General features: G+C 43.8%; 1 protein-coding gene and 1 long non-coding RNA gene across 2 annotated transcripts; one reads left to right on the plus strand and one right to left on the minus strand.

Moving 5' to 3' along the window:
* Positions 1 to 4399: 4399 nt before the first annotated feature.
* On the minus strand, positions 4400 to 73102 carry LOC129329268 (uncharacterized). Its single transcript, XR_008596942.1, has 3 exons — positions 72979 to 73102; positions 72402 to 72516; positions 4400 to 4664 (listed from the first exon to the last, which is right to left on the minus strand). It is a non-coding gene; the product is annotated as an uncharacterized LOC129329268 (long non-coding RNA).
* A 71-nt stretch (positions 73103 to 73173) lies between these two features.
* LOC129328439 (C-type lectin domain family 2 member B-like) lies at positions 73174 to 119404 on the plus strand. The gene is made up of 7 exons (XM_054977503.1): positions 73174 to 73297; positions 88188 to 88538; positions 105331 to 105508; positions 112927 to 113016; positions 113678 to 113853; positions 115871 to 115974; positions 117607 to 119404. Exons 3-7 carry the CDS (start codon positions 105364 to 105366, stop codon positions 117704 to 117706), a joined length of 615 nt encoding a protein of 204 aa, XP_054833478.1. The 5' UTR covers positions 73174 to 73297; positions 88188 to 88538; positions 105331 to 105363; the 3' UTR covers positions 117707 to 119404.
* The last annotated feature ends 24775 nt before the right edge of the window (positions 119405 to 144179 follow it).

The following is a 144179-nucleotide window of genomic DNA, read 5'->3' on the forward strand; positions in this document are numbered from 1 at the left end:
TGTGTCGGCGCAGACTGAGGCCGTTGACTTGCCCCTCTTGCCTCTGAGACCCCCATCCAGGAGTGTGTGTCAGAGAGAGTCTGAGCCCAGGGTCCTATGCCCAGGGTCCACGCATTCTACTTTCTTGAAAACGAGAGGTCTTTATTTACTCCACGAGTCTACAAACTAGAGCACCCAATGCATAGGGCAAAATATATCACATCCTATACTGGAGTTAAGAAAAGAATATAACAATGCTAACTAAGCTAATTTTACAGCACCCCTCTCAGTGAGTTGGGTGCAATCACCCAAGAATGTAGGCAAATAGAGGCAGGTGCCCCCCTGTCACCTCCCGGCGCCTTATCCAGCTCCAACACACACTCTCCCCCAGTCTCCTGATGGGAAGAAAGATGCCGGGAATTCGTCCTAGGGCATGGACTGAGCCACGCTGCATGCCGGCCAAACCAGCTTCCAGCTATTTTTTAAAAGTGAATTTTCAGGAGGAAGTGGTTGGATCAGGGTCATCGCATGCGGAGAGAAGGGGCTTAAGACACCCCCCAAATACACACACGTAGTTTTCCCCGGACAGTTGCTCTTTGCCTTCTTCAGCCACACTCACCAGCAACTTTTTGGAGGGAGATTCGTGATCTCTATAAAAAGTGGAGCTCCGCGGAGGACAGAAAATGACTGCAGGGTGGGCAGAGGCAACAGACAGCAGGTAGAGAAAAGTGAAGCTCCGCGGTTGTGGAGCGGAAGACGGCAGACCAAGATTCGACTGTGGGTGTCAGCCACTGCTGCGTTCCGCAGGACAAGAGAAAGCGGGTTTCGTTTTCCGTTTCTGCCTTTCAGACACGTGAAAAGCCCTCAGCGGCTGGGACTGGGGAAAGAGGGAGCTGGTATCCCCCTTATTCTATTTTTTACGTTGTGTGTGTGCGTGGGGGGTACAATTGTATCTCTATGGCATTCTAAAATAAATGGATAACATCTCTTCCATTCTGTTCCTCTCGACGTCTTGATGTTTGCTATTGTATTACAGGAAGAACAGAGAAGGCAGAAGAGCGAACGAATTATTGTACATAAAATGCCTCATACAGTGGCTATGTTATACTCGAGGAAATCGATAACATAAGACTGGGAGAAATTGTGTTTGCAAATAAGGGAAGCATACAACTACTGAATTACATTCGAATCAACCATTTATAATTATATTACAACAATGGCATAATTATTGTAAATAATGTCAAAAACATACATTTCTTTCAGTGTGCTAGTGTTTATGGACGTCTCCTTTGATAGTTCGATGGAGTCTTCAATCCTTTTTCTGTTCTCTGTATCCGGATAGCATGACCGGTTCATGGTCAGCTGAATAACAACAAGAACGCTTATACATCGCTCCTCTGGACAGATTAGTGCCCCACCCAGAGTGTTGAATAAGTTAGTGTTATTATTTTCCCCATGATACAGCTAGGGAACTGGGGCTGAGAGGCCACCTACTGAGCTCATGGCAGTAGTGAGATTCGAACCAGCAGAGTGCTGATTCACAGTCAAACCACTCAACCCCTGTGTCATGTCTTCGCTGGGCTCCTCCTCCGCCTTCAGCTTGGGCATCCCTCTAGCTGACATGTGTAAGTCTACCGTGTTCACATTCATCAAGCATTATGCCATTGACACAGAAGGGTCGTAGCTGTAGGGAAACCCCTCTTGAAGAGTCTGCAGCTATAAGACTAACAAAATTAGGGGTTAGGGTATGAGCTTGAGCCACAGCTCACTTCTTCAGATACCATCAGCAAACAGTTACAGGTAAGTTCAACCCAGTTTTCTCTATCGGTACCGGGACAAGACTTGCTGCTGAATTTCCTGGGAAGACCTATGTTGTTCTTGTCCTAGTTGAAGCAGGTTCTCGGTTTCCATTTCCTGGTTTCTTACTGGTAAATACAAACACAAATATTGAGGGGAAATTGAAAAGCTCTGTGGGCCAAAATAAGGTGTGGAGGAGCCCATATCACTCATCTCCAGTTTCAGGGGACTCCGCACTCCAAGTGGACCTATGAGGGAGGAATCTGTACCGTTCTGATCAGAGTGGAAATGCAAGGAAGGAATTAATTTATAAATTAGGGGGATGGGGAACCTGCAGCGTTCTTTGCTCAGTTCATAAACGAAAGGAAGGAATCGGTTCCCAAGTCCGACAATCAGTAACAATAATTGCTTCACCTGGTGGAAGTGTTCCACATCGGTAGTGACCGAGTGCAACAGTTAGTCGGATTCGTTCAAATGACTGAATTATTATTGTATTTAATCTTTTTGCATCTATCAATGTGTTAATTTTTGCCATGCAGATTGGAAGCGAGAGCGTTCGCAGCTTTGAGCCAAATGACTTAAGGCAGAACAAAAATGCTTAAAAGAAATAAATGGACACCTATGCTTATCCCAGGGCACTTCAGTTTCAATTAGCCTTGCGATTTTTCTCTTGCTTGCATTATACGCCTATGCTGAGTTGATAAATGGCTACCAGAGTTTCTGATAGACTTCATGAGTGAAACTGGTACAAGGTCTAAAGATTATTTGGCAAGCAACCTACCTAACTGCTAAAAATCGGATTTATAAGATGAAAGGAGAGTGTAGGGTTTTTTTAAATATTGAGGGAAAGTCACTCTGTTTTGTTTTTCCTCCAGATCTCAGCCCTTGTTGAAAACAAACTCTTTAGTTCTAGTGAGCTCTTGGGAGAAATGGAAATGTGACAATTCTAGAAGTGTAGCCAAGTTAGTTTGTTACGGCAAACCTAAAAAGTAATCTAGTGCCAGGCCAGCATAAAAAACAGCATAAAAATAATAACAGATGTGTTATAGTTTCTGCTTATATGACTAAAACTTGTTTCTTTCGATTCATACATTGATTTCTGAACTTGTAGAAATTACCACAGATTTGAGAAAAAATGTGTATGAGTAAAACCATGTTTAAATCCCACTAAAATGCAACTTTACTTTTTAATTAATTAATATTATATGTTAACAGAAAACTGGGGATAAGCCCCATTGAAATAAATAAGACTTATTTCTAAGGAGATTAGTTTAGGATTACTTTGAAAACTTCTTGTCAGTTCTGTACTGTTTTATCTACTAAGGACCTGTACCTTCTCTCTGCTTTCCTTCTTTTCTTTTTCCCCTTTAAGGAGGCGGCAGCAGGGTAGGTGGGAGGGGATGAATGCCTCTTGTCTGGTCTGCTCCACCTCTGCTGTTTTGATCAGATTGCCCTGTCTGCCCGACAGTCATTCGTGAACATGGGGTGAACAATTGTCTGTTTCTGGAAGTCGTGTCTTGGAGATCCTTTGTGAACTTATATTTTATTGTTTATATTGTATTTTATAGTATTTTTGTGTGTTTTAAGTATTTATGTATCATTGATGTTTCTGACGTTGTAGCCCGCCATGAGCCTGCTTGTGGGGAGGGTGGGATATAAATCCAATAAATCAAATCAAAGGAGCAAGTGGAGTTGAATTTCAGCATGTGGGGACTAGGACCACTTTCTAAATTAGTCCAGGTGCAGGAAGAGCACCCATTTGGCTCACCTGGTTCCCCTCCCTCAATGACAAAATGGATTTTTCACATCTTCTCAACCCTTCCCCCTCCTCCCTCCAGCATATTTTGGCTGTTGTACGTTTGCTTTTTTAGTTTCAGGTTAGTTTAAATATTTGTGAAGCTTTTATGCAGTTTAGTACTTCTTGAGAGAGAATGGTATCTCACGTAATTCAACAGGGCTTATTCCCAGATAAATTGTGTCTCACATTTAATTAATGGAGCCGATCAGTGTTTTTCCTAGGTCCCTTGGCTCAGGGTTCTTCCTGATTCTGCTTACTTCAGTTTTTTTGTTGATATGTTTGTTTGGCATTGTATCCCATTGCAGTTTGCACTGTGTAAAGCATAAGTAAAATCTATTATTTAATAACACTGTCCTTTTCCCATTGATGTTACTTACCTAATGAGCAATTATTATTATGTTCGCAGTAACAGAAAGCCAAGTGATTTCTTTTATTATGTTTTGGATCAGGGTCTTACCAGTGAGAGAGATGGGGTAGATGGGGTTTTTGTTCAGGGGCCCATGGTGGCTCTCAGCACCATGGAGGGGTGTGTATTATCATTCCTTCGGTCAGGGCAAAAATGTAAGGATGGAATTAATTCCTGAGCCAAGGAAAGGGGGGGGGGCTGCCCCATTGTCTTGTCCAAAATAAATATTTAAGACAGCAATGAATATTAACCCAGCAATGATAGGGAGAAGGCAACTGAAACATCTCCCCTGGGGACACTGAAATAATGCAACGCCTGAATAGCACTGGCTTGACTATGAATCCAACAGCAGGGCCCGCCAGTTAACATGGGAAAGTAAGAACTTATTTTATTTATTTACTAAATGTATAGTCCTGCTAGCCGGCTCAGAGCGGATCACAACAATTTAGATGCATAAAAAATAAAACACTGGTAGCATAAAAATAAAGTACAGTTTGTTAAAACAGCCTTGGTGCAGCGCACATATCGTACAATCCCATCTTCTGCATGTGGAGTGGAAGAAGTGGAGTGTTTCATTCTTACTAGCACTGCTATTCTTGAGGAGGGTTGTCACGCACGAAACAGGTGGAGAGTTACTAAAGAAAGATAGGAAATGCACAGTTCATGCTATGAAACCGGAAACACCTAACAAAAAAAACAGATTAGTCAACAATTAGCTGTATAATAGGCATGTTTATTTAATAGTTATCTGTTTATCATGTTAAAGCATTTTTAGATCATTTATTGTACAGTTCTATTATAACATTTAAATAAAAATATTTTTAAAAGAAAAACAAATTGTCTTGTGTCGTGAGAAATCTCGGTTTTAAATTGGAATTGAACAACAATCGCATCGGCAAAAGGAACAGCGGTGGGGGTGGGGGCACCCTAATTTGGAATCAGCCAGTGTTTGATGTCCTAAATACCTGCTTTTAAAATGAATCCATTGATCCGTTTAAACAAGTCTGCATAAAATCAAGCTCACAATGATACGACTTACTGGCATTTGCAATTTAATTTTTAAACACCGGAATTAACAAATGACAAAGCTACCAAATAAGAACATACATTTTCAATATCCTCGTTTCCCAGTGCGGTGGGTACCACACTAAAACCATAAGAGAAAGAAACTCACAATGCCACCCTCCATTAAAATGGAGCGGAATCTTATTTGTAGGTGAAAATTCTGTTCTAGCTCATCTGGATGGGAGAAAATGATAAGAGAAACCCCTTAACCACCCAACTCGCATCACATTAATTCGCTAAAAATTAAGAATCCTGCTAATGCACAATTTTTAGTCTATTTTAAAACCCTCTTTAGTTTGTTATATTTAATATACGTCTTAACCTGGATAGCTCAAGTGAGCCTGATCTCGTCAGATGTCAGAAGCTAAGAAGAGTCAGCCTTGGGACTTGGATGGGAGACCTCCAACGAAGGCCAGGGCTGCAGAGGCAGGCAATGGCAAACCACCCGTTAGTCTCTTGCCATGAAAACCCCACCAGGGGTTGCTATCAGCTATGATTTTGAGGGCGTTCCCCATCACCCCCACCGAGGAACTGCGTCTTCCTCGCCTGGCCCCACCCGGCATTTTGCCCTGGGTGGGAGATTTCAGAGGCACCTGGGGCAGGTAGGAGAGAGAGGGCAGGGGCCACTTGCCGCCACCGCCCGCCCAGCAGAGAGATGGGGGGAAGCCTGGCAATGGTGCCTGGAAGCGGGAGCTGCTAGAGCGGCGGAGGACGGGCGCGCAAGATGCCCCTTCCCCGGAGTATCTCCGCTCAGCAGCCTGGTAAACCTGAAGGAGGACATGGAGGAAGAATGGGAGCAGATAGAAGCAGCAGATAGGCAGTAGCAACAAGAGTTAGGGACGGCGCATGTTTTCTTGCAAATCAGTGCAGAGGCACTTTTTCTTTCCGTCCTTCTCGAATGTTTACCAAAATGAGCTCAAATGTTAGTGGGATGTTTCCAGCCAGTCTCAGGGGCTGGACGGCGGCGGCAGATCCTGGATCCCCAGCAGCTCGAATCAACCGCCACCCAGCCGGGAGAGCCTCTCTCGGAGACCGAGGGCCAGGCGCAGCGATTGCAGACGGAGGCGGGCTCCGCCAATGCCCCAGAGGAGCTGCAGCGTGGGGGCTGCTGGTGTGCTTTGGTGGCGTCAGTGTGTTGCGTGCGCTTGTGGAAGGAGGCAGTCCCCCCTCCTCCGCTATCCTTTGCTTTTGTGTTTCAGGCTTCTGCTCCACGCTCAGTTCGGGTACAGGTGCTTTTTTGTCGATGCACCCTGAGGCCGTCGACTCCATTACTTCCCGCGTACTCCCACCCAGCCAGGAGCAAGCGTGTGTGAGAGAGAGACTGTGAGCTAATACTCAAGCAGAATCTTGCCCCCTTCTGCTTTCTTGAAAAAGAGAGTGATTTTTATTCACTCCAGCACAAGTCTACAAACGAGAGCGCAGGATACATAGGGGAAAGCATATCACGACCTAAAGCAGAACTAAATGCTGACTAAGCTAACTTGAGAGTTAGAGATGCTACCTACAGCATCCCTCTTGGTGGGATGGGTGCAAATTCCCACGAATGTAGGAAAATAATAGAGGCAGGTGGCCCTCTAGCACCTCCTTGATCCTTATCTAGGTCCAATACACACAAAACAGAGTTCCAGATGTTTTAACCGTTACTCGCCAGATGAAAAGAAAGATGCCAGGAACTCATCCCCGGACATTACTCACGCAATGGACTGATCCACACTGTATGTTGGCCAAATCCAGGCGGAGGGTGGGAAGGGTATCACAAATTAGAATGTCAAGAAGCTAGCTAGATTTGAAAGACTCCTGTCTTTTCCCAATCCATCTGTCTGAGGAAGGGAGCTGTGACTCTGGAAAGCTCACACCTTGGAAATCTAGTTGATCTCTAAGGTGCTACTGACCCCAATCTTGCTATTTAAAAGGCTGTTATTTAAGAGAGGGAAGGGAGCTGTTCCTGGTGGCAACAGAGGACAGGAATTGAAACAATGAATTTAAACTACAAGAGGGAAAGTACTGGCTGGACATTAGGAAAAACTTCTTCGCCTTAAGAGTAGTACAGAGGTGGAATCGACTGCCTAGGGATGTGGTGGGCTCCCCCTCACTGGCTGGATGAGTACTTGTCAGGGATGCTTTAGGCCCAGGGCCTGCAACACCATTGTGCCCACCAACACTTTTCCTAGTGCCCGTCAAGTGTTTCTAGAAATCAAAAATGTGGGAAGATAAAAGAAAGGGCAAATGTCTTTTTTTTCTTTTGAAGAAAGATGTCAGAACCGAATGCGTTGCAACAAATAGAATCTGACAGCCATTCAAAGGCATTTTGGCCTTGGAATTATTTGCTTTTGATGCAAGGCTAAGGAAGTGCAAAGGAATGCCAATGAAACCCCAGGTAGAAGAATCCTCTTCGAATTAGTATGGAGGCAGAACCTGAACCATCAGAGGCAAGGCCCAAGCTTTGACAATTGCTAGAAAGTTTTCAGACACTCCCCCCCCCCCCGCCAGTGTCAGAAGGGCTGAAAGCATTCTAGAAGAATGTCCAGGCTCTCACTTTCTCTCCTCTCCGGCTTTGTAGACCTGTGAAGTGGGTAGCCCAAGCCATGGAAGCAGTTGGCACAAGCAGCTACTGCTTCAGAAGCACCAGTGGAGAAAGAACCACCGCTGCCACAAAGGAGTGGCCCCAGCCCTGCAAAATCCTACTTATCTTCATTCTCCCACCATGTCAGTGGGCCAGGGCCCTTTCCAGCCTAGTTTTTGCCTCCCACTCCTCCCTGATTGCTTAATGCAGCCAATGTGGCCATCAGGGCTGCTGATCTGAAGAGAACCCAGCAGTGGTGGCAGCTGGTGTTCATGGGGGTTGGAGGAGCTTCAGCGCAAGGCCTAGGACATATTTTGCTAAAGTCCAATAAATAGTGATGGGTTCCCACCTCCCTTGAATTCTGCTTCTGCTGCTAATTGCGAATATCCTCTGCAAACAGCACCCCCCAAAATCCACCCACCCCTCAAATGGTCTAAACTGGCCTGGAATATTTATGAGGCAGGGTGGAGTAGTGGTTAGAGTTTTGGACTAAGAACTGGGAGACCCAGGTTTGAATCTCTATTCTGCCACAAAAACTTCCCAGTCACATACTCACAGGCTAACCTACCTTACAGGGTTGTTGCTAGGATAAAACGGAGGGGGGAGAACAATGTAAGGTGCTTTAAGTTTCCATTGAGGATAAAGTTAGAGTATAAATGAATAAAATAAAAATGTTCTCGCAATATCACTTGTGGATTATTTCTAGTATCTGGCAATGGCAAACCACCCCGTAAAAAGCCTGCCAAGAAAACCGTCATGATGTGACGAACCCCATGGGTCAGTAATGACTCAGTGTTTGCACAGGGGACTACCTTTACCTTTCCCCCCCAAAGGAATTCTGAATGAGAGATTTATAAACTAGGCCGAAAAAAGGCCAGCTCATGAGCTTCATGGTTGAGTTGGGGTTGAACCTTAGTCTTCTCATTCTGACTTTCTAGCAATTACACTGCCTTGACTTCTTTTGTGAGGGGAGAACAGTGATGGATGGCTTCTAAGAAGCCTCTAACTAAAGTCAGAGCCTCTGACAGAAAATAGTGGAAGTGAGAAGCTAGGCTGCTCTGTTCAATAAAAATGTTATGCCCCATCTTCTTGCAGTGCAAAGGTTAAAATGAACAATGAATCATAAAACCACAGAGATTCAAAAATAATACATATTATTCATCATACAAAGTTAGAATTGGCATTATAGAAATAATAAATAATAAAACTCTTCCAATATGAAAGATTTTAGAATGACAGTAGTGAGTTTAGTTAAACTTATTAATATTACTTTTACTCTGATAATCTTGTACTAGTTCTGGCAGTCCATTTGAAAGTACAGGAGCCACCACGAAGGAGGCATGTTCTCTAATCTGTTTCCATGCAGATCTGGAGTCTGTGACAGAAGGACTTTGGGGGGAAGACCTTAACTGATATGTGCACAAAGGGGGACCTCCTATACGACCAAGTAAACTTCTTGTATTTTGTCCCTTCATTCCACTACTCCCCATCTTTGTTGAAGATTCATTGGATTACCCCACATACAACTATTCTGTTCCTGAGAATTCCAGAGAATTCCCTCTGATGCCTAACAAGTGGATCTATGTGTACTGGACAGACAACTCCAGCAGCAACTAAACCGCAGTCTTATCAGTCAGCCTCTCAGCAGCACATTCAAAGACAACTGTTTCCTTCCTGAGGGTCACCTCCACCTCAGCTATTTGACAAAAGACCATTTATATGCACTAAGAACTTCATACGGTCTGCTCTATGCCTCTGTGAAGATGAGATTCCCTCCACCCCCCATTACATCACAGAATATGGAGAACTAGCAACAAAGCCCGTGGTGGCAAAAAATACAACGGGCTCTAGAAAGAGCAGGGGGGCTGGGCAGGCCATTGCCCGCTCCCCAACACCAGGATATGAGGCAGGGGGTAGGAGGGCAGGGTGGTCTGGCTGGGCACTGCCCAGCACTCCGATCTGGGTTAGGAGGAAGGCAGGGCAGTGGAGCCAAGCATTGCCCCCTCCCCAGTGCCCCGATCTGGAGCGGGGAAGGAGGGCAGGCTGGCGGGGCTGGGTATTGCCCCCTCCCCAACACCTCGATATGAGAAAGAGGGAGGAGGGCAGGGTGGCCCGGCCGGGCCCCCTCCCAAGTGTCCCAATCTGGGTTGGGGGGAGGAGGGCAAGGGCAGGGGGAGGAGGCTTGGCAGGTGGGCGGCCGGTCTCCCTGCCCTTCACAGCTACGCGTCCGCGAAGGGCTGCAGGCTGCCCGCCCCTCTCCAGGCTCCAGGGCTGGAGGCTTGGGGGGCAGAACACACCAGGCGCCCTGCTCCTGCACCCACAGCTGCTGGTTTAGTTGGCGTCTGCCCAGGTGCTGCTGGGGGGGAGGGCTAGGGGAGGTGGAGCCAAGTGCCCTGATGGGCTTCTGAGAGGAACAGCAGCCGGGATCCAGCCACGGAAGGAGGGGAGTGACATCCACTAGGAGGCACATCCGCTTCTCAGTGGAATCAATGTGAGTAATCGGAAATCGCTAACTCAATTACGTTATAGGAGAAGATTGGATTCCTGCTAATGCTATGTCTTTGTGAACTTGTATCTCTTTACCTTATGGCATTGTTTATGGAAATGTCCTTGATATTGACTGTACACTGAGACTGGGTCTCAGAGCCAAGCTACAAGTGACGCCTTACACAGGTTGGCCACTTGTCAGCTTCCCTCAAGTTTTGATGGGAAATGTGGGCATCCTGGTTTTACAGCTTGGCTCTCCATTACAGCTGCAAGACCAGGATGCCTACATTTCCCATCAAAACTTGAGGGAAGCTGACAAGTATCCAACCTGTGTCAGGCGTCACTTGTAGCTTGGCTCTCAGTGAGAAAGGCAGACTATAAATGACATAAAGAAAAGAATAAATAATCAATGCAATTGCTTGGACAAGGTGTTAGGAAAGAGGATTCCAGCGTCCTTCCCTATACTCACGCGTCATCGGTGGAAAAGAAAGAGGGCAGCAGGACACACAAAGAGACATAAAGCTCCTCCAGCACCTCCTCTGGCACTCCCTCTCTGCCTAGGGAGGTGTTGAGCTCCCCTTCATTGGCAGTTTTCAAGAAGAGGCTGGATGAGTACTTGTCAGAGATGCTTTAGGCTGATCCTACACTGGGCAGGGGGTTGGACTAGATGGTCTGTATGGCCCCTTCCAACTCTATGATTCTATGATTCCTCCCCGACCTCCTTCCTGTCTGTCCAAGCTAATTTTTAACACGAGTTCCCAGCTGGGACTGTCATCCTTGGTGGCAACTGGTGTCAAAATACTGCAGGGGCATGTTCAGGTGGGAACCGTGGCACTAGGGACTCCTGCCCCCCCCTTCCAATATGTAGTGTGTGCACAGCAGAACCAGCTGGCTCTGCAGATGGGCCAGGAGCTCAGGGTCTGTGTTCATTTGCTCGAACAACATGCCGTTTTGTCGTCCTAGTGGAACAGCAAAATACCGAACCACGGAAGATCACCTATGATCTCTTGGGATGTGATATGTTTTATTTCCTTTAACGTTGCAACTTTTTGTCTGTCATTTGCTTTGAATATTGGCTGGAAAACAACTGACGGCCTGCTACACGTTTTGTGCCAAGGAATTCTGAAAAATGAGGTAAGCCAAAGCAACCTCTAAGGGGAGCAGCGAAGGAACTGCGGAGCTGGAGAGTTCAGAATTCGATCACGGAAGTCTTCTCGTTTCGCTTCGGAAATTCATAGGGCGGGGAGTGGGATGTGAATTACTGAGCAAGAGAAAGGGTCTTGTTTCTCCCCCTCCCTCCTCTAATCTATAACAATGAAACGAGGGGTCTTTCCATCCCTTTGTTACTCCTTCTGGGGCAGGTCTAACTCACCGGAAAATATTCTCGAAAATGGCTGTTGTGGGTTTTCCGGGCTGTATCGCCGTGGTCCGGAAATCCCACAACAGCCATCGTTCTCCGGCCGTGAAAGCCTTCGACAATACATCATTCTCGAAAATGACCCTCTGCTTCAGGGTGATGGTGGGATTTCTGGTGCCAAAAATGAAAATGGTCATCCTGACAGAGATTAGCTCCACAACACCTCGCTGCTGTTCGGCCAGGACTGTTGCAAGAATGCTGGGGGGGGGGGGGAGCACCATGATATTATCACATCCTCTTTTGGACCTAGTAGCACTCAGCAACTTTTAAGGCTCAAATCATTTCTTTGTCTTTTGCGCTCTGCGGCTCTTTCCACGGTCCAGCCAAGTGGGCATCCAAGACCCCGTGTCCACCCCCCTCCACAAAAACTGGTAAGGAAGAACAAGGTGGGTAGCCCTGTTAGTCTGTCGCTAACAGTAGAGAAGAGCAAGAGTCTAGTAGCACCTTTAAGACGAACAGCATCCTCTACGAAAGCTCATCCCCTACCACAAATTTTGTTAGCCTTATAGGTGCTACTGGACCCTTGCTCTTTTCTACTGGTAAGGAAGAAATATTAGATGGTAGACCAGGCGCCTTGCGGGCAGTTGCTGGGATAGGAAACGGGGTGCTGGGGACGCCCTGCCGGGGCTCCGGAGGTTCTGAAGTCTCTGCAGACCACAGGTGGGAGCAAGCAGCAGTTGGGGGCGGGATAGAACATTTCCCAGGACCACGGAATCAGGAAGATGCCCCAAGTTTTCTAATTCTACTTAGGGGCTTAGGCATGTTACCCTGAAAACGCCAGACAGTGGTTAATAGCGTGAAAAGGGAAGGGGGGGGGAGTGCTATCTTTCAGGCTGGTAGACTTGTTGGTGTGCAGGATTCAAATAACGACTCTGGAAAGCTTATACCATGGGAATCTTGATTAGAGACTCGACTCCCAAGAATTTCAGGGTGTGAGCTTTTGAGAGTCACAGCTCCCTTCTTCAGACACGGTGTCGTCTGAAGGCTACAGGAGGGCGGAAGAGAAAAGTGGAATCCCACCTCGCCGGTCGGGGAGAAGGAGGATCAGGAATGGGGGGGGGGACAAGGCGGCTGTGGCAGAAGCCCCTCGGCCAAAGTGCAGGCAGGCGGGGAAGGATCCTCTGGGCTCCTAACAGCCCAAACTCCTCTAGAGCTCAGCGCTGCCTCTCCCACCTGCCCTTTACCTAACCGCCGAAAAAAGCCAAAAGCCGTGACCAACTAACTAAGGCAGAATGAAAATCAGTTCCAAAAGAATACTGCAAAAGTTACTTTATAAGAAAGTTAATGGAATATGAAAAACTTTAAGTGGTCAAAAGCTGGCACAATTTGCTAACAAGTGTCCTGTGAGAGTGAGTTACAGCTACAATATGCAAATTCAACACCCCACAGAGTCACCTTGAGTAACCACAGAGTATATGGATGAAAATTTACAGTAGCTATACAAGCTTACATATCAGAATTCATATACAGCATTTTATATGGCAAAAACCAAGTGACTGACCAATAAATATAAGTATTTCAATGTAACCGCAAATTTTCAGTAGCTGTACAAGCTAACATATCAAAATTCATATACAGCATTATACATGGCAAAAAACCAAGTGTCTGACCAATAAATATATTTGAAAGTACAATTAGGTGTAACCTCAACGGGTTAGCTAGCAAGGAATCCCGTTTCAGGCATCCCCTTCTTCCTGGTAGTTACAGCTGTAATAAATAATACACATTTAACTATATAATATAACAATAAGGCACATTAAGCATAAATCACACTAAAGAATACTTACAACCGCAAGGAAAGCCACAGCCACGATTCATACGCACTGGCAGCTTGCTCAATGGCGAAGGCACAGTCAAACAGAAACCAATTACTTAAATGCAGGTCATTCCAAAATTCTTTAAAGAGACAGAGTCCTGGTAACAGTCCTCACAGAAAAGCTGTCAAATCACAGGCAATGTTGAGTCCATCTGGTTCCAAAGTCCGGAGTCTATGAATCCACCACACTTCCTTTCTTCTCAAGTCTCTACGTGCAAAAGCAGCATCCTTAAATTTGCTGACATGCAGCACCGAATAAAGAAAACCATGATCCGTATGTTTTTCTCCATGAAATGTGATACCAACGGGGCATCCTCCACTCCAGTCACTTGGTTTTTGCCATATAAAATGCTGTATATGAATTTTGATATGTAAGCTTGTATAGCTACTATAAATTTTCGTCCATATACTCTGTGGTTACTCAAGGTGACTCTGTGGGGTGTGCAAGCATTGGATTTGCATATTGTAGCTGTAACTCACTCCCACAGGGCACTTGTTAGCAAATTGTGCCAGCTTTTGACCACTTAGAGTTTGTTTCATATTCCATTAACTTTCATATAAAGTAACTTTTGCAGTATTCTTTTGGAACTGATTTTCATTCTGCCTTAGTTAGTTGGTCACGGCTTTTGCTTTTTTCCTGGGTTTTACCGTAACTCTCTCCTTATTCTGTGGGCTTTCCCTAACCGCAACAGGAGGGAAATCGGAAAAATGCAGATGAAGCTCCCTTCTCTGCTACGGAGACACCGGTAAGGATCAGCGGGAGAGTTGCGAAAGGGCGCAGGGCAGACGCAGGAGGGGAGAAGCGCTGGAGCCGCCAGGGGAAAGAGGGAGGGAGGGGGACGGTGATATGCAGCAGTGTGTGTGTGGGGGGGGGGGGCAGTGGCAGGGCAAGGCGCGGCGCTTCTCCTGGCAGCTCAGCGGACCCCAGGGCGGGCCATGAGTCCCCTCGGGTACCACTTCGGTCCCTCATTTCGGGAAAGCGCGGGCTTGCTGAGGCAGCCCCACCGTGCAAGCTGTCAGAGCCAAAGGGATGGCTGAAAGGGGGCAGAGCAAGCGTCGCCTCTCCAGCCATCCTGGGGGCTGTGGGGTGCGCTGCTGGCCCCCGCTGAGGCCCGGAAAGGCTCGGAGAGACCGGAGCTGCAGGGCCTTCTCCGGCAGGTTCCCTTGAACAGCCCAAGACTGTTAAGAAACTGGTAGCCTCCCTGCGGCTGTCTTTGGGCTACAGTCGGAGTCCCAAGAATGGGGGGGAAAGGCTGAGCTTGGATTCCTCTCCCCTCTTCGTCTAGTAGGCAAAGGACAGCCCCAACATTTGGTTGCTGGTCCCCACTTCTCAACTGCGCTCAGTTTGTGGTTACTTGAACCCGCCGGTCAGGACTGCATTGACAGAAGGAAGTTTTTAAAACAAACTTGGGGGAGACACTTCCCTCTTCCCCCAAGTTGCAGGAAAATCTGGAAAAAAAATTAAAATGGAGCGAGGTTAACGCTCCCCCCCCCCAAACCTATAGGATTGTTATCTGCAGAAGCCACTCGCCTCCGTGGCCTGTGTTGGAAATAGCAATGTCTGGTATACTGTAGCAGCATGAAGGAAGAAGAGCCTACCATGCAGGGGGCAGCAAGGATCACTTAGGGCCAAACTACAAGTGACAAATGACACTTGAATGGCAAGTGTATTTCTCCCTGTTCACTTGCCCTCCACTCAATCCACTTGCCGTTCAAGTGTCATTCGTCATGTGTAGCTTGGCCCTTAGTTAGGACAGTGAGAGAAGCACCTCTCTTGTTTCCTGGGGGTCATTTCCTTGTCTTGTCTCCTATTGGGCTAAACAGGGCAATATCCTGCTTCTTCTCTCTCCTGCCACACTTCTTCTCTCTCTCTGCAAGATGTAGTCAGATAGCTAGGATCTCTCTCTCCCTCTTTCCCTCAAGTATGTAACTTCCTCAAATAAAGCTTTTGCCTCTCTAATCAGCTCAGTGTTTCTTCCGCAGCGTTGTTTTACACTTGCTCTAACAGCCTGGCCCCACCCCCCTCCTTTGCCCTGGGGAGACACTTCGCGGGAGGGGCGGGCACTGGGCTTGAGCTGCTTAAGAGGGGAGGGCGGGTGGAAAAGCGGGGCAGAGGATGGGCGAACAAGATTCACCCTCTATATAAAATATTAAATGTTTTCAAAGCAAAACGAAGGAAGCGAGAATGTGAATAAGAAATATAAAAATTTCAACCAAACTTTAGCATCGGGCTGGAGTTAGAGGAGGCTGGAGTTGGTCCTCACTGTCTCTGCTTTGCTGCCAAACTATTCTGGTTGGATTGCGTTTCCCGCTGCTCACCAGCGCTGCTAAGACGCACCTTTGGCCCCCAAAGATTCCATCTATATGACCCTGATTCAACCCAAATATCACAACGAAATACTTGACTTCTTGCTAATATGCAGAGAACACTAATTATTGTTAATTAGGAAAGAGACAGTATTAACAAAAAGAAGTCAAAGATATTATGCAAAAACATGACTAAGCAAAAACAACAATTGCTAATGGAAATAACGGATTCGGAAGTAACAAGTAAGGTGAAATATTTGGGAATTGAACTGACTGCAAAGAATATAGATTTATTTAAAAATAACTACGAAAAATTATGGACTCAGATAGAGCGTGATCTGATTAAATGGAATAGACTGAATTTGTCATGGTTGGGAAGGATTGCAGCAGTTAAGATGAATGTGTTACCAAAAGTAATGTTTTTGCTACAGACAATACCAATCATCAGGGACTCCAAGCAGTTTGAAAAATGGCAGAGGAAAATATCAGATTTTGTTTGGGCAGGCAAGAAGCCTCGAGTGAAAATGAAAGTTTTACAAGATGCAAAAGAAAGAGGCGGAATGCAACTGCCCAATCTAAGACTTTATCATGATGCAATCTGCCTAGTGTGGCTGAAAGACTGGATGACATTGAAAAATAAGAAATTACTAGCCCTAGAGGGATATAAAAATTTTTTTGGATGGCATGCATACCTATGGCATGACAAAGTAAAGGCGAACTCGATGTTCCTGCACCATTATATACGGAGAAGTTTATATGCAATTTGGAAGAAATACAGAGTCTATCTACAAGAAGGAATCCCTTTGTGGGTAGTTCCATATGAGGTGATAGATCCGAGAGCTGTCGATACTGAGCAACAATGTTTAACCTATAAGGAGATAACCCGAATAGAATCATCTAAACTGAAAATAAAGACTCAGGAGGAGCTATCACCTAATTACGACTGGTTTCAGTATAGACAGATCAGAGATCTATACAATTCGGACTCTGTAAAGGGAGGTATACGAACAGAGAATTCGGAACTAGAGCAGACGCTTTTAAAAGATGATAAGAAGGGAATATCTAAGGTATACCAAGTACTGTTGAAATGGTATACTGAGGATGAAATAGTTAAAGTACAAATGGTGAAGTGGGCCATAAATTTCAACAAAGAAATAACAATGGAGGCATGGGAATACTTGTGGAAGACTACAATGAAGATTATGACGTGCACCAGTATCAAAGAAAACATTTACAAAATGATTTACCGTTGGTACATGACACCAAAGAAGATTGCGCTAGGGAATTTGAACATTTCTAACAAGTGCTGGAAATGCAAAAAACATGAGGGATCCCTCTATCATATGTGGTGGACATGTAAGGTAGCCAGGCAGTACTGGGGGGAAATAAGAGTAATAAATGAGATTTTACAATTTCAAATTAATAAGAACCCAGAACTCCTGCTACTAAACTTGGGAATGGAGGGCATTCCAGCTCAACACAGGACATTGTTATTTTATATGACAGCAGCAGCCAGACTTTTGTATGCGCAAAAATGGAAAGTACAAGAAGTGCCAACTATTGAAGACTGGATCTACAAATTGCTGTATATGGCAGAAATGGACAAAATGACAAGAAAACTGAGAAACCTTGACCCAGGACTGGGAGAAGCTGAAACAATATCTGGTGAAGAAATGGGAGGTGGGAGGAGAACTGTGGCAGTTTGAGAACTATTGAAATACAATAAAATGCAGAGGGGGGTGACTTTACCGGGGGGGAGAGGAGGTAAATGTGAATTTCTAAGCAGCTATGTTATTAGATTGATATATATAGAATAACAAATAGAATATTGATAGAAAATAATTAACCATAAGGATTAACTATAAGGATTGATTAACTAACAATATTTTCTTTCTGGTAAAATTTGTATAATGTACCAATCTGAATATGTTTATTGGAAGATATATATGAGTCAAATTGATTGATATCATATGACGATAGCTATATACTGAAGGGGAATAGAAATACCAATGTAATTAAATATAACTAAAACAGAAAGAAGATAGAATGAGTAACATATAGAACATAAGTTAGATTGGTTGAATTATATGAATGTATGGTTTATATGGTTTACGATCTATAGAAATATTTGAAATGGAAATTATGAAAAATGGGATAAATTGTTTATCCAATATGGAAAAAGGGACTCATAGTAAGGGTACAGAGTTTTAAAAATAGTTAAAGAAGTATTGCTTAGAATAATGGGAGAATATATATATGTTAGATAGAGGAATATAAAAGGAGTAAGGGAAAAGGGACAAAGGGTTGGAAAACTGTTGGAAGTCAACAAAAGGGGGGAAAGGGAGGGGGTTAGAAATTGGGAAATGGGAAAATTGATTGTAATGTGAAAATAATTGATACTAACCCAATAAAAATTTTTCAAAAAAAAAAAAGGAAAGAGACAGTAAAGGAAAACGGACAGGATTATTAATTTTGCTTTTGATTTATATCAAAATAGCTAAACAAGAGGTGTCCTCCAAGTGTAGAACAATCTCAAACAAAATACAAACCTTGAAGGTTATCACTATATAAATTTTTGTATATTTAATATATTTTGTAAATTTTTATATTTTTAACTCATACAAAAGTGCAAGTACTCAGGTGTGATAATTATTCTCCAATAAATATCTAAAATCCTACCAATCTATATCCAATAAAATTCATAAATAATAATAAATATTCATAAATATTCATCAAGCATCCAATCCATTCAATCCACTTTGAGTAACAAAATTCCAATTCCAGAGTTGGGTAAACTGTATTTAGGTTGTTGTGGGTTTTCCAGGCTGTATTGCCGTGGTCTTGGCATTGTAGTTCCTGACGTTTCGCCAGCAGCTGTGGCTGGCATCTTCAGAGGTGTAGCACCAAAAGACAGAGATCTCTCAGTGTCACAGTGTGGAAAAGATGTAGGTCATTTGTATCTACTCAGGAGGGGTGGGGTTGAGCTGAGTCATCCTGTAAGAGTTTCCCAGGGTGTGGAATGCTAATGGCGGGAGGCTTCACTGTATCCAGAGGAGGTTCTTTTGCATATGGATTGGTACTTGATGTGCTAATCTTCTCTGCAGGGCTATTGTCGGGGATAGAATGTTTTGTTAGCCTGGTGTTTTTCAGAACTGGAAACCATGCTCTGTTCATTCTTAAGGTTTCTTCTTTCCTGTTGAAGTTTTGCTTATGCTTGTGAATTTCAATGGCTTCCCTGTGCAGTCTGACAAAGTAGTTGGAAGTGTTGTCCAGTATTTTGGTGTTCTGGAATAAGATACTGTGCCCTGTTTGAGTTAGGCTATGTTCAGCCACTGCTGATTTTTCCGGTTGTCCAAGTCTGCAGTGTCTTTCATGTTCTTTTATTCTTGTCTGGATGCTACGCTTTGTGGTCCCGATGTAAACTTGTCCACAGCTGCAGGGTATACGGTATACTCCTGCAGAGGTGAGGGGGTCTCTACTTTCTTTTGCTGATCGTAGCATCTGTTGTATTTTTCGGGTGGGTCTGAATACTGCTTGAAGGTTATGCTTTTTCATAAGCTTTCCCATCTGATCAGTAATTCCTTTGATATATGGCAAAAACACTTTTCCTGTAGGAGACTGTTTTTCCTTGGTTGTTTGATTCATCCTGGGTTTGATTGCTCTTCGGATTGCTCAACCCCACCCCTCCTGAGTAGATACCAATGATCTACATCTTTTCCACACTGTGACACTGAGAGATCTCTGTCTTTTGGTGCTACACCTCTGAAGATGCCAGTCACAGCTGCTGGCGAAACGTCAGGAACTACAATGCCAAGACCACGGCAATACAGCCCGGAAAACCCACAACAACCATCGTTCTCCGGCCATGAAAGCCTTCGACAAGACAAACTGTATTTACTTTGTTCTTGTTCTATTTCAGAACTGTTAATAAAAACTGGAGGATTTCAGCTGTAATCCCTAGGCAATGTTGTCGTCTGAACAGCTCTGAAACTCCATACAGATATTAACAGCTCTGAAATAGAACAAGAACAAAGTAAATACAGTTTACCCAACTCTGGAAATTGGAATTTATTACTCAAGGTGGATTGGATGCTTGATGAATATTTATAAATCAAGGCAAGTGTTGCTGTCCAAATAATGCATCTTCCTTTGTTTACTACACAACTTGTTATCTATCTTCCACTGTAAGGACTTGAAAGGGTACTTCACTTTTCCCTATACCCCCTTCCCCACATTGTTTCCTCTATCCCTCTTCCTAGCAGCCTCTATAAGCTCACTTTCCCTTCCATCATTCTCTTCTTCAAGTCCATTAAACAACTTACCTTTTATCTGCTCCCCTCATCTTCATCTATATTTATTAATTTATATACTGCCTTTCTCCATAATGGGGATCCATTGCAGCTTACATCATTCTCCTTACCTCCATATTATATTCACAGTAACCCTGAGAGGTAAGTTAGGCTGAGCATATGTGACGGGATCAAAGACACAGCAGAGTGGTGGTTCAAACATGGGTCTCCCAGATCCTACCCTGAAACACTTCTCTACTCTGCATTGTTTTGGGGGGTAGGCTGCTGTTGAACAGCAGCAGGAGGCCAGACCTGGGTGATTCATGCATGTCTTGTGGTTAAACAACAGGAAGAAGCCAGACCTTGGTGATTCATGCATGTCTTATCAAGTCATCCGGTGGCCGCTTCTGTTTATTTAGATTTCCAGGGGTTTTTTTGCAAACCTGGGGCATTTTTCAGGTGTTTAGGAAGATCTGCCTTGTCCGTTCATGGCTCCAGTCTTCGGATTCAAGTATCCTCAGCTGGTAAGAACAAAAAGACTGGCAAAAGTGTGGTGGCTTTGGAATAATTTATCTATTTCATTTATAACCCACTTTTCTCCCCAGTGGAGATACTAAGTGGCTTACATTTTATATTCACAATACACCTGTGAGGTAGGTCTGGCTAAGACTGTGTGACTGGCCCAGGGCAGATTTGAACCTGAATCTCCCAGTTCTTAGTCCATTACACCATGCTAGCTCTTGTTATTATTGTTTTTTTTCTGCAGCATAGAAATATCTGTGCTCATATAGCCAATTATAGGCTGATATGGAAAGATTGTTTTTACCAGACTCTCACTGGACTTTCTGTGGTTGGTTTGAGAAATGCAAAAATTGGGCTTCTTCTGGATTGCTTCTTCTGAATTGGGCTTCTTCTAGATTAACAGAAGCAGAGAAAGGAAAATTTCTTGAGGCGACAATCCCAGAGTAAGGATTCCATATAACAGCATACCTTACATGACAGATATACTCAGGTGCTGCCAAGTTCTTGACACCTTTACACAAGTTCTCACAGTGACTCTTTGTGTCTGGATTTTTAGGTCAACTCATCTCTGTTGATGTCCAACTGAAGAAGAATATATCTCTGTCAATCAGGGTCTCCCAAAACATGGAGACTGAGGCAGTACTTTTGCCCCAGAGCAAGACCAATGAAGAAGAACCAATGGACACAATGGAAAATTGTGGTGAAGGAATGCAAGGATTGGAGGATGCAATGGAGACTGACTAGCATTGGGCAGAAGAGAAGGGTCCAAATATCTAGGATCAACATCAAATCTCTCCCTGCCCTTTTGCCCAAATGGATGTTACACTTGCTTACTTCTTGGCTCCTCCCAGATTTCTTAATAACATGGACACTGCAAGTGTATTTAAGCTGTGGGGTGACGTCTGTCAACTGTTCTCCCTTCTTATCACTGAACAACACCAAAATCAGTGGCAGACTGGGTCTAAAAATATCGGTTGCTAGGAGACAAAGGGGGTCCACCCACAACTATAAGCCTATCATTTAATTTTTATAAGAAATAAATAATTTTTTCAAAAAATACATAAGTGAAAAAGGTACAATTAAAATGTTTGTGAAATAAATCAAGCCCAGATCTTGGGGGGTGGGGGCAGGGGGTTTGCCTGCCCCGGGCGCCATCAAAGAGGGGGCGACAAAGAAGGGGAACAGAGTTCGCCTCCCCAGCAAATAGCCGCTTGTGCCCAGCTCTCCCACTTGTTTTTTTTCTGCCTCAGCTCTCAAGAGCAAAGCACGCCAAACGGTGGGATAGCCAGCAGAAGGCATATGTGTATTGAGGGGGAGGGGGAGGGCTCCACTGCCACACACCCCAGGCCCCGGCAGCTGGCAGCTGGCAGGCACCTCTATTTGCACCATCAAAGAAAGGGCAGCTCCACACACCGGCAAGGAGGAGGATCTGCATTTGCCTCTCTTCCCAGCAAATAGGTGCTCCTGCCTGGCTCATTTGCTTCCCTCCCCCTCCTCCCCGTCTGCGTCTGCACACTGCTGCCTGGGATGAGAAGAGCTTGAAGTGCCGCCGCGCCAAAAGGTGGGACAGCGCAGAATGCACGTGTGCATGGAGGGGGAGGGGGAGGGTTCCTCCATTGTCCCAGCAGCAGGGGCTGTATTTGCTCCGAGATCAGCACTGAGGGAGATGATCAAACCAAGGCAGGAAGGTAGGGGCATGGGATACTAGAATACTTTATACTTTTAAATTTCATTATTCCACAAAGCACACTTCTATATGCTAAGTTGTTAAATCAATAAAATAAGACGTGGTTTGACAGGAAAGTAAGTTAAGTATTGCATACGTATCAATTTCCCCCAAAATTTCCCAGTTGATTTTTCTGTAGGAAAAAAAAGAAAGGACCTTTTTCCTATGGTGCCAAAATGTGCGGACATTTTACACCTCTAGTAAGAACTGTCCTTAGCATCCAGCCTTATGTGTATGATTGCCAGCTTCCAGGCTGGAGATCTCCCAGAATTAGATCTGATCTCCAGCCAAAAGAGATTCCACATAGTACACTTCTATATGCTAATACATTTTAAGTTGTAAAATCAATGAGTGACTTGACAGGAAAGTAAGTTAAGTATTGCATACATTTAAATTCCCCCCAAAATCTCCCAGTTACAAGCGATAAGGCCTGCACATTTTCAACAGAAGAGCAATTCAAGCACGAGATTAACATGGTTTTTGACAGAATACGAACAGAATTGCATACAAGACTTGAAAACACCAAAAGACTAAACACAGATTTTTCTTTTCGTGGTGGTGAAAAGTTGATGAAAACGAGTAGCTCAATGGTGGCTGCAGAACATTTGGCAAAAAAATATTCAGAGGACTTAAATACTTATGAATTTAAATGTGAACTTGAAACATTCAGAGATCAAACTCATAATTTTTCCAAAAATTCAGAACAAATGAGCTGCCTACATTTATTATCTGTGATTTACACAAATGATTTACAGGATGCATTTCCTAATTTGTGTATAGCGTTAAGAATGTATGCCACTCTACCAACAACATCAGCATCCTGTGAGAGAAGTTTTAGCAAAATGAAGCTTATAAAAACCTATCTCAGGTCAGCAATGTATCTAGGAGCGTTTGTCAAGCCTGGCTCTATTATCTATTGAAAGTGATGTGGGGGGGTGGGCGTCGGCACCAAGAGGAATGGACGCTCGAAGCTGAAGCTCCATTCCAATCTCGCCCCAAAAATCCCGATAATCGGTCAGATATACATTGTACACATTCTAGCATGAAGGGTAAGCACAATCTGCCCCCCCCCCAAGAAACAAAATAATAAAGCCATGAAAAATTTAGAGTTATTTTCCGGCATCGCAGCCTGAAGGCGCAGAAGGGGAGGCAGAGGGAGCAAATGCTAACATGGTGGCCGCTGAGGCAAATGTTGAGGCACGAAATTCACAAACGATCGCTTATGACCCACCTCTTAAAACCCTGTTACAGGAGCTAGAAGTAACCTTCTCTGACAAAATTTCGCATTTGATGGAGCCACTGTCACAACAACTAAACGACCTTAAGATAGTTATGGACTCTGTTGTTTCAACGTCAGATCAGGCTCTCAATCAAAATGCCGCTCTGAGGGAAGATGTTCGTTCCCTGAAATCAGAGAGTGATCGTATGCAAAATAAAATTTTAGACATGGAGATCCAAATGAGGGGCTCTAATTTGAAATTCAGAGGGATAGAGGAGAATATGTCTGCAGATAAGGACCTTTCTAATTTTTTGGCGGGCTGGTTGGCAGCAGAGTTACAGCTGAAAGAGACCCCTTCGATTCTTATCACCAAAGCATACAGAGTGGGTCCTAGAAACCCTGACAAAAGAAAAGGACGGCGAGATATTGTGGCTGTCTTTGCGGACTGGAGGGCGAGAAAGAAAATGCTCGAGGCGGCAAGGGTGCGAAAATATCTATCTTGCGACAGAGTGCGGGTTAGTGTCTTCACGGACCTGCCGGTGGAAATCTTGGAGCGGAGGCGACACCTTAGGCACTTTACTGAAGAGCTTAGAAATGCCCAGATAGAGTACAGTTGGTCCAGATATTCTGCGCTGTGAGTCAAGGCTAATGGCAAACAATAGTTAATCTCCACTCCAGATGAAGGTCTTCATTTCCTTCATGAACTGGGTATAGAGGTTGCCATGGAAACGGAAGCCAGCTCACAGAAACGAAAGCGAAGCCTACCAACGTCTCCTCAGAAAAATACCTGTTCGAGGCACCTGACTTTCAGATGTATACAATCTATGGCCAGAATGTTGTTGTAGAACGTCCTTATCCCACTGTGTTTATTTGCAGGGAGGGGTGGTTGGGGTGGGATTGGAAGGTTTGTTTCCTTATTAGCCCTTATTAGCCCTCTTTATTGTTTTATTACAGCAGCCTCGACGCAGGAATTCTTCACAGGGCTGCTGAGGACTGTTTAGCACAATTAATTGTTGTTAATCTATTGGAGTAAATTATTACTAAAAGTTATATTTCATAGGTGTATTTATACATATTTTTTGGATCTGAAAAAGGATAAATAGTAAAGTGCTGAGTGCTTGTTGTACATAGTTTAAGTTAGGTAGTTGTGACATATTAGTAATTTAGTACCTGAGGTAAATTCATTGAATTCTTCTGCTCTTACTTGAAGTATTTTAAAGAAATCATTCATAATCAATTATTAATCAATTGATTAACTTATTATATACTTAGGGGGGGAAACAAAATCTTAACAGAGCAACACAACTATAAGTCTTGCTCACAGACAGTCTGTTTAATTGTCTTTATATCTCAGGGGGGCAGTGGGGGTTTGATTGACTATTGGAAGTTCTCACAACAAATTGATTTTTCATCACAGTAATCTCTAATGAATTTAGGTTATGTGATTCTGTTTTTATGCTCTATCATAAATTCATTGTATGATTAATTTGAATAAGTAATGAATTGCTAAATGATTAATTAGTTAATAATAGATATTGATTTACTTATCTGAAACCTATTGCACTTGTACGTTAAAATTCTACTTGTTATTTAGGGCATCTTTGTTACCCTAGTGAATCCAAGGAGTATTGAACTAGGAAATACTGTATGCTCCCTAAAGGTCCAAATGTAAGTGATCCTTAATCAAACATATTTAGCTTTAACTCTAAAGTCATCTCTGATATTCCGGGTTTTTCTTTTCTATGATGCCTTCACAACCAGACCTTCACATTGTTTCTCAGAACGTGAGGGGTTTAAACAATTTAGTGAAAAGGAAGAGGGTCCTGTCCAATCTAGCAAAGCTTGATGTAGATATACCTCTGATCCAAGAAACGCACCTGCATGCAAATTACGATGAGGAACTTAAGGCCTCATGGGTCCAAATGCAATTCCATGCAAAAGGCTCTTCAAAGTCCCGAGGGGTGGCAATCCTGTTAGCCAAAAATGTTCAGTTTGTACACAAGGCTACTCTAAAGGACCCCAGGGGCTGGTTTTTGTTTATAAAAGGCCAATTGAATGGGCACTTGCTCACACTGGCTACAGTCTATGCACCTAATACACAACAATTAGACTTCACTGTAGAAGTTTTGCAGAAGTTGGAGGGCTTTCAGGAGGGCCCGGTGGTCATGGGAGGAGACTTTAATTATGTAGCAAACTATAATCTGGACAAATCCTCATTTAATCATAATAAAGCATCTAAAAAGCTTAGAAAATCCAAAATTCTCAACCCTGATATGAAACTGCTCACATTATTTACCTAATTTCACTTGGTGGATATATGGAGGGAAATGAACAAACTAACCAGGGACTACACATATTATTCTCCCCGTCATGACATTTACACCAGAATTGACTATATTCTGGTGTCATCTGACTTGACTGACAGAATGCAGTCAAGTATAGGGAACATAGAATACTCTGACCATGCGTGGGTGAACTGTAAATTATCTCTAGAAAGGACATGTGTAAAAGAGAGACACTGGATGTTTAACAAAAACTTAATTCTTAATGAGGACAATGTTTTAAAAATTGAACAGTATATCACCCAATACCTTAAAGACAATCAGACAGGCATGACATCCCCCCAAATAATAAGGGATGCTCTTAAAGCGGTACTAAGGGGGCAGTTGATAGCTCTATCTGCTTCCCTTAACAGAAAGAAACAGCTTCAGAAACAGATCATAGTAGATAAAATCCATCAATTGGAATTTTTGCATAAAGAAAGGGGTAGCAAAAAATTTATAAACAACTATTAAATGAACGTAAAGCTTTGGAATCTCTTGAGACCCACCAAATCCAAAAAAACCTCTTGTATCTGAAACAAAAATACTGGAGCCATTCTCCTAGAACATTGTGCTGTATATCCTGGAAAGTTAAGGAGAAAAGACTTAACAGACACATTAAGCTCATAAAAGATGCTAAAGGACAAGTATTCACTAGGTCCCCTGATAGTTTGAAAGTGTTCAAAAACTTTTATTCAAATTTGTACACATCAACCAAACCTGATAACAGGATGATCAGAAACTATCTGTTACATCACAAGAATATTAAAAAACTAACAGAGACGCATAGTCAGATAATGGACAATCCGATCACTACCACAGAGTTGCTAGACTCTATTAAAAGATTGAAGAGTAATAAGGCTTCAGGGCCTGATGGCTATTCGGCTGAATTTTACAAGAAATTTGCTTTACTATTAGCCCCACCTTTACTACTGGCATGCAATAACATCTGCAAGTTGGGTACCCTCCCCAGAACATGGTCGGAGGCTACAATAACAATGATCCCCAAAGAAGGGAAAGACCTCTCAAATCCAGGTTCCTATAGACCAATCTCTCTATTGAACATTGATTATAAAATCTTCACCTCAATATTGGCACATCACTTTAACTCATTTATTGGAAATTATATACACAAGGATCAGATTGGCTTTATCTCCAATAGAGACATATCAGACAATATTTATAAAAAGTTAAATATTTTGGCATTCAGTAAGCATTATAATGTTCAAACCATGTTTCTTTCATTGGGTGTAGAGAAAGCCTTCGATACCCTAGAGATCTCATACCTGCAAGCACTTCTTTTCCAAATGAATTTTGGTTCTTTTCCACACTGTGACACTGAGAGATCTCTGTCTTTTGGTGCTACACCTCTGAAGATGCCAGCCACAGCTGCTGGCGAAACGTCAGGAACTACAATGCCAAGACCACGGCAATACAGCCCGGAAAACCCCCAACAACCATCGTTCTCCGGCCGTGAAAGCCTTCGACAATACGACAATACATCTTTGGTTCTAATTTCTTACAAATAATTACAGCAATATATGGGTGCCCACGTGCGAAAATTAAACTTAATGATACATCATCTGACTTTTTCTCTCTCCATCGAGGTACGCATCAGGGATGCCTCTTATCACCTATTCTTTTCGCATTGGCTATAGAGCCTCTAGTGGAGGCGATAAGGAAAAATAATAAAATCCAAGGTACAGAAATTAATAAAACCACCTTTAAACTATGTTTATTCGCTGATGACATTCTTCTGTTTATCACACGTCCAATTGACTCTCTTAGGTTTCTCCATGAAGAGCTGTCTCAATTTGGGCAAGTATCTGGTCTAAATGTAAATCAAAGCAAATCCACCATTCTGTCTATAAATCTATCTGACGCAACAACAGGCATTATAAAACAGCAGTGTGACTACCAATGGGCTAAATCACATCTTCACTATTTGGGTATAAATATTCCGTCTAATCCAACTCATCTACTACAAGTAAATCATACACATAAAATGAAAGAAATTAAACACCTTTTGCTTAAATGGAACAAACAAAACTTGTCGTGGTATGAGAGATACCATTTAATAAATTCATTTGTCCTCCCAAAATTAATATTTCTATTTCGAACTATTCCTATAGATATCCCCAACAAAACTGGCAAACAACATTGAACCACTTCTTATGGCAATATAAGAGTCCCAGAATAGCCTTTACAGCCCTGCGTGCTCGTAAGACAGAAGGAAGCTTTAAATACCCGGACATAGGGCTCTATTATGATGCAGCCAGATTGTCTGATATACTTCAAATCCTACATCATAACGGACACTCTGATTGGATTGATATCTTGCAGATCTTTCCCTGCCCAAAACACTTCAGGAAACATTTTGGTCCAAACAGACTCTGCGCTCCCCCTCTATATATCATAATACATTTCTTAAGGCACTTTTAAAACTCTGGGACAGGCATAGGCATACTCTCCTTCCAACAATATCTAGGTTCTCAGTGATTACAGCACATAAAGGCATGCCTAACCAGCATAATATAACAGTGCTACATTCTTGGGATGAATTAAGAGACATAAGACTGTTGGATATAGCAACTAAGAGTGGTATAATAGACAGGGCGGAACTGAACAACAGAACGGGAAGAGAAGTCCCATGGTTCTTCTATTTCCAATTAAGCTATCTCTTGAATGGAGATAAAAAAATATAATGGCCAAACCGATAACTGAACTTGAAACTCTTTTAGACTCCCAATCATTTATTCGTAAGGGTCTGCTATCAAAAATCTACCACATACTGATAAATACCAAGAAACCTCGAAATGAGACCCTATTCAACAAGTGGCAACTTGACTGTGGAATAAATATTTCACAGGAGGATTGGGAGCAGGTTTTGGCCTCTACATTGATTAAGTCCTCTGTGATCAATGTGAAACTTCAGACCTACAAGCTTATCCATAGATGGTACCTCACTCCCCAGAAACTGGCCAAAATATATCCAAACAGATCTCCCCTCTGTTGGAAGAAATGCAGAGGGCAATGTACGTTCATACATTGTTGGTGGGAGTGTAAATTCATAGCAAGCTTCTGGCAGGCGATCTTTCACGAAATCTCCCGTATCACAACTCATGTGATACCCTTCCGCCCAGAAATTGTTCTCTTAGATCTTTGGAAAGATTATGCAATTCCCCAACAGAAGAAGGATTTAATCAGAACTTTTTTGGTTGCTGCCAAAAATGCGATAGCAGCTAGGTGGAAATCACACTTCCCGCCCAATCTTGACACATGGTATAAGATGGTATGGGATCAACTTATGATGGAAAAGATAGCAGACAGAATTCAATTGCTGCAGAACCCCTCCAGATCCACAAATTTCTATGCAAAATGGTATCCTTCTTTGGACTTTTTATCTCAGAATGACTGGTTGGTTTCAAAGTTACCCCATTACGCAATTATAAACCCAGAAATTTGAATTATAGGCTTGTTATGTGATGCATTGAATTTACCTGTTTGTATTTTAGCCTGATAAGTTGTTACTCGCTTTTCAATGTAATAGGACTTTGTATTGTCGAAGGCTTTCACGGCCGGAGAACGATGGTTGTTGTGGGTTTTCCGGGCTGTATTGCCGTGGTCTTGGCATTGTAGTTCCTGACGTTTCGCCAGCAGCTGTGGCTGGCATCTTCAGAGGTGTAGCACCAAAAGACAGAGATCTTTCAGTGTCACAGTGTGGAAAAGATGTTGGCAGGTCATTTGTATCTACTCAGGAGGGGTGGGGTTGAGCTGAGTCATCCTGTAAGAGTTTCCCAGGGTGTGGAATGCTAATGGCGGGAGGCTTCACTGTATCCTGAGGAGGTTCTTTTGCATATGGATTGGTGCTTGATGTGCTAATCTTCTCTGCAGGGCTATTGTCTGGTGTGGAGTGTTTTGTTAGCCTGGTGTTTTTCAGAACTGGAACCCATGCTCTGTTCATTCTTAAGGTTTCTTCTTTCCTGTTGAAGTTTTGCTTATGTTTGTGAATTTCAATGGCTTCCCTGTGCAGTCTGACAAAGTACTTGGAAGTGTTGTCCAGTATTTTGGTGTCCTGGAATAAGATACTGTGTCCTGTTTGAGTTAGGCTATGTTCAGCCACTGCTGATTTTTCCGGTTGTCCAAGTCTGCAGTGTCTTTCATGTTCTTTTATTCTTGTCTGGATGCTATGCTTTGTGGTCCCGATGTAAACTTGTCCACAGCTGCAGGGTATACGGTATACTCCTGCAGAGGTGAGGGGGTCTCTGCTGTCTTTTGCTGATCGTAGCATCTGTTGTATTTTTCGGGTGGGTCTGAATACTGCTTGAAGGTTATGCTTTTTCATAAGCTTTCCCATCTGATCAGTAATTCCTTTGATATATGGCAAAAACACTTTTCCTGTAGGAGACTGTTTTTCCTTGGTTGTTTGATTCATCCTGGGTTTGATTGCTCTTTGGATTTCATTTCTGCTACTGGCGAAACGTCAGGAACTACAATGCCAAGAACACGGCAATACAGCCCGGAAAACCCACAACAACCATAATAGGACTTTGTTAATAATACATGTTCTCTTTTTACTTGTGTAATAACTGTTGATGTTAATCTCCTGGTTGAGCATAGTTATGTATGGTACTATGTTGTGTTTGTACAGTTACTATTGTTCTTTTTGTATGTTAAAAATGTTAATTAAAAAAAAAAGAAAGTGATGTGGCAAATACCATAAATTATGATGATGCAGTGCGAAGTTTTGCAGGAAAAAAACCCGAAAAGTTCACTTTTAGTTGAAGTGAAGTAGTTATCTGCATTTTCTCCTAAGGACATGATGCCCTAGCAAGAGAGTTTACTTTTCATATATCTCTACTTTGCATCTGCTGTGGATTCTTTTGGGTGTCAGAAACATGCTTTGGCTAACCAATAAATGTTATTTTTCTAGAATAAAGAATTTGAATCTATTTTCTTTATTTGGGTAGTGAGCTTCCATTGTGAGAGTTTAAATTTCCCCCGTCATTGTGAATTCCCTACCATATTTGTCTTACTGGAATACTGACAGCTTGAGCTCGCAATAGCTCTTGTTTTAGGAGAGCCCGCCCTTCGCTTGCTCCTCTCCCTTCCAGTATTTTTTGCCATGGAATGACTCTCATCAGGCCTCTGAGTTCCTTAAACTCTGTCTTCCTAATCTCTAACATGCATGTCTGCCTATGAACTCCCTTGGCTCCCTACAACAAAAGGAATTCTAATGATGGATAAGATAATATAAAACTGTTATTTATTAACAATTCATAGAAGTCAACACAATCTATGCTGGTGTTTAAGAGTTGTTTATTATCTATCTATATTAGAAACATTGATCATATATGTATATATAAATATATATATAAGGGGGTGCCATTTTTCACTTTTGCCCCCCCCCCAATATGTAGATCTGGCCCTGAAATAAACATATATTTGTTAGTAATTACAGTGTACATATATTGTACATATTACTGGCAGTATACAGTAGATACTAAATGTAAATACAGATAAAAATAATTTTAAATAAATGGTGGATATTTTTAAATAGTTTGCTTGTACTGAACATCTAATACATTAACAGGTAGTTCAAAAGCACATTTCATGCAGTCCACAATATTAAGAGCAATCGTTCGAATTCACTAGATGATTGTGCTCATCTGTCAATAATTGCTTCTGCATCCGATTCATCTAACAATTCCTTTTCAGTGGAGAGCAACATGTATGATTCCAAGTTCTCCTCAGATAGTGAATTTCTTAGCCTTGTCTTTATTATCTTTAGCTTTGAAAATGTCCTCTCACATTGGACTTGAGTAACTGATAGTGTGCAGATGACTTTATAAAGTTCATAAAGGTTTTCATATGCCTTGTCATGAAGTCTGTTGGATGCCAGATTTTTTAGTACACACGATGGGCAAGTGCTACAGATTTTACACTTGTTGCAACTGGAATCTATATTCTCACCATCATTAAGCAATAGCTTTAATACATCAAAGTTCGAAGCAAAAGAAAACAATTCCAATATTACTTGATCTTTGTTGATTTGTGGAGACAAGCTTAATAATACCTTCCAATGCTTCTTCAAGGCACTTTTCTGCAATAGTTTTAAACTTTGCTAGGTCCAAGCAGGATAAATCTTTATACAACTTTTTGTGTTGTACGAAGTGTGAATCTAGTGACTGGACAATGCAGCTCATTATTAGGGTAAACACTTACTTGAAAATCAGCTAGAGAATCAGAGGAATATCCTTCATCATCTACACGCTTATTTGCCATTCTTTTCTTCTTCCTCTGACTCTTAACTGGAAATGCTGTTTCCAAAGAGTTAATTTCCAATGTTTGATTTTCATCCAAATTCAACTGTGAAATCTTGTCATTACATTTATTTACAAATTGTAATGCCTCTATATCAATTTTTCCATTTTCCTTATCAAAAGGATAGAGTTCCTTCAAATAATTTTTCAACATGTTCTAAATCCCATATTTATCACATTCCATAAGTATATATCTAGCCATTTTCAAGACCTCAAGTTCAGGTATCAGTTGTCATCATTCCAGCAAGTGTAATATTCACAAAGCTGATGTCTTACATATACTCTTTTCTTTTTTTTCTTTTTCTTCCATGTGCTTTCCGTTTAATTCTTGGTTTTTTTCTTTGATAAGAGGATTTTAGGTTTGGTTGAACTGGCTTGAGATTGAAATGTGTAGTGTAGCAGGGTGTCTTTGAGCTTGTCTTTCTTTACACCTTCCAAATGCTCCTCTGTCCTCTTCTTCATATCTTGTAGTCTTTGCTTATTTGTTGTTCTTTCTACCTTCCCTTTTTCATATTTCCATTTAGATTTTTGTTGAGAGGCAGTTACTTTATATCTTTGTGTACCAGTCTCGTGTTTCAAATCTGCTACCTCTCAGAGTCCACAAGAAAAGCAAAATTACCCACGTCTGGCTTACTAACACTAATAAATCTATAATACAACCAATATCAAGCCTCACAGTGGTATAAAGCAATTCACACAGAAGTACAAGGCTTAATATACAATTTCTTCAGTTTTAATAATTGCAAACCCTACTCATAGGCAGAAATCCATTCATACCAGTGCTAACATGGAAGTTCTATGCTGAGGAGAGCTGGGACCATGTTTTCCCAGTCAATGACTGATGTTCGGCGTACCGTCGGGTCAACGGAGCAGGAAGGGCTAGCATCATATGGGATCTAAGGAGGGCCACCTGCATGCCGGAAGAAGCGTGGGCCAGCAATCAGCCCTGGTACAAATGGAATATTGATGCAGGCCACCCGGAAGAGTGGGATCCCCGAGGCTCAGACAGTTTCCAGGATTGGGAAACCACCAGGAACAAACTTCTGAGCTGGGATTACACGGATGTGAACTCGGCTAGAGCGTGGGAGCGCAGACGCACACAGCAATTAGAATATCAAACGCAAGCAGTGGATACTGGAATTTCAGCAATTACCGGGCTAGCGAAGGGAATTTTAGCCGGTATGTCTGAAGAAGAGGAGCTACGAATGCAAAGCGGTGCTACAACGAGCCCGATATCGACTAGTGATACTGGAAGAATAACCCAAGAGAGAGGGGCCGTCGGAGGAGCAGAAGGACCAATGCAGCCATGGCCTTCGGATTATATTCCACCTCGGTCAAGAGAACCGTCTGAACCCTCAGAGACAAGTGAAGAAAGGGAGGACAGAGCAGCACAAGAAGTCGCTGAATATTACAGGCAGATGGAAATTCGAATGGGTACGATGGAGGAAGAATTAGCCCAGGCTGTTTTTCTCATTGGTGAGTTGGTGAGAGGGCAGAGGGAAGAGCGCGTGGCGGCCGACCAAGTTCGACAGCAGCAGCCAACCAACTTCGACAAGCGTCAGCAATGGCACAAGGACAAGTGCCCGTAGGTGTTCAAATATCGGTGGCCACGCAATCCACTCTGGGATCCAGCATAGGCCCGTCGCCGCTGCCGCTGCAACAACCGCAGGTACGAACGGCACGAACAACGCCCGCCCCGCAACAACCACAAGTAACCGCGCAAGGGTTGCAATCGCCTTCTCCAACGCTTCCGGATCCAACTCAACCAGTGCCTCGTCAACCCATTCCACAGCCACTGCCTTCAGGTCAGAACATTCCTCCACAGCTTCCTCCCCCTCCGAGACAAGTGCCAATGCAGCCGAGACAAGTGGCACCGCAGCAACCACCTCCTCTACAAGTCCCTCCAGGAGCTCCGGGAGCATTCCCGAGAGTCCCACCACCTGGGAACCCACCCAGAACTCAACCAATGGGAGTTCCACGAGGTCAACCCAGAGGAGCGCTACAAGGGCCAATACATCCGCCTCCTCCTCCGACCCAAGGCTTACAAGATAGGAGGAGGGAACCAGAGTTACCTTGGGACTGGATTAAATTGGAAGCCACTTTTGATGGAGATACACAAAAGTCGGGATTTTTCGTAGTTCAAGTACTTCAATTCTTTAATCGATGGGGGCATCTGTTTCTGGATGAGGAGAGCAGAATCGATCATTTAGCACTGAGGTTGGAAGGCAAAGCAGCTGAATGTCATGTAACTTTATACGACTCTGGCGCACCAGAGCTGGACACTTTACAAAGTTTTATGGCTGTGTTGTGAGCCCAATATGAAGATCCTCTGGAAGAGGATCGATCCCACACGGAATTGCAAGTTTTACGTCAAGGCATTCAACCTGTCAGAGACTATGCTGCAAAATTCAGACAATTGGCAGCAAAGTGCCCTCACTGTGAAGAAGGGACTAAAATAGTAATGTTTAAAGGAGGCATCAATCCCCAGTTGCTGGACCGGGCTCTGATGCAGGATGACCCTCCAACCTTCCTCGGCTGGATCCAGTTAGCCTGAGAGGTCAAAAACCGTATACAGCAAGTGCAGCTAGTAGAGCAACAGCAGGCTATGGGAACAAGAAGAACGCCGATAATAAAAAAAAGAGGGAAGGGGGGACCCCCGAGCCGCAGAACCAGAGACACACATTGGAGGCAGGGATTATGTCTCCACTTTGGCCAAAGTGGACACTTTGCAGCGCAGTGCCCAGCCCGCCTACCAGTGCAAACAGTCCCCACTCCGGCGAGACCCATCCCAGCCCCAAGAACAAGCCGAGGAAGAGGAATGCCGAAGCGCAACCAGCCCGAGAAAGGCTTGGAAGCAGAGGAAGTGCTGATGGAGCTTGACGTGCAACCCAACGGGGAGGAAGAAGACGTACCCAGCCCCCAGTCAGGAAACGAGATGGATCTGTCGTAAGGAGACTCGACCGACAGATCAAAAAAGAAATCTCCCCACGTGAGGTGAGAGAAAAAGGGTCTATTTTATTCACCCCAGTTGTTTTATTAAATCCCATAAGAGGGACACATATATGCGTGAAGGCATTAATTGATTTGAGATGCTCCAGAGACATTATAACCCCAGCTTTAGTGAATGGACTGGGTCTAAGAGCTAAAGAACTGGAAAATCCTATTATTTTTGAACAAATGGATGGATTCAACATGTCTCCAGTAACTTTAGAAACTGAACCAATACCCACGGAGATGCTTCGTGATAAGCCAAGCGGCCAAATACCCATTAATCCTGGGCAGTTGATGGTTATGGGATCATAACCCTGGTATAGACTGGACCAAAGGAACAATAAATTTCAATCATGAAAAATGCAAACTTCATAACTGGCAGGCAGAATGGGGAAAAACCATACCCCCTCTACCAGATGTCGCACTGCTAACTAAAGAAGAATTGAATCGTATACCTAAAGAATATAGAAACCTGAAGCAAGCGTCTAGCGAGGAAGAAGCTGACAGTCTTCCCCCTCATCGCGCTACCAACTGCGCTATCGAGATCCTGCCAGGGGAAGAGCTACCCAAAGGCAAGCTATATTCTATGAGCCCATTGGAAAGAGAGGAACTCAGAAAATTCATCGACAAGAATTTAGAGAGAGGATTTATACACCCGGCTAGCAGTCCACATGCAGCTCCAGTACTGTTTGTCAAGAAAAAGGATGGCGGCTTAAGGCTCTGTACCGACTTCAGAGGAACCAATGCAGTGTCAGCAACCAATGCCTGTCCCATCCCTCTCATCAGAGACCTACTCAACGTCATGGCGCAAGGTAAGATATTCTCCAAATTAGACTTGAAAGATGCCTACTTCCATGTAAGAATTAAAGAAGGAGATGAGTGGAAAACCGCGTTCAATACGCCCTTAGGCCAATATGAATACCTAGTCATGCCTTTTGGCTTATCTGGTGCCCCTTCAGTATACATGGCCATGATCAATGAAGTATTGCATAAATTTTTATATAAGGGAGTGGTCGTTTACCTAGATGACGTTTTAATTTATTCAAAAACAAAAGAAGAGCATGTAAAATTAGTTCAAGAAGTACTAACTACGTTAATGTGCAACAAACTCCCTATCAAGCTTTCTAAATGTGAGTTCCATAAAACAGAGCTGGACTATTTGGGCTACCGCATTTCGGAAGAAGGACTAAAAATGGATCCTGCCAAAATTAAAGCCGTACAAGAATGGCAGACTCCCCGTACTCATAAACAGCTACAATCCTTCTTGGAATTTGCCAACTTTTACAGAGACTTTATAGAATGATTTGCCAGGATAGCCCTACCTTTAACCGAGCTTCTAAAAACTAAAGGGAAGGGGGATCACGCAAAGAAACCCACTTCCAAATTAATCTGGGACCAAAATTGCCAGACAGCCTTTGATGAACTCAAACTCAAATTTACTTCAGAGCCTGTCCTAAAACACCCAGACAAAAATCAACCCTTCATAGTGCAGGTTGACGCCAGCGATGCAGCCATTGGAGGCGTGCTTCTGCAGAAGGGGGAGGATGGGAAAGCCAAACCATGCGCATATCTGTCCAGAAAATTTTCAGAAGCTGAACGGCATTGGAATGTATGGGAAAAGGAAGCCTTCGCCATAAAAGTAGCTTTCACAGTATGGCGCCACTGGCTCGAAGGGGCTTGCCACCCATTCGAGGTTTGGATGGATCACAAAAACTTAGAAGCTTTAAAAAGCCCCAGACGCCTTAATGCTAAACAACTCAGATGGGCGGAATTCTTTTCAAAATTCAATTTCACCCTAAACTTCTTACGAAACAAAACTAATTTCCTAGGGGACGCTGTCTCGCGCATGCCCCAACATCAAAGCAAGAAGGAGGAAACCATTGACACCGTATTCACCCCCCACCAACTAGGAGGAGTGGTTACCACTCACAGCCAAACTACGCAGACTCAAGCAGCAGAAAAAGGGTGGAGAGCAAAAGTGAAAAGTGAGGCGGAAAAGGAAGGGGAGGGAGCGCCCAAAGCAAAAATGTCCCAAACAGCGGAGGGAGACTGGGTAAAAGACGATCGATTATACATACCAGCTAGCCTGCAAAAGGAAGTTTTACAACGTTGTCATGACGCCCGCACTGTGGGTCACTTTGGCTATTTAAAAACTCTCCATTTAATACAAAGACAATTTTGGTGGCCGGGTATTCGAAAAGATGTTTCCCAATATGTTTCCTCATGCCCAATGTGCCTAAGCGCCAAAATCAGAAAGGGAAAACCGCTGGGACTTTTACAGCCGCTAGAAACAACAAGTAGACCTTGGGAAGTAATTTCTATGGACTTTATTACGGATCTTCCTACCTCCAAGGGTTGCTCATGTATTTTAGTGGTGGTGGATCTGTTCTCCAAACAAGCACATTTTATACCTTGTACAACCATACCCACCGCCAAGAAACTAGTGGAAATCTTTATGAAACACATTGTTAAGCTACATTCTTTTCCTTCTAAGGTGATATCCAATCGCGATGGACAGTTTATTGCCAATTTCTGGAAAGAATTACTACAACTAACAGGAATGGAGCAAGGAATCAGTTCAGCTTTCCACCCGCAAAGCGATGGACAATCGGAAAAAACAAATCAGATATTAGAGCAATTTCTTCGATGTTATATTAATTTCCAACAGGATAACTGGGTGGAGCTTCTTCATTTTGCTGAATATTCTTATAACAACGCAGTCCACAGTTCAACAGGTGAAACTCCCTTTAAAATTGTTCACGGCTATGATGGAAAAGCTTTCCCCTTTGAGCTGCCGCAAGGAAAACAACCAGTAGGAGACCTACATCAATGGTGGACCACCCTTAGCCAACATTGGACAGCTATACAAACAGCCTTAAATAAAGCAAAAACAGATTACAAAAAATATGCAGACCGCCACTGTGTGAAAGAATGGGAATTACACCCAGGAGACAAAGTATACATATCCACAAAAAACCTTCGAGTAGTCCAAGCCAGCAAAAAATTTGCCTTGAAATATTTGGGACCCTTTCCTATTAAAAGAGTAATCAACCAAGTAACCGTAGAACTTATCCTACCAAAGAATTTACGCCATGTACACCCAACATTTCATGTGAGCCTCCTGAAAAAGGCCCCTGCACCATATCAATGGCATCCCTCACCAACTACCCCCATCCCAACCATGATCAATGACCAAGTTCACTATGAAGTGGAAGAGATATTGGACTCTAAGATCAGATATAACAAGCTATTTTATCTAATTCATTGGAAGGACTTCGAGGAAGGGTATAGAGAGTGGGTTGAGTCTATCCATGTGAAAGCCCCTCGCCTACTTAAGCAGTTTCATCAAGCATATCCTAACAAACCGGGGGAGAGGGATCTTAAGGGTGGCAGAATGTCAGAGCCTGTTTAACCTCAGTAACGCCATGTTTAACTTTGTAGTGTTTAGTCTTCTTTCCCTTTAGGCCCCAACACCTGCACGGAGCCGAGTCCATGGGAAAGGAAATCCTCTTATCTGTCAGCACGAACTTGGCCAGCTCGTCGTTCCTCTGAGAAGCTGGCTATGCAAACTCAAGGGGGGAGGCTGGGCTTGGGAGTGTGAAATGTAACCACTTTCTTTTCATGAGTCATTCTCGACAATAATTTGGTTGGCCAGGATCTCTATCCTGGAATATGTACGTCTGGAGATGAATGCTGTTATTCACATTAAACCTTTTGAAACCAAAAGACCTTGTCTTCTTGCAGAAGGGAAGTGAAACAGACAATCAGTTCTGGATTGACATAGTCTGACAAGACGTGTGTAATTTTGCTTTTATTTACCACATTTCTCTCTTTTTGAGTTACCTCTCAGATTCCAGCCGGCTGGGATTGCTTACCCTTCATTATAACCTTCAGCTCTGCAACTCCCATTTTCAATTTTTCAACTTGGTTCATAACTTGATCCTGTGTGTTATTTACTTGATTCATAACTACTTGTATGGTTTGCTGTAAAGAGTGCTGCAGCTCAGTTCCATTTATTTGTGACACCTTCATTGTCACCTTTGGTCCAATAGATATCAGTAGAAGACCATAAATCCAGTCTGGTATATTGTCCAAGGCTTTCACGGCTGGAGAACGATGGTTGTTGTGGATTTTCCGGGCTGTATTGCCATGGTCTTGGCGTTCTGGTTCCTGATGTTTCACCAGCAGCTGTGACTGGCATCTTCAGAGGTGTAGCACTGAAAGATAGGGATCTCTCAGTGTCAAACTGTGGAGAAGATGTTGGCAGTTCATTTATATCTACTCAGAAAGGTGGGTTGGGTTGTGTCATCCTGTAAGGGTTTCCCAGGGTGTGGAATGCTAATGGAGTGCTACTGCTTCACTGTATCCTGAGGAGGTTCTTTTGCATATGGATTGGTGCTTGATATGCTAATCTTCTCTGCAGGGCTATTGTGGGTTGTAGAGTCTTTTGTTAGCCTGGTGTTTTTCAGAACTGGAAACCATGCTCTATTCATTCTTAAAGTCTCTTCTTTCCTGTTGAAGTTTTGCTTATGCTTGTGAAATTCAATGGCTTCCCTGTGCAATCTGACAAAGTAGTTGGAAGTGTTGTCCAGTATTTTGGTGTCCTGGAATAAGATACTGTGTCCTGTTTGAGTAGGCTATGTTCAGCCACTGCTGATTTTTCAGGTTGTCCAAGTCTGCAGTGTCTTTCATGTTCTTTTATTCATATATCCGTCTTGCACTGTCTACTAATGTTTTCATTATGCCTCTTACTTACACAAAAACTCCAATCACCACCCTCGACAGAAAAGAGGCATAATGAAAACATTAGTAGACCGTGCAAGACGGATATGTGAGCCTCACTTTCTCAATGAGGAAATTAATCATCTAAATCATGCACTTCAAGCAAATGGCTACTCCAGAAATGAAATCAGAACAGCAATTAAACCCAGGATAAATCAAACAACTAAGGAAAAACAGTCTCCTACAGGAAAAGCATTTTTGCCATATATCAAAGGGATCAGATGGGACAGCTTATGAAAAAGCACAACCTACAAACAGTATTCCGACCCACCAGAAAAATACAACAGATGCTACGATCAGCAAAAGACAGTAGAGACCCCGTCACCTCTGCAGGAGTATACTGTATACCCTGCAGCTGTGGACAAGTTTACATTGGGACCACACAGCACAGCATCCAGACAAGAATAAAAGAACATGAAAGACATTGCAGACTTGGCCAACCTGAAAAACCAGCAGTTGCTTTCTAAGCCCCATAGAACCCATGAAAAGAGAAGTTACACCTGCAGTCCCTGAAGAGCTGTCCGGCAACCAGCAACCCAGTCCCTCAGTGCAACCTAGTCCCTCAGCTCAACCCAGTCCCTCAGTGCAAGAGAGTGAAAAGGAGGGAGTGCACAGGGAGAAGGAGCAACTGGTGCCTCGGAGAACCAAGCCTTGCGAGCCAGCGGCGAGGCGGAAGGCTTGAGCAAGAGAGGCAGTTTGGGAACAGCGGAGGAGTGCGCGCCTGCAAGTGCAGCGGTGGGCGGAGCTGAACGCTGAAGACGAGGTGGGGCAATCAAGTGAAGGAGAAACACCTGGGCTTCGTCCTCTTATGCAGCGCTGAGCTTATAAGGGAGATGCTGGGCAGAGCCCAGCGTGGGAGCAACATCATTCACTACTCCTAATACCCAGCAGCTTGGCTCCTGGAAGCTACGCCTTTGCCTTGTACCCTGCCCTCGCTCAGATAGATCTCCTGTGTCCTGACCTTGGCTTTGTCCTCAACCACCCCTCACTTGTCTGTGCATTGGACTGACAACTCGGCTTTCAGACCTCGGCTTGGCTCTCAGACTCTCCTTTGCTTGCTCCCCTGATGGACAGACGTACTGGCTATCAACCCCGGCGTGCTTTGAAAGCAAAGTGAAAACCATTAAGGAAGCAGCGGGGGGGGGGGGCAGAGAAGGCTGCCCGGGAAAGTGCGTCACTCGTGAAGGCTACGAAAAAAGAGCTAAAGCTGGTGGAGAACCAGCTGATCGGGCTACAAGTGGAACGAACGCAGACAATTTTGCGCCTCCAGAACGTGAAAGAGGAGGAAAATGAGTATTTATGGGGTCTGGTCTCGGAACTACTGGCGACACCCGCGAGGACAACTAAAGAAGAGGTTAAAAGTGCCATTTTGGAAGTCCGCCGGGCTTCTTCAAAATATGCAACGAAGCGTCAGCTGCCTCGTGAGATCATCATCGATTTTTCATCTTAAAGGATCCGAGACACTATCCTCTATAACTCATACAATGCGGATTTGGACCTTTTGGGCAACAAAGTTAAGATACTGAAGGACGTCCCATTTTTCGTTCGGAAAAGACATTTTAAGTATAAAAAGCTCGCAGCTCTTCTGAGGGAACGTGGAATAAAGTACAAATGGTTATTTCCAGAAGGAATCTGGTTTAGTTACAAAGGCCAAACCTATAAGATATTATCAGAAGATCAACTAAGGGATTTTGAGGATAAAAATCCGGAATTTCAGTGCACCAAGCAAGAAGAAAGGGAGAAGTTTGAGGAGGGGGGGGAGGAAACGAGCACTGCGGCTGCAGTTGCTCAGAGAGAACTGCGTCCGGGACCCAGGAGGGGGAGGAAAACTTAATTTGAATTCGATTGTAATTTGTATTCTGTATGATCAACCACTCCATCATTACTTTATCAAGCTATTTCTTTATTACGGCAGTATGAAGGGAAAGCATTGAAGTGTAGTGTTTAGTGTTTGTAGGTTACCTTCCCTTTTTTTTCCATCCCCCCTTCCCCTTTTCTTCTTTCTCCCCTCTTTTCCTTCCCTTGTGCTATTGTAATCTTTTGTAGTCATTGTTATTGTAGTTTTGTATGTTAGGTATCGAAAAATAAAAAAACTTTCAAAAAAAACCCCCGGCGTGCTTTGGGCTCTCCCCCCCGCCTGACCCGGCTTCCGAGGTGGAACCCCAGCCCAGCCCATGACAGTCTTGCACAATTGAATTTCCTGCACAGATGAATTTTCTGCACAGATGAATGTCTTGCACAATTGAATTTCCTGCATAGTGTAGGAGGTAGAATGAGACAGCCTATAAGTCCCTTTCGAAATGTAGCCATCTTGAGCCAGTCCAGGATGTTTATTGTATTTTTTTTTGTTTTCCTTTCTTGTTTCTGTGTAGTGCTCATTGTGTAGTATTTAGAGCGTTGGACTAGGATTTGGGACACTCAGATTCAAAACCCTGCTCTGCCATGGAGGCTTGCTGGATGAACCTGGGCCTATCACACATACTCTCATTCTAACCTACCTCATAGGGTTGTTGTGAGGATAACATGGAGAAGGAGAGAATTCTGTGAGCCATTTGGGATCCCCATTGGGTGACTTATAAACAAATCAGATACCCTGTGAATGTTTGCAGGATCCTTAACCCTCCCTGTATTAGCTAAATCTGATATTTCCAAAGTACAAAAAAATTATGCTGGTTCACAGCAAAATCTCAAAACCAAAAGCAGTGTAATACCTTTTGTTAAGATCAATCCAAGCATTCAAACCCCCAAGAACTCTTAGACCAGATATTTAAAAACAGTAGTTTTGCACACCATTTGCTGCTCATAAATACAGAAAATTGGCAAGGGTTTCAGACAAAAATGCGTTTTATCTCCTTACCTATTCAACCTCTATGCAGAGTATTAGTCGACTTCCTGTTTGGGATCCATGGAGGTCTAACACAGCTCTGGGAGCAGAGCTGACCGGGTTGCCGTTTTTAGTGACCGGCGGGGGCAAATAAGCCTGCGGTCCCTGCTCTCAGGCGGAGAACAGGCTTTGAACGCTCAAGTACCTCAGGGCGCGTTGATCTCGGGCGAGGGGGAGTTCTGCGCAATGGACTCTCCCCCGTCCCTTGAGGTCCCACCCTAAGACAGGTCGGCCTATATCTCTGCGGCAGTTCTGGGGCCAGTGACGGCTGGCATAAGATCTACATGCCCAAGCATCAACAGGAGGAAAGAAGGTGAAAGAAAACCTGAGTTTGAAGCAGTGATTACAACCCAGAAAGACGTTTGAAAAGGTAAAGATCACTATCTCTTGAAACGGGGCGAATTACTTAAAGTAAAGAAGTATTAAAGGGGACTTTTAAACTGCAACAGTTTGATTAAAAGTAGAGGAAGACTCGGCAAGAAACAGATTAGTAAAAGGACTAAGCTAAAAGAAGTAATTAGAGAAATTGGAGGATTGTTGTTCATACCTGTGGTTGTGAGGAGATAATAGACTGTGAGAAAGCTTCTACCATCGCGAGAGCTGCTGTGAGGAGACGGGAAACAGGAAGTACGTAATTGTGATAGAGCTGCTGGAGAGAGACGGCCCTAAGGCAGACAGGAAGAGGGCAATCGCCATCTTTGAAAAGGGAAGGGCACGGGCTTCAGCAGAAGAGGAAGTATGCCATATTGGATTACAAAAATATAGAAAAACCATAGAGAAAAGACGGCCAGCATTTTGGATTTTGTAAGTGCTTTTTTTTTCCTTTTGAAACCGGGACATTTGAATTAAATTAAATTAAAGGGACACTTAGCCAAGCGCCACGGAGTTAAGGAAACGAACAGATTCGTGGGAGCGAGGCAAGTCAAGCCCCACGATGTCGAAAAAAGAGTGGCAGACGGCTATGGAAAATTTAGATAAAAGATTTTCGGAAATGTTAAAGGTCCAGCAGGAGCTGGTGAAAGAGATCAAAGAAGTTAAAGAGACAGTTAAAAGTGAATTGGCAGAAATGAAAAAGGGAATGGAAGCAACACAGCAAAAAGTTAACGTGGTGGAAAAGGCGATGGAGAATCTCTCAGACACGCAACAGACAGATATGAGGACGATGAGGGGCAGAATGGCTATTGTGGAGAGCAAGTATATGGAAAAGCAGCTAAGGTTTCGCGGTTTGCCGGAGATGGAGGGAAAGACAGCTCAAGAGCAAGTTGCTGAAGCTGGATACCTGGGGAAGGAAGAAGAAGAAATCGTGGCTATCCTAGATGTGGTGTATCGTATAAACTCAAGATTTGCGACCCAGAGGAAGTTACCAAGAGACGTGATTGTGCAATTTACAACCAGAAATATGAAAGAAATGATTGTGAGCGAGCAATTTCAAGACCCATTGGAGGTTGATGGCAAGACGGTGATTATTATGAAGGAGTTACCCAGATCGGTGTTGCTTGATCGGAAAAAATATAAAGCCTTAGTCCAAATTTTGAAGGACATGAAAATAAGGTATAGATGGGAATTACCGGAAGGACTGGCATTTGAGTTTGGAGGAGTGAAAAAGCGCATCAGATCTGAATTTGAAATGGAAAAGTTTATGAGGGACAATGAAAAGGACTTACCAGCAACAAGGCTATGAATATGGAATGTAAGGTTATATCTTGGAATGTAAATGGACTTAATTCACCCAATAAGAGAAAAAGTACTTTTCACTGGCTATTAAAACAGAAATGTGATATTGTTTGTTTACAAGAGACTCATATTAGAAAACAGGATGTAAAATATCTAAAACTGAGCAAATTGGGCACTCATTTTGTAGCGGCCACAAAAAAGAAAAAAAGGGGAGTGGTCTTGTATATTAGAGAGGAGCTGCAGCCAAAGTTAGTGTTTAAGGACCCAGAAGCCAGATTTTTAGCGGTGGAATGTACATGGAATTTAAAGAAAGTGCTGGTGATTGGAATCTATGCACCTAATGGAGCAAAAGAAAGCTTCTTTGAGGATTTGAGGAAGCAATTAGATGAACTTTCTTACGACCAGATAATTCTTGCAGGAGACTTCAATGGAGTTACAAATTTGGAGCAGGACAAGAAATCAGTAACTGCACAAAAGAAAAGAGGACTACTACCAAAAACTTTTTTTGCATTAATGCAGCAGGAAACTTTGGAAGATGTATGGAGAATACAGAATCCCAAGGGCAGACAATTCACATTTTTCTCCGCAAGACACTCTATCACGAATCGATATGATCTGGGCCTCAAAGGACTTAGTGTTATGGACTAAAGAGGTGGAAATAATGCCTATGGTAGGCTCAGATCACAATCCAATTATGTGGAAGTTTGGGAAAAGAACTAAGAGGAAAGGATGGAGAATAAATGAGGACTTGTTGCAAGAGGGAGAAAACTTGGAGATGTTGAGAAGGGAAACTAAGTTCTTCATACAATACAACATGAATCGAGAAGTACCAACCAACAAGATATGGGATACCTATAAGGCAGTAATTAGAGGCATACTAATGGACTTAAATGGAAGAGCCAGGAAAAAACAAGAGGAGAAGAGACAGGAGATTACAGAGAAAATAAAAGCCAAAGAAATACTACTAAAGAAAAGACCAGGGAAGAAGAAAGTTTACCAAGACATTAAAATTTTACAAGAACAGTTGACAGCAATGAATAATAAAGAACTGGAATGGAATCTGAAGAGAATGAATCAAAAGTCGTTTGAAGGAGCAAATAAACCTGGAAAATATTTGGCATGGCAATTGAAGAAGAGAAAGGAGAAGAAGACAATAAATAAAATATGTGAGGATAATAATGTATATCTGGAACAGACTGCTATTAGTAGAGCCTTCTACAAATTTTACGCTAAATTGTATAATAAAAAAGAGGTGAATAAAGATTCAATAGCGACATATCTAGGGAAAATGAGGCTCCCAGTGATCTCGGAAGATTGGAGAAATAAATTGAATAGTGAAGTGACAGAGGAAGAGATAAGGAAGGCAATACAGTCAACAAATCTGGGTAAGGCACCAGGGCCTGATGGACTCACAGCTAAATTTTATAAGGTAATGGTCAATGAACTGGTGTCATTCCTAAAAGAAGTGATCAATGGTGTTATGAGAGACCAAAGAATTCCAGATACTTGGAGTGAAGCTAATATATCATTGATCCCTAAAGAAGGGCAGGACTTGACTAACGTCAAAAATTACAGACCTATTTCCTTACTTAACAATGACTATAAGATCTTTGCGAAGATCTTAGCGGAAAGAGTAAAGGGATGGCTATCCGAAGTTATAGGGGAAGAACAAGCTGTTTTTTTACCGAATAGACAAATCAGAGACAATTTAAGGACAGTTATAAATGCTATTGAATATTATGATAGGCATTGTGATAAGGAGGTTGGGTTCTTCTTTGTGGACGCTGAAAAAGCATTTGACAATTTGAACTGGGATTTTATGTTCGCCACTATGGAACAGCTACAGTTGGGAGAAAGATTTATCAGAGCAGTAAAAGAAATCTACAGAGACCAGAGTGCAGCAATTGTGGTGAATGACGAGGTGACTAAGAAATTGACTATAGGCAAAGGTATAAGACAAGGTTGCCCATTGTCTCCACTGTTGTTTATAATGGTTTTGGAAATTTTGATGATACAGATCCGAGAAGATAATGCAATCCGTGGAATAAAGATAAAAGACTTTTCCTATAAGGTCAGAGCATTTGCAGACGATATAATGTTAATTGTGGAAGATCCAATTGAAAACATGCCAAGGGTAATAGAAAAAATCACAGAATTTGGAGATTTGGCAGGTTTTTTTGTAAATAAAAAGAAGTCAAAGATACTGTGCAAAAATATGACTAAACAAAAACAACAGCAACTTATGGAAATAACAGACTGTGAAGTAACAAATAAGGTGAAATACTTGGGAATTGAACTGACTGCAAAGAATATAGACCTATTCAAGAATAATTATGAGAAATTGTGGACTCAAATAGAGCGAGACTTGATTAAATGGAATAGATTGAATTTGTCATGGTTGGGAAGAATTGCAGCAGTCAAGATGAATGTGCTGCCAAGAGTGATGTTTTTGTTACAGACAATACCAGTTATTCGGGATTCCAAGCAGTTTGAGAAATGGCAGAGAAAGATATCGGACTTTGTTTGGGCAGGCAAAAAGCCTCGAGTGAAAATGAAAGTGTTACAGGACGCGAAAGAGAGAGGCGGAATGCAACTGCCCAACCTAAGACTTTACTATGAGGCAATCTGCTTGGTTTGGCTGAAGGACTGGATGATGCTTAAAAATCGCAAATTGCTGGCCTTAGAGGGATATAAAAAAATATTTGGATGGCATGCATACTTGTGGTATGATAAAGTAAAAGCGGACTCTATGTTTTTACACCATTACATTCGGAGAAGCCTCTTCACAATATGGAAAAAGTACAGAGATTACCTACAAGAAGGAATTCCCTCCTGGGTGGTTCCTTATGAAGTGATAGATCCGAGAACTGTTGATAATGAACAACAGTGTTTAACGTATAAGGAGATAACACGAATAGAATTATCTAAATTAAGAATAAAGACGCAAGAAGAGTTGTCTCCAAACTATGACTGGTTTCAATATAGACAGCTCAGAGACCTTTATAAATCGGATTGTGCCAAGGGAGGGATAAGAATGGAGAGCTCGGACTTGGAGGAAGTAATTTTACAAGAAGACAAAAAGGAAATTTCAAAGGTCTATAAAGTGTTGTTAAAATGGTATACTGAAGAAGAGGTAGTTAAGGTGCAAATGGTGAAGTGGGCTATAAATTTTAATAAAGAAATAACAATGGAGGCGTGGGAATACTTGTGGAAAAATACTTTGAAGATTACGACATGCACTAACATTAAAGAGAATGTCTATAAAATGATCTATCGTTGGTACCTGACACCAAAGAAAATTGCGCTAGGGAATGTGAACACGTCTAATAAATGCTGGAAATGTAAAAAGCATGAAGGTTCCTTGTACCATATGTGGTGGACTTGTGAGGTAGCCAGGCAGTACTGGGGGGAAATAATAAGAGTAATAAGTGAGATTTTACAGTTTCAAGTTAATAAGAACCCAGAACTCCTGCTACTGAACTTGGGAATGGAAGATATTCCAGCACAACATAGGACATTGCTTTTTTATATGACAGCAGCGGCTAGACTTTTGTATGTGCAAAAGTGGAAAGTACAAGAAGTGCCAACTATCGAGGACTGGATTCACAAATTGCTGTACATGGCGGAGATGGATAAACTGACAAGAAAACTAAGAGACCTTGATCCAGGACAGTTTAACACAGATTGGGAGAAGCTGAAACAATATTTGGTGAAAAAATGGGAGGTGGGAGGAGAACTGTGGCAGTTTGAAAATTATTGAAGAAAAACAAAAGAAGAGAGAAGTGACTATACCGGGGGGAGGAGAGTTAAAGAAGAATTACTAAGCAATTATTTTATTTGATTATTCTATACAGTATTAAGTGATAGTCATTATGTGATATATATATGTGAGAAGTAGCATATAGAAATAGGTTAAATTGATTGACTTATGCTGAAGGTATTTTTGGTTATAACGATATTTAGAAATGTGCAGAACATGGGTCAAATTGATTGACTTATGTCGAATGTATATTGTGTTTATAGTTATATTTAGAAATGTGTAGAATATGAGTCAAATTGATTGACTTTATGTTATAAAGATAAGAGATATAAGAGGAAGTAAAGAGTAACATATAGAGTATAAGTTAAATTGGTTGACTTATAAATGTATTCATCACTTATGAGTACTCAAGTTATGTATAGGGAGGGATAAATTGTTTGTCCCATATTGAAGACATTAGAATGAATAAGTTAGAGTACAGGATATTGAGAATATTACCAGTATTATTACTATTGAATAACATGCCAGGAATGTATTAGTTAGTTGATAAGTGAAGGGAAACTGACTTAGCACTGTGTTACAATAGACTAGCTTAGAAGAGTGTGAAAGTATATGTTTAATTGACAAAATAAGTTGAAATGAGTAGGGGAAGAGTAGACAAAGGGTTGGAAAACTGTTGGAAGTCAACAAACGGGGGGGGGGAAGGGAGGGGGTTAGAACTGGAATATTAAAGTAATTTGATTGTTATAAATGACAAAATATTTCTAATTCCAATAAAAATTAAAAAAAAAACTCTATGCAGAGTATTTCATGAAGAAAGCTGGATTAGATCTAGAAGAAGGCAGAGTGAAAATTGGTGGAAGGAACATTAACAATTTGAGATATGCAAATGACACCACATTACTAGCAGAAAATAGTGAAGACTTGAAATGACCACTGATGAAGGTTAAAGGAGAAAGAGCCAAAGCAGGATTACAGCTGAACATCAAGAAAAACTACTGAGAAATTACGCAATTTTAAATTTATTTTTATTTATGTCACAATGAGGAAATTGAAATTGTTCAAGATTTTCTACTCCTTGGCTCAATCACCCACCAAAAGAGAGACTGCAATTAAGAAATCAGAAGACTGAGACTTGGAAGAGTAGCTGTGAGGGAGCTAGAGAAAATCCTTAAAGATAAACTCAATGAGTCCAGCAGCACCTTTAAGACTAACCAACTTTACTGTAGCATAAGCTTTCGAGAATCACAGTTCTTTTCGTCAGATGCATGGTGGGCAAGAAGAAACTGGTCAGATATAGAGGAGGAGAGGGGAGGGCGGAATAGATGCAAACAGCTCCTTCTGATATGGTTACAGTTTGCTTCTGTAAAGGAAATCAGTTACCTGTGATAATGAGATAACCATTCATAGTCCCTATTCAGTCCCAGCGTGACAGAGTCAAATTTACATATGAATTCCAATTCAGCAGCTTCCCGTTGGATTTTGTTTTTGAAAGGTTTCTGTTGAACTACAGTGACCTTTAAGTCCTTGATGGAATGCCCTGGTAGATTGAAGTGTTCTCCCACTGGTTTCTGGATGTTGCCATTTCTAATTTCAGACTTGTGTCCATTTATTCTTTTGTGTAGAGGTTGGCTGGTTTGTCCAATGTACAGAGCAGATGGACATTGTTGGCACATGAGGGAATATATCACATTGGAGGATGAGCAGCTATAAGAGCCAGAGACAGTGTAGTTGAAGCTATTGGGTCCTGTAATTGTATTTCCTGGGTAGATATAAGGGCAGAGCTGGCATCTGGGTCTGTTGCAGGGCCTGGTACCTGTGCTGGTGACTCTGCTAGCCGATTCATGATTGTAAGTGAGAAGTCGTTTAAGGTTGGGGGGCTGTCTATAGGCAAGGAAAGGTCTTCCACCCAGGGCTTCTGAGAGAGAGGTATCATTTTCCAGGATGGGTTGTAGATCACTGATGATACGTTGGATGGGTTTGAGCTGGGAACTATAGGTGACAACCAGTGGTGTTCTGTTGTTAGTTCCTTTAGGTTTGTCCTGGAGCAGGCTGTTTCTGGGTACTAGTCTGGCCCTGTTGATTTGTTTCCTCACTTCATTTGGTGGGTACTGTAGTCCCAAAAATGCTTGTTATAAATTTCTTAAGTGGGAGTCCCGATCAAGGGCATCGGAGCAGATACAATTGTAATGTAAGGCTTGGCTGTAGACAATCGACCGAGTGGTATGTTTAGGGTGGTAGCTGGAGGCATGTAGATATGAGTATTGATCTGTGGGTTTCCGGTATAAGGTGGTATTTATCCATCCATTATGTAGTTGTACAGTGGTGTCCAGAAAGTGTACCTGTTGTGTAGAGTGGTCCAGGCTCAGGTTGATAGTAGGGTGAAAGTTGTTGAAGTCTTGATGAAATCTCTCAAGGGTTTCCTTCCCATGGGTCCAAATGATGAAGATGTCATCCAAGAATCTTAAGTATAGTAGTGGTTTCAATGGATGGGAGCTGAGGAAGTGTTGCTCCAAGACTAACACGGCTAACTCTTCTGGATTAAAAATAAAGGTGTCTCTCTGGGAACCAAGATCAAGATAATCCAATCCCCATTACGATGTATGGATGTGAAAGTTGGACAATGAAGAAAGCTGTCAGGAAGAAAATTGGTTCATTTGAAATGTGGTGCTGGAGGAGTTTTGAGGATACCATGGATGGCCAAAAAGACAAATTAGATCAAATCTAGTACTAGATCAAATCACACCAGAATTCTCCCTAGAAGCTAAAATGACAATGGTCACATCATGAGAAGACAAGATTCTCTGGAAAAGTCAATAATGCTAGGAAAAGTGGAAGGCAGCAGGAAAAGAGGAAGACTTAAAATGAGATGGCTTGACTCAATAAAAGAAGCTACATCTTCCAGTTTGCAGGATCTGAGCAAGTCTGTTAATGATAGGACTTTGGAGATCTTTCTTTCATAGGGTCGCCATAGGTCAGAGGCAAGTTGCTAGTACATAACACACACAAATACACCACGAGATGGCACTATTTCCCCAACAAGCCAAGAAATGGGAACTGCTGAGGAGGGAAGGGCTTCTATTTCAGTCCTCCTGTTCCTGTCAGGGATGACTGATTGGTAGGTGGATGAAGGGACAGGAAAAAGCAAGCAGGGCCCAGAGGTGAAGACTTTCTAAGTCTAGGTGGAGCCAGACTTGTACTTTGGACAATACCCAGATTGTCAGAGTGGCAGTTCCTGCTGGGAGGGAGAAACAGCAACAGAGCCAAGGGCCTGTTTCTTCTGAGAGGCCCCCTCATTATTGCACCCCAAATGAAGAAGAGGAAACTTCATATGCTTACAATTTGGGGTTGACTAGATGAAGATCACTGTTTATCTAATCTCTTTAGCATTTCTCCTGTTGACAATGGGACCACTTCTGCCTCCCCTGCTACACTAATACTATGCAATACTAGATAAGTTAGGAACAAGGTTACATGCATTGCTGGGACATTAGAAGAAGAGGAAATTGATGTAGCTTGCCTAATGGAGACCTGGCTACAAGAAAATGACATGGTATGTCTGTCCCAACTAACTCCCCCTGGCTATGGTAGTCGGGGAGAAGGAGCTGCTATTTTCCTCTGTGAGTCCTTCAACTTTGATAGACTCTTAGTACAAGCTATAGCTGGTATGCACCTGTCTGGTATGCACCTGTCTCTGGGAATTAAAGAACGACTGGGTATCCTTCTTGTTTACAGACCACCCAGCTCCCCAATAAACATCGTTTCTGAGTTGGCAGAGCTGCTAGCAGACGTTGTGTTGGAGACATCTAGACTTATTGTTCCGGGAGACTTCAACATCCATGCTGAGTGTTCAAAGTCAGGCCCGGCTCAGGAATTTATAGCTTCCCTTGTGAGAGGCAACCCTGGGCCTCTCACAAATTATGACAGGCCCTACACATGAAAGAGGCCACATCTTAGACTTAATATTTTGAACTGAACCTTTGAGGGAAAATCTTGTTTCAACACTGGAGATTCAGCCTGAACCGTAGTCAGACCATCATCTGCTGAAGGCAAAAGTGAATATGGCCCCAACACCCTGCAAAACAGGGGATCCAGTTAAAATGATACATCCAGGAAGGCTCATAGATTCCAAGATGCCTTGGGGGATTTTAGAATTCCAGGCACATGCTCCATGGTTGCTGCTGTAGGAGCACGATACACAAGGCTCCTTGAAGCTATTGACACCATTGTACCTTGTCAACCCCTCCAGCCTGTGGGACAGAATCCAGCCCCATAGTTTACCATGGAGCTGGCTGACTTAAAGAGAGTTGGAAGATGTCTAGAAAGATGCTGGCAAAAAATCCACACGGAAGCAGATAGAGCATGCTACAGAACCCCCTGGAGGATCTATAAAGCAGAAACAAAAGTAGCAAAGAAATGTTATTTCTCAGCAACTATTAGGTTGGCTAGTTCACAACCATCCCAGTTATTTAAGATTTCCAGACACTTTCTAAATGCTAAATTTGAATCTTTATAGTCTCAAGAACAGACAATCAGCTGTGAGGCCTTTGCTAAGTTTTTTGCTGATAAAATAGCACGACTACGCTCTGATTTAGATGCTAGCTGCAATGCAGGCGAGATGGAAGAAATGCTTAATGCACCATCTGGCTTACATTTGGACAGCCTTGAACCAATTGCAATGACAGATCTTAACAGGATCCTGACATCTATGAAAGCCACTACTTGAGCCTTGGTCATCTTGGCTGTTAAAATCAAGTAAGGACCACATAAGCGAACCACTGAGGTCTATTGTAAATCAATTGCTAACTCAGGGCATCTTCCCCCAGCTGCTCAAAAATGTTCATGGGATTTAATATCACCAGCTTTAGTTAATGGACTGGGCTTAGAAACAAGCGAACTTGAAGACCCCATAGTATTTGGACAAATGGACAGGTCTAATATGCATCCCGCACAGCAAAAAACAGTTCCTAATGCTACTGGCATGGGAGACCACTGGGAAAATTGGACATCTATAGTTAGTGATGTAGCCAAACACCCTTTGGTGCTGGGAAGCCATTGGCTATGGGACCATGACTCATATATCAAATGGTCTACTGGAATGGTGGTCTTTAAAAGTGATTGTTGTGCAAAGCCTGCATGGACTAAAATGTGGGGGAAGGAGGCATCCTCCCCATTGGAAGCTGTGTTATTAACTACAGAAGAAGAAGGGGGCATTCCCTCTGAATACCAGGATTTAAAACAAGTGTTTGATGAAAAAGAAGCAGATGAACTACCCCTCCATAGAAAAACAGACTGTGCTATTGAACTGATCCCAGGGAGAAAATTACCTAAAGGTAAATTATATTCAATGAGCCCAGCCAAAAGAAAAAGAACGGAGAGAGTTCATTGATAAAAACCTGGAGCGTGGATTCATCTGCCCCACTAGCTCCGACCATGCGGTGCCTGTATTATTTTGAAAAAAGAAAGATGGGGGACTATGACTGTGTACTGATTACAGGGGAATAAATGCTGTATCAATGTCCAATGCATACCCCGTTCCCCTGATTAGAGATTTGCTCAGTGTGGTGGCGCAAGGGAGAAATTTTTCAAAACTGGATTTAAAAGATGCTTACTTTTATCCGAGTAAGGATAAGGGAGGGGGACGAATGGAAAACTGCATTCAATATGTCCCTAGGCCAATTCAAATACCTCATAATGCCTTTTGGGTTACAGGGGGTGCCAGGGGTGTTCATGAACTTAATCAACGAGGTACTGCATGAATACCTGTACAAAGGTGTAGTTGTTTACCTAGATGATGGGTTGATTTATTCTGCTGATAAAGAATCGCTTGTGGAACTGGTCAGAAAGGTACTGACTGCCCTAAAGAAACACAAACTGCCAGTGAAACTGTCTAAATGTGAATTTCATAAAGAGTAGCTGGATTTTTGGAGTACCGAATCTCTCACCCAGGACTGAAAATGGACCCGGCAAAAATCTAAGTTGTAGTGGGGTGGGAGGCCCCCGAAACAAGGAGGCAACTGCAGTCATTCCTAGGGTTTGCTAACTTTTACAGACCCTTCATAAAGAACTTTGCTCAAATCACCCTCCCCTGAACAGACTTGTTAAAAAACAAAAGGGAAAGGGCTGCAAAGGAAAAAACCTAGTGCTAAATTGAATTGGACAGTATAGTGCCAAGAGGCTTTTCAAAACCTAAAAAAGCTGTTTATTTCTGAACTGGTTCTGCAGCACCCTGAAGAGAACTGAAAATTTGTAGTGCAAGTGGATGCCAGCAACACGGCAGTAGGAGGGGTGCTCTTACAGCCTAACGATGAGGGGAAACTGCACCCCTGCACGTACATTTCTAAGAAATTCTCTGAGACTGATCGCAATTGGAGCGTGTGGGGAAAAGAATCTTTTGCCGTAAAACTAGCCCTTGAAACTTGGCAGCATTGGATAGAGGGGACTAAAGTGCCTTTTGAAGTATGGACTGATCATAAAAACTTGGAGACACTACGCACCCCCCGGAAACTAAATGCTAAACAATTAAGGTGGGCGGAATTTTTCTCTAAATTCAACTTCATGTTGAAATACTTCCCTGGGCGGTTGAATTTCCTAGCAGATGCCCTTTCACACAAGCCCCAACATGACAGCCAGAGGGAGGAGATAACTGATACAGTTTTTTCACAAGCTCAGTTGGGAGGAGTGGTGACAACATGTAGCCAAGCCGCAAAAATGCAGAGCAGCCTGAAACCCGATCTCTCAGAATGGGGAAATTAAAGGGAGAGATTGAAAAGGAGGGGGGAAATGTGCCCAAAGCCGAACTGAAACAGGTGGGGGGGGGGATGGCCACTGGTACAAAGGGAGCAAACTTTATATCTGAGGGCCAAGCTACAAGTGACGAATGACACTTGAACAGCAAGTGTATTTCTCCCTGTTCACTTGCCCTCCACTCAATCCACTTGCTGTTCAAGTGTCATTCGTCACTTGTAGCTTGGCCCCCAGTTAACTTAAAAAAAGAAATCTTGCACCAATGTCATGATGCAAAAAACACTGGGCATTTGGGATATCTTAAAACTTTACACTTAGTTCAAAGACAATTTTGGTTGCCAGCGATGAGAAAAGATATCTCAATATGTATCCTCCTGCTCAGTGTGTACAATGGGAAAATCAAGGAAGGGGAAACCCCCTGGACTGTTGCAGCCATTAGAAACCCCTCCCAGACTGTGGGCTGTGATTTCAATGGACTTTATTACTGATCTTCCTCCCTCAAAAGGACACACAGTCATTTTAGTAGTGGTGGACCTCTTTTCAAAACAGGCTAATTTTATTCCTTGTACTACAATTCCCACAGCCAAGAAACAAACCAGCCTGTTCTTGAAACATATTGTAAAACTGCACTCATTTCCCAGCAAGGTGATATCTGACTGCGGTCCACAATTCATTGCCAACTTCTGGCGGGAGCGTCTTAAAGTAGCAGGAATCGAGCAAGGAATTCACTCCGCCTATCATCCTCAAAGCAACAGACAGTCAGAACACACAAAACAGGTGCTTGAACAATTCCTAAGATGCTACATTAACTACCAAGAAGACAATTGGTTGGATTTTATTGATTTTGCAGAATATGCGTATAACATGGTTGTTGTGGGTTTTCCGGGCTGTATTGCCGTGGTCTTGGCATTGTAGTTCCTGACGTTTTGCCAGCAGCTGTGGCTGGCATCTTCAGAGGTGTAGCACCAAAAGATAGAGATCTCTCAGTGTCACAGTGTGGAAAAGATGTGGCAGGTCATTTATATCTACTCAGGAGGGGTGGGATTGAGCTGAGTCATCCTGTAAGAGTTTCCCAGGGTGTGGAATGCTAATGGCGGGAGACTTCACTGTATCCTGAGGAGGTTCTTTTGCATATGGATTGGTGCTTGATGTGCTATTCTTCTCTGCAGGGCTATTGTCGGGTGTAGAGTGTTTAGTTAGCCTGGTGTTTTTCAGAACTGGAAACCATGCTCTGTTCATTCTTAAGGTTTCTTCTTTCCTGTTGAAGTTTTGCTTATGCTTGTGAATTTCAATGGCTTCCCTGTGCAGTCTGACAAAGTAGTTGGAAGTGTTGTCCAGTATTTTGGTGTCCTGGAATAAGATACTGTGCCCTGTTTGAGTTAGGCTATGTTCAGCCACTGCTGATTTTTCAGGTTGTCCAAGTCTGCAGTGTCTTTCATGTTCTTTTATTCTTGTCTGGATGCTATGCTTTGTGGTCCCGATGTAAACTTGTCCACAGCTGCAGGGTATACGGTATACTCCTGCAGAGGTGAGGGGGTCTCTACTGTCTTTTGCTGATCGTAGCATCTGTTGTATTTTTTGGGTGGGTCTGAATACTGCTTGGAGGTTATGCTTTTTCATAAGCTTTCCCATCTGATCAGTAATTCCTTTGATATATGGCAAAAACACTTTCCCTGTAGGATACTGTTTTTCCTTGGTTGTTTGATTCATCCTGGGTTTGATTGCTCTTCGGATTTCATTTCTGGAGTAGCCATTTGCCTGAAGTGCGTGGTTTAGATGATTAATTTCCTCATTGAGAAAGTGTGGCTCACATATCCGTCTTGCACGATCCACTAATGTTTTCATTATGCCTCTCTTTTCTGTCGGGGGTGGTGATTGGAGTTTTTGTGTAAGTACCGATCAGTGTGAGTTGGTTTCCTGTAGACCTTGTGACCTAACTGAAAGTTTGCTTTGCGGATGACCAAGGTATCCAGAAATGGGAGTTTTCCCTCGATTTCTTTCTCCATGGTGAATTGTATGTTCAGGTGGATGTTGTTGAGATGATTCAAAAACCCCATCAATTCTTCCTCCCCATGGCTCCAAATGATAAATGTATCATCCACAAACCGGAACCATACACTAGGTTTGTAGGGTGCTGATTCTAGAGCTGTTTTTTCAAAATGTTCCATGTAGAAGTTTGCTATAACTGGGCTGAGAGGGCTCCCCATGGCCACCCCATCCATCTGTTCATAGAATTCGTTATCCCATTGGAAGTAACTGGTTGTCAGACAATGATGGAATAAGGCTGTTACATCCTCTGGGAAAATCTGATTAATCAGTGCAATAGTGTCTTTTACTGGAACCTTGGTAAACAGGGATACAACATCAAAACTGACAAGTATGTCTTGTGGATTGAATTTCAGAGAATTGATTTTGTTGATGAAATCTGCTGAATCTTTGATGTAAGACGAGGTTTTCCCGATGTGGTCCTGCAGGAGATCGGCCAGATGTCTAGCTAATTCGTATGTCGGTGAACCAATGGCACTCACGATGGGTCGGAGTGGGACTGGGGCCGAATATGCACAGCCGCCGTGTTATGGGCTTTTGAGAGTGTTGGTGAGGAAATAACGTTGGATTGTGCTTGGTCCTGACCTGATGAAGCAAACTGCACGCTCCTGATGAAGGAATCACGAAATCCGCAGTGTGAAGCCGGCCCCAGATTGGGCTTGGTTTGAAACCTTGCTTTTATTTCCAACTGTGTCGCTTCTCATCGTTCTGGAAGTACCCAGGACTGCTAGTCTTTGCACAATACCTTGTATAAGCACCTATGGAAAGACCTATGGAGTCATAGCCCTATCGTTCAATGTATATGAATGTATTTTCCCTCACAAATCTGTGATGACTATGGAATGAATGTACGGATATGAATTTACATGTGTATGAATTTTCACTATTTATAGCACTTGCACTTTGAATATACTTTTTGTAAAAGGACCTGGTCCTTTATTGTATCTACAGCAGGCACCCAGGCAGCCTTTTCCCCAGGCTCTGGAGGAGGCACCACAGCAGGCGCCTGCGGGGCCTTTCCCCAGCCCCTTGCCACACTCGGGGGGGGGAGAGCCGCAGCAGGCACCCATGCGGCCTTTCCCTAGCCCCTCGCTGGGCTCTGGAAGAGGATCCGCGGCAGGCGCCTGCACAGCCTTTCCCCAGCCCATCACCGGGCTCTGTGGGAAGAGCTGCAGCAGGCGCCGGTGTGGCCTTTCCCCAGCCCCTCACTGGGCTCTGGAGGAGGCACCACAGCAGCCACCCGCACGGCCTTTCTCCGGCCCCCCGCCGGGCTCGGGGGGGGAGGGAAAAGCCGCAGCAGGCACCCAGGCAGCCTTTCCCCCAGGCTCTGGAGGAGGCACCACAGCAGGCGCCTGCGTGGCCTTTCCCCAGCCCCTTGCCAGGCTCGGGGGAAAGAGCCGCGGGAGGCACCCACGCGCGGCCTTTCCCCAGCCCCTCGCCACGCTTGGGGAGGGGAGAGCCGCAGCAGGCGCCCATGCAGCCTTTCCCCAGCCCCTTGCCAGACTCGGGGGGGGGGAAGAGCAGTGCCAGACACCCATGCGGCCTTTCCCTGGCCCCTCACTGGGCTCTGGAAGAGGATCTGCAGCAGGAGCCTGCGCAGCCTTTCCCCAGCCCATCACCGGGCTCTGTGGGAAGAGCTGCAGCAGGCGCCAGTGTGGCCTTTCCCCAGCCCCTCACTGGGCTCTGGAGGAGGCACCGCAGCAGCCACCCGCACAGCCTTTCTCCGGCCCCCCACCAGGCTCAGGGGGGGGAGGGAAAAGCCGCAGCAGGCACCCAGGCAGCCTTTCCCCCGGGCTCTGGAGGAGGCACCACAGCAGGTGCCCGCATGCCCTTTCCCCAGCCCCTCGCCAGGCTCGGAGGAAAGAGATGCAGCAGGCACGTGGCCTTTCCCTGGCCCCTCGCCAGGCTCAGGGGAAAGAGCTGTGGCAGGCGCCCACACAGCCTTTTCCTGGCCCCTCGCTGGGCTCTGGAAGAGGAGCCATGGCAAGCACCCGCGCGGCCTTTCCCCAGCCCCTTGTCGGGCTCTAGGGGAAGAGCCAAGGCAGGCGCCCACGTGGCCTTTCCCAGGCAGGCATCCGCGCGGCCTTACCCAGGTCCGTTGCCTGGTGTGGAAGAGGAGCCACGGTGGGTATCCCCAAGGCCTTTCGCCAGCCCGCCAAGCATCCTCTCTGGTCCAGTGCTGGAGGAAAAGGTGGCAGCGGCAGGCACCCATGCTATTTCTCACCAGCCCACCGAGCAGCCTCTCTGGCCCAGCGCGGGTGCTGGAGGAGGAAGAGGAGATGGCGGTAGTGTTTCACACTCCTAGGGTTGCCAGCTCCAGGTAGGGAAATACTCTTTTTTTGTGTGTGTAAATTCATGACTAAGGAAATCTATTTTACATGCACACAAAAAATTGACTTCCTAGTCACAAAGACTTGCATGGCAAGGAAAATTCATGACAGAGCTAGGGTCTGAATCTGGAAATTTTACACATGCTGGTAAGACAGGCTGTCCTCTAGTTAAATTACTCCATGGGGAGTGGGGAGCTGCGGCCTCAGTTTTACCAGTATTTTTGTACATCAATTGCAATCTGCTTATATCTTCAGGGGAGAATAGATCATTGCAATACAGTGTAATAAAACAGAATGGCAAGCAAGGAGAAGGCAGGACTTCAGTGCTGACTTTATGCTTTATGACTTGATTTCATTTCAAAGATTCCATGACCAGAACTCACAAAGAGAAAAGGAAAGAGTTTTAAAGCCATGAAGCCTCTAGGGTGGCTAAAGGCCAGTTCTAGGCCGTTCCAATGAGCAGCTCTCAGCTGGAAGCTAAATAGGTGCTCCCCCTGCAACTTCAGCCAGCTTCCTTCTTCTTTCTGCAGACCTGGCCACAGAAGAGACAGGAAATGCCAATCGACAGAGCAGAGGTAGAGGGAGTAATGACTGCACGTCACATTCTGTTTAGGATTTGCTTGTGGGCAAAGAGGAACCGTTACTGAAGCTCATCTGCCTGATGTTGCCCAAAATGCAAAGAAAACTCTGGCAATACACTGATGCCTGGGGAAAGAAATGGTGTCTGAGCCATTTGCAGGCATGCTTCACAACACCTTTTTATATAAAAGGTAGAAGGGAATAGCCAGAGAGTGAGTGCATTGCGGGGCTGGATGATGCACAATTCTTCTTCTCTGTAGATCCAGAGGAGTTAGCCATGTTAGTCTGTAGTTGCAAAATAGTAAAGAGTCCAGTAGCATCTTTAAGACTAACCCACTTTATTGAGGCATAAGCTTTTGAGAACCACATGCCTAAGTGGGTGTTATCAACATATTGATGGCACCCAATACCAATGTCTCAGACAACCTAAATCAAAAGTCTTTTAATCAAATGGATTCTGGTTTTCGAAAAGGCATGCTCACAACTTGCAAGTTGCTGCTCACAAATTGGATTTCTGGCTCACAACACTGCACCGCTTAGAGGGAACATTGGAGGAGATCTAGATGAGTGGTGGACTAATTTAATTTCCCAATGGGGAATTATTCAAAAAACTTTGGACAAAGTCAAAGAGGATTACAAAAAGTTTGCTGATACAAAATACTCAGAACAATGGGAACTAAAACCAGGAGATTTTGTATACATCTCCACCAAAAAAATAAAAGGGGAACAACCTAGCAAGAAGCTTGGATGGAGATATCTAGGACCTTTTCCTGTAAAGAAGTTAATCCTGTGACTGTATAGATTGAACGTCCAAATAACTTAAAACAAATCCACCCAGTGTTCCACTTCATTTTTTTGAAAAGGGCCCCCTTACCTGATCAGTGGCATCCAGAAAAGGGGCCCCCACATCCAATGCTGGTGGATGGACATGTTCATTACGAAGTGGAAGAAATCCTAGACTCAAAACTTAAGCACAACAAACTCTTTTACCTAGTCAGGTGGAAAGAATTTGATGAATCGTACGGAGAATGGGTAGAGCAGTCCCATATGAATGCACCCAGATTAATTTCAAACTTTCATAAACACTATCCTGACAAACCGGGGCCTTAGAGGGAGAGGCCATCTTTAGGGGGGCAGAATGTCATGTCTGAGCGCCATCCATGCCAATATTGGTTTTCTTTCTGGTAAACATAGTGTGTTCCAATGTATATCAATTACTGGTAGCATAACTGTTCTTCTCTCAGACTTTCACAGGTGATTTCTGTAACTGTGTTTATGACCTTGTACTCATTTCCAGACAGTGCTGTGTCTTGCTTCCTCTGTACTCAATGTGATATCTTAAATACGTGAAACCTTCTCACACAGAAAAAGCGTCAAAGTATTTTTTAAAAAATTTTATTGGATTAGAAATCACTATAATATCCATTACAATCAATTTCCTTTAAATATTCCAGTTCTAACCCCCTCCCTTTCCCCCCCTTTTGTTGACTTCCAACAGTTTCCCAACCCCTTATCCATTTTTCCCCCTACTCATTTCAAACTTATTTTATTCTATTAAGCATATACTTTCATTCTCTTCTAAGCTTATCTATTATAACACAGTGCTATCTCTATTCCCTTTCCCACTTAACTCATCAACTAAGTATTACATTCCTGGTGTATATTCTTTAATAATAACAATCATTTGTCTAATTTTGTACTCTATATTCTTATTCATTCTAGTCTCGTCAATATGGGACAAACAATTTGTCCCTTATTCTACATAACTTTAAGTACTTCTATAAACATTGTATACATTCAATATAAGTCAATCAATTTAACTTGTACTCTATATGTTGCTCTTTACTTCCTTCTAGCTTATATTCATTCTTCAGCAGATTTCATCAACAAAATCAGTTCTCTGAAACTCAATCCACAAGACATACTTGTCAGTTTTGATGTTGTATCCCTGTTTACCAAGGTTCCAGTAAAAGACACTATTGCACTTATTAATCAGATTTTCCCAGAGGATGTAACAGCCTTATTCCACCATTGCCTGACAACCAGTTACTTCCAATGGGACAACGAATTCTATGAACAGATGGATGGGGTGGCCATGGGGAGCCCCCTCAGCCCAGTTATAGCAAACTTCTACATGGAACATTTTGAAAAAACAGCTCTAGAATCAGCACCCCACAAACCTAGTGTATGGTTCCGGTTTGTGGATGATACATTTATCATTTGGAGCCATGGGGAGGAAGAATTGATGGGGTTTTTGAATCATCTCAACAACATCCACCTGAACATACAATTCACCATGGAGAAAGAAATCGAGGGAAAACTCCCATTCCTGGATACCTGGGTCATCCGCAAAGCAAACTTTCAGTTAGGTCACAAGGTCTACAGGAAACCAACTCACACTGATCGGTACCTACACAAAAACTCCAATCACCACCCCCGACAAAAAAGAGGCATAATGAAAACATTAGTGGATCGTGCAAGACGGATATGTGAGCCGCACTTTCTCAATGAGGAAATTAATCATCTAAACCACGCACTTCAGGCAAATGGCTACTCCAGAAATGAAATCCGAAGAGCAATCAAACCCAGGATGAATCAAACAACCAAAGAAAAACAGTCTCCCACAGGAAAAGTGTTTTTGCCATATATCAAAGGAATTACTGATCAGATGGGAAAGCTTATGAAAAAACATAACCTTCAAGCAGTATTCAGACCCACCCGAAAAATACAACAGATGCTACGATCAGCAAAAGACAGTAGAGACCCCCTAACCTCTGCAGGAGTATACCGTATACCCTGCAGCTGTGGACAAGTTTACATCGGGACCACAAAGCGTAGCATCCAGACAAGAATAAAAGAACATGAAAGACACTGCAGACTTGGACAACCTGAAAAATCAGCAGTGGCTGAACATAGCCTAACTCAAACAGGGCACAGTATCTTATTCTAGGACACCAAAATACTGGACAACACTTCCAACTACTTTGTCAGACTGCACAGGGAAGCCATTGAAATTCACAAGCATAAGCAAAACTTCAACAGGAAAGAAGAAACCTTAAGAATGAACCGAGCATGGTTGCCAGTTCTGAAAAACACCAGGCTAACAAAACATTCTATCCCTGACAATAGCCCTGCAGAGAAGATTAGCACATCAAGTACCAATCCATATGCAAAAGAACCTCCTCAGGATACAGTGAAGTCTCCCGCCATTAGCATTCCACACCCTGGGAAACTCTTACAGGATGACTCAGCTCAACCCCACCCCTCCTGAGTAGATACAAATGACCCACATCTTTTCCACACTGTGACACTGAGAGATCTCTGTCTTTTGGTGCTACACCTCTGAAGATGCCAGCCACAGCTGCTGGCGAAACGTCAGGAACTACAGTGCCAAGACCACGGCAATACAGCCTGGAAAACCCACAACAACCATCGTTCTCCGGCCGTGAAAGCCTTCGACAATATATTCATTCTATTTTGATTATATAATTTCTCCATTATACAGTTGTCTGCCATGAATAATCAATCAATTTGACCCATACTCTACATATTTCTAGGTACTTCTATAAACTCAATATACATTCGGCATAAGTCAATCAATTTAACTCATATTCCTTATGTTACTATATATTTCTTTCCGCCTTCTATTTTAGTTATATAATTTCTCCATTATACAATTATCTGCCAGAGATAAAATTAGTTAGTTTCTATCCTTATAATTCTTATAATAACACCTCTATTACTTAATACTACATATAGTAGTCAAATAAAATAGTTGCTTAGAATTTCTCATTTAACTTTCCTCCCCCCGGTAAAGTCACTTCCCTCTTCTTTTGTTGTATTTCAGTAATTTTCAAACTGAAAAAGCGTCAAAGTATTGTTTACAATGGGAGGGGGAGAAAGGAGTAAGCTAGAGTGTAAAAGAGAAAGATCTCTCACATGATGTCATTACTGTCAACTTCTACTCTTGCTGCTTAGTTGGTTGCCTTGTTTCTAAGTAGTCCTATGGACCTGTATATAGAAAAGATTTGATTTCTGAATAAAAGTCATTTATCCAAGAACCTGTGTCTTGATGTGGTGCTCCAGAGATCTATCTGCTGTACCCTGTCATCCATAGCCTGACAGTTATAATGTTTAAGGAACTGGTTCATAGCTCAGGACTCAATGTTGCTAGTGGCAGGAGCAAACTGGACGTTTAACTCATTTTATGCAGTTGATTCCTCTATTGTTGATTGGGTTACTAGAGAGGCTGCTCAGCTAGTTCCCAGGTCCATTTTAACTTCCCTGTCCCCTGGATCCCCCTGTGACTTAGATTTAGTTGAGAGGCACCTGGAAGACTGAACTGGCATGGGCTGTTCTTGTTGTAGTGACTTCAACCCATCTGAAAACTCCAGTTCTTAAAAAAAGCTGCTGCTTGCCTGCAGATCGGCTCAAGCCTTTTCCTCCCATGCTTTCGCCATAGTGTTGGTTGATGATTCATTTCTAGGCCCAGAAGCTTCCTCTGTGTGTGGGGGTGGGTGGGGGAATGTTCAGAGGCACTTTGCCCCTTACAGGCATTTCCTCAGAACTTGGTTCTCTTCAGAAGAAATTTGCTTCTGTCAGAGTCTGTGGGGAGGGAGGGGAACTGGCAACACTAAACTTAAAAAAAGGAAGAAAGTAGCAGATGCCAAACATTCCTGTTCCCCTCCCCCAAAGGGAAAGGGGAAAAGAGGGAAGTAGCAGCAAAGTTACAGCTCCAGCCACAAGAAATAACTCTTGAAAACTCATACCCTGGAAATCTAGCTGGTCTGTAAGGTGCTACTGGACCCAAATCTTGCTTTTCTACTGCATACTAACACTGCTACCCGCATGAAACTAATCATAGGGGTTTCACTCTCCCCAGTACAGCAGAAAAGGTTACTACCTTATTGTGAAGGTTGCGCAATGAAGAAAACTGACAGGAAGAAAATTGATTCATTTGAAATGTGGCACTGGAAGAGAGTTTTACAGATACCTTGGATGGCCAAAAAGACAAATAAGTAGTTTCTAGATCTAATCAAGCATGAATTCTCCCTAGAAGCTAAAATGACACAATTTGAAGCTATCATCTCATTTGTCACGTCGTGAGAGGACAAGACTCCCTGCTAGGAAAGATGGAAGGCAATAAGAAAAAAGACCAGAATGAGATGACCCAGCAGCTCAAACAGGCTGCTATCTGTCCACTACTTAAAAAACCACCCCTAGACAAAAATGATGTGGTCAATTATTGCCCAGTCTCTAACTGCCCTTTCTAGGCAAAGTGATTAAGAAAGCAGTAGCTGACCAACTCCAGACCTTCTTGGATAACTCTAGTGCTCTAGACCCTTTCCAGTCAGGATTCAGACCAAGGCATGGGACCAAAACAGCACTAGTAGCATTAGGGGATGATCGCCATCTGAATATAGGCAAAAGCCATGCCTCCTTATTCACCCTCCTGGATCTGTCTGCAGCCTTTGACACAGTAGACCATGCCATCCTGTTGAGTGGTTAGAAACAGAAGTGGGCATCAAAGGATGTGCCTTGGACTGGTTTAAATCATTTCTCATGGGACAGACTCAAAGGGTTGCCATCGGAGATCAGCTGTCTCTAGAATGGGAGCTATCTTGCAGGGTTCTGCAGGGTGCAATCTTATGCTATCCAACCTCTATGTAAAGCCTTTAGGAGAACTCATTCGCACCTATGGAATTGGATGTCACCAATATGCAGATGACACTCAACTCTATATCTTGCTATCTAAGTCCCCACAGGATGCAGTAGAAATCTTAGATCGCTGCCTGATAGCCATGGTGAATTGACTGAAAAAGAACAAATTGAAATTGAACCCAGACAAGAATGAAGTGATGCTTGTTGGGAAGGCAGAGATCTTGAAGGATATTGCACACCCCACTTTTGATGGAGTTTGTTTGACTCTTGCCAACTTGGAGCCAAAACACACGTTAAGAAAAACCTAGGTTCAGCACGTGTTCTCTTATCTAAAGGTTTGCCGGGATCTGTAGGCGTCCTGGAAGCTTAAGGTCCTGGAAGCTTAAAGGCGTCCTGGAAGCTTAAAGCTTAAAATACAGGCGCTCTATAAATGCTAAACTTTAAGCTTCCAGGACGCCTACAGATCCCGGCAAACCTTGAGGTAAGAGAACACGTGCTGAACCTAGGTTTTTCTTAACGTGTGTTTTGGCTCTTGGTTAAGAGCCTAGGAGTTATACTGGATCCAGTGCTACTACTAGAAAAACCAGTTAAGGTAGTGGCAAAAAATGCTTTTCACAACGTCACGGCTGGAAAATGGCTTCTTATCTCAACACAGTCGACCTGGCCACTTGGATCCATACTATGGTAACATCAAGGCTTGAGTATTATAATATTATACACTAGAAACAGAGCCTGTTGAGCAAATAAATACAATGGGTTCTAGAAAGCTGGGTCTGGGGAGGGCTGGCAGGGGTGGGTGTGGGTGGGAAGGGCTGGCTGGCAGGTAGAGGAGTCTGGGAAAGGCTTGCTGGCAGGCAAGTGGGGGAGGGATGGCAGGTAGGGGGCAAGGGGGGGATCTGGGGAGAGCTAAGAGGCAGGAGGGAGGGTTGGTGGGAGTCAGAGGGCAGCGGGCACTTCAGCCCCACCGCAGCTCCACCGAGGCTTGCAGGCACGGCACCCTTCCCACGCTGCCACCGCCGCTGCTGCCCTCCTCCACCTCCACCTGGACTATGAACCCTTGTGGCAGTGGGCCAGGCAGATTTACCTGGCCCTCTGCCGCTAGCGCCGTCCTTTTTATCCTGGTGTGTCCGTGCAGGCGCACCAGGATAAATGTGCATCATCAGAAAGACGCTAAGAGAATTATGTTATAGGATAGGTCTCCCATCTAAGCTAACTAGGAGCCTCTGATTAGTGCAAAATGCTGCAGCTCAACCGTTATCAGGAGTGAGCAGGAGCATGAACATCACTCCCATCCTACAGTCACTCCACCGGCTACCTATCAGTTCCTTATTCACAGCTATTCCTAATACAAGCTTCTGGGAGGCAAGTCAAATAGAAGGTCTTACCTCCAAAACCAGTGTTTGGATCAGCACTAGCTCATGTCCTCTTCACTGTTTTTTTTTCTGCTGCAGCTGTCCCCCTTTCTGATTATTGATTTGTTCTGGGGCAGCCTACTTTTAAGCTGTTAACTCAAGAACTGGCTTTGTAGAATGGCCCAGTATTGGTCTACATAGAGGGCAGAGTCTTCTGTATACGGAGATGAAAATGTGCCCTTACAAACTTTATTTTGTGGTGCAGAGCTTTTTCACTTCCCTAATATTTTATGTTTGGTTTTGCGAATAAGAAACTAGGAACTGTGAATAAGGAAGCAGGAACTGGGAACCAACTTCAGCGTCATGCTTTTCTCATGGATTTTTTTGGGGGGGTGGCCTTGGGCCTACACTATCACCCTAATGTACCTCAGAGGTTGGTGGTAGTTGATGTGGAGCAGGAGGAAAGGAGAACAGTGGCTATGGTTTATTTATTGTTTATTGAATATCCCAGCCATTGATCATATTGACTTACACTATGTAATCCGTCTTGAGTCTCAGTGAGAAAGGGGGATTGTAAATAATGTAAATAAATAAATTGACCTTAATGTTAAACATAAATAGGATCTGAACTGTGCTACGGAGCAGATTTACATGGACTGCACACTGATCAGAAAAACAGGCTTGCGTGGTTTAGTTTTTCCAAAGCTCAGCAGCTGCTTTCCAGATTTTTTTTAACTTTCTGGAAACTCAACAGTATTATTTTGCTGTTGCTGCATTTGTTTGAACTTTGTATCCCAGGCAAGAATTTGGGTTGGTGAGGTTACTGCTTTACAGACTGCTGTGTAAAGTGTATATGGGAGCTTCCTGTACAGTTGCTCTCTACAGGCTCTGCTGAGAGCATGGCAACCCAGTGACGCAACACTCATAGCCCAGCAATTCCACCCACTTCCATTCTGCACTAGAATCCAAGGACAGGAGTCAGCTCCCTGTTTCTGCCAGCACCAGCCAAAGACAGACATTTACCTTTTGCTATGGGCTCTGCTTCTGCCACAACCCACACGATTCTGGTCCCACTCTGCCCAGAGTTCAACAATCCAGGTCCCAGGGTTTTGAAACCAAAAACTTATAACCCTAGCAACAGTCAAAGTATAAACTAGCAGAATTGCCAAACTTCATTGCGTTAAATTCTGTCTGATTTTACAAGCAAAATATATTCATGTTTCTTCCTGATGCTTTCTAACTGGTGCAAGAGAGCAGACTAACACAGTCTTATATAAGGTAAGACACAAGTTCTCCAACAAACATCTGCTTACCAATGATTAATTTTTTTAAAATTTGTTTTTATTTTTATAAGTTTTTATATAACAATGCTTACAAATGCAAATAGTTACAAGGCTTTTAAAGATATCAAGTCCAAGATAATATTAGATAAATGTTCATAGTAAAATATGTTTAGTATAATGCACAAGGTTTCTTCCTAGTGGATAGTCAAAGATATGTTTCACAAAATGATAATCAAACTTTAGTCATAGACTTGAACTTAAAGATGATAAGAGAAAAGATAATAATATGTAACTATCATTAGATCACTACAACTTAACTAGAACAAACCCTCCCTTCCCCCTCCCTCTTTCCCCCCTAAAGATAGTTAACAACCATACGTTCTGCTGTTCTTCCATTCCCTCCCTTTCCACCCCCACCTTTCTCCATTCCCCCACCCCAACATTCAGACAATCCTGACTCGGTGACCTGCAGGTAAATACCCAACAGATTATTGGTTTAAAAAATCAATTCCAAAAACAGGAAAAGACAACGAGGGCTAAATGCAATACCCCCCTATCCCTCCACCACCATGATATCTTATTTAAATGCTTCTTTTTTATTTCACAACATGAAAAATTATGTCCTGTGTATTGAGAACAATCTGCTAGTTCAAATGAACTGGTATTTTACTATTCTTAATGGGGGATAAAGAAGATAGCATTCTTCTTTTCTGTGTGTTCCTCTCCGCTTCTATTGGGGGCACAATTGCAACGGCTCTAAGAAGTGCTTCTCCAGAATCTTGATCGATAGCTCTGTAGATTTATTCTTGATGTGTGACCTCTAGTTGAACAAGATTGGTCCATTTATAGTTTATTTGGGCTTCCCTTAGTACTTCAGTCATTCTTTTCAATTCTCTCCTTTTGCTCAGCACTTCTGGTGGTAGATCAGTGAGGGCTAATATTGGGCTTCCGTTGTAATCTAGTGCTTCCCTCACTCTGGCTGTCACAAGAATCATTTTCTTGATGTTTCCATCTTGAAATGTAACTATAATGTCTCTGGGGAACTTATTTTTTCCACCATTCCTTGAACCTACTCTGTAAGCTTTTTCTTATTTTTGGAGCCTCGTCTTCATTCTCGTTCCACTGCAGCTGATTTGTTAGCCATGAGGCCAGAAAGACAGTGGGAACTCTTCATTTGCATTAATATTTTCTTTAAATCCTCTAAATTTAACATTCCTCTATCTTATAGCCATTTCCAATCAATAATCTTTCCTGATGTTGAGTATTTTTACGTTGAAGCTCCTTGACTTCTATCTGAGCTGCGTTACTTATTTCCACTGCTCTATTAGCACTGTGAGTCACCTTATTTATTTGTTTTCATTTCAGCAACTTGTGCTGTAAATTGCTGTGATAGCATTTTTATGTTGTCAAGTAAGTTTTGTTCCATTCATTTTAACAGTTCAGTAAAACTGTCTTGTTGGGAGGGTGAGCTTATTTCAGCAGTTTTAGTTGCGCCTGCCATTTTGTTTTCCTCTCCCTGCTGTCTCCCTGACTCCAATGCTATTTCCTGGCTTGTAAAAAAGTCCTGTAAGTTTTTTATTGCTTTTACCTGGTGCCTCTTTTTCTCTGACATCTTCTTTCCCATAATTACTTTGTTTCTTTTTGTTGTGACGGTTTTAATAGCGATATGGGGGGGGGGGTAGAGACCCTGCCTTAGGTGTCCTTCCTGCTCCGCGTTGACACCATGTCCCCCTCCACCAATGATTTATTTTTAATGAATAAAGGATTGTTTGGAAGCCACATTCTCTGTCCTGGAAATGTCTTTGCTGCTAAATCAAGTGAAGAAAAAGCTTTCTTCTCCTGCTTGGATGGAGGCACTCAGTGCTTCCCCCCACCCCCACCCTGTGTAATCACATAGTTACTACAACCTAAATTTAACATACAATAAAAGACCAGTTGAAAAAGTGACTGCAGCCAGCATCCAAAGAACGGTGTAACTAGTTCTATACCAAAGGAGATTTGTGCAGGGTTTGAATCCAATGGCACCTTTGAGACCAACACGATTTTCTAGATATAACCTTTCAAGAGTTAGAGCTCCCTTTTTCAGATATCTGCCATCGGACTCAAGTCCTGCTGTGTTCTTGCATGTGTACTTTACTACAATTTGCTCTCCAAACTGAGCAAATTTATTTACAGAATATCTACAACTGTAATGTTTGTTTTTAAAAAAATAGTATTTGGTATTTATATAGCATCTGACAAACTTAATTGAAAACCTGCCTGCCCCTAAGTTCCGAGCACAGTCCCGTTTGTTGTTCAGTAACTTTCAAAAGGCCATAAAACCCTGCCGCAGTCGTTTGAAAGTCAACAGTCCAAGCCTCAGACTGTAGTCCTTCTCATGTGACACTATTAGCCTATAGGAAACGCACACGGAGACAATAAAAGAACCTGCAATGAAGCCATCAAACAAACTTGGCAACGAAACTTCATAACGGCTTTTCTCTTTTAGCCAGCTGCTTTGTCATTTCCTCTCCTCCCCCAATAATAGGGAGGAGGAGCAAGAGAAGGCAGCTGCAGGAGATCAGCAATGGAAGGCAAGAGAATGAAATGTTCACTCCCCAGGATGTACAGATGCTGACCCTGTAGTTACTTGGCTACAGACCAGCACATGGGAGAACTTCATTGAGTCCCTACTTGCTCTGCCCTGTCTCTCTCCCTCTCGCTCAACAAGGATTTACACTTTCTCCACCCGCAGTTGCATTCCACCTCCACGACCTCACATCAGTTTGGGCCAGTTTCAACTTCAAGCATTCATGCAAGTTTACACAAACAGGAAATGGACACTTGTCCTCCTTCCTTTAAAAAGGACTCCCCTTAAGTACTTTCTCTTATTGTATGATTTTAGTTCAGTGGCACCTTAGAGACCAATGAGATTTTCAGAGGGTAAGTTTTCAAGAATCAAAGCTCCTACCTTCAGACAAACTATTCTTCAATGGTGGAGCTTCTAATTTGCTTGAGAAAAAATAAACTAGAAAAGACCTTACACCAAATACTCAGGGAAGGGGGGTGCTATGAACCATAACTGATTATGAATGTGAATATGAAGCAACCACATTTTCAGAAAAAATGAGATAAGGTTTTTGTTACAAAAGCCCAACACTACTAGGCAACTGGTTACATCCTCTGAACTGCAAACACTAGATGGTAAAGAAGAGTAAATGAAGACTCAGTTTAAATTAAACCACAGGCTCATCTAGTCCAGCATCCTGATTCCCACAGTGGCCAGTTAGATGTCACTTGGAAGTCCCCAAGCAGAGCATGAAAGCAGCTAGCCTCTCTTATTCCTCCCCTCCCCCCTCCCAGAAATGGATAAGTTTCTTCCTTTAGCTATCATAACTAACAGTCAGGTACATATTTATAATCCATGGAATTATCTCATTCCCTTTTAAAACTCTCTAAGATAGTAGCCTTCATCAGCTCCTATGGCAGTGAGTTCCACAGGTTAGTTTAATTGTGAAGTAATTTCTCTTGTCTCATCTAAATTTACTGCCCATCAATTTCTTTGGGTGCCTCTGAGTTGTAGCACTATGAGAGGAGAAAAAGATCATGCAATTCACTTTTTCTAATCCATGCTTCATTTTACAAACCTCTGCCATATGTTCTCTTAGTCAAATAAACTGAAAAGGTCTGAACTCCCTTTCTTCTTGAGTAGATGCTTTTTTTTCTTTGACCATCGACAGCACAAGGCCTCCATCATTTTGTTCTATGAATTATATCATTTTTGAAATTGGAGGGGCACCCCAAATGTATACAGCGTATTCCAAATTCAGCTGCACTACAGCATATTATGATACAAGCTGTTGTTTTCTCTCTCTTTCCTAGTAATCCTTAGCATAGATTTTACCTTTCTTAACAACTCCGGGTGTGGCAGACATTCTACTCAGCTTTACCAGCCACTTGAAAAAGGCAGTCTGAGCATAAGCAAACAAGTTTCTACCTGTTGTAGCTATGTAAACACATCTTTTCATTTGGAGCCCTGAGTTGGTTCAAGTAAGTCAAGCTGCACAAAGTCAGTTTCTGTTTGGACAAGTTCCTGGTGGAACCGCAGCCATCCAGCCCTGGCTTTGTTCATTATAGCTGCCTTCTTCTGAGTCAGCCCATCATTACTCTGTGCAGACAGGAAACAACTACACAGACCACCAGCAGCTCTCCAGTTTCTCACACAAAGGTATTTTCCAATCCGGCTATCTGCAAATTTGGACTTGGAGATATAGAGCAATCACTCACCACTAGCTCACCTTTGAACTATGCCTCTCTTCAACTTCTTGGCTTATGAAAAGGGATTGTTTTTCAACATGCACCAAGTCTGTGATCTCCATCTTTCAACCCGCCTCACAATTTAGGAAGCTTACACTATGAAACAATGAATGGGTGAAATTAAAAATCTCCTCACTGTTAACATTTCAGCTTAACAAGACTTACATTTTAAGGCCTAACATTTCAAAGGTGTTTCAAATCCATGTGAGAAATTTTTCTTTTGCTTCTCCTCAACATATTCCTTGAATCACTTTAAAAAAAAGAGCTGTAGCCACTGAATCCCAGATCGACTTATTGATTGAATCCCACAATTAGACTTGTTCATATTCGGGCTGTTGACAGGATATTATTTTGATATAGTCAGTCATTCCCTTCCTATCCTAGGTTTCCATTCACTTGGCTTATTATTTTGATCAAAGGATTTCTCCCATGGGATTCTTGATTGCTCCCAGCTGCTGCACAAACCTCTCTTTGTTTTTTTCAAAGCCCTCCATGACTCTGATCTTCCCAGGGTGGATACAGGCAGAAGAAGAGTTCACTGAAAGGGTTGACAAATACCTTCTCTTTTCCTGCCGTCTCTGAGGCAGTCTGATACTTGCTCAAAGCAAATAAGAATGGGAGAGCCGCCCTGGCAAACAAGCTGCAGGGCGCTGCGCTGTGAGCACCGCAACGGGACGCTTTTAGCACCAGTCCTCCCCTCCCCCTCCCTTGCGGCTGGGCTCTAAGCCAGGAAGCGAGGCGAGGTTCCATTTTCTTTCTCACAGAGCACGGGCGAGTCACGGTGCCTCCGCGTGAACGCAAAGAATTCGGAGACTGTTTTTCCCCTACTACGTCGTTGTTGCCCAGAGAACCTCCGAACGGATCGCCGTTCGAATTTGTAAGTTGCGACTGCGCTCCTTCCTGCCTTTTCCACGTAGAGAGACGGTGTTAGAATTTTGCTTTGCGGCGAGGGGAAGGAGCAGAAAGAGAAGATGAAACCAACCTTTGTTAAAGGGGGAAATGTCCAGTTTCTTCACCGCTCGGTCTGAGGGTGTTTCGGCTTGGAGGGGGGGGGGAGAAGAAGCCCTTTTTTGCCCTGAATCGCCCCCTGCGATACTTTTTAAAATTTAAAAAAAAACCCGAAGTTGTATGTTTTGTTAAAAAATATCCAGTCTGGAAGTGGCAGTTCGGACCTTTTTAGTTTTCAAAACGGGTGTAGTGCCCTGTTTTAATTGAAGCTGGTCGAGGGTGACTGTTGTTGAATTATTTGCACTGAATGTTGTATATAGACAATTTAATCTTCTCATATTTGAATTTGATTTGGATAGGAAACTACTCATAGAGCTATGTAGGATTATATACATCTTTATATAATACCTATGGAAAAATACATACGGAAAAATACATATACATACATATAATACATATGGAAAAAATGGTATCACAGTCAGCCTCCCATGATAACATATTGTTTGGAGGGTAAACGAGGACAGTGGAGGAGGTGAAGCTTCAACCGGCTCGGTAAACAAGCTGCGTTGTGGCTTTTGGAGATCGTCCGCCCTCTAGCGGGGAAAGTGATCCGTCCACACAGCAAATGGTGTGGCGGTGGCGGCCATATTAGTCTGCGGCAGCTGGGGATGTGTGCCGCTTTTAAGACGGACAATATTGGGGTATAAACTTTGGGGGTCTAGATCCCCCTTTTCAGTCCACGAAGGCTTAGTTGTGTATAAATGGATTTATTTTAGTTACAAAATTAATATCATGTCTTTCTACACAATGAGAGCCACCGAGGCAGCGAACAACAATTAAAACAATGCATTATCAAATACATCATAAAACCAATTAGAACTAAAACACATATATAAAACACTGAGATGGCATTTCAGAAATAAGGCAGGAAATAAATGTCATTGATTGAACAAGAGCCAATGTGATGACTCAAGAGAGGTAGTCTGTTGCAACAACAATTGAGGCAGGAATCCAGTGGTGCTTTGAAGATGAAAAGATTTTGCTGGGTCAGAGCTCAATGGACAGCCAGGCCTCCCACTGGCAGCCCTGTTTGCCTGCTGCCTCTCTGAGCACAGGATGCCACCAACATGTCTCCACCAGTTGCCAGGCTGCACATGTGCATCTGATGAAATTAGACCTGACCCTTACGGTAGAATAAATGTTAGACTTTTAAGGTGCGTCTGGAGACTAGTGTGATTGTTTGGCCGTGTGCCCAGGCTAGCTTAGAGCCAAAACACACGTTAAGAAAAACCTAGGTTCAGCACGTGTTCTCTTACCTCAAGGTTTGCTGGGATCTGTAGGCGTCCTGGAAGCTTAAAGTTTAGCATTTACAGAGCAGCAAAAAGGGAAAGGGAAATACAGGCGCCTGTATTTTAAGCTTTAAGCTTCCAGGACGCCTTTAAGCTTCCAGGACGCTTGCAGATCCTTTAAGCTTCCAGGACTTTAAGCTTCCAGGACCCCTACAGATCTTTAAGCTTCCAGGACGCCTACTTTAAGCTTCCAGGACTCCTACAGATCCCGGCAAACCTTGAGGTAAGAGAACACGTGCTGAACCTAGGTTTTTCTTAACGTGTGTTTTGGCTCTTACTCTCATCAGATCTCAGAAGCTAAGCAGGGTTGGCCCTGGCTAGTACTTGGATGGGGAGACCATCAAGGAAGACCAGTGTTGCTTTGCAGAGGAAGGCAGTGCAAAGGACCTTTGAAGGGCTCTTTTCTCGAAAACTGTTGGGGTCACCATACAAACTTACCACACAGGGTTGTTGTGAGGAAAGAAATGGGGATGGAAGGAGGGAGCCATTTTGTCCTCATCCCCTTTCCCGCTGCATCCTCCCAACCTGTGTTGCTATTACTCTATGTGGGTCCTCTGAGCATGGGCATAAACTTTCTCATGGTCAGAAATGCCACCTGTGAGGAGAGGGAAACCCAGAAGAGCTGTGGCTTTCAGCACCATCCACTCACAGACTCTGCATTCCAATTCCTGGGCTCCAATAATCAAGATTTTGTGGGGTGTCATTGAAGGATATATTGTTACTTGTGTGTGCTCAATTAGGGATGGCATATTCTCTAGTAGCTTCCCTAGTTTTGTACTAGTAATGTGTGATTTTTACATGCATGTACGGACTCTTACATCACTAGGGTGCACCTCTTGTATGCTGTCAACTTTGTTAGGAATGCCTCAGGTGAGTCCAGCTTACCCAAAGCTGTGGGTTTTTTAAGGTAGAACAATGTGGTGTGTGAGTAGGACACTGCCCTGAAGTGAAAGTTTAAAAAGAACAACAAAGAGGGTACATGAATTTAAAAGCACACTCCATCAGGCACAGGCTTCTAAAAATCAGAGTAAGGAAAAACCTGGCTGAGGCATATACTAGTTACAGCTGCAGATTGGATTTAAAATTCTTCAGCATATGACAACACAGAACTTTAAACCTTAAAACCATCTCTGAATTATATTTATCCATCCTTTTATTGTTCAGGGCCCTTTACAATTGGTTATTTCTGAGATGCTTCAGCAGTCTAAATGCCAGATTCGATCCTCTCTTTTGCACACAGGACTTTAAGCAAATACTCTACTCTTTCCCTAAGAGTCAAACTACACAAGTCTTCTCACCAGAGTCAGGCCTAAAATGATCATTCATCCTCTTTCTGCAATGGAGCTACTCTGCCCTGCACTCCTCTTGAGGCAGATCTACTGCTTCTGTCTCTCTTGCTGAGGCAGCCCAGAAGCTGTTCACTGCTGCATTTTCTCCACATCCAAACAGCTCTCTGAAAAGTGATTCGACCTTATAGCAGCATTCAGATTAGCTCAGGCCTTTACAATTGATTGGCTGTTACGCCTTTTGGGGGCAGGATAGCCACCTGTCCTTCACAAACCAGTTCATCCAGAGAAAAGAAACTTGAGATGTGAGCTAAGGGAATCCTCCTTTCAGCTGGCCCATTGAGTTCATAATCCATCTTATTCAACCATTTCAGACATTGCAAATTCCAGCATGGTGCTTAGGTGTTGGATTGTCATGTATGATCAGCGGCATGTTTTTTTTTCCCCTCCCAGTTGCATTAATATATGCTGGTCTTCCATGCATAATCAGGGTCCCAGGTCCTTGTTGGTTCCTGTTTAGCCTTGAATTGGAATGTAGAAAATGCCATTAGTTGAAGGAGCAGGTACTTATGGCAAGGAGAAGTAAGAATGATAACACAGGACTGAACACTTCTCTGCTGTAACTCCAAGCCAGCTAGATGATCTGCTTTACTGAGTGTAAGAGAAAAACAGTTTTATGATCGTTATATTCTAACAAGAATAAACCTATATAGCCAGTTTCTTCTTCTCCGTATACCTGCTTTCACTTGATATGCGAGTCCTGTCAAGTAAAACACACAGTTCTCTGTAATCGATGATAAGTCATATGTTTATTGTTATCCTGCTTTTACTGCATTGTCTTCTTTTATACTCCACTGTTTGCATTGATGATAGTATATCTTGCCTAGGCAGTTTTGTGTTTACACTGTTTTCTAATTCTGTAATCCTAGTCCTATTATTGGTTGTTTTAGGGTGTTTGCATTGTTTTAATATTATTTTATCTTCCTTAAAAAGGTGTGGCTCTAAGTATGGTCAGTACAGAGGAGCAGCAAGGGATAATCACCTCTCATTTTGTTGTAAGCTACATGGTGTTTTTGTCAAAGATTGTAGACCAGGCCTTGAAAACTTTTCTTTGCCTCTAGAAGCGTACCCAGAAATTTAGGAGCCAGGCTCATATTTCAGTCTTCATGGCTTTGTATTTTTATGAACATATTTTCTAATACTAGCTGTCACAATGAAATTTCTAAGCACCATGGTAAACTGGCAACTGGGATTTGTCAATCCTCATTGTAGACAGCATCTCTGTGTGCTATTTTCCATCCTCTTGAGTCTTTTGCTTTAATGAAAGGATTGTTACTTAAGTGGTTTCACCACAAGGCACTTCAGTAACATTTTAACCTGGGATTCAGCATGAGGGAAGACAGTATATGTGCCCCCCCCCCCACACATGCTGCTGCTAGTTTGTAAATGTAAAAAAATACAATTTATTTATATTGCAGGTAAAAACTATAAAGCTAAAGGACTGTAGCTAAACTTGTGCCCCAGTTAATGTCATCAACTCCTCTTTATAATCCCCTTCTCCTGGTCAATAGGATCACCTAGAGTCCATAAAGATCATATACAGTTAAGCTGCTAATACAAAGATATATAAAATGTGACTACTTCATATTGTGGATTGGTCTTCTGATGTCTGGTGCTTTGATTATAACTACCTTTGGATGCCATTTTTAATTTACCATCTTTGCTGGTTCAGGGATTTTGTGAACTGTCTAGCTAGCTGTTTCTCTGGAAAGGGGGGATATTTAATAAAGTACCTCAAGTAAGGAAAATGATTTTATTATGCAGTTGGGCTCTGTTTATAGTCATTGGTTAGATCCTGAAACACAGTTCTCCAAGTGTTCTGCATAGTACTTAAAAAAAAAAAGATGACAGATACCTACATATATGGGGAAAAAGCCAAGAATCCTTTCAGCGTAACTCAAGAACTTGTATTCCATAATGATGAATCTAGGTTACTCTTACGTATGTATCTTCTGAAATTCTTTTCCAAGAGGAGGGAACAATAGGGCTTTTCAACACTTAAATGTTTTCAGCATTGACAGTCTTCTTCTGCCCTCTCGTGGTGTGAAGTAAACATACACCCAAGAAAAAACTTGTTGCGCATGTTGCGCATTAAAATGTTAAGTAAGATGATATGCAGCATAGTAATTTCTGTGGATATTGTTTACACAATATATTTACATAATAAACCTATCCTTGAAAATGTTGTATATGTGGCTACTTTTGGCAACAATTAATATGCTGTATTGTATTTGTCCCCAAATATTATACTCACTTCTTCACTATAAAATGTGTTCTCTATTTTTCCAACCTCTCAGATGGCAAGATACATGTGCTTAAGTAACATAAGATTCAGCAATTTGCAGCTCTCTCAAGTATTGGGTAATTTGTAATTTTGTTTGTAGAAAACTTTTAGAAATCATAGTTCTATAAGTGCCAATTAGTAAAAGTTAGTATCCTAGCTGTGTTACAACTGATGCATATAACTGTAACATAAGTTTAGGTTTCATAGAAAAGTGTTGCATATATTTTAATTTCCCCCCAAATGTGTTTATTTTTTCTTTTCCAAAAAAACTAGTTTCTTCCAAAGCTCCAAAATAGAGGGAGGGAACTGGGGGGAAAGGACAAGACATCTTACACGAGGACGCTCAAGTGATGGAAGGCTTAATATTAGGTGGGAAGCATAGCTTAAAATTTCACCTCTCTACACTAGGGTAGTTTAAAAAGACAGAGCCAGCAGAGATCACTCCTCAGAGGGTTTGTTAATTTCATATTCGCCTTCCCAGCTAACATTGGGTCTTGCTACACTTGAGGATCCCCGAGCGAGATGTTGCATGTAGAGAGACTCATAGAGGATGCAGAAAGAAGCTAGGCAGGATGGGGGCTGAGTTTAATCAGGATCCCTTGACAAAAGGAAAAGAGAGATAAGATAAAGTGTTGAAAAACTGAGAGAAAAGGCAGGGGGTGGAAAGTAAACAAAGATGTCATGGGGACAACTTTGTGCTCATTAACATCCAGTGGCATCTTAAAGACAAGCAGGAGTTCCAGTATATAAGCTTTGCATTTTATTTAACACATTTTATGTTATACAGACTAAATGAGAAAAAAGTGCTAAAATAATCAAATGCCCAGAAAAATAAAAAGGCACAAAAGTGGCTATCAAGCAGATGTCTCTGAAAAGGGTAGTCCAAAGTAGAATACATTCACAGAAAAGGCTCCATATCCACTCACCATCAATCTAATCTTAAAAAAACAGAGGTAGCAAAAATGGCCTAATATGATGGCCTCAAAGTATATATAGATTCAAATGGCATAATGACAAAATATATTAAGTAGTGGTTAACTAACAGATTTCCAAACAGTCTTGAAACGCAATTCATGTAAGCCACATCTAGTCAAATAAGTATCTCTAAAAATGCTACTTCAGCATCTGGAAATGGCTGGTGAACGTAAATTACAACAAATATTCTCTCTCTCTCTCTCTCTCTCTCTCTCTCTCTCTCTCTCTCTCTCTCTCTCTCTCTCACACACACACACACACACACACACACACAGAGTAGACCTGCACATCCTGTGATCTTTACCTTCAACAGTTATGTACCTCCTAAAAGGCACCACAAAGAAACACTCTCATCTCCATGGCTTCTCCTTCATCTTCTTTCTAGCAGTACTTTAATGCAAGACAGATAATAACAATGGCAGCTAAAATATAGGTGGCACCTACACCAGAAGTTCCAAATGATGCTCAGTACAGTAGCCTCCACAGTTCCATCTGAAATAAAAGTTCATAGCTTTTAAAGGAATGACTACGTAGCCTTCCCTTAATGATACATATTGCTTAGGATTGGGGTATGGTCAGGTCTAAATGTTGCTCCTACTCACCATCTAAATTTTGTGCCCAAATCACACCACACAAAATAGATCCTGCAATTGAACAGGCTTAAAGGTATCTCTTTTTCATAATTCTGCCACTCCCTAATGCATTGAGCAGCTTTGGAAAAGAACTGTATTGAAATGTGTGGAGAAATGCCCTCCACCCAATATGGAGTCCTAGATGGTGACAAGCTGGCATGTGTCCAGAAGAGGGCAACAAAGATGGTGAGGGATTTGAAGACGATGTCCTATGTCGGAAAGGTTGAAGGGGCTGGGTATGTTTAGCCTGGAGAGGAGGAGACTGAGAGGTGATATGATAGCCCTCTCCAAGTATTTGAAGGGCTGTCACGTAGATGATGGAGCAGAATTGTTTTCTGTTGCCCCAGAGGGTCAGACCAGAAACGATGCATTAAAAGTAAAGCAAAAGAGTTTGGGGCTAAGCATTAGGAAGAACTTCCTGACAAAGCAGTTCCTTAGTGAAACAGGCTTCCTTGGGAAGCAGGGTGGATTTGATTTAAATCAAACTGATTTAAATCACGATTTAAATCATGATTTAAATCACTAGTCAGTAAGGCTTGATTTAAATCATAGTTTTCTACATAAAGACTAATTCTTGCTGGTATAACTTTAATATGCAACTCACTTCACATCAGAGAATCACCCAAACACAATTGCTGTCAAAAACGGTGAAGTGGGTTGTATTATTTTGTGTAGTGCACTGCTATCATGCCCTGTTGTGCCCTCCTACTGTGTAACCTAAAGCAGTTCAAGAAATAAAAGTGTTTTTGACAGGAATTGTGCTTCTGTGATTCTCTGATGTTAAGTGAGTTGTGTTATTTTTCTGCGTGGGGGACTGCTGGTGTAATGTGTCATAATGCTTTGCCTACTTGTACTTTGAAAGGGAGAAAATATTTTTTAAAAAACTTTATTTTGTGTTGTTCGTGTTTTATTCTTTGTTGTGCAGTTGGTTCCCATCATAGGGAACAATGGGGCTGGCTGGCCAGCCATCTCTGTAGGTGGTGGGGGAATTTGAGGGAGGGTGTCTGTGGTTCAGGTGCTCTTTCACAGGGACCAGCTGGCACTCAGAAGTGTGCCCACCATTGTGGCACCCCTGGGCTGTGCAGAATTGCCCAGGGAAAGAGAGTTTAGAAGTTCCCAGCATAGGGAACAAAGGGAGAGGGCTGGCCTTTGCCAGCCTGTTCCTGGGGTTATGGGTGTGGGGCTGCTGGGGGTGGATTTGGGTCTGTGAGGGGCTAATGTGGGGATTTGGGTCTGTGTGTGGCAGCTGGGGGGGAATTGAGTTTGTGTGGGGCTGTAAGGGGTGGACTTTGGGGGCTGAGAGCACCTACTTGGGGAGGCCATGAAATGCCCCCCCAAGTGGGAGCAGGCTGAGCCTTGGTGAGGGGTGGGAGGAAAGGTGGGAGAAGGGCCCCTGAGGGTAGGGGGGCATTTTGCATGCAAAATGCCATCCCTGGCAAGACAAGCCTCCCCCAGCTGTAGTAGAGAAAAGAGCACCTACTTGGGGAGGCCATGAAATATCCCCTCCAAGTGGGAGCAGGCTGAGCCTTGGTGGGGGGTGGGAGAAAAGGTGGGAGAAGGGCCCCTGAGGGTTGGGGGGCATTTTGCATGCGAAATGCCACCCCTGGCAAAGGAAGCCTGCCTCTTCATTTTTTCCCCATAGGAAAAAATGAATGAAGATCAGCAGCAGCAACCTAAAGCTATGGCTTTTTTTAGGAGAGGATAGGGGGACCTGGTTTGGGGGGCCATAACATGGGCCCCCAAAGTCCAATCGTTCTGAAACTTGGGGGGTTGTTAGAGGGGAGTTAGAGGAAGGCCTCCACCAAATTTGGGGTGATTCGGTGGGAAAATGCCTCCCCCAGGCTTCAGAGAAGCCTGGGGAGGCTTTTTCCCATTGAAAAAAAACCCGAATCAATCCGAATCGGTAAACCCGAATTGGCTGGGCGATTCGGGTTTCTGCTAAACCCGAATCGGCCTCTCGATTCGGGTTTAGCAGATTCGGAAAACACGAATCAGGGTGCCTTTGCACACCCCTAGTTATTTGTTTAAACAAACATCCATGTTTGTTAACTAATTTGGCTAAACTAAATATATATAGCTAACTCCTCTTCTTCAGCACTTAAGTTTTGACCCTGGTACTGGATATTGACAATATTTGCCAAAAAATGAGCTGGAGACAGTGCTTGTCCCATTCGTTTTTTTAATGCTTGTAATTTAATTCTGTCCATGTGTAGTTCTGTTTTTAAGTGTTCACTCAGTTCCTTCCAAATTTCAACAGCATCAGCAATAAAACATTATTTTTCGGTATTTTGTTTAAAGCTTCAGAGATGGGTTTCAGGATGCTCAGCATATGTTCAACATTTCTCTTAAGCCCAATGTTGAGGATTTTGGCCGTGACAGTGCCATCTATTTTATCTCGATTTTGTTCACAAACTGTCATCAGAATATGTTATTAGCTTTGTATTCCCTTCCTGCTCTTCTAAATTTCTTCTCATCTTGGATACATTTGCAGCATTGTCTGTGACCAAACTGCGTACTAGACATTTGAATTTTTGTTCACATGTTATTATAGCTTTTACTGCCACTTCTTGTAAGTATTCTGCTGTGTGTGCGTTTCCTGATGTATCAATTGTTTGTGCAAGGAAGACTTTCCCTTCTTCTGTTGTTATACAAGCACATACAACAGGATCATTGTGGGCATTACTCCACCCATCAATACTTAGGTTAACAATTCTACCCTCCAGAGCTGTTGCACATTGCTCCATTTCTCTGTCATACCCTTTATCCAGCAGTTTCCCTGCAACATCTGCTCTGCAGGGTGGACTGTATCCTGGTCTCAGTGACTGAACCATATTAATGAAATGTGGGTTCTCAGTCAGACGGAAAGAAGAGTTCGTTGCATAAACAAACTGGGCAATTTTTTCATCAATTAACTCTTTTTCTAATCTGCTAGTTTTTATCACAAACTTATCTATGGTGGTTCCAGGAGGGAAGGGTTTTTTCTTTCTTAGGTGATATACTGTGGGTATCTGATGATGATGCAAATGAAGCACTATCCGGGATGGATAACTCTGAAACTGTAGAACAGGAGGATGGTGATCTTGAAGGTGGATAGTTTCCAGAATCCTTAATGTTGACGATGAACTCCCCTAAACAAAAAAGTCAATGCTGTTATTTTATTGTTTATACAATTTCTGCTTATTGTACAGCACTGCCCCAAAAGGAATATTTGCTTTTCTTCATAACTGTACCAAATGACAGTAACATGCAGTAATAATAAGAAATATAATTTTGCTCAAACATGACAGTTCAAGGCAGTCTTTAGAAATATGATTCAATAAAAATGTTTACCAACCTGAAGATCCTGCCTGTTCAAATGTGTTTCTTTGGTCATCTTCATCACAGCACTTCTCATGATGTTGCCTCATTCGGGCCACCAGGCCTTGCATTTCTTTGTTGCAGCGTTTGCATTTTGCACGCATGCCTGCCTTACCGATAGGTAAAGGAACTTCATTAAAGTATTCCCAAACTGGGTCTCTTTTACGGCCTGCTGCCATTATAGGATTTTTCCTCCAAGGAAAGAATGTGATAAACCTCAGGTCATACACACAAAAGATCCAAAGACTTGTGCAGTATTGTGCTCAAAAAGTTTCACTTTCATTTTGTACTGCTTGCCCCTCCCTCCTCACACTTAGTTTCTTCTTCTGCAGATCTATTCCACTCCAAACAATCAGAAAAATATTGTTTCTATTCACTGAACTTCTTGAAACTTAGCACTGGAGGGGTTGATTCTGTCTTCATAGGGTTGTAGAACAATAGGATTAAGGTCTTTTTCTCAACTCTGTTCATGTTATAACATTTTTGCTGTGAAGAAGAGGCATGTGATCTCTGCTGAGCTGACACAAGTTCAGTTTTGAGAACTGCAAAACCAAGCATCTGTGATAATATCTTGTAGGCAGAGAAACTGCCCAATAATCTTACAAAAACCTCTGGAAGAGCATGACATTGTGAATGGATTAATGGAATTTATTTACCAAAAAAATTAAACATATACAGCCTTATTCTACATAATTAAAAACTAATCTTTATAACCTTTGGATGGTAATATATTGTCCTCAAAAAGCATTTTATTTAAACAAATCCAATTTAAATTTAAAAAATCCGATTTAAATTTAAAAAATCTGATTTAAATAAAAAAAATCTGATTTTTTTTATTTTTTTTAAAAAATCATTGATTTTTATCCACCCTGTTGGGAAGTGGTGGGCTCTCATTCCTTGGAGCTAAGTAAGAGGCTAGATGGCCACCTGACAGTAATGATGGTTCAATGACTCAGAGTGAATTTGTGCAGATCAGGAGAGGGAGGGTCAGTAGGAATGAGCTGCTGCTAGGCTCTCCTGACCCTTTCTTGCACGCCCAGGGTACTGCTGATTGCCACTTTGGGGTCAGGAAGGAATTTTCCTCCAAGCCAGATTGGCCAGTGATCCTGGAGGTTTTTTGCCTTCCTCTGAGCATAGAGCAGGGGTCACTGGGGGAGGTGAGAAAGCGAGAGAGCGCTGAATTTCCTGCATTGTGCAAGGGGTTGGACTAGATGACTGTTGGGATCCCTTCCAGTTTTATGTTTTTATATGCAACTCGGTATAGCAGGAAATACTTACAGAGTCATGGGGGTAGTGGGAGGTTACCCAGTTTGGTACCACAGAGGAGAGAAGGAATGGGGTACGGATGGGGTGCACCCAAGAGTGCTGAAAGAACTTTCTAGAGAACTTGCAGAACCCCTGTCCATCATCTTCAAGGCCTCCTGGAGGACTGGGGATGTGCCACAAGATTGGAGAAGAGCAAATGTTATCCCAATCTTTAAGAAAGGGAAGAAGGATGACCCGGGGAACTACAGGCCGGTCAGTCTGACTTCTGTAGCTGGGAAGATAATAGAATAGATTTTAAAGGGATCAATCTGTAAGCATCTGAAGGACCGCTCAGTGATCCGGGGAAGTCAGCATGGTTCTGTCCCTAACAGATCTTGGCAAACCAACCTGGTTTCCTTCTTTGATCGAGTGACCATCTTACTGGATCAGGGGAACTCTGTTGACGTGATTTATCTGGATTTCAGTAAAGCTTTTGATAAGGTCCCCCATGACATTCTGATGGGCAAACTGGAAGACTGTGGACTGGACTATAGGACAGTTCAGTGGACAGGGAACTGGTTAGAGGACCGCACCCAAAGAGTGGTGGTCAACAGCGTTTAATCAGATTGGAGGGAGGTGTCCAGTGGGGTGCTGCAGGGCTCGGTTTTGGGCCCGGTACTTTTCAATATTTTTATCAATGATCTGGATGAAGGAGTGGAAGGGCTGCTCATTAAATTTGCTGATGATACCAAATTGGGAGCGGTAGCAAACACCCAAGAAGACAGAATAAAAATTCAACAAGACCTGAATACTCTGGAGAAGTGGGCAGCTGTGAATAGGATGCAATTCAACAAAGACAAGTGCACAGTATTACATCTGGGCCACAAAATGGGAAGCACAAATACTGGATGGGGGATACACTTCTGGGCAATAGTATATGTGAAAGGGATCTTGGGGTAAGAGTGGACTGAATATGAGCAGTCAGTGTGATGCGGTGGCAAAAAAGGCCAATTCAATCCTGTGTTGTGTCAAAGGGGCCATAGCGTCAAAATCGCAGGAGGTCATAGCCCCACTCTATACTGCCTTGGTCAGGCCGCACCTGGAGTATTGTGTGCAGTTCTGGAGGCCTCACTTCAAAAAGGATGTGGCCAAAATCGAGAGGGTGCAAAGGAGAGCGACAAGAATGATCAGGGGTCTGGAGACTGAGCCCTACGAGGAAAGGCTGAGGGCCTTGGGAATGTTTAGTTTGCAGAAGAGGAGGTTGAGGGGGGACACGATTACTCTCTTTAAGTATTTGAAAGGCTGTCATTTGGAGGAGGGCAAGGAGCTGTTCCAGTTGGCAACATTGGATAGGACTCAAAGCAATGAGCTTAAATTACATGCAGAAAGGTACTGGCTGGATATTAGGAAGAACTTTTTCACGGCCAGAGTAGTTCAAAAGTGGAATCAGCTGCCTAGGGAGGTGGTGAGCTCCCCTTACTGGCAGTTTTCAAGAAGAGGCTGGATGAATATTTGTCAGGGATGCTTTTGGCTGATCCTGCACTGGGCAGGGGGTTGGACTAGATGTTCTGTACGGTCCCTTCCAACTCTATAATTCTATGATATTGGTTAAAAGGTTAGAATCCCCAGGATGAACCAGAAGTATTTTGTCTGATTGACCTTTCTGGGTGTCATTCTTGGACACCTTCAACATCTTTGTTTTATTAATACTGAGATGGACTGACTGGCACCTTCTTTCGAAACCAGAGTGTTCACTTGGAGGCATCCTTCATTTCCTGTCAAAGCAAGTGATAATGTGGATGAGATTATAGACCCATCAGGATTAAGCACATGGTAGCAACTGGATGAGAACCAGGAAGTCTGCTGCCAGAGATAAGGCAAGGTCATGGTTAGTGAGCATGTCAGGAGCCTCAATGGACGATCTTAAATCAGAAACTTGGTGTTGGAAACAAGGGAAGTATTTTTTAATTTTTTAAAATTTCGTTTATGCCTCCTTCTGTCCTCCGTGGGAATCCAGAGAGTCTTACACTCTCTGAACTCTTCAGCGGGGCTTGAGTAAGCCACTCCTCTTGGCCCCAGCTATATTGTGGGGATAATAACAACACTGACTTTGTTCACTGCTCTGAGAGGGGCAGTAATCTGTTCAAAAGGGTGGTATAGAAGCACGTTGCTGTTATTATTATCTGATGAAGCTAACTCCAGATGAAGCTTATCCTGCATCAGTAGACATTTGTATGTTGTCTGAATATCAAATTACAAAATTAGCCACATGGCTATAGAGAAGAAAATTGAGAGGCACTGGCATGGATATTGACTGGATTATATAGGGAACCTTCAGGGGCTAAGAACAGGGTAGTTTCCAGAATCATTAATTGATAGAAGAGAAGGCCATTTGTGACAGAAACTGCATGGCTGGGCTTTTTTACAGGTTCACGAGTGGCCATTAGCTATGATGGCTAAATAGAACCTCTATATTCAGGGGCAATATACTTCTGATTGCCAATTTTGTGAGCAACTCTGTGTAGTATCTTTTGCCCTTATTCCCTGTTGGTGGGATTCCCAGAAGCATCTGGTTGACCACAATAGGAATCAGGATACTGGACTAGAGAGATCTCTGGTGTGATCCAGCATTTTATTCTGATGAAAGGTACTGGGCATGTGTTATCCTACCTGCATTTTAATAGGGGACTTAAAAATATAATTCAGTGATCCCATTGCTGCATTTTTAAGTAGGCTACTGAACTACTGAAGTGTGGGGGCAGTTTTTCACTGATGAGGGGAAGGCATTTTGTGCCTCACGTTCTCCTGTCCTCTATTTTATCTTTACAACAACAGCCCTGTGAGGTAGGTTAGGTTGAGAATGTGTGAATGACCCAAGGTCACCAAGCAGAAGTGATATTTGAACCTAGGTCTGATAGATTCTAGTCAGACATTCTAACCATTGTTTTTAACTACTTTTTGTTTTATAAAGGAGGGGATATACTCCCTTCTCCCTGTCTGTGCTGCCTTTTTTCCCAGTGTGGACCCCTGGCAGCTTCTGTCCTCTATTTTATCCTCACAACAACCCTGTGAAGTAGGTTAGGCTGAGTATGTGTGACTAGTCAAAGGTCACCAAGCAAGGTTATATAGTAGAGATGAAATCTAATGTGAATCTCCTAGATCCTAGTCAGACACAATGGCTCTGATAGGTTGGGATTTTCTAACACTACTATTGTTGCCCCTGTTTTATAAAGGAGGGGATATTTTCCACTCTCCTTTTCTGTGAGTAAACGTTGAGTTCCACTGCAAATGCCTAAAGGATGTTCTGAAGCTAATCTGGTCCAGGACGTTCCAATTCCCTTCATCTGTGGCACTGCAACTCCCACGATCACCCTGAAGGTGGTGGCCATTTTTAAGACTCCTAGCTCTGTTTTCTAATGTGTTATGCCTGTCACAGACAGAGACATGTATCCTTTATTTATTATAAATAAGATATATTTCTAATATGACAGATCTGTGTCTCTATAATAATCAATGCAGGAATAATCTAAATAGTCCCACTGCTTGGCAATACAGCTTGAGAGCAGCAAAGCAAAAATCCAGGATTCAGTTGTGTTTATGCTGAGATCTTTATCCTTTCTTCTCTTTTCAGGTTGCTGCAGTACTGGGATCTCCTGCAAGCACCTTTCCTTGCATTGGATATGTTATCTTCTCAACTAACCTTACGAAAAACACAAAGGAAGAAGTTGTGTCCAGCTTTCCTAACCTCTTAGCTGGGATCCTACATACTCTGCTGCCTCTGGCAGATGGAATCTGGAATGCCCAGCTGGGAGCGATGTTCACTGAGCAGTAAGACCATGGGAAGCAGATGTGGATCTCTTCCTAGTGGCCGCTTTGGATTTATGGCACTCCCTTTGCTGAAGGATCTGCAGAGCATCAGCATGGTTCAGAAATCCAGATCCTTTTGTTTGGGTTGGCATTTGATATCCCCCGTTATAAGCAGGTATGTCTGGGTAGTTTTTACTTAACACTCGTTGTCTTTTTAGATGGTTTATCCTGTATCCCACTTATTTGCCTATATACTCAGAATAAAGTTTCAGTTTTTTCAATATTTGCTAATTATGCAGCAGCCCCTCACGGGCAGCTGGGGAGGTGAGGTTGTTGTTATATCCATGAGTCCTTCAAGTTTGCAGACTTCTGGTACAAACTATAACTGACATTGACTGTATGCTCCTTATATCAGGAACTGAGAACAGACTGGATATTCTTGTTTACTGGCTGCCTATTTCCCCATTAAGCTCTCTTTCTGGGTTGGCAGAGGCACTCTTGGATGTGGTGCTGGAGATACCGAGGCTGGTTGTCCAGGATGACATCAACATCCACGTTGAGTGCTTTTTGTCAGGGTCAGCTCAGAATTTCCTAGCTTTCTTGGCTGCCCTCAGCCTCTTCCAAATACTAACAGGCCTCATAGGTGGAAAAGGCCATACCTTGGACTTAATCTTTTGCTCTGAGCCTTTGAGGGATGCTCTTCTTTCAGGACTGGGGATTTGGGCTGAACCGTGGACAGTTAAGTAAGAGGTGAATATGGTCTTGACACTACCCCCCAAAGGGGGGACCCATTTGAACAATCAACCCACAAATGCTTAGATCCTTCCAGATTCCAAAATGCCAGAATGCTCTGGGGGATTTTAGAATTCCAAACACATATTCTGCTGTGGTGGAAACTTGGAATGTGAAGCTTTTTGAAGCAATTAGCTAGATAGCTGCTCCCTGACCTCTCCCACCCTTGTTTCAGAAGCCAGCCCTATGGTTCATCACTGAGCTGGGCGACCTAAGGAGGGCTGGAAGATACCTAGAAAGATGCAGGCAGAAAACTTGTACTGAACGTGATAGAGCTCCCATGGAAAGACCTATGAAGCAACAGTGAAAGCAGCAAAGGAACATTACCTCTCTGCAACTGTTGCATCAGCTGGTTCACGTCTTGTTACCAGAACTGCTATTTTCTGGGGAAGTTAGCTTGCAGTCTGGGCTTAATTAGTGCGGATCTTAACCAGCTATACCAGAGTCCGTCTTCCAGATTACTCATGCAATAAAGAGGCAAGACCAATAAAGATAAAACGTGTTTTACTAATAGTGTTGTAGTGAAAGTACAGCTCATAATAGTGAAAGTAAAGCTCATTTACTTTCAGGAGTGACTGTCATTTAACAGTTGCTCCACTGGTTACTCACCAGTTACTGGGCTCATTTCAAGGCTTTGACTATCACATACAAAGCCATTCACGGCTTCGGCCCCTGATATCTGCAAGACTTCCTCTCCCCCTATGCTCCACCATGGTAGCTTCATTCATCTGAAGCTACCTGCACACGTGCTGTCTCTGAGATAGCCCTTACCCTCTTCATTCCATTGCCCATGCTGTTGTCATTTTAAGAATTCCTAATGGCAGTCTTTCAGGTAATGTAAACTTTTCAAGCATGTTCAAAAACTTGAACAAGAAACCACAGGTAGGCAGGTTATGAGAAAATGGGTCAGTTGGGGTTCACCTGGTGCCTTCTTGTTGGAAAATTAGCAGAGTTCTGCAGTGATTGTGCATTGGAAGTAATGAGAATAGTCACACCAGTGTAGCTCTGTAAGAATACTTTACTAAAGGATAAAAAGTATTAGGGTTACATTGGAGAAAAATAATATATTACTAAGGTGAAAGTAACTGAGAGAGACTACGAGAGCAAAGTGAGAAAAGCAAGTACCTGGCTGAGACAAAGATAATTAAAATTCAGCATATAGGATCACTTAATTGCTCCCCCCCCCAATAAAGTTGTCCAATAGAAATCCTAATTCTACTTCATTATGCTTAGAGACTCCCCTTCTATGGCGGAAATCCTTGCTCGAGGCCCAAGTGGCTACATTTAAAGTAAGTTTACTAATTAAGTAAGTAACACAAACAGTTTCTCTCTTTCATGGTGGAAACACTCGCTAAAATCCCAACACTTGTGGTTTTTAGGCAGGTTGCCCAGACCACTTGCATTAATGCATGTTACAGTAGTTCAATGGTTCATTTCACTGAGGAAAAACCTCTTTGCAGTGGAGGTCTTGGAGTAAAAAAGCTACAATGCGTGTGCACACCTGATGCAACTCCTTCAAGTATCTTTGCATACTGCTTCAAAGGAACCAGAGAAAAGCATGAGAATTATATGGAGCAGCAAAGTAGATAACAGACCAGGGCTGGATCTAGGGTTGCCGGCGCCCAGGACAACCCTAGTCTGGCCTTGCGTGCGCGCACATCATGCACACTCTCAGCACTGCGTAATGTTGCCACTTCCATGAGGTCATCACACACTGCAGAGCGCACTGCCCCGTGCAGCAAGCCAGCTGCCCCAGTGCACCATGGAGCTGGCAGAGGCAGTGTGGGTGGCTGGGAGGCCGCCCGTTCCGTCCGCCTGCCCCGCTGAGGGGGCGGCCGGCTTGCCGCGGGCCCCCTGTCCTGAGGGGCAGGTGAATGGCACGGGCAGCCTCCCAGCCACCCACACTGCCACTGCTAGCTCCGCAATGCGCCAGGGCAGCCAGCTTGCTGCGTGGGTGGCACACTGACGGAGTGGCAGGCTTGCTGCGCACTCCCTGCTCTCGCGGAAGGCGAATGGCATGGGCGGGCTCCCACTTCCCTCTGCTCAGCCGCCTGCGCGCTCCTGGGGTTTGGCAGCTGCGCCTGGCGCCCCCTTTTTGATGGCACTGGGGGCAGACTACCCCCTGCCCCCCCCGCCCTGTCAATCTGGCCCTGTAACAGACCCATCCTAAACTGAAAGGCATTGTGGGATAGTGGCCACAATGTCCAGCTAGGAAATGGGAGGCCTTAGTTCTCGTGGCTATTCTTCCATGGATGCTTGCTGGATGACTTTGGGCCCATCAGAGTTGTTATGAGGACAAAATGGAGGTGAGGTGAATGATACAAGCTGCTTTGCATCCCCATTGGGGAGAAAGGCAGGGTATAGTTGAAGTAAATACATAAAAACCTCTGCTGATGGAGCAGCCACGTTGGCATGGCATCACAAGTTCTGGGGCAGGGAGAGGTAGAACAACCAACTGAAACATCCCTTACTCAAGGCACACTGAGCTGATAGATTGCACCAGAATATGTAGAGGTCTTGCCAACACCCACCAGTCACATAGTGGCATGCTCACCAACATGGCTGCAGTCCCTAAATGTCATGTAGCTGCTGCCAACGTGTGGAGTGCCCAAAGGTAGGGAGAACAGAGGGCCAGCTCTTTCAGTCCCAAGGAGTCTAATGGGAGTCCTGCAGGCAGCACTCCCAGAGGTCTCTGCAGGTGGGGATTTCAAGTTCCAGCCTGCAGCAAAGCCCCCTTTTGCAAGGGGGGATGTAGCACGGCCACTCCAGCTACTGCATTCCTACTGTCCCGAAGCTCGCTCAGCACGGACAACTGTAGCGGACCCACTGAAGATCTCACTTGGTAAGGGATATGCCAGGCAGGAGGGGGCTTGGTAGCATGACGTATAAGGAATGTATGTATTGATTTATAATATTTATTCCCCTCCTAAGCTTTGCAAGTTCAAGGTGGCTAACAAAACAGCAAAAGCTACAATGACAAAACACTGTAAGCTTCTAGCTAGTTAAAACCAATACATAAACACTGTTAAAGAATGATAGTAGGCAAAAACCATTATGTGCAGTTTAAAACACAGTCAGAATGCAGAAACTGGGGCAGCAGATAAGGAACATCCAACTGTGCCTTCCACAAAAATAACTCCTTCTCCCCAGCTCCCCCCCCCCAGCAATATCTCATTGGAGAAACAGCAACATTCAGGTCCGGTAGCATAAACCTTCGAGAGTCATCAGATAACATTACTGGGGAGAGGAACTGATGTTGCAGATGAGAGACATGGGTTGGATTCCCAGTAATGGGAATGCTGCCCAGAAAGTAAAGTTTGCTTTTCCCCCAGCAACAGGCCAAGCAGCAGCAAGACAAGAGGCGGAGGTCAGACTAGTGCCCGTGCCCCAACTGCTCAGTTTCAGTTCTCTAACTGCTCACCCAACTGGGTGGACAGGAACAGGAAAGGCATATGTTGTTAGCCCTCCCTCAGAAGTGCTGCCATCAAGTCCAGCTATATGGCACACGGCTCAGCTCCATATAGTAGAACTGGAAAGAGCCAAGGGTTTCCTCCCCGCAAAAAACTGCATGTCCGGCAGAAATACATTAGATGCAGTTGCTCCCAGTGTAAAGCATTGGCAAGAGGCAGAACTACACTTGCTGACTGCCTGTCCTCTTCCTTTTAAAGTACAAGAGAGAAAAATAGCTGACAACCTCACATAGAATCATTTAGACAGCCCACTCCCCCCAAACTGAGACAAGATAACGATCCCCCCCCCACCCCAACCGTGTAACCAACCACATACTTGGAAGGCTCGCCCCTCCAGCACAAATTAGTATTCAAAGAGTTGGATGCAATGGCTCTGTGCTGTAAAATCATTGCTGTAAAAATTATGGCCCTGCCCTAATTTTTACCCTTTTAATATCATTAGTATTGTGGCTAGGAGTGAGTGGTGAGGGGAAGCACTCTGCATGTGCACACAGGCAAAGTATTTCATTTAGTATTCTCAGGGCTTTAACTTTGGGTTTAAAGAAAGGGGACAAATCTTAACAAGATTGTAGCTTAGAATATTAAGTTTATCTGCACAGTGTAGGTCACCTTATCTGTTTTTTTCCTACAAAAGTGGTGTCTCAGGTACTAGGAATAAAGCATATACTTTGCACAAAAGTTCCCAGATTTCACCTACCCCTTTTTTTAAGGATCAGATAGTAGCGGATGTTAAATACCTCTGGCCTGAGACTTCAAGAGCTCCTGCTAGTCAGATTAGATGACATGTGCCTTGACAGATCAATGGTAAGACAGTATAGAACAGCATCAGGGAAGAGATTGAGAACCACTTAAAGGAGAGGGAGAAAAGACAACAGACCTCCATCCCAAACCACAGAGATCGGGTTAAGACTCACCACGTTTTACTACCTGGCAGCAACCAACCGAGAACAAGGGAAACAAAACCAGCCACATTCTCCCAGCTCCCTCTCCTTCTTGGTGCTGAAAATAGCACTGGTTCCAGAGAACGGAAATGTCATTCTCCCTCTGAGGCGGAGGACATCTTGGGGTGATTCCCACCATCCAATCAGGGAGGCAGGAACTAACTTTCTTCCTCTTCCTGTCTAGCCTGTGGGACCACCCTCTCTTCAGTTCTGTTCCTGCCTCCAGGGAGAGCAGTTCTGCAGCAGACTAGCTCTGCTGCCTTTTTTCTCTCTATCTCTTATTTATCTTTCTTCTTCCTCAAATCATTCTTTACCTTACTCCTTACTTACTTCATTACCTTACTCTCCTCCCATTTCCTCTTCTTTTACTCCTCTTGCCAAAGAAAGAAAAGAAGAGGACGAGATGGTCTCTAGAGAGTCATCGGACTCTGAGGAAAGCTTCATGGAGAAGAATTTGGGCTGTTCCCACGGAGAGCCATCCTTCCGGTGGCGGGAACAGGCCCAGCCAGCACCAGCATGCCTCTGAGGCTGTATGGGTTCCCTGGCAAGGAGAATATGGGCTGTTCCCATGGAGTGCCGTCCTACCGATGGCGGGAACAGGCCCAGCCGGCACCAACATGCCTCTGAGGCTGTATGTGTTCCCCGGCAAGGAAATGGCCTTGGAAGAGACGCAGGCCTCTCAACAGCCCCCTCTTCCACAGAGGGAGCTTGTTAAAACAGCGTGCCTCAGCCAGCCAGCTGAGAACAGCGCCACCTGCTGGAGCTCAATTTTGGCGGGAAACAACGCAATGCACTTGCCAATCTCCTGGCAGGAGAAACACGGCTGAAACATAATCCAGACACCCAGAGCTCCAGCCGACAAGCCCAGGAGGGCCACGTAAGTGTTCCCCCGAGCGTGTTATACCTCCAGAATTCCTGTCAGCAATTAGACTGGCTGTGAGGGAGGAAATCCTGTTACTTACCAGTCAGAAGCACCTTGGCCCTATAAAGATTCCAGGAATCTCCTCCACCCTGGCTCCATGTGAATGTGCCCATGCCAATCTCCTGCCTGGAGATTTTACAGCAGGCCTTTCCCCTTTGGATTTAGCCCTGCTTTTACAACAGGATCTAGCCCTGCCTTTCCCTGTCAGATGGGTAATGTATAAAGGGCGCAATTTTGCTGGTGTCTTTGAACCTTTTAACTCTTAAGACTAACCAGGAGAGAGGAAATAGTGGTGTGGTGTCTGCCTCCTCCTCCCTCCATGAGTAAGGCTGTAGCTCTGTGGAAGAGCTTCTGCTTTGTATGCAAAAGATCCAGGTTTGTTCCCCTTAATTCCAGTTTAAGAGATTAGGTAGATGAGGAGGGAAAAAAAAAAAACCCTCTTTCTGAGACCCTGGTGACCTGCTGCCAGTCTGAGGAGAGAACACTGACCGATGGTCTGAGTCAGAATAAGGCAGTTTGTAACGTTTATAAGTCAGGGATCCCCACGGAGCAGGGGAATCACCCTCAGATGGAGTTTGTAATGACAGGGAGAAGGATGAATTCCTTCAGATGTGGAAAAGGAAGAAATATCCCTACCAGAACAGTCAGTCCAGCTGTCAGAATCTGAGGTCTACCAGTATTTACACCTAAGACATTCTCAGCCTTAGAGCTGTAAAAATTAGCCTTGGGGGAGTAGGACCCTTAGACTGGGAATACTAAATCCAGCCCAGGGAAACGAGTCACTTCCTCATGAAGGTTCCTCAGGAAAGGTCCTCCCATTTCCAGAATATTTGTGGAGAAGGTTCAAGGCTGAGTGTTCTACACCATAAGCCAATTAATAATCCCCAAACTTGGTCTCCCCCCCCCAAAAAAAACCCTGTACTTACTACCTTTTTTGCTATGAGTTGTTGCAGGTACCTGCGATGGAACCTCCAGTGGCTACTCTTCAGTCATCTGGGCTCTGGTCAGAAGATGGGTAAGGATCAGTCAGAGACCACTTAGACACGAAGAGAGAGGCCATGCTAACAAGAGCTCACGAGTCCGTGACCATGGCTATTAAGGCTACAGCTATTGTCTCTATTGCCTCAAGAGTGTCAGGAGTATGGATCTGGAAACTGATCCAACTCCTCCTGTACAACAATAGCTGCCCCCATTGAAGGGGCAAACAGAAATGTAAGGGCCAATACCTTCAAGACAGACATCATCCTGGATACATTTACCTTTTTCTTCTAGGATTATGGTCTTGACAGCAGTGACAAGCTGGCACGCTTGAGTAGGAGCATGGCCAGCAGATTCACACTCTAAAATTATCATCCTGGCTTACCTCTTTCAGAGAGACAAGCTATTTGGGGGTGCCCTGGGAAAGATCTAGATTGGGACCTAGGACAGAAGAATGTGTTGCCAAAAACACTCAAACAGTCTGAGAGGAGAGCCTTTGGACCTCAGCCTTTTATTCATAACACACACTACTAAGGTCCAGACAAGATTCCAAATGGCCATCCTGAGGTTAATCTAGGCAACCCTTTAATAAGGGTGTGTGTATCTTTTTAAGACCACACTTGTAGTATAACGGTTAAATAACTGAACAGTGATGCAGTACTCTGCAGGTTTACTTCTCAACGCTGCCATGAACTTGCCACATGGTCTTGGATAAACCAGTCCTCTCAGTCCCAGCTCTCCAGCTGTATTGTGGGGATAATGCTTACCTTTTCCCAAGATCAAACAGACAGTTCTCCACACGGGGAAAGAGATCAACCTTAATACCCAGATCTCTAAGACAGAACTTGCTAGCTGTCCCGTGAGAGGCCAACTACTCTTTACCATCAAGCTTAGGTTGACAAGCAGGCAGGCCTTACACATAGTCTCACAAGGCTATTCCATACAATTTGAAAGCTGCCCTCCAGAAAGGGGTCTACTCAATCTTCTTCTCAGTCCCTAAAAAGAATAGGGACTGGAGGGTGTTATTAGACCTCAAGTTTTTTGAACAAGTTTATCAAATTATATCACTTCTGAATGGAGACTCTGTGCTCAGTCGCAGTGACTAATCAATCAGAAGAACACATGACATCTACAGATCTCACAGAGACATACCTCCATGTACCAATTCTGACAGCCCATCAAAATTATCTAAGATTTTATGTTTTTAAAATAAACAAACAAATAAATAAATAAATAATAATAATAATAATAATAAAAAAAAACAAAATTGGCAGTTCTGAGCCATCCTGTTTTGGCCTGTCCATCACACCAAGAGTATTTACAAAATTCATGTTCATCCCCATCATACGTTTCAGAGACGGGGTATTCATGTTCACTTGTACCCAGATGATCTCCTGATCGGTTCAAGAGAAAATCTCACCACAACACTCAATTCACCATTCAGTTCCTACAAGCTTGAACACCTGGGTTAGATCACAGTCACCAAAAGGGTTTTTTCTATCCCTCACCAAAGAAAAGGTCAGGAAGACCAAACTGCTGACTGAGACTGTCATCAGAGTGCAAAATCACTTCTCACAACACTACTGAAACTGATGGGTTTGCTAGTTGCTACCTACAATGCAATACCTTTGGGGTCGTCTATAGGCAAGACCACTTCAGACCTTACTTAGATCTGATTAACAACAGATCTTGGAGAAGACAGATCTTCCCATTCAGATACCACTTCAGATCAAAACCCATCTGAGCTAAGGTCACCAACCCAATACAAAGCAAAAGATTCATGATCCTTCAAGAACAACAAATTATTTACAGGTGTAAGAATCAGGTTAGGCATGTCTTCCTATCAATGACGTAGAAAGGGGAGCAATTTGTCTGGCCCTTTTCCAGTTCAGAGCTCTGTATGGACAAGGTTGCAGACAAAATATATATAAACAAGCAGGGGGGATTCAAGACCTTGAAGTGACACAGGTGGCAGCAAGGATACTTACCTGGGAGGATGGTCACCTAGCTTCAATCAGAACTGTACACATCAAAGGCATATCCAATGCCCAGGCAGACTGGCTGAGGGGACAACGGGTATAGTCCCTTAAGAAACATCTCATAACATTGCACTTCACAACACCTCATGAACCTGTGTGCGCCCCAACACAGCCATCAACTACTGGGGTACATGACAAGATTTGTTCTACTCACAAGCAGATGCCCTGACATTGCAGTGGCCATTAGGCCTCCTCTATGTATTACTACCCTTACCAGTAACAGACCATGCCTTTCCACCCTCCAACAGATGGTGATATTTCTACCTCTCATCCTACTGACCTATCCGGTCAAGTTACAGCAGGGGCCGATTTGGCTCTCTCATTTAGACTTATTCTGCTTAACCGTGTGGAAATAGAAAGGAACACCTTCCTAAGATGGGAATATTTCTGAGAGGTGGCCGACATTCTCCTAGCATTCAGAAAACAGTTTATGCTCAGAATTTACAACTCTTATTGGGAAGCCCTCATTCAGTAGACATTTTACACAGCCCTGACCAAGCATCCATTTGAACCAGTCAAGGATGTTCCCCTGAGAAGGCCGAGAATGAAGACTATCTTCCTTATTATGTTCACGTCTGCCAGAAGATTTAGTCAGACCTGAACTCTGTATCTTTCCCAATAGTAAGGTGATGCCTCGTACTGTCTTCCAAAACCGTATTCCAAACTGCATAGTTTGCAAGAGATAAGGCTACCATATTTATACCTGTACCCTAAATAGACTAGGGAGGGGCTCTGACACAACCTAGATGTCAGAAGGAGGATTAAGGCCTCTGCTCCGAATATTGCAATTTAGAAAGTCAGTCTTACTGTTCTTAAATATATCTCATCTCAGTTTAGGGAAGAAAATGTCTTCAGCAGCAGTAGGTGCCAATAGCAAAACATACACTATCGAAACTCCTAAAAACTCTTTTTGCAGAGGTTCCTTGTGGGATACCAGCTCACTCTTTGAGGGATGCTACTACCAGTGCAGTGTTACACGGGAACACTTTTGTAGAAGAAGGCTGCAAGTTTGTCAGTCTTGACCTTATTAAGATGCTACAGATCGAATCTATATGATTCAGCGGACAGCGACTGTAGTGGAAAAGTACTGCAGTGCGTGATCATGGACGAAGACCACATCCCACCCAGAAACTGGAAACTGCTTTGGGAGCACCCAAGATGTCCTCCGCCTCAGAGGGAGAACGGACCTTTGGACACTTACCGTGAAGGGTCCTTCTCCTCTGAGGAAAGGAGGACATCTTGCCCTCCCCGGGTCTCCGTCCTTCTCTACCCTGCTGCCTCATTCTTATACCTCCTCCGGGTTATGCTTTATTTACAGTACATGTTAATGCAACAGGTATTTTTTCTCTCAGTATTAACAGTTGCTGAATGATAAATTCAATGTTACTGCTTTGTGGAGTCACCTGAACTGAAGAGAGGGTGGTCCCACAGGCTAGACAGGAAGAGGAAGAAAGTTAGTTCCTGCCTCCCTGATTGGATGGTGGGAATCACCCCAAGATGTCCTCCTTTCCTCAGAGGAGAAGGACCCTTCACGGTAAGTGAAGGTAAGTGAAGGACCCTTCACGGTAAGTGTCCAAAGGTCCGCTCTCATGACTTTTCCACCTAGGCACGTTGGGAAATGTAATTATTGGAACTTGGTTCCTGCTGATTCTAGGGTTGCCAGCTCCAAGTTGGGAAATTCCTGGAGATCTGGGGGGAGAAACCTGGAGAAAATGGGGTTTGGGGAGGGAAAGGACCTTGGCATGGCATAATTCCATAGAATCCACACACACACCCCAAAGTAGCCATTTTCTCCAGGTGAACTGATCTCTGTGCCCTGGAGACTAGTTGTAATTCCGGGAGATCTCCAGCCACTACCTGGAGGATATCAGACAAGAAAAAATTCCCGTGTACTATAATGCCTCCACAATCAGCAATAAAGCACGTAATATTATTTCCAGAATTATTTATTCACCAATATATAAGGGGTATATTAAACAACTTGTATTTCAAATTATCTCTCTTAGCACATTCAAGAACTGTACCACATATTGCACTCCCCCTCAACCTCAATCATATAGGCATTTCAGACGTCCTGTAATTATTCTATTAAAGTGTCACGTGCTCCAAGTGCTATAATTGTTACAATTAAAGTGCATTTACTGGTCAGGCATCCTATGACACTACTTTTCCTATACAGGGTATAAATTGTAGTATTCCAATTACTTCCATCTGAGATGGAATACTAGAAGGGGATATGGAAGGTTAATTGCAAGAATCTCTGACTACTGTGCTCTTTGAAAAAGAACTTTGGAAACGGACCTTACAAGGATCTGGACCGTCCGTTAAGAGAACTCAGTCACAGAGTTTACAACGTATATTGGAAGGACATAGGTCTACCCATGAACTGTGACACCCACAGTGTCTGGAGTCAATCTTGGACTGCACCTATATTGTGACTGTATATTATAATTGTGAACAAGGCAATTTATACCCTGTATAGGAAAAGTAGTGTCATAGGATGCCTGACCAGTAAATGCACTTTAATTGTAACAATTATAGCACTTGGAGCACGTGACACTTTAATAGAATAATTACAGGACGTCTGAAATGCCTATATGATTGAGGTTGAGGGGGAGTGCAATATGTGGTACAGTTCTTGAATGTGCTAAGAGAGATAATTTGAAATACAAGTTGTTTAATATACCCCTTATATATTGGTGAATAAATAATTCTGGAAATAATATTACGTGCTTTATTGTTGATTGTGGAGGCATTATAGTACACGGGAATTTTTTCTTGTCTGATAGCAGTATTACCGTGTTGCTCTATATTTTGGGACTACCTGGAGGATGGCAACCCTAGTTGATTCTGATCCCCACCCCTCTGCAAACAGTGCAAGAGGAAGAGAGAGCCGTCTCCCTTGTCCCATTATGCCTTTGCATTTACAGACGGGTACTTATCTGCCTATCTTCCTTTTGCTAAGGGAGAGAATGAGACAAGATAATGATTCCCCCACCACCACCTTCCTGTGTAACCAACCACATATCGGAAGGCTCACTGTTCTGTGTCCTCTCCCCACTACAACCACTACACTCCCCACTACAGCATGTACCACTACAACCAGAGCTGTTAACAGAGGAAGTATGAAGGGTTGTTTTAAGGATTGGTAAATAAATGTATGCAAAGCATTTTTACTGCATTCAGAAGTGCTGCATAAATGCTAATATCACACATGCTGTTCACAAGCAGCATTCCTCTGAATACTGTGTATTGGAGACAATCAGGAGGGGTTGTGAACTTCCTGGAGGCATCTGTTGGCCATGCTGAAAACACAATGCTAGAGTTCTTGTGGGGGATGAGGAGCCCTGGTTCTGTAGTAGAGCCAGGGCCGGTGCCACTGGTGAGACAGGCGTCGTGGGGCTGGAGGGGGTGCTGGTGGTGGAGGCGCGTGCCCCGTGCTGCCGGTGGCCAGCCCCACACTGCCGCCGCTGGTGTATGCCCCCAGGCAGGCGCAGCAGCCACCAGCCAGGGGCAGCAGGTGGCCAGGGCGGCAGGCAGTGTGCGGCCAGCCTCCTCTTGCTGCTCCAGCCACCTGACGGCCAATGGCTGGTGTTATTGCGTGATGATTTCATCACGCAGTCTAGGGCACGCACGCGCTGTGCTCGCATGCACAGCTGGCCTCAGGCACCAGAAATCCTGGTGGCCAGGGCGGCAGGCAGTGTGCGGCCAGCCTCCTCTTGCTGCTCCAGCCACCTGACGGCCAATGGCTGGTGTTATTGCGTGATGATGTCATCACGCAGTCTAGGGCACGCACGCGCTGTGCTCGCATGCACAGCTGGCCTCAGGCACCAGAAATCCTGGTGCTGGGGCTGGGTAGAGCATCTGCTTGGCATTTAGTAGGACCCAGGTTTAATCCCTGGCATCTCCAGTTAAAAGGATGAAGTAGTAGATAATATGATAGACCGCTGCCTGAGACCCTGGAGAACTGCTGCAAATTGGAGTAATAGATAATAATGACATTGACTGACCAAGGTTCTGACTCAGTATAAGGTAGTTTGATGTGTTGGGAGCTTCCTTATTTAAATGAGCAGATTAGAAATGGTTTAGTAAGCAAAAGGTTATTATTCAGGAGTCCGAGCTGGGTGGTGAATTTAGACCTGGGTGTGGAGTGATATTCTCTCTCCCAACCATGGAAATGCTCCACTGGATCCAGCTCCTAATGCAGTTCCACCTTGAAAGCCCCAAAATAGTGAGCTGTTTTTGAGTTTCATAGTTTTCTGGGTGTAGACAATGAAGAAAGCTGATAGGAAGAAAATTGATTGATTTGACATGGTCTCCTGGTGAGAAGACAAGACTTACTGGAAAAGATAATACTAGGAAAAGTGGAAGGCAGTAGGAAAAGAGGAAACCCAGAATGAGATGACTGGATCCAGTAAAAGAAGCTAGGTCCTCCAGTTTGCAGGATCTGAACAAGTCAGTTAATGATAGGACATTTTGGAGGTCTTTCCTTCATAGGATTTCTATAGGTTGTAGGCAGCTTGACAGCACATAACACACTCACGCTAGGGTTGCCAGCCTCCAACTGGTCTCCAGGCCACAAAGATCAGTTCACCTGGAGAAAATGGCTACTTTGGCCAGTGGACTGTATAGAATTCTGCCATGCCAAGGTCCTTTCCCTCCCCAAACCCCACTTTCTCCAGGTTTCACACCCGAGATCTCCAGGAATTTCCCAACTTGGAGCAGGCAACCCTAACTCACACACACAAGCAAATAAAGGGGCAGAAAAAACAGTATGATTCAGGGCATGATAGCAGCCTGTGCGCAACATACAACCATGTTTAAATGACTGGTAGGAAGTCGTGCTCATTCATTAGGAAAAATCCCCCAGAGCGCCTGCAGTGCGGGACCTTCCAGAATCGAGTTTAAATCAGCTCGGGGTTCATCGTTAAAAAATGTGATGAAAAACTCAGAAGCTACGGTTTAACTAGGGTGTGATCCAGAATGTTCTTTGCAAGCTCTCTGGTCTTGAGTAGTGTGTGGGGGAGGCTAACATTATTCCGCGCCCCCCTCCCCCCCCCCCGCTTACAAAAAATGGAGAACTGAGATTCCTGCCAACTGGCTTGTTAAGGTAACCTCAGGGCCGCGTTTTCTTCCAGTTTGGAGGCGGGGTGTCTCGCGCCCTCCAATCAGACTGAGTGAAGGCCGTCCTCCAATAAGGAGGCAAGGCCCCATTCTCCGAGGGCTGCCATTCGATCGGGGCCCGAAGTGTTGGTAAGTTGCGTGAAACGGGCCTGGGGCTGTGGCAAAAGCGCCTGCCCGGCTCTGCAGAGCGGGGCCCAGTCGCTCATCTTCGTGACGCGGGTGTGCACGCGTGAATGAAGGAATGCAGCCTGTGCCGACGGCACCTTTTCATTTATGCTGGGGGGGCACCCCGCACACGTGAATGAAGGAATGCAGCCTGTGCCGACGGCACCTTTTCATTTATGCTGGGGGGGCACCCCGCACGCGTGAATGAAGGAATGCAGCCTGTGCCGACGGCACCTTTTCATTTATGCTGGGGGGGGGGCACCCCGCACGCATGAATGAAGGAATGCAGCCTGTGCCGACGGCACCTTTTCATTTATGCTGGGGGGGGCACCCCGCACGCGTGAATGAAGGAATGCAGCCTGTGCCGACGGCACCTTTTCATTTATGCTGGGGGGGGGCACCCCGCACGCGTGAATGAAGGAATGCAGCCTGTGTCGATGGCACCTTTTCATTTATGCTGGGGGGGGGCACCCCGCACGCATGAATGAAGGAATGCAGCCTGTTCCGACGGTACCTTTTCATTTATGCTGGGGGGGGCACCCCGCACGCGTGAATGAAGGAATGCAGCCTGTGCCGACGGCACCTTTTCATTTATGCTGGGGGGGGGGGCACCCCGCACGCGTGAATGAAGGAATGCAGCCTGTGCCGACGGCACCTTTTCATTTATGCTGGGGGGGGCACCCCGCACGCGTGAATGAAGGAATGCAGCCTGTGCCGACGGCACCTTTTCATTTATGCTGGGGGGGGCACCCCGCACGCGTGAATGAAGGAATGCAGCCTGTGTCGACGGCACCTTTTCATTTATGGTGGGGGGGGCCACCCCGCACGCATGAATGAAGGAATGCAGCCTGTTCCGACGGTACCTTTTCATTTATGCTGGGGGGGGCACCCCGCACGCGTGAACGAAGGAATGCAGCCTGTGCCGACGGCACCTTTTCATTTATGCTGGGGGGGGCACCCCGCACGCGTGAATGAAGGAATGCAGCCTGTGCCGACGGCACCTTTTCATTTATGCTGGGGGGGGGCACCCCGCACGCGTGAATGAAGGAATGCAGCCTGTGTCGACGGCACCTTTTCATTTATGGGGGGGGGCACCCTGCACGCATGAATGAAGGAATGCAGCCTGTTCCGACGGTACCTTTTCATTTATGCTGGGGGGGGCACCCCGGAAGCGGGGGGCGTGTCTTTCTCGGCGGCACGGGGGCGAGAATGCCGGCAGAAATGTGTTTGGAGTGCGCATGCTCGACCGCCCCTTGAGGGTGGACCTCTTAGGGACTTCCAGGAGCTGGACGGAGGAAGAAGGGCAGGCGCCGCCCTCTCCGTTGGTGTACGCATGCCTGGCAGCCCGACGCCTTGGCCGGCGGCGGCGCCGCCTCTTCTTTTTACTTCTTCCACCCCTCTGGCTTCGCGAGAAGGGAGCACAAGTCAAAATGCAGTATATGAATATACAGGAAGCAGGCGTAAAGGGTCGCCCACGCACATTTTAGGAAAAGGTTTCGTGGCCCCCGAGCCCTCTTCTCCCCATGCGGCCTGCTTTGGATTCTGCAGAGTGGGAAGGCTAGCAGAGTGCACCATTGTTTACTCTGCATTATCAGCCGAGCTTTCACGCTCCGCCCGGCCGTGAGTTAATATAAACAGCGATCGGGAATGGGTGGCCTTACCGCCAGCATTTCTACCTGCTGGAGACAGGTGGAAATGCACATGAGAACATTTTACAAACCGGCTGTGGTGGCATGCGCCTACTGTACAGGAGGTAATAGCAGCAGGCTGGATCGTCACTGCTTTCTTCTCTAGCAACCTCCTCCTCCCCCCCCATCTGCTCCAGAGTCTTTCCACTGTTTTCTGCCCTTTTGTGTTCTTGCCTTATGGTTTTCCCTCTGCTGCTTTCATTAACACGTACATCAGGAACACGTGCAAAATTGCTAGTTCTTCTGTGGTGCTGTCAGGAGAGGCGGCTGCTATGGAGCACTTTGAGTTGTGCTTGCAGGGGTCAGTTTGCATACAAAAAGACTTCAGTAAGAACCAGTTTCAAATGCTACCATGACAGGGAGGATTGTGAAAATAGTAGTTTAGAAGAATTGCTTTACTTTCCAGTGCTTTATGCAACAGGGCAAATCTCATCAGGAGGCCTTGTGTATTTTTAACAATAATAATAACAACATTCAATTTATATACTGTCCTCCAGGATAACTTAACACCCAGTAAGAGCAGTTTACAAAGTATCTCCACAACAAACACTCTGTGGGGTGGGTGGAGCTGAGAGAGCTCCGTGAAGCTGTGACTGACCCAAGGTCACCCAGCTGGCTTCATGTGGAGGAGTGGGGAATCAAACCTGGTTCTCCAGATTCGAGTCCGACGCTCTTAACCACTACACCAAACTGGCTCTCCAATTAAAGATACAAGACTTTTGAAAATGGATCATTCCAAAGAGTCAGCAGCATCTGAGTCTGTGAAAAATATGACTTTAGCAATGTTGGATAAGAAGCCTTTGTGAATGATGTAGAAATGAAGATATTTGCAACTACCTTTAATGCAGGTATCGATCTCAGGGATAGCCAAGGTAGAGATTATGGAGCACGAATGTTCTGTTGCCAATGGACCAGATGAGAAGGTACCTTTTAAAAATGGTGGTAGCCCAGAAAATGGACCAGGAATTAGTTTGGAGGGGCTGAGACTTGACATCGGTGGATATTCGGATGCAAAAGAACAGAATGGTAAGTTACTCTGCTAAAGACACACTGAGGTTGAGATATTGGAGTCAAAGTGAAAGGAAATCTTGACTGTCTAATAAACCTCTACAAAGCTATACTTGGGAGCACCAGGATGCAGTTGAGTAATTCTAAGAACCATATTACTTGTAGCTTACATTTCTTTCCACATTTAATAACCGCAACATTTACATGCTACACTGGGGCATTCTGGTATCCTTTAAAGTGGGAACTTCTTTACAGTATTGAGACTGTCTTTTTCAAAACAAGAATCTCCTGTTTTGTTTTAATGTAAACAGATGTCTTGTAGGGTTCAGTATGTGGGAAGGCTAGCAGCTGCATCTGGGGTGGGGGTTGCACAGTTCTTTATTTCAGTTCAATTAACTTTGCACTACTGCCGTATCTAAGATATGACAGAGAAACAGTCTAAACTTCAAAGAGCATTGCCCCCTTAATCCTGAATTCAGGATTAGCTGTCCTTGGTGCAAGCAGAACATGGGCTTAGATCCTATGAGTGGTTTATGAAGTCTTCAGTGTTCTCCTTGTTGCTTCCAAAAAGACCAGGTTGGAGGACTTATATGAGCCAAAAGCTATGGAGAACAGAAGGCTGTGGGTGTGTCGGGGAATTCCCACAACATCTACCAGTGATATTTCTGCTGGTGCAAGAGGGAGGAATGTTAATTTTTATTGAATGGTCCACCAGAGCTTTTGGTCTCTGTAGGTCCCCCAAGCACGGGCATTGCTTTTGCTGGGGTGTGTGCATGTGTGAAAGGAACTACTGAGGAAGGAGAGAATGAAAACATTGTGTGTCTGCAAGAGCCTTCCGCTCTTGGTCCCTAAGATTCAGCCCATTATGGAATGTTAATTAGTACAGGTATCAAAACTGAACTGTGTTCAGTTCTGTTACTAAAATATGGACAGTTGTAGTTCTTGTGTACTCCCAAAGAAATGTGAATACCACCTCCCACAGTTCATCTCCTATCCAAGGCACAGGCAGAAGGGGGATAGAGGACTGAGTGGTGATTCAGACTGCTGGATCCTGAACAGGATCAGAACTCTTCCCTCCATATTTCCCTATGGGAGGTGGCAAAGTTCTGAACTTCATAGTTCAGAAAAAAATGTGTAGCTTGTATTGAGTGTGCTAAAAGATGTTTTTCTGCATCTTGGAGCATAAAATTTGGCAAGTTTTCAGTTTGTGTACTTTTTTGTCCCATCAGTGCTCCCAGTTGGTTATTGGTGAGGTTCCAGGGAGCTGAGGATTCATCCAGAAAAGCCTGGGCATTCCTTGAACATGACTGACTGATTTCTGGGTAGCTTCCCAGGTCAAGTAAGCTTTGCAAAGACCAGCTGCAGCAGTCTCCTTCCATGTCACTTTAACATAACTATGAGCAGGGAGGTAGCTGCCACTGCAGATTCTCCAGTTTTCTGCTCTTTGTATCTGTGGCAGACTGTGCAAGGCACTGAAGTTGAGGAGTCCCCTTCTTAGAAATAGCAACAGCGGGGCATGGCATGTGAGCCAACGAGAATGGACGCGTGTTAGTTGAGCTCCGTCTCTCCCTGGCGATGTTGGAACGTAGCATTTTAGCTCAAATGACTATTGTTGCAACCAATTACTATCCAACTAGCTGAGATTAAATTGGAGCTAAACAAAACAAACCAGAAAGTTGAGAAAGCAATTGATCTAAACCCTGCTACACAAAAAGTAGTGCGGGAAATACAATCTGCCCAAAGCACTTATCAGGAAAGACTTGCAAATAGAAGTTGCCCTTCACCAACGGAACCTCCGATTTCGGGGCATAGATGAAAGCAAAACTGAAAACAAAGACTTAGCTGCATTTATGGCTTCCTGGCTAACAACAGCTATTCAATTAGAAGACGGAGTTGCCCCGATAATTAACAAAGCTTACCGAGTAGGATCAAAAAAGCAAAAATCATCTCCAAGAGATACTCTAGTTGAATTCTAGGAACACAGATCTCGAAATAGAATTATAACAGAAGCCAGAAGATCAGGATCACTTCTACATGAAAACAATCCTGTTTTGGTCTTTACAGACTTACCACACGAAGTACTTTCTAAAAGAAAAGAAATGAGGTCTCCTACAGACACTTTAAAAGAGGCTGCTATTCCCTACAGATAGGTGAATTTAACTTCATTATCAGTAACCTTCCAAGGGAAACAACTTGTGGCTTCTGATTCAGAATCAGGGAAAATTCTACTACAGAAGCTCAACATTGAAGTCCCTATGGACCTTGATAAAAGTTCACAAAAGAGGAAGATGGATCAGGATCTTTCACCTCTTAAGGGAAGCAAAATCCCTGTGCATTATTCCTGAATAAATGAACATGGACGTTTTATAACACACGTTTTATAACACACTGTATAGTTAAACTATACAACTGACTTTGCATTTATCTCGGAATGTTTGGGTCAAGGGAGAGTTTGGACACTCAAGAGTTGCCTCTAGTTAGAGTATTTTTTGTTTCACAGCTCATTAACTAAGTTAATGACCGACAGCTGAAGTGTGATGAGTAACACTTTAGCCACAGGGAGCTGTAATACTTTGCTAATACACGTAAATTGTACTAAATAGAAGACTAAATTTGGGGAGGGAGGGTATTAATATATAAAGGATTTAAGTTCTTATAACAGAAGGGAAGTAAACGGGCGTGAACAGAGGGAGGAGATTGGGGAAGGGTGTGTTAGATAAAGAAAAAGTGAAAAGAGGGTAGATAAAAGCAAGAAAGGGAGGAAGCACGGGAGGGAGGATTTGGGAAGTGAAATAGGAAAGGGGAGGGGAAGAAAGTAAAAATAAATAATAAATATCATAGTTATAGCCTTCTAGTAATTGTTTGAGTAAGTATTGGTTAGTTGGGGGAGATAAGGGAAGGGAGGGTTAAAGACAAGGGAAAATAAAATACAGTTAATATAAAGTTAAGACATTTGAAGTTACCAGTTTACACAATAGAACTACCTAAGGTTTATAACCTTGAAACTATCTAGAATTACTTCAACATTGAAAACAAGGGTTTTTTTCCTTTTAGTTTGGGGTTTAAAAGAGTTTATCACAATTATTCAAATTTAAGGTAGATAAAAATATATACAATCCTTTTATTGCTTGATATCTGGGGTTAACAAAGTTAATATATTTATAATAAAATTAACATTGTTGATAAGTGTTATAAGTGTAAGATCTGATTTTTTTAAAAAAAAATTTTTTAACTATCATAGAAACTAATATAGTTAATACAAATTTAAGTGCTATTCTGGAACTCAATTTGCAAAACATGGCACACTCAAAAGTTAATATAATTTCATACAGTGTTAAAGGACTTAATAACGTGATTAAAAGACAAAGAATATTGACAAATTTGGGAAACTTGAAGGTTGTCATAACAATCCTTCAAGAAACACATCTCAAATTAAACAACAATTCAGACCTAAGAGCCAGATGGATCCAACAACAACACCATGCCTATGGCTCCTCCAAATCAAGAGGAGTTTCCATTATTATTGCTAAAACTATAGACTACCAACATAAAGCTACATACAAAGATCCTCGAGGCAGGTACCTATTTATAAAGGGCACACTAGAAAATCAAAAGGTTACTATTGCTTCAGTATACGCACCCAGTCTGAATCAAGTAGCTTTCATAGAAGAAGTTTTCAATAAACTAAAGAATTTCCAGGAAGGAGAAACAATTATTGGGGCTGATTTAAATTATATCTGTAATTATAAATTAGACAAATCTCACCACAACAAAACAGATCTTCAAAGTAAAAAAAGTAATACAGATTTAGTTTCGCTACTGGAAAAATTCCAATTAATAGATATCTGGCGATTGAAACACAATCAAAACCAGACAAGCATTGGACATTGGATAAATCCCTTTTATACAAAGATAGAACAATTAAGTTAATAGAACAACACAATAATTACTTTAAAGACAGTGATACACATGGAATACATTCACATATAAAATGGGACGCTTTCAAGGCAGTCCTGAGAGGTCACTTAATATCCATATCAGCCTACAAAAATAAATTGGAAAATGAGCAAAAACAACAACTAATGAATAATATCAAGATCCTAGAACAAAAACACAAAGACTCAGGTAGCAAAAAAATCTACTGTAAGCTTTTAAATGAACACAGACTTTTGGACTCATTAGAAATTAATCAAATCCAAAAAAATATTTTATACTTGAAACGAAAACATTGGCACTACTCACCAAAACAACTAAAATTACTCTCATGGAGAATAGAGGAACAGAGAGCTTCTAGGATAATTTCACCACTTCAGGATTCTAAAGATAATATTCAGCATAAACCCAAAGAAATTGCTTAAATATTTGAAAATTTTTACAAAAATTTATATACGTTTAAGAATCCTTCTGAAGATAAAATTAAATATTTTTTCAATAGTAATAAAGATATTAAAAAATTGGAGGAAAAACATTGTCAACTTTTAAATAACCCAGTCACACCGAAAGAAATACTAGAGGTGATCAAAGCCACAAAAAGCAATAAAACTGCGGGACCAGACGGGTTCCCAATAGAATTCTATAAAAAATTTAATATGAGTATAACACCTTTGCTTACTGAATCTTGTAATAGCTTATTAGATTTTGGCCATCTACTCCATACATGGAGTAGCACTTCAATAATTGTAATACCGAAACCAGGAAGAAACACTATGAACCCAGCCTCGTACCGTCCCATTTCTTTATTAAATACTGACTATAAAATTTTTACTTCTGTTATGACAAAACGAATAAACTCTTTTATAAAGAGTTACATCCAACAAGATCAAACTGGATTTATTCCTGGAAGGGATATAGCAGATAATATTTATAAGACACTAAACTTACTCAACACTTGCAAACAACAATCTAAGTCAGAGTCACTATTTCTTTCGTTAGATATAGAAACAGCCTTTGATTCCCTTGAAATACCCTACCTTCTTTCTTTATTACGTTTCATGAATTTTGGTGATAAATTTATACAGTCTATCAATATAATTTACTCCCAAGCCACAGCCCAAATTATAATAAATAATATTTCTTCACAAGCAATACATATAACTAGAGGCACACGATAAGGTTGTCCTCTTTCCCCCCTTTTGTTTGCCCTTGCTTTAGAACCCCTTGCAGCAGAAATCCGGAAAAAAACCAGTATTCATGGAATAACAATTGGAAATAAGATTTTTAAACTTAGCATGTTTGCTGATGACATACTCTTGTACATTACAAAACCTGAAGAATCACTACAACAGTTGAAAGACACACTTCACTCATTCGCTCAATTTTCTGGGTTAAAAACAAACATTGCAAAATCAACAATTCTTTCAATTAACATACACAAACAACTAAAAATAAATTTTTTGAGATGTACAATTATCAATGGATAGATAAATACCTTCCCTATTTGAGAATTAATATACCAAATAATGTGAATCATATTGTAAAATATAATCATACCAAGAAAATTAAGGAAATAAAACTTGATATTCTTAAATGGAATAGACAACAATTGGCTTGGCACAACAGAATAAATTTAATCAAGGCCTTCATTTTACCAAAATTTATTTTTCTCTTCCACACTATTCCTATACTATCACCCAAATCTACATTAAAGCAATGGCAAACAATATTAAATAAATTTTTATGGAATTATAAGAGACCGAGAATTTCCTTTCAAATTCTAAGACAACTCACATCCAACGGGGGGTATCGTATATCCAGATATCTCAACATATGCTAGTGCAGTACATTTAGCCAAAATAATACAAGTTATGAAAAATATTGAGAGTGTTGAATGGATCCAAGCTTCAAATTATCTATTCTCTTTAATGTCATTTCAAGAAATTTTATGGAGTAAACGTAATACTCGCCCAAAACAACTCAATGACAATCTATTTATAACACATCTACTTAAAATATGGGACTTAAACAAAAGAAAACTAACTCCTAAAATATCACGCTATTCTACTTTCCCCCTACAAGACTGGTACCCTCCTGGAAATCAGCTCACTATACGAAATTATTGGAAAACACTAAATATAACAAAACTATCAGATTTAACAACAACAAAAGGCCTCAAAGCAAAAGAAGAACTTGAACGGAATACACGTTTCCATACCATGGTTCATTTATTTCCTGCTTTCCTTCATGGCTTCGCAAATAAAATTACATGAAATAAATCAAAAACCCAAAACAGATCTTGAAAAACTCTTAGACCCCAATTTCAAAATTGACAAAGGTTTAATTTCCAATGTGTAATATAATATTACATAGCAGTAAACCCAAACGATACGTATATCAAGACAGCTGGCAACAAGATTGTAAGGCAATAATAACACAAGAACAATGGTCCCAAATCTGGACATCTCTATTAAAATCTCATGAAATAAATGTTTGATTACAGACTTTCAAAATCATTACGAGGTGGTATTATACACCCAAAAAACTTTCAAAGATCACATCGTCCCATTCTCCTCTTTGCTGGAAAAAATGCGGTGAAGATGGTTCATATGTGCACTGCTGGTGGGAGTGTTGTAGTGTCAAAAAATTTTGGAGAGACATTTTAGAACAAATAGAAAATATAACTTCATATAAAATCCCACTAGATCCACAACTAATATTTCTAGATCTTTGGCAAGCAGTTCAGACTCCAAATATACACTGACATCTTATATCAAGTCTCTTGAATGCAGCGAAGTCACTGCTAGCGCTCAGTTGGAACAAACGCACCCCTCCATCAGTTACACAATGGTATTCCTGGGTCTGGGATCAGTTTATAATTGAAAAAATTACTGAAAGAATCCAGTGTTCAAATTCACCTAATAAAAAAACAAATTTCTATGAAAAATGGATACTCTTTTTCAAATTTATTGATAAAAATGACATGCAGCCTTCAAGTTTCCTATATCAACCTATTTTAGAACAATGATGCTTTATATACAGTTTACTACTTCTAGTAGCAAAGCTTTTCCAGAATAAGAGTTACCTACTTGTAATGATACAATTTTTCAAAATCTACGTGTTCAACATTTTGTAACAGTTAACCTCATGTTATCATCAAATGTTATCATTATATGTATAAGGATGTTTTATTTAATTAATAAAATCTGTTTGAATTTTTAAAAAAAGAAAGAAAAGAAATAGCACCAACCGGCTTTTTCTCTAGCTGGGCTGTTTCTGAATGTACCCCAAACTTCTTTTGGGCAGCCCAGTCATTACCAAGGCATCAGCCATCCCCATCACCTCATCTGGATTCACCTCAGCCATCACCTCATCTGGATTCAGTTGCAGCTTGTTCACTCACAGCCTCGGGACAGTCACAACAGAGACTGGGGGCTTAGGTGGAGAAATGTAGTTCTTCCTTTAAAATACCTTTGAGTGATGGTCATGTGTCTTTTTTTTAGCTTGTCGAAACTTCCGCAGGCCGTATATCATAATAGGAATCTTGAGTTTATCGTTAGCGGTCTCAGTCTTCGCCAATATTGCCCAAGGCGGTAAGTTCTTAATCTCCTTCCCCTATTACCATCTCGGATGACACTGTTTCTTCTATCTGTTTCTTATGTGGACCTACATGCATTTATATATGTTTTTTTTCCAGACTGCTATATCTCTTGTAGCAAGTCAATCTCCCTGTTGCTGCTCTTCCACTCTGTCTTGATTCCTCCATTGTAATGCCAGCTGCCACTGCTCTTCCTCCTTTCAGATTGGAAATCTGCAGATGATTTGAACGGACCAGTGTATTGCCTCTGCTGGCAAAGCACTTCCTGGACTAACAGGCCGGATGATATCTGTTATTTAAATGTATTGATGTTTTTAAAGTCCTTGTATTTTTTAGGCACAGAAATAGGATTAAAAAATTAAATGGCCCACAAACATAATGATTTCCTTGATTAAACTGGAGCTTTTTAGCTTTTAGATTGGCTCCTCCTTGCATCTGTTGTAACTGGATCCAAATGGCTGAAACCTTGCCTGCAGGAATCCTGAAGCCAACCTAAACTTGTTAGGAGGACAGGAATAATTTAGAAGGCTTTTCTGCTTGTCTCCTGTCTTCCTCCACTACTGTCAAAATGAGCCTTGGAAATGCTATAGTTCCCCCTGAGAGCGGCATCAGGAGATGGTGGTGAATCTCATACTTTTATTTCCTTTTTTTAACAGTAACAAAGCAGCCGCAAGCTCCTGCGTACCCTTCAGACAGCTGTCCCCATGGCTGGATCAAAAATGAACATTCATGTTACTTGTTCTCTGATGAGCAGAAGGACTGGAACTTCAGCCGCAGGAACTGCTCTTTGTATGGTGCTTCCTTGGTGACGCTTGACTTGAAGCAGGAACGGGTGAGAGAGCCGAGCAGTTCAAGTTCAGTAGAGTGGAAGTGTACGGTGCTTAGCGGCCAATAGGCAAGACCTTGTGGGTGTTGTAAGAGCAAAAGAACATCAGTTTGTGTTTGCAGTCTCCTGTATTTAGCCTGAATCTGGCTGAGAACGGGGGTCTGGATGTGGGCAAGCCAATTGAAGCTGAATCCAGAATGGTGGCTCAAACTTGTAATTATAAAGAGTCATGGACACCATTTTAGAGATGTAAAATTTCTTAAAATTTTGAAGATGTTGGGGGGGACTCCCCCCCGGTCACGTTTTGGGGAAAAGTAGAAATCTTGGGAAAAATTAAAGTAGATGCAACACTTAATTTCTTAATCAAACTCACCTTGATTCCACAGCGCAGTCACAATTGTGTGCCCCTAGTGGGGATAAAAGGTAAGTCCTCATGGCTGGCCTGCCCTCTGCCCTGCTGTGCTCCCTGCGCCTCTGGGCACCCTGTACAGGAGTGCCTTGGTGAGCTGCCCACCACCATCCTCAGCCCCACTTGAACTGGGCAAGGGACGGGAATGGCAAGCCACCTACCGCCCTCTCCAGTCCTGCTTCAGCCTGGCAAGGGACGAGAAGGGCAAGTCGCCGCCACCCTCCCCTGCCCGCTTGAGCCAAGCAAGGGACAGGAAGGGTGAGCTGCCTGCCACTCTCCCTGGTGACACTTGAGACACGGATGGGCAGGAAGGGCAAGGCACCCGTTGCCCTCTGAAACCCTGCTTGAGCCAGGGAGGGGAGGGTGAGCCCCCTGCCGACCTCCAAAGCCCTGATCCCCAGCTCCTCCCGTTAGCCCTCCCCATCCCCACTTGAGCTGGGCAAGGGGCGGGAGGGGCGAGTCGCCAGCCACCCTCAGCAGCCCTGTTTGAGCCAGCAAGGGGAGAGAAGGGTGAGCCACCTGCCGACCTCCAAAGCTGCGATCCCCAGCTCCCCTTCCATCAATCCTCCTCAGCCTCCACCTGCCAGCCCTCCCCAGTCCCCACCTCTCAGCCCCCCAGCTCCCCCTCCTCTTAGCCTGTCAGCCCTCCCCAGCCACCCTCCCCCCCACCCTTCCCCAGCTTTCTAGAGCCCGTTGTATTTTTTCAACAGGCTTTTTTGCTAGTTTGGCATATTTATGGAATTTATGTTTTCTGTAAGAAATTTCAAGCATACCCAATACCCGAGGAAGAGGTTGCAGACTGTTTCACCTTATGCTACCATAGCACATGTATCTTTTGCTGTCTGAGAGGTCTGGGGAATATTGAAGGTAGAAAATAGACTCTGTAGTAAACAGAAGAAACTATATTATATAGACAGAAGCTCTCATAATGTCACAATGGGTAGGACTGCCCACATGTTGAAAACACTGAATTCTTTAATAATGTATTATCGTCAAACACGTAACATAAATAATTTTTGCAACAATTAATATTTATTCATTTTTTTGGAAAATGTTGTACATGTCTACAGTATGCTTTTTAGTGTTTCCCCCAAATTTCCCAATTTTTCCATAGGAAGACAGGATTTTTGGGTTTTTGAATATACAAATATTCATCTTCTTATTCAGATGCTCCTATAGCCATTGATACTCTTATGCTATCCAGGAATACTCTTAACCCAGTTAGGAGCAAAGACACTGGATTTCTACTTCAAATTCAGAGCTGTTGATTAAAATTCATGCTTTTGTAACTGCAAAACTAACTGTTTAGAAACTAGTTGATGCAGATTGTGGTATAATGGGGTTGGGAAGGGACATTTGACCACTAGTCTTCACAATATCCTGTGACAATAAGTTCCGAAAGCTAGTTATACTATGTCATGGAGAAAGTAAATTGCTTTATGTACTGAAAGGAGCAGAGAAAGTTAAGAGCTGAATAAATATTTTTTATTAAGAACGCACACTGTCCACAAATGCTGTATAGGAATAAATTCTAAAATGAAAAGTTTTGCAACAACCTGCACAATTACAATTTACTTATAAATGTATTATAATGTTAATTGTTTTTAATTAAAGGGTTTTGTAAAGAAGAAGGGACAACATGGTGAATATTGGATAGATCTTCAGAGGACAACAGTAGAACAGCTGTGGAAATGGCAAAATGGTTCCCTTGTAACCCAGTAAGTATTACCATTTTCTGAACTAGGCTATAGGTTTGGAGCATGCCCTTAGGATTGGTTTTTCTGAAAGGGATAATCATTTTTGTCACACAAAATTTCATGTGAACTTTTAAAATTTTTTTAATGTATGTTGATAGATTTTCCCTGCTTGAATACTAGTTTTTGGTCATTCATCCCGACAGAAATGTAATGAGGAAAGTGTTCCTTGAAAATAGAAAGTTTGCAGACAACTGCCTCGGGTTTGGAAGAAGTTGCAGGTGGCTACGTTGTCTAGATAAACAGATGTTTCAGACTATTATCTTGAGACCTTGACTTGTCTCCATTCTGCGTAAAATGCTGAGCAGGCAGGCAGATTTAAAAAGTTGGTAGTGTCAGGTTGCATGACTGGCATTCTGGAAGAAGCAGCAAAAAATTGAAATTTCCCACTGAAAATACAAAGACCAGCAGTTGATAATGTGTAACATCAGGAGGAACACACGGATTCCTTAGAAGGCTGAGAGCTTGTATCAACAATACTAGAGATAATCTAAGTTAGTTTATCTAACAAAAGTTTTTATAAAGGAGACCAGCCAAGTAAAACTTCCTCATAAACCCTTGTCCCAGAGTTACATTTTTTTAATGGGGGGCTGTTTTGTAATAATGATGGAGAACTGAGTACCTTTTTGAAAAATGACTTGGTTTTACCAGCTATCCAGATTCCTCACATTACGTGCTATTGCATTGTATTTTGGGGGAGAGTTGCAGATTATTAGATCACATCTGCTGAAACACTATATCTGACTGTGTTTTAATGCCCTCCCTGTCATTTCCTGTATTAACTTTAAAGTCTTAGTCATTGCATATAAGGCACTTCACAATACTCTTTCTGTTACTTTCTGGTTCATCAGGTACTCAAAAGATGTTCGTTCCTTGAGATATTAGATTATGACAAAGCCTATTCTCCTTTCTTTCCTTCCTCTGCCTCCTGGTTGGGCAAAGAAAAACATTTTGTATCTGTCCCTACTTGAAGTGAAATCACAGTAATAAATAGTGAAGGGTTGGCTCCTAACTGGGTAGTCATAGCCTCACAACAAGGCCAGCCCGCAGTGATTACTTTGGAGCTGGAAAACCTGTAAGAACCCCTGAGTTTGTGGGAAAGATATCTCGCACAAACTCTGCCTTTCTAGAGATCTGCTCACAGTAGCTCACTGTATATTAATTGCTAAGAGTTTTTGTTACTGTGAAGAGGCCTGGACTTGCCTAAAACTATATGAGTACAGAAAAATCCATACACAGTGCAGGCTTAAGAACTCTGCAGCAGTTTGAAAGTGCTCATCAAGGTATGGGAGAATTCCCTTGGCAGCCTCCCAGCATTGCAAAAGAAGGTGATAGGATTTCTCTCTGGAACATTAAGGGGATAAAGATGAACAAAGCAAGAAACTGTTTCAGATGACATTGTGGAAGCATTTGATTAATCATGGTTGAATTTTTGGGAGGAAGGCTTGTCAGAAGTAGGGAAAATAGAGAGTGCTTGAAGGAAAAGGGAAGGGATTTGGAGGAATATAGTTCTCAACTGTACAAAGAAAGGCTTTTTGTCTGTATTGGTGCTTGGAACAAAACACCTGACTTACCACTGGGATTATTCTTTTGCAGGTTTAAGATTGGCGGTGTTGGATGTTGTGCATACCTGAGCTACGATGCAATCAGTTCTACCACGTGTGACAACATTCGTCATTGGATTTGCAAGAAATAGTGATGCATGACAGGAATTTGAAATGCTTGCAGGTGTAGATGTTTCTCAGCTTTTAAGAATTTGATAATTTTTTTAGAATGGGAATAGAAAATTGAATACTGATGGTTTTGTACATGTGATTATTGTCATATTATTGTACTGTTTTATATCTTATATGCCAATAACAAAGTGCCAAAGATTTGAAGATACTTAAAACCAGCAATTAGAGCTGTGAACAGACAAGAGGGACCTTCCTGCACACCTGAAAAATTCCCCAGATTTGCAGAAAAATCTGAAATCTATGCATTGTGGGGGGGAGGGTTAAAAAAGCCCCCAAATGATAAAAGTGCCTCTAGCTTTAATCAGATGCCATCAATGGTTGTTGCTAGGCAAACATAGCAGTTCAGCTGGTATATCTGGCTTTGTTTCTGTCAGTAAAAGATGGGAGGGTGAGGGATGGCTCTTTCTAGGGATCTCTTGGCCTTTGATGCAGGGCTCATTGCTGTCAGGCTCAGAACCAGCCACTGGGCAACTTGATACCGTGCAACTTGCATGACTCTGTCAGGCCTGGCTGCTTGCTACTGTCCCAGAGTAGGATGTGGGAGAACCAGGTTCGAATTGCTATTCTGCTGTGCCAGCTCATTGGTTAACTTTCATTCTCAGTCTAAGCTGTCTCTCAGGGTTGCTGTGAGAATAAACATAAGAGTCAAGGAGAATGATGTAAGCTCTGTTGGGTCCCCATTGTGGAGAATGGTAGCATATTAATGAAGTAAATTAAAAACTATAGATGAAGAAGCATTTGAAGGAGAGAAGAACACAGGGAAAGGTGAGCATCTGGAGGCTGACAGGAGGAGGGAAAGAGGAAATAGTGAGGGGAAAGGGATACAGGGTAAAGGGAAGTATCCCTTGTAAGTCCTTGTAGGTTCCCCACCATGCTTCTGGCCCGGTTCAACCAGCACCACGTAACTGGGCCATAGGAAAGAGGCTACTGAAGGGGAGAGGGGGAAAGGAGAAGATGGGAGGGGCAGCAGACAGAGGTGGATGGGAAGGAGAGAAGGATGCAGGAAAAGGAGAGGCAATGGGAGACAGGGAAGGGGGAAAGAACGTGGTGGGGAAGGGGAAAATGAGATGCCCCCTGGCAAATCTCATCCAATAATATGCATATTTTTATATATGCATATTAACATATTTTGTACTATTTTCTGTATGTATATGTAATGATTTTAAGTAAATGTGTATGTCTTTAAATGCTTGGTGTGGTATAGATGAAGAGTGGGAGTGAAAGAGGGATGAGGGAGTGATATGATTGGTTGATGACAGAATGTGGGCGGAGTGAATGCAGTTTTAGACTGAGAGGGGAGAGAAATTTTTTTAGTCAGGGCAAGAGAGGCCAACTGTGTTTTGCCTGAGCTTGTTTATGTTGTCTGAGAGAAAAATAACCTGTGTAGAAGCCTGAGATGTGTGTTTGTGAAAGGATGTTCAGTCAGGGAAAAGCAGGCAAACAATGTGTGCGCCTGAGAAAAGGTCTTGTAATTAAGAGTGAAATTAATATCAAAAGCAGGCAAACTATGTGTGAAGCCTTAGAGAAGATCTGTGTGACGGGGTTTAAGTAAAGTAACTAAGAATTTGAGAACTACTATTTGGAAACCATTGAGTTTTAAAAATAATATGAAACCGATACGCTTATAAAAAATAAAAGTTTACTTTGTTTTTCTTATATCCCAGAGTATGTGTCATTCCTATATCCTATTCCTATCCTCAGGGCCACATAGAACCATGAAGGAGCCTGGTGCCTGGGCACATGACTAAAGAGGAAATTTAAATAAAATATCTTGGAATATAATATTCCTGGTGGCAGCAATCTACCCAGAGGGTGTAAGAGAAATATTAAAGGCAAAATCTACCCAAGAGAAAGAAAGGGACGTAACAGTATATTAACCTATTTTGTATATAAATAACATTTTCAGTATTCTCTAACCTTTCTCCTTGCCTTCTTAGGAATTTCTTTTATCTGTTCACAGTATCCTTTTGGTCTTTGTTTATGACAGTAGAAAGCATACACCTACATGTTGAGTCCTAAGCCAAAAGCTAGGCCGTTGGGATTTTATGCCAGCAGCACACACTTCTGTCTGGTTTGGGCATGCTTTATAAGGGCCTTCACAGAACTAGAGACACATGAAAATACAAGGTTGTTCTTCACATTGGTAATTGGGAATGGGCACCCCCCCCCCCAAAAAAAATCTGAGAAATCTGGATCCAGGTTTCAGGAATCTTAAAAAGATATGGGATTCCTGAAATGCAGGAAAGATCTGAGATGGCTCTGAGATTAGAGAATCTCGTATTTATTTGGCTATTATTTCCTATGAGCAAAACTATCCCAAGGATACCTTGGGGACATTTTCCAAACAAATGCCAACCAAATTTGCAGGGAAACCTACTTACTTTCCTCTGAAAACCCCTTCCCCCAACTTTTCAGGAAGATTGAACCTTGGGGTCCAGTTCTCTGGGCCTCTGAAGAATGTGCCCCTAGTCACTCTCCATTGTTTCCTATACAGGAAACATTTGTAAGGAGGCTCTTAAACAAACACATGGGGGCAAGTCTGTCAGTGGCCAAAGGCACACATGCAAATGCAACCTCAACCCAGAAAAAGCCCAACGTAACCAAACTCAAGTCCCCCCAACCCCAAGTGCCACTGGATAAACTGCGCAGCCACTCTCTGTTTCCACTCTCTGTTTCTAACCAAGTTCTAACAGCCACTCTCTGTTTCTAACCAAGTTCTCAAGCTCAAACACACATGGGCAAGACTGCCAGTGGCCAAAGGCGCGCGCTCAAGCAGAAGAGGAAGCTCAACAGAACCAAAGTGAAGCAAGAGGACCGATATCTGCCTCTTCCTCTATGTCCCCTGTAGGGCCTTGTGCTCTGTGGATAAACAGCTCTTGGTGGTCCCCAGCCCATGGGACATTTGTCTGGCCTTGGCCAGGGCCGTTTTGGCCTGCCATGTCCCTTGCACCGCTAGTGGCTGCCCTGGGGCTGTGCCACAGCTGTATCCATGGGTTTTATTGTAGCCTGTATTGTTCATGGCACCAGTTTTTGTATTGTATTTAGCTTTTTAATTTTCTGTGTTTTTAAAAGGTATTTGTATACGGTTTTAATGTATGATGTGGGAGCAGGGGAAGAGCTTCAGCCTCCATCCAGTTTGGAGAGCCAATTTGGTGTAGTGGTTAAGAGCACGAGACTCTAATTTGGAGAACTGGGTTTGATTCCCCACTCCTCCACTTGAAGCCAGCTAGGGTCTTCTAGGAGCTTTCTCAGCCCCACCCATCTCACAGGGTGTGTGTTGCTGTGGGGATAATAATGATATACTTTGTAAACTGCTCCGAGTGGGTGTTAAGTCGTCCTGAAGGGTGGTATATAAATCAAATGTTATTTTTATTATTATTATTTGCAATGCTGCTGATCTGCTTACTGCTGGGGCAGGCGAGCTTTCACTTGCCTCTGTTTCCTCCCCCCTAGCTGTATTGCGCGGCTCACATATCCGTCTTGCACGATCCACTAATGTTTTCATTATGCCTCTTTTCTGTCGGGGGTGGTGATTGGGGAGCCCACTCAGCCCAGTTATAGCAAACTTCTACATGGAACATTTTGAAAAAACAGCTCTAGAATCAGCACCCCACAAACCCAGTGTATGGTTCCGGTTTGTGGATGATACATTCATCATTTGGAGCCATGGGGAGGAAGAATTGATGGAGTTTTTGAATCATCTCAACAACATCCACCTGAACATACAATTCACAATGGAGAAAGAAAGTGAGGGAAAACTCTCATTCCTGGATACCTTGGTCATCCGCAAAGCAAACTTTCAGTTAGGTCACAAGGTCTACAGGAAACCAACTCATACTGATCGGTACTTACACAAAAACTCCAATCACCACCCCCGACAGAAAAGAGGCATAATGAAAACAGTGGATCGTGCAAGACGGATATGTGAGCCGCGCTTTCTCAATGAGGAAATTAATCATCTAAACCACGCACTTCAGGCAAATGGCTACTCCAGAAATGAAATCCGAAGAGCAATCAAACCCAGGATGAATCAAACAACCAAGGAAAAACAGTCACCTACAGGAAAAGTGTTTTTGCCATATATCAAAGGAATTACTGATCAGATGGGAAAGCTTATGAAAAAGCACAACCTTCAAGCAGTATTCAGACCCACCCGAAAAATACAACAGATGCTACGATCAGCAAAAGACAGCAGAGACCCCCTCACCTCTGCAGGAGTATACCGTATACCCTGCAGCTGTGGACAAGTTTACATCGGGACCACAAAGCGTAGCATCCAGACAAGAATAAAAGAACATGAAAGACACTGCAGACTTGGACAGCCTGAAAAATCAGCAGTGGCTGAACATAGCCTAACTCAAACAGGGCACAGTATCTTATTCCAGGACACCAAAATACTGGACAACACTTCCAACTACTTTGTCAGACTGCACAGGGAAGCCATTGAAATTCACAAGCATAAGCAAAACTTCAACAGGAAAGAAGAAACCTTAAGAATGAACAGAGCATGGGCTCCAGTTCTGAAAAACACCAGGCCAACAAAACACTCCACACCCGACAATAGCCCTGCAGAGAAGATTAGCACATCAAGCACCAATCCATATGCAAAAGAACCGCCTCAGGATACAGTGAAGCCTCCCGCCATTAGCATTCCACACCCTGGGAAACTCTTACAGAATGACTCAGCTCAACCCCACCCCTCCTGAGTAGATACAAATGACCTACATCTTTTCCACACTGTGACACTGAGAGATCTCTGTCTTTTGGTGCTACACCTCTGAAGATGCCAGCCACAGCTGCTGGCGAAACGTCAGGAACTACAATGCCAAGACCACGGCAATACAGCCCGGAAAACCCCCAACAACCATTTTTTTACAATGTTTTACAGTTGTAAAGTTTACAGTTTACAGTTTTTTACAGTTTTTTACAGTTTTACAATGTTCTGCTTTCAAATACTGGTGGCTCTGGGCCGAAAGGCAAGATACAAACTTTGTAAATAAGTGGGCTGCCTGTTGCTGTGGACTGGGAAGCCTGAGGCTCTGCAAAAACAGATCTACTATTTAATAGTACGGAAGTGGGAATCTCACCTGGTGTCTCTTATTAACTGTACCTGTACCTCCCTAAGTTCCTTGCAAATCTTTAACTTTGCTCACTTCAGCCAGACCTAATGCAAACTATTGATGCATACCTTAGAGGGCCTCTCTTCCTCTATGAATCTACTGCCTCAAATGGCGTGGTCTTGAAAATCCGTTCATTTTACAGCTTTTAAAGGGGGTAGTGGGCTGCAATTCTATATAAGTAAATATTAGAATCCGTGTCAATGTCCACAAGGTGTCACCGTTTTGCTGCTTTCAATCCTTTTGTTAACTGCAGTAGCTGCTGCAGTTGTCCTAGTAGATGTTGAAGTCGAGCAGCGTTTGATCTGTCTTTACCAACAGTAACAAGGGAATTGCCTTGCTAGGTCAGAGCAAAATTCTATCTATCCCAGGGACAAGCTGGAAGAGACAGTGCCCATTTTCGTGGCAAAAAAAAGGGAACAGCAGCCACACCACTCCATTGTGCTATGCAGCCCTGGAAGGACTAAGATGCAAAGAGAATATGCCTGTCTCCCCCTCCTCCAAGGCTAATAAAAGGGTGGGCCAAAACTACATATGAGTACATGATGGGGTTTTGAAAGGTTTTTATTAAAAACAGTGCAGTAGGTAACGTGTGCAAATCCTGTATTTATCTCTCGAAAAATGTGAGTCAATTAGTCTTACTCTTCATGGATTGGCTTTTAATCCATTTTTTTTTAAGTTAGTGGCATGTTGGGCTGTTCACAAGTCCTAAACATTTTCCTTCAAGCTATCTTAAACAAAAGTAAAGCTTTGACTGATCACACCAAGAATCTCAGTTTGGCATCCTCTTTCCTACACTGGGGCCAACCAGATGTCTCTGGAAGACCTACAATCAGGGCTGAAGCTTCTCCATGTTGTTGGCTGTGAGCAACTAGTATCCAGTGGTACACTGTCTCTGAATACAGAGATGCCATATAGATCCTGTTACTAATAGCCGTTGATAGTTCTGTTACTAATGAATTTAAATCTTTGAAAACTACCTAAGCTAGTGGCCATCCCATTTGATGGCAGCACTTTTACGAATTGTCCCCCATAACAAATTTGCCCATTTAGTAGTTTACCTCTCTCTCCAAATCATTGATAAATATTTAGTTAGGACTGGTCTCAAAACAAACCTCTGGGGAATCTACTTACTTACTTCCCTCCATTGTGATAGCTGGTGCTGTAGGTAGAGTAGCGTAGGAGGATTGCCGAGACCGTGGTTCAAATCTCTACTCAGCCATGACTTTGGACATGCATGCTAATTCTCAGAGCCTCTCTACACAAAACATCTTACAAGGGGATGCTCAAGTGACTTGTATCAACAATGGGAGAACAAGTGTAAGATCTTATACTTCACCCTACTCATGTAAGAGGTCTTGGGTAGAGAAACTCTCAGTCTTACACAAGAGAGCTTTAATGAGGGGAAATGAAAGAGAGGAAGCACTGCAGGCAGTCTTGGAAGAAGGGAGGCACACTAATGAGATGGGTCCCTTTACTCCACCCTGCTATTTAACCAGTTTGTAATCTGTTAGATGACCCAAGTATTGCAGCAGTTGTGTGTTTCCCAATGTTTAAAATGCATTATTTGCAATTAATTCCTCACAAATGGGTCATGTATTACTGTTACACATGTGGCATGCAGCATTGCTGCGCACACACAAGACATTTAAGGGGCAGTTTGTGTCCTTATTTATTTTACTTCATTTGTACCCCCTCCCACCTCCCCCTCAAACAAGCACAAAATAGTTTACATTGCTTTCCCTTCTGTTACTTCATCAGGTATTGCCGTATCTCTGAGCAAGAGGCAGAACTATTTGTTCAATGTTCAAACTACTGTTAAATATCCCTCACTCGGTAAGCTCCAGAGTTGGTGAGCAGAGCAAGCGGGCACACATTTAGTATATAAATAAATTTAAAACCCGTATACTAAAAATGCTGCCTTGTCCCTGCCCACCATCACAATGCTCTGCCATTTCATGACCTTAAAAAAAATAATGTACTGTATTTCCTCACTTGAAGATTACTTTCCAGGGTGCCCTCTCTGCTCCAAAGCAGACTGATTCCCTGATCTCATCTTATTTTTAAGAAGGGAAACTGGAGGAATTATCTCCGAGATGGAGCATCAAACAATGAGCCTGGAAAACCATTTTCAGTGGCAGAAGTTCTCTCAAAAGTATTGCTATACAGCTCAGATTAGAATAAACGAAATCATCACAAACCCCCCCAAATCGTAGGCCTTTCATCGTTTACAGAGAGCCATCAAATCTAAAAAAGCTTCCCACCAGCAACAGTGGACTATCTAAAAGAGACCCATGGATCAGATCTTGCAACAAACCCAGGTACCATCTCTGTCCCCAAATACCTAATTGGGGGTTCCATATACCTGCTCATCTTTCCACATGATACATGCTCTCCTTTGTCAACAATACCCTGCTGCTATCAACAGTGGATAAACAAGGAAGTATATACAAAACTGGCCTCTTTAATTCCTAGAGACAGCCATTGAAACATAGTCCTAGGATATTTAGAGCTGGGCAGATTTCTGCACCTCATTTGTAGGCCTTTCTCAGCTAAACCCCTGGGATGTTGTCACCTCCGAACGCAGGATGTCACTTAGTACAGCACTGGCTTGAAATGCATGTGTTTGATAAATGGTCATCTCTCTCACACAGACACAGATACTCCCCATGATTCCATTTCTTCCCTTACACACTTTCTCATGAGTGGTGAAAGCGGTACCTGTGTTGTGTTTTTGAAATTACATAACTAGACCATGCAGAAAGAGATTTAGATAAGATATACTTGCTCCTCCTTCCCCTGCCCACTTGAATCTCAGTGCTAAACTAGAGAGAGAGAAATATGTTGCTTAATATAATCTGGATTGAAACTAACCCAGCTAGTTACAGCCAAGGCAATGGGCCTTCGAGGATTGGCTTCAAATCAACAGAATGTCTGAGGAACAAAACTAAGAAGTAAATGAAGGATGGAGAGCGAAATTAGCTGTTGGTGTAGTGGTTAAGAGCTCGGGACTCTAATCTGGAGAACCGGGTTTGATTCCTCACTCCTCCACTTGAAGCTGGCTGGGTGACTTTGGGTCATTCACAGCTTCTAGGAGCTCTCTCAGCCCCACCCACCTCACAGGGTGATTATCGTTGTGGTGACAACATACTTTGTAAACCACTCTGAGTGGGTGTTAAGTCATCCTGAAGGGTGGTATATAAAGCAAATGTTGTTATCATTATATTGATTTGCTTTGCAAACATAAAACCTGGAAGAGAACCTAGAAGGTATCCTGAGAACCATTGGTGATATTGTAAAAGCAAGTTTCTGGCCCTCAAGATGTGAAGAAAATTGGCAATAATAGGATGGCATCTGGGAAAGGCTCAAATGAACAACACTAAGTTGAAAACTTAGCCTTCAGCTTCAAGAAGACAGCAATGGACTTTTAGTACTGTTCATGGTGCTGGTTTTCCAGAAGCTTCTCTTTCCCACCCAGTCCTGTTTTAGCAGGCACTGCAATTGCTGGCCCTTCTGGCAGGCACAGCTCGGCCACTCTCTGAGTCCTCACAGAAATGTTATGTGCAGAAGCCTAGCCAGCGAACACAAAACAGGTTCGCAGGCTGAAAATACAGACAAGACCCAAACTCCACAAGCATTGCTCAAATGTGACCTCTCTCCCCCCTCCCCTACTGCAGCTGAAGTTCTCATGGACTGGAGCCAACTTCCTCACATTGTTTTGGATTAGTTTAGCCAGGGAGGGAGGGAGAGGTGATTGGGTAAAATAAATAAAACAGAAATTAGTTAGGCCCTGCAGCTCTATAAAAGCAGCCGAAGAGGAGGGAAAGCAGCTCAGAGCCAAGCTACAAGTGACGCCTAAGGTTGGACACTTGTCAGCTTCCCTCAAGTTTTGATGGGAAATGTAGGCAGCTTGGTGGAGTGTTGGACAAGTGACAGTTGAAAAGACCATTGGACAGCAGTCAGAGAGCCAAGCTGCAAGACCAGGACGCCTACATTTCCCATCAAAACTTGAGGGAAGCTGACAAGGGTCCAACCTGTGTAAGGTGTCACTTGTAGCTTGGCTCTTAGTCGCCTCTGGGGTTGGGAGGGGGCTCATCCGCGCAAACTGGAGGGTTTTCAGCGCTCCTTGCTTAGCGCCCGTCGAGCTCTCTGTGACTAACCAGCCTTTTCTTAAGGAGCTGAAACTTATTTCCTCCATTTTGCTTTCACAACATCTCTGTGAGGCAGCTCAAGGCGAGAAGCCGGTGAGCGCGAGAAAACGGCCGATCGGCCTGCCCACCCCATATCGCCCACGAAGTTTCATGACTGAATCGGTGGCTGCTGCCGCGCTGGCTGCCCGGCGCGTCCGCGGAAAAGGCGCTTGAGTCTCCTCTTGGGGGCTTGGAAGCGGGTTCCGGAGTTGCCCCGAGTCGCAGCCACAGGCAGGCCGCCCCATCGGGGGTTAGAGGCTTCCCTAGACCAGGCTGAAGCCAGGGAGCGAAAGTTAAGGTCAGGGCGAGGAACGGGCGTTTCTTTCGCTCCTACTCCAGGGCAACTCATCCCCACCAACAATCTGGTAGCCCCGAAGGGCCACAAGCGACTCCCCGTTCTGTTTTTCCTTATGCGCAAGAAAACGAGGAGGCGAGAGCTGGGTCGAGGAGGGCGAGGCGAAGGTTGCCTGCGTTTGGGAGGAGCCGAGTCGGCTCCTAATCGAATGCCAGATTTGGTTTGCGAAATGAGTGTTCGCCACGTCGGTTGGTTTCTGTTCTTGCAAAGTATTTCTAGTGCTGCGGGCGCGGCCCACTGCAGATCCGGCCGTGGGACGCCCAGAGTAACTGCACTTACTGCAGAAATGAGAGTGAGTACAACCGTCCTCTGCCCCGCTGCCTCGGACTGAGGCTGAACAGCAGGAGGCTGCCTTGTAGTTCTAGCAGGGGAAATGAGTTCGCATGCCTTTCGTTACAAACAGCTGCTTGCTGCTTTTCTTTCAATTAAACTCTATAGGCGCTTGCTTCTGATACTGCTGGCACTGTCTTTTGATGTAGAGATGCTCCTAAGGGACAGTTTCCGTCATACTTCATACTTACGTTTTTTGGCAGTAATGTTTCATCTCTGTATTCGAAGTTTTGCTTAATTTCACGTTTCTGCAAGCATACTCTTGTTTATTGAATGTCCCAGCTGTTGATCGTATAGACTTAGGCAGCGTAATCCACCTTGAGTCTCGGTGAGAAAGGCGGACTATAAATAATAACAAAAATGAATAATCCTCTGCCAGTAAGCACCACTGAACGCTGCGGGACTGCTGAGCTGCTAGAGTGGTGCCTGCGGCTCCATATTTGTGTAAAGAGGTTCCAATAAAGTGGAAACGAAGAGAGTGGTAAGGGCGTGAAGGGCTTTGAAAGTGGATACCAGCTCGTACAGCCATTGGGTGCAGTAAACAGCTGGTTGTATTTCTTTAAAGCTTTATTTTGTAACGGGACTGCTTCTTATTTCGCACGAATCTGCTTTGACACATGTGGCTGTGCCATTGCAGCAACTCAACTTTTGAAATGTGCTCTTTTGGGGGTGAGCTGTGAGTCACCCCCAGCACCAGAGAATCAGCTCTCCACAGGCGGGGAAGGGGTGCGGACCAGTAATGAAGGTCGAGCAGACACGGGGGCCGCCAAAGGACTCAGGGCTACACGATCGGCGGGCTGAGGTCGCCATCCTTTGCATGAGTCGGGGTGAGTCCCCTGGAAGTCAGCGGGGCTTGCTTCCGAGTGAACCGGCAGGGGCTTCAGTGGAACGGAGGAACGCATGTAAAGTCCAGCAAGTTAAAATCTGTCATCCTTCCCGCCTAACTTTGCATTTTAAAAATTGCCGTTCTGCCCTGGCTCTTGCTGGCTGAGAGTGCGAAAACAACCTAGTTCTCCTTTTAGTGTCTTTATCAGAAACCAGCAACTTAAGCCAGCTCTGGGTGGGGTCGCCGACATTCTTCAGCGGGTGCAGAAGCGTTTTGAGCTGCACCCTTTGCCCTGTTTCTCCACCCTTCGAGTGTGCAAAAGCTGGGCAGAGAAACGCGGTGCTGGCAGAGGCGGGAAGCAAACCAGGAATTTTCTGTACGCCCTTGGAGCCTTGGGGCAGAAGGCTGAGCCTCGTTTAGACGCAGTGCCAGGAGCTGCCCGGGGAAGGGAAGGGCGCGCCAAAGCAAAGGGCGCCACAGCGCCTCCCCCCCCCCGCATTATGCGGCCGTAGAAGGCCTGTAGAAGAGCGCCCCCTGCGGCTGAATTGCCAGGCCTGGCAACTCGGTGCGCACTGCTGGCTGGCGCTGGCTGTGGCGGCGAGGGGGGGGGAGGGGGGAGAGAGAGAGAGGGGCGCGCGCCTGGGCAAAAGGTGGAAGCCAAAGCAGCTGTTAACCCATGGCTTACAGCCTAGTGTCTGCTCACAGCCTAGGGTCTGCTTTAGTCAGCCAAGTGACTGTAGACCCACCTGGATATGCTTTGCTCTGCACATAGGTAAAAGGTAAACATGCAAGCACCAAGTCATTACTGACCCTTGGCGGGGCGGGATGTCACATCATGATGTTTTCTTGGCAGACTTTTTATGGGGTGGTTTGCCATTGCCTTCCCCAGTCATCTACACTTTACCTCCAGGAAACTGGGTACTCATTTTACCAACCTCGAAAGGATGGAAGGCTGAGTCAACCTTGAGTCGGCTATTTGAATTGGCTTCCACCGGGATCAAACTCAGGTTGTGTGAGCAGAGCTTGGTAATTGCTGGTGAGCAGAGCTGGTAATTGCCCCACGGGGCAATTACCAGCAGCCAAAAAGCTGTGGCGCGCGCACGTGCGCACACACACACACACACACACACACACAAAATAGAATTATATCTAACTATTACTATTGTATATAACTATAGCTGTAACTTTTTAAACGACCAGAGTATTTCTGGACAACTAAGGTTCTCTCTCCCCACCATTGCTGAATCATAGCCAGCCCTTGTATATCTGGAGTGAGGGGAAGGGCTTCCCTCTCTGCTTCCACTCTCCCCTCAGCGTGAAGCACAGCATTTCAGGGGAGAGAGTGAGACTGCTGAGGAACTGGGGAGGAGGGCCAGCTGACCCCGGAGAAAGGGACGTGAAGCCACCACCATCTGTGAGCAGCTGGCTCTTTTGGGGGCTAGCTGCGGTGGTGGTTTTATTCTCTCTTTTCTGTAATTCGTTTGTTCTCCTTCCAGCAGCTCCCGGATGAGAGCAGAGGCTGCAGCGGAGGGGAGATGGTGGAGAGGACGGGCTTTTTACTTCCATCCTTGGCCCACAGTGCAGGGAGGTTCAGAGCACATTCAGTCCCTTCAGTGCCAGCTGTTTCAAGACGGCAGTCACCTGCCAACCACAATGACCATGCCCACTTTACTGGAACAGGGAAAGCGGCCGCATTGTGGAAGAGCCACAGGTAGCCCACCGAAGAGCAATATTCTAACAGAGAGGCATGTATGAAGAGGGGCTTTTATACCCTTCTCTCAAAATGGGTTTCTCACTGAAAGTCACCCCCTCAAACTATTTAAAAAAAAAACTCCCACTGGGGAAAATGTATGGGTACTCACTGTCGGAATCACTTTGGAATCTATACGCAGAACTGGATCTGATACCACCCTGAAGTTCAAGTATTATCTTTAAGAGGGAATGTGCTTCATCCACAATAGGATGAATGCCATATCCCACTGGTCAAGTGAATCATTTGACAATTTCCATCATCTAATGGTGAGATCCGAAGGAGAATTACACTTGTCTGAGTCCACCAGTGCTAATGGGGTTTATAACTATGCAACGCAAACACACACACACACACACACACTCAACCAGAAAGGAAATATCCTGGATTAGCGTGTTGCCAAATTCCAGGGCTTTAATTGGACAATAAAAGAGCTCCGTGGTGCAGAGTGGTAAGCGGCAGTACTGCAGCCCAAGCTCTGCTCATGACTGGAGTTCGATCCTGGCGGAAGCTGGGTTCAAATAGCCGTCGCAAGGTTGACTCAGCCTTCCATCCTTCCAAAGCTGGTAAAATGAGTACCCAGTTTCCTGGGAGTAAAGTGTAGATCACTGGGGAAGGCAATGGCAAACCACCTCATAACAAAGTCTGCCAAGAAAATGTTGTGATATGACACCCCCCCCCCCCAATGGGGACTCTACTTTTACCTTTACCTAATTGGATAGTGCTGTATTCTACCCTTCTGTAGAATGTATACTTTACCTGCTGTTTGGTATTAATGATTTAATTAGACTTCAAAGGGAGAAAAAAACCCTGCATCTCTCCTTAGGACTGCAGTTTTGATCAAGTTTCAGTTTATTAGGCCACATCCACCCCATTGTGTCGTCCAGTTACCAATTTAAAACATTCACTGCCGTATCTGGTTTTATTAATTTATTTCAAGTTATAAACTGTTTTTCCAGTTTTCAGAAAGAATCCAAAGCAATGTAGAAGGATGAATCAAGAATGAATCTATCACCACCACCACATTTTTATCCCAGGTCAGAAGAATACAAAATTCCCGCTCTCCCATTGCTGTCTCCCCCAGTATCAGAAGTCAGAAACTTATCTGCCATATCTCAAAGATCGGGTTCAGGTGGGATGAGGTGGTCCTTCAAATACCCTGGGCTGAAGCCTTTTCGAGCTTTCAAAAACAGTCACCTGCCCAGAATATACCAATACATAATTTCTTCATATATAATTTATACACTTTCCTCAGGGACTTGCCTAAGGCCTCTCAAAGTAAATACAATACAATACAATAATAAATATTAAAATCTTAGAAAACAAGGCAAAGGCCAAAAAAACCCACACCCTCTAGCATAAAACAATATTTCTCATCCTAAAACAGTATAATAAAAATCACTCTGCGGCTAGAAGCAGAGCTTTAAAAAGACGGAATCCTTAGTGAAAAGAAAATGTTTTCAGTGTTTAGACCTAGTACCTAAGGGATAGTAATGCAGATGCCAGGAAGCTTCAAATGGAAGAGGCATTCCAAACACAAGGTGCTGCCGCTGAAAAAGCTCTTTCTGGTTGTTGCCCCCTTAAACCTCTGCAGGCAGGGACACAGAAAGCAGGGTTTGGAAATAAAATCTTAACTGGCAGGCTTCAACAGTATGAGAGGAAACAGCACTGTGGGTACCTCTTCCAACCATTTTGGGCCTTAATGCAAAGAACCAGCATTTTGGAATGTGCCTGGAATATATAGTATAAGATCTTTTTAGCACTGGAGAACTATGCTCAGAATTTGGTACCCTTATAAGTAACGCAGCAGATGAGGTACAACTTGATTTTTTTGAACAGTTTTGAATGGCAGCTCCACATACCATGTATCACAAAATCCAAACCCAAGTTTTATGAGAGCATGGATGATGGTGTGGCTAAATGGACTAAATGAAAGGGAAATCTATGTCTGGGTCTTGGCAGCCTGAGGGCACCCGTGGCACAGAGAGGTAAGCTGCAATACTGCAGCCCAAGCTCTGCTCATGACTGGAGTTCAATCCTGGCAGAAGCCGGGTTCAGACAGCTGGCGCAAGGTTGACTCAGCCTTCCATCCTTCTGAGGTTGGTAAAATGAGTGCCGAGTTTCCTGAGAGTAAAGCGTAGATGACTGGGGAAGGCAATGGCGAACCACCCTGTAAAAAGTCTGTCAAGAAAACGTCGTGATATGACTCCCCCCCCTCCCCGTGGGTCAATAATGACTCAATGCTTACACCTTTACCTTTTTTAAACCTTTGACCTGAGGGCACCTTACTTAAAATCCCAGGTGATCTCAGTCATAAGGATGCCACTGAGAGCTTCCAAAGAAACAGGGTCCCAGTTCCCTTATCTTTTCCCCTGTGAAGGTTTCCATCAGAGTATCTAAGGGAGTTTTCATTTCAAAAAGAGAAGAGGCCAAATCAAAAGGGTTATCTAGATAATCAAGGTTATCTATGAATATCTATAACCAGAAACAATGCCCGTTGTGGGAAAAAATACAACGGGCTCTAGAAAGGGGAGAGCGGGCAGACAGGCATTCCCTCCTCCTCCGTCACTGATCCCAGCTGGTGAAGGAAGGGGGTGAGCATTGCCACCTGCTCCACACCTGATCTCAGCAACATGAAGGGGTGGTGGGCTTTGCTACCTGCTGCATGCCTGATACAGGCCGGGTAAAGGGGGGCAGGCATTACCACCTGCTCCACTCCTGATCCCAGCCGGGTGAAGGATTACAGCAGGCTGAAGGGGGGCAGGCATTGCTGCCTGCTCCAAGCCTGATTCCAGCTGGGTAAAGGGGGGTGGGCATTGTCACCTGTTCCCTGCTGGGTGAAGGGAGAAGCAGGCATTACTTCCGGCTCCTTGCCTGATCCAAACAGGTGAAGGTGGGCAGTGGGCTTTGCTACGTGCTCTGCTCCTGATCCCAATTGGGTGAAGGGGGTGCAGGCATTGCCACCTTCTCTGCTCCTGATTCCGGCAGGTTGAAGGGGAGCAGAGATTGCTGCCTGGTTGACGCTTGATTCCGGTAGGGTGAAAATGGGGTGGGCATTGTCGCCTGCTTAGTACCTTATTCCAGTAGACTGAAGGGGATGGGCATTGCCACCTGCTCCACTTTTTATCCCAGCTGGGTGAAGGGAAGAAGGGAATTACCTCCTGCTCTGTGCCTGATCCCACCCAGGTGAAGGTGCTGGGTGGGCAATGGCACCTGCTCCACTTCTGATCCCAGCTGCGTGAAGGAGGCAGGCATTGCCCTCAGCTCTGCTTCTGATCCCACCTGGATGAAGGGAGGGCATTGCCATCTGCTCTGCTCCTAATACCAGCTGGGTTAAGGCAGAGAGTAGGCATAGCCACCTGCTCTGCTCCTGATCCCACCTGGGTAATGGGGGGTGGGCATTGGCACCTGCTTCTCTCCTAATACCAGCTGGGTTAAAGTGGGGGGTGGGCCACCTGCTCTGCACCTAATACCAGCCAGGTTAAGGCGTGGGGAGGGCACTGCCACCTGCTCCGCTCCTATTCCCAGCCTGGGCTTCCCACTACGGCATGTTTTCTGGAGCGACATGGTGAGTTACCTGGGCTTTCCTCTGTGGCAGCACCCTCTGGTGGTGCACCTGGGTATAAAGTGAGTTGTCTGAAACATGCGTCGTTAATTATATAGTAAGATGTCTTGCCTAATCGGGGAAGATTTGCAACAGGTCAATAGGCGGGAATGATCTGGAGGGGGGTGGGAGGCGTCTTAACAATGGTTTCCTAAACATCTCCTTCAAAGTGGCTGGGACCACAACCTCTTTCTTAAGAAGCCCCCCCCCCCAGACCCAGCTGATCATTCCACCTTAACTAGATGATTTGAGCCAAGGTAGACAAGGATTGATCATGCTGGTGAAAGGCTGCATGTATCCAAGTAAGTCTATGATAAAGGCTGCAATCCCAAGAATACATTCCAGGAATTAAGCCCCCCTGAATCAAACAGGGCTTACTTCCAAGTAGACCCATTTCAGAATGTTAGATTTTCTATATAAAGCATATATCTGAAAATCCTCCCCATGTGGAAATTCTGCTAATGCATGGCTTAATAAATTATTCTAAACCATCTATTGTGTATACTAGCACCTTAAACTTTGAAATCCCTGCAAAGGAATGCAATTGGTCCCCCTTCTTCATGGATACCTGACGCACAGGTATCCTCCACAGGCAATGAAAAAATGTGCATCTTTCAGCCCTGTCGTTTTTCACTAGACTCTGGTGGTGCTCTTGTATTGCAGATGAGGCAACAATCCATTCATATATTGCTCAAGGTCCCCTGCAAATGTAGACTCATTTGCACTCCGACCGTCTCTTGATCAGCTTTCGTACAATGAAAAAGCCTCCAACAAACAGAATAAGGCCCACGACAGGAACCGCAACAGATATGGCAGTATCTGAAATCAAACCAGAAAAGTTCAAAGTATTTGACAATCAGCTTTCTCTCTTATCAATATGTATTGTGCATGACTGGGATATGGCCAAGACAAAATGCTGACCCCTCTCATCTAAATTCTGTAGTGGAAATACCGGAAGATCATTGTAAACACGAGATAGGTGGTGAGCCACACAGCCCTTCTCCATGTAAATAGTAGCCTCAGGGTAGCAAGGAGTTAATCTCCACACAGCATACAGCACTGTAAGTAGCAAGCACCTGGTGGTGATAAGGTGTGGCTACATAAACGGGGAAAACTTCAGAGGCGGAGGGGAGAGAGAGAGCTGGCATCTTCAGAAGAGAGACCCCAGTTGCTAAGAGACCAGCCTGCCTGGAAGGACTGTCCTGCCTGCCTGCCTGCCTGCCTGGAAGACTAAGGTTATTGGGTGGGTGGAGGATTGCTGTTATTGCTGAATAAAGCTGCTTCCTTTTGTTAAATACTATTGCTTGTTGGAATCTATCTGAACCATGGGCAATACATTTGGTGTAGTTGGCAGGATTCCAGAAGCAATATGGAGACAGAGGAATGCAGAGAGTGTGCAAAGCTGTATCCCAGGATGGTCTTGTACCAGTGCATGGGCACCAGCTGTGCACATATTGAACCAGGTAGCCCCACCAACAAAATGGGACTCGGAGGGCCAAGCTACACATGATGAATGGCACTTGAACGGCAAGTGGATTGAGTGGAGGGAAGTGAACAGGGAGAAATACACTTGCTGTTCAAGTATCATTTGTCATGTGTAGCTTGGCCCTGTGTTAGAGAAGGCAGGAGGCCCCACTCCTAGGGCTATAGCCAAGTGCTTGAAGAAAGTAGGGGTGGGGAGAGAAGATGATGAAGGAGATACAGAAGAATGTGGTAAAATAGGCTGGCTACTTTTAACTGCACTTAAAGGGGTGTGGGAGATGTTAGAATCTGCCTGGAAGCAAGTGCAAGAGCAGGCAGAGGAGATAAGTGCCTTAAAGGAGCAGCAGATGATTTTGCAAGAGGCTCTAAAGAAGGCAAGAGAGGGCAGGAATGATGCAGAGGAACGGGCTGGGACCATAGCTGTTCGCATTGCCCGAGTAAAACGAAACAGAAATGAGAAGAAACACCCCCACACAGTCAGAGCACTCAAGGCTTCCAGAGACTGGGATTCTGCAGATTCATGGGATTCCAGTGAGAGAGAGTGGACTGAGGGGGAAGGATGTGGCGATGATGAAGTGCAGGTGAGACCTTTGGTTACTAACAAGGCAAAAGGTCCACCTGGAGGGCAAGCACAAGTTACTCAAACTGTAAGGGATTTTAGTCAGCAGGAGCTATCTGAAATCTCCAAAAGCATTAAGCAGCAGCCTGCAGAGCTCTTGAGCCAGTGGCTAGTACGACTCTGGGACCAAGGCTGCACAGGTGTGCATATGAGCCCCCAGGAATTGTTGAAATTGGGTGCCCTATCCAACGACATACTAATTAATGGGTACTTGAGGGGAGCTAATGGTCAAGCACAACCCCTTTTTGCCTGGATCTGTATGGGGATAAGACAAAGGTACCCTGCCCCCATGGACTGGGAAGAGCACTTGCCACCCTGGAACGCCATTTCTGAGGCAACAGTGCAGCTCAGGGGGATGGCAATGCAAACTGGAATTTACATCCCTGCTTTTCCAGGTCCTGGCCAAATGCCTCTCACAGCTGGCATGAGAGCACGGTTAATTAGAGGAGCCCCGCCCAGCCTGTGTGGTGCTCTATTAGCTGTGCTGGGACCTGCCCAGGGACGGGTTGTGGGGGATTTGATGATCCTTCTGGGACAGCTGGGGGATGGTCCAGGGGGAAACAAACCGAGAACATGGGTGGCTAAAGAAGAAAAGGAGTGGCAGGAGAGTAGGTTGAAGAAACCGAAAGTAACCCGAGGGCAGATGTTTTTTGAGCTTCTCAGGAAAGGAGTGTCAAGAGAAAAGATAGACGGTCTCCCAACACCTGATTTGTTCCGGATGTGGAAACAGACATGTGCTACTGGAAAACAGGAGCGGAAGGTAACAGAGGCCAAAGGTGCTCAGGTGAGAGGAATAACTCCGACTGCTCCTCCTGGGGAGGGAGAGGACTCATGGTATCCGCACTTATCCAAGCCATCCAAGGGATGGGAAATGCCTATACCTTTAGATTAGGGGCGTGGCAAGGCTCCAGTGAGAAGGCTAATAAAGACAGCTATTCCTGGAGACCCACGCTCACATCTACCTTTGACTATATATTGGTCTAAGGGCAACTCACAACGTGTAATGGCCTTAATGGACACGGGAGTAGAGGCTACCCTCATTCATGGGAACCCAGATAAGCACAAGGGGCCCATAATATATATTAATGCGTATGGGGATGGGGAAGAGCGCACAAGACAGGTGCGAGTACGTTTAGCTCAGGGAAAGTCTGCACCTTTCTGGGCTACTGTATTGGTTTCTCAAGTTCCAGAATATATTATTGGCATTGATTTACTCAGGGGAAAAGAGTTTTAGACCCCTGTGGGTAGATTTGCATTTGGAATTCGCTCCATCATAGTGGGAAGAGCGAAATGGACTCCTTTGCATATTCCCCCACCAAAGCAGCCAGTAAATGTGAAGCAATATCGCTTGCCAGGTGGGCATAAGGAAATTTCAGAGACCATAAAGGGACTGTTGGAAGTGGGAATTCTGAGGCCAGCAGCGTCTCCCTTTAATTCTCCTGTTTGGCCAGTGAAGAAGCCTGATGGAAGCTGGAGAATGACTGTGGATTATCGTCAGCTAAACAAGCAGGCTCCACCCTTGGCAGTAGCTATACCTGATATGGTGACCTTACTAGAAAGCATAGAAAAGAATGCTGGGGTATGGCATGCTGTGATTGACTTGGCTAATGCATTCTTTAGTATTGGGATTGAGAAGGCCTCTCAGGATCAATTTGCTTTCACATGGGAGGGGCAGCAATACACATTCCAAGTCCTACCACAAGGGTACTTGCATAGCCCCACCCTATGCCATGGACTGGTAGCAAGGGATCTGAGTCAGGTACCTTTAAGTCCTGCCTTGTTTATGGCACATTTTATTGATGATATCATAATTTCAAGCTCTACAGAGCAGGAGGTACAGCAAGGATTGACCGCTGTAGTGGATCATATGCGATCTCGAGGATGGGAAATCAACCCAAAGAAAATACAGGGCCCAGCTCAACAGGTACAGTTCCTAGGGGTGGTATGGGCTGGACCGGTTAGACATATACCGGAAAAGGTGCTACACGTGATAGCTGCCTTGCCAGCCCCAACCTCTAAGAGGGAGGCCCAACGTATTGTGGGCCTTATGGGTTTTTGGAGGCAGCACATACCCCATCCTGCCCAGATTCTGCGCCCCATTTACCAGGTAACGAGGAAAAAAGCTCAGTTTGAATGGGGGGAGCGCCAGCAGGCGGCTCTGGCAGAAGCAAAGGCTGTGGTAGAAACTGCAATGCCCCTGGGTCCTTTTGTAAAAGGGCTCCCATTCGAGCTACAGGTGTCTGCCAACCAAGAGGTGGCTGTATGGAGTTTGTGGCAGAGAGGGCAAGGAGGGAAGCGTGTGCCTTTAGGCTTCTGGTCGCGGAGGCTGCCAGATGCTGCGGCAAACTACTCTCCCTTTGAACGCCAACTGCTAGCATGCTACTGGGAACTAGAGCCGGCCAAGAGGCAGTAGTAATAAGACCCAGTATACCTATAATGAACTGGGTGAAAGACGAGTCAGCCAGTCCTCGAGTTGGCAGAGCGCAGCAATCTTCCATTGTCAAATGGAAGTGGTACATTTCTGAACGAGCTCGCCCTGGTCCCCAGGGAGTCAGTGCCTTGCAGGAACAGGTATTGGCTCTCACCCCAGTGGATGGCGAAAAGACAGGCGATGTTGAGACACTTGAAGAATCACCTGTTAAAGAGGCTCCCCGTATACTGAAGTGACTTGTGAGGCTACTTGGTTTACAGATGGTTCTGCCAAGTATGGGGGGGGGGAGCGGGTATGGCGTGCTGCTGCACTGAATCCTAAACAGCAACTCACACTAACTCGAGCTGGGAAAGGGCAATCCAGCCAATATGCAGAGTTAATGGCTGTGTTAATGGCCATAGAACAAGCTGTAGAGCAGCACAAGGATGAAGTATATGTCTACACAGACTCTTGGGCAGTATTTAAAGGACTGACAACTTGGTTTCCCAAGTGGAAGAAAGAAGGCTTTACTATTCATAAGCGCCCATTGTGGGGACAGCAGTTATGGCAACATATTGATGATTTACTATCACATATATCTGTATATGTAGGACATGTTGATGGGCATGCTTCTGGTACTCCTGAAGCATGGCACAACCAAGCTGCAGATCAATTAGCCCGTGTGCGAGCCACTGGACCCACTCAGGATCAGGAAGACGAATTATTGATCCTTGCCCGATGGGCTCATGAAAAATCTGGACATTTGGGTGCCAAGGCCACTAGGGAATGGGCATGGCAATGAGGTATTCCCTGTTCCCTAGATGCAGCTAATGCGGCAACTGCTGGATGCGAACTGTGTTCTACTTTGAAGCAGGTTCCTCTTTCCAAGGTTCCTATGGGACGGCTCCACAGAGGCAAAGCACCTGGGCAGATATGGCAAGCGGATTATATTGGTCCTCTACCACAGCATGGCAGATGGCAATACCTGCTAATGATGGTTGATACTTGCTCAGGCTATCTGTTGACATACCCATATGCTAGAGCCACCCAACAGAGTACTATCAGAGGTTTGGATCTTCTTATTAGAAGGTATGGAGCACCCCTGGCAATTCAAATGGATAACGCTAGCCACTTTCAAGGAGCACAGGTACAGGACTGGGCTCGTGAATGGGACATTCAATGGGTATTTCATATTCCCCACCACCCTAGGGCAGCGGGATTAATAGAAAGGATGAATGGATTATTAAAGCAAAAAATAAAACAGCTGACTCCTGATCATTCCCTGAGAAAATGGGGAACAGTTTGGGAACAAGCAGAGTTTGAATTGAATAGTCGACCTCTGAGAGCAGGGCAAACACCCCTCCAAAGGATGGTGGGTTTGAAAGTGCCTACCCTAGTGTCTCACTTAAAAGTTTGGAAAGTTCATCCATATGGTGTACTGCCCATTCGGCCTATGCCCGATAGTGCAGGGGCGGACTTGATAACACCAAAGGAGGTGACCATCTCTGCAGGAGGATTGATGGCCATTCCTCTGGGGATTGGGGCCACAGTCCCTCCTGGAACTTATGGGCGGATTGCCCCACGATCTGGACTAGCCCTTAAAGGTCTTCAGGTGCTAGGAGGGGTGGTAGATCATAATTACCAGGGCGAGCTGCAAGTGATTCTGCATAATACCAGCCCACATGATGTAAACTGTCAGGCAGGTCAATGCATTGCTCAGCTGATATGTGAAAAAATACACATACCCAATATACAAGAAGTGGCAGGCTCAGAACCACCTACTGTAAGAGGACGGAAAGGATTTGAGTCCACAGATGCTGACCTTATCCCAGGGCAAAAGGTTTGGGTTGTGTATCCAAACAAACCCAACCAAGCAGGAGAAATTATCAGTAAGGGACCAGGAGCTACATATTGGGTCATGGTGGCTAATGCTGCTTCCCCAATATGCTTAGATGTGACACAATTACGGAAGAAAGGATAACCCTTGAAGTTTTTGTGTCATTAATACTTGTTTTCTCTTTCTATTTGAAATCGTAGTGCCCTCAAGACCTTCTTTGATGATGGGAAAATAGAGTCTTAGGGAATGTTTGTAAATACTTAAACCTTGGACTGTTATGGAGAAAGCATGGAGGAAGGTTGTGTGGTCACCAAGGGGTGGAATGTAGTGGAAATACCAGAAGATCATTGTAAACACGAGGAGATAGGTGGTGAGCCACACAGCCCTTCTCCATGTAAATAGCAGCCTCAGGGTAGCAAGGAGTTAATCTCCACACAGCATACAGCACTGTAAATAGCAAGCACCTGGTGGTGATAAGGTATGGCTACATAAATGGGGAAAACTTCAGAGGTGGAGGGGAGAGAGAGAGAGCTGGCATCTTCAGAAGAGAGACCCCAGCTGCTAAGTGACCGGCCTGCCTGGAAGGACTGTCCTGCCTGTTAGAAATAACGATGTCTGGTGTACTGCAGCAGCAAGAAGTAAGAAGAGCCTACCATGCAGGGGGCAGCAAGGATCACTTAGTTAGGACAGTGACAGTAGCACCTCTCTTGTTTCCTGGGGGTCATTTCCTTGTCTTGTCTCCTATTGGGCTAAACAGGGCAATATCCTGCTTCTTCTCTCTCCTGCCACACTTCTTCTCTCTCTCTCTGCAAGATGTAGTCAGATAGCTAGGATCTCTCTCTCCTCCTTTCCCTCAAGTATGTAACTTCCTCAAATAAAGCTTTTGCCTCTCTAACCAGCTCGGCGTTTAATTCCGCAGCGTTGTTTAACACTCGCTCTAACAGGGTAATGGGCCACAGAGGCAATTAACGCAAGCTGAAGTTAAGAGAGAGCAATAAAACTTCTGCCGTAGCCGCAGGCTAAAGTACAGAGGGCAGACAATAGAGGAAAGATGGCTGACTCCTATAGTGCACAGCAGGGGTTCCAGGTCGACCGACTAGAAGACGGGAGAAACTACGATCTTTGGGAAGAAAGAATGAAAGCGCACCTCATACAATTGGACGTCTGGTCTGCAGTAACAGATGAAAAACCGACTGGAGATCCACAGAAGGAAGCCAAATGGGTCAAGCAAGACAATAAGGCAAGATCTATTATCATTAATGCTTTAAGTGATAAACAATTGATAAGAGTAATTCATGAGCCCACTTCTAGACAAATGTGGAAGTCTCTTCTAGAAATAAACCGTCAAGAATCAATTAAAACTAAAATTTTGCTAATGAGGCAATTGTATCGGATTCAGATGAAGCCACAGCAACAGCTGAAAGATCATCTTGCAAATTTCATGGAATTAACACAGAAATTAAGATCCCTTGGAAAGGAGATCCAGGATGAGGATCTAGCTATAATTTTGCTAAACAGCCTTCCTCAATCTTATACAAGCATAGTACATGTTTTGGAAATGAGAGAAAGTCTAAGCTTAAACTATGTACTTGCAAGACTGCAAGAGGAAAGCCTTAACAAACAATTTTATAAACACGAGCCAAAAGAGCTAGCTTTAAGAGTCAGTTCAAGAAATGATTTCTCCTGCAGCAACTGCAGAAAGAAAGGACATTTAAAGGAAGACTGTTGGTTTCGTAATTCACAGAGAGTGAGCAAACCGCCACGAGGGACGGAAACAAAAGGCTTTAGGAATGCTAATGCAGCCATTAAGTCACCTAATGCCGATGGTCAAAGGAAAAGCAGATCTGATAAGAATTGTTTAAATGTTGGTAAAAATGATCAAAGCATATGCAAATGGGCAATTGGCAGTGCATGTACTAACCATCTTTGCAACAATGAGAAGTTTTTTAATGAGATGAATGAAAGCCACGACAAATTGTATACGGCAAATGGAGACGTTTTAACAGCTCGGGGGCAAGGGACCGTATCTGCATGTTGTGCACTACCCAGTGGCCAAACTAGAGAAGTGCAGATCACTGATTGTCTATACGTACCTGAAGTTAAATCTAATTTATTATCGGTTTCAATAATGGCAAAGAAGGGAATTGAGACTGTATTCAAAGGAGAGAAATGTTTTATTAGCAATGAAGGTGAATTAATTGCACAAGGCACATTAGAGGATGGCCTGTATATGCTGGATTGCTCTGAAGGCGCAGTGAATTTAATTGAAAAGTGCACTCACAAGAATTGTACTAGTCTTATCCATAGAAGGCTTGGACATGCTAATATGGATTATATATATCAGCTTGAAAGGCAGAATCTGACTAATGATTTGCAAATGAGAAAATGTCCTGATGCAGAGAAATGTGTTTGCTGTATTCAAGCCAAAGGCACAAGACCTTCTTTCACCAAACAGAGTGAGAAGCAGACGACAAGACCACTGGAGCTGATTCACAGTGATGTCTGTGGACCCATGGGAACAGTAACACCCAGTGGAAGTAAGTACTTTCTGACTTTTACTGATGATTTTTCAAGATTTACTGTGATTTACCTGCTCAAGGAAAAGAGCCAAGTACTGGAAAAATTCAAGATGTACCTAGCAATGGTGCAGAACAGATTCCAGAGAAAACCAATAGCTATCCGCACAGACAATGGAGGCGAGTACGTGGGGAAGGAGATGACAAGCTTCCTAGCAGCTGAAGGAATAGAGCATCACCTGACCATGCCATACACCCCCGAACTCAACGGGATAGCGGAGAGGAAAAATCGTTCTCTCACAGAGATGTGCAGGAGCATGCTGCAAGAAGCACAGCTACCTCAAAAATATTGGGGAGAAGCTATCAACACTGCTGCCTATCTGCAGAACATGCTACCTACAAAGGGTGCAAGCAGCACACCATTTGAACTGTGGTACAACCGCAAGCCCAATGTAAGGCATCTGAGAGTGTTTGGATCAAAGGCCTACACTTATGTTCCGAAGGAAAAGAGGTCTAAGATGGATCTCAGAACAGAAAAAGGCATATTTGTTGGATATGCACTGGGATGCAAGGGATATCGAATCCTCAACCCAGAGACAGACACGGTGAAGATCCGCCATGTGGTGTACATTGATGAAAAAGAGAAGGCAAGCAAGCCTGACACCAGAGAGTCTACACCAAAGGAAGCTGATGCAGCACAGCAGCCAGAAATTGTGCAACTCTGGGACCTGACTGAGACGCAAGAGACACCTGCAGAGCCCACAGAAAGAGAAGGGGAAGCAGAGCCAAGTGTCAGATGCTCAGACAGAACAAACAAAGGAGTTCCACCACTGAAATTCTCTTACCTGGCAAAAACAGAAGCTGTACCAGAACCTTCTAGCTGGGAAGACATAGAAGGAATGCCAACAAGAGAAGCAGAGAAATGGAGAAAAGCTGCAAAAGAGGAAATTGACTCTCTGATCCAGAACAAGACATGGATTCTCACAGAACTACCACCTGGAAAAAGGACAGTAGGATGCAAATGGATTTTCAAAACCAAACTTGATGCAGATGGAGAAGTACAAAAGTACAAAGCAAGACTAGTTGCAAAGGGATATTCCCAGAAGTATGGAGAAGACTATGATGAAACCTTCGTGCCAGTAGTGAAACACACTTCAGTAAGAACACTACTGAGCATAGCAGCCGCAAGGAAGATGCATGTGGAGCATCTGAATGTGAAAACTGCTTTTCTTCATGGAGAGCTGGAAGAAGATGTGTATATGACACAGCCTCCTGGATTTGAACAGTCCAAAGACAGAGGACTTGTATGCAAACTGCAGAAGAGCATTTATGGACTGAAACAGGCTGCAAGAGCCTGGAATCAGAAACTGAACCAAATGCTCATCAAAGAAGGATTC

This window comes from Eublepharis macularius, chromosome 4, assembly GCF_028583425.1.
Source record: "Eublepharis macularius isolate TG4126 chromosome 4, MPM_Emac_v1.0, whole genome shotgun sequence".
NCBI classification, from domain to species: domain Eukaryota; kingdom Metazoa; phylum Chordata; class Lepidosauria; order Squamata; family Eublepharidae; genus Eublepharis; species Eublepharis macularius.

Excerpts from the sequence above, each read along its gene's own strand:
- LOC129328439 (XM_054977503.1), top strand. The coding sequence starts at position 105,364 with ATGGAGCACGAATGTTCTGTTGCCAATGGACCAGATGAGAAGGTACCT. Across the intron at positions 113,017-113,677 it reads CGCCAATATTGCCCAAGGCG|TAACAAAGCAGCCGCAAGCT; the intron begins GTAAGTTCTTAA and ends TTTTTTTAACAG. Across the intron at positions 115,975-117,606 it reads AATGGTTCCCTTGTAACCCA|GTTTAAGATTGGCGGTGTTG; the intron begins GTAAGTATTACC and ends ATTCTTTTGCAG.